This window comes from Onychostruthus taczanowskii, unplaced genomic scaffold, assembly GCF_017590055.1.
Source record: "Onychostruthus taczanowskii isolate IOZ18803 unplaced genomic scaffold, ASM1759005v1 scaffold3, whole genome shotgun sequence".
In the NCBI taxonomy this organism is placed as follows: domain Eukaryota; kingdom Metazoa; phylum Chordata; class Aves; order Passeriformes; family Passeridae; genus Onychostruthus; species Onychostruthus taczanowskii.
The window spans coordinates 23,937,957-24,067,773 of NW_024500349.1; the positions used below are offsets into that span (position 1 = coordinate 23,937,957).

The following is a 129,817-nucleotide window of genomic DNA, read 5'->3' on the forward strand; positions in this document are numbered from 1 at the left end:
CAAATCCATGCTTTTGCTGTTGCTCTTCTTTCCAGCTCGGTGTTGTGGGCTGGTGGAAAAAGCTGCTCTCCTTCTGGAGGCATTGGCGTCGGGGCAGAACTTGTGTGACTGCCAGATGTACCTCGGGATAGCCCAGAAGTCATTGGACCTATTCTATCCAACCAGTTTTAGCCTTTTTATTTTTTATTTTTTTGTCCAGTTTTTATTCTTTTAATATCAAAAAAAAAGTAGACTTCTCTCACGTCTGCAACCTCAGAGGAAGTAGGCTCAAAATCCATTTCTCCACTCGGAGCCCGGGCCAAGGGTTTTATGCCTGATTTATTTGCACGTGTGGACGTCGTAGACTCGTATGCACTCCTGGCAGCGGACGTAGCAGCACCAGTGGAAGATACAGTGACACTTCTCTTTCCGTTTCTCAGTCCTCGTGTTGTGCCCGCGGCCGCAGCACAAAAGGTCGCAACCGTCAATCCCGTGGGAAGTGACGTTGCAGATCCTGTCGCGGGTCCCAAAGGAGCCTGTCTCAGGGTTGGGCTCGCAAAAGTTTGGCGAGTTCTCGTAGTAAACCAGGTCCTTCTCAGTGGGGGCCTTGAAGAAGTTGTATTTGGGCCGGAGGGTCTCCACCCAGCCGCGGGATTCCCGGTGTTTTTCCACCACCATTTCGGACGCGCTGTCGTACTTGTCCTTGAGGTAGTCGCCGATGACCCTGAAGTCTGGCTGGGACCACCAGCAGGTCTTCACTTCACAGCTGCCCGAGAGCCCGTGGCACTTGCACTTGAGGTGCATGAGCTCAATGATAGACTGCAAAAGAGAAGAAAGGCAAAGGAGAAGGAACACATAATTAACCTGTAATTAAAACTCTTATGACATTCTGCCACTTGGCCATGATTTTCCAAGGAATTACAGATGTTTTCATAGATATATTTATACTCTTGTGAACAAAAATCCCCTTATCCCCTGCTCACTGCTGGGTCTAAGCCATAAAACTTCTGTACTTTATGGTTTTCAGTGACTGGTTCTGATTCCCAGCTCAAATTTAAGCATTTACGAAAAACTTTCAGCAAAAAGATTTATTAACTTCTGCCTTATCAATGCTCATGTGGGTATATTACAGTGCTGTCACACAGGAAAAGAATTCAAACACATCTAGGCAGAGAAGCAAAGAACACACAAAGCTACTCAAACAATGCCTTCATAAATGAAAAGAGCAGCTTTTCTGTTGGAAATAAAAGGAAGATGAAATGTCCTAACTATCTAGACCAGAACTCTATCCTTTACATATGTTTCATGTTTACTTAAGCAAACCAGGTTCAAGCCTTGCTATGGCTCCTTTCAGAAACTGAAAAGGGATTTGTTTTTATTTTAAAGCCGGGGTTACGATTTTTCTAAAATCACTTCAAAGGAAAAAAAAAAAGTAAGAGCCCTACTTTTGATTTTAAAGGCTCAGGCTTCAACACAAAGCACTTTCCTGGGATAAATGGTGATTATTGATCCCAGAAGCTTGCTACTTGTTTTTACCTCTTATATAACAAGTTTAAATAAATAGAGGTGTTGCCCTCCAGTACTCTGAGGTGGGAGACAACCTTATGCAACAGCTTGATAATCTGCATTTTCAGAGCGATCAGCAAATTTCTGGGTACGTGAACAGGCGAGTGCCAGCCTGAGTCCAAGAGATTTGCCATGAATCAGCACCTTGGTGCTCACCAGGTGTTTTCCTGCGTTATTTACGGAGTATCACCCGCCACATAGCAGGTTGCAATTAGCGAGGAGAGAGAACCGCAGAAGGTTTGGTTCGTATAATCACGCTGAACTTAATCAAAACTCCTGGCAGAGCGGTAGGGTTGGAGTTCCAATGGGAACTAATCTGAAACATTGCCCATGGCTCAGGTTTAGCTGGGAACACTCGAGTATGGAGGCCTGGAAGAGCTGTCCCATGGGTGCTGGCATGGTGAGAATGGAAAACACCAGTTTTCTAAAACAGGTAATGCTGTGACATCTGCCCTGTAACCTCTGACACCTGTAAAATGTCCTAAAATAAGAGTTAAGGAACAAGGCTTAGAGTAAAAAGACCTTTGCAGGCCTGTGAACACAGGGATGTTTGTTTTTTTAACAAGGATTCTCACTTTAAAACACATTCTCACTTTAAAGGAAAGCCCTCCTTTCCAGCCCACACAGCTTCTCCTCAGCCCTCTTTTTCACACCATGTATCCCAGTAACTGCCACCAGCACTGCCCCATTCCTGGAGGTGCCTGGGCTAATTTAGGCCAGAGCTGGAGGAAACCACATTATTGCTTGTGGTCATCTCCACTGCAGACAATTTTGGTTTCTGGTGGTATTTCCCTTTCAAAAGTTGTATTCCAGCAGCTCTGCTGTGGTGTGAGGTGGGATAACACCACTGGGAATTCACAGTATTCACTTCAGGAGCCCTCAAGAAACCCCAGCCTGCCTGAGGATGTGTCCCAGCACAGCAACTGTGGTGGCTTTGGTACAGCTCACTGCACAAATGTCCTCCTGGATATGTGCAAGACCTTCTGTGGGGACAAGACCACATTAACCTGTTCTCTCTTATCCCAGAGAAGCTGTGGCATAATCTCTGTTAGAAAGGGCTTTGTGGCTCAGTTCTACAAATTGTTTCCCTCAGTTTCTACAACTGTTTCCCAATTACATTCTTCTGGATTTATAGGATATTCCTGATGATGAAAAAAAAAAAAAAGGAATGTCCCCCTTTTGGGATTATTCCACCTGGGGAAAATATTGTGTATAAGGCAGATTTTGTGCTTTCTTTTCCCCTACACGTTTTGTTCCAGAATTGTTTGAAGTAAAAACAGCTTCGGGGCATGATCCAAGTTTAATCAGGAGGCACCAGAGTTATATTGCCTCTAATTTTGTTCAAATATTTCCTGGGAAATAGAACAGGGTTGAGAAGATGGGTTGTGGGAAATGCTCTCCTGCTCTTCTCCTTCCTCAAGGCGGCAGAGAAGGGGAATGGACAATTGCACTCAAACTTCAGGTGCCCCACAGTCAATGGAAGGGAACAGGCACAATTAGGACATTATTAACTAAGTTAATAACTCTAATAATGGAATCACAGAATGATTTGGGTTGGAAGGGACCTTAAAAATCGCTCAGTTCCAACTAGCCTGGGATGGGCAGGGACACCTTCTGCTAGGCCTGTCCAACCTTGCCTTGGGCACTACCAGGAATGGAGCATCCACAACTTCTGGGGGTAGATATCCTTATAAAATGGGATGAAATCCCATCCTCAGCCTGACTTGATCCATCCTCTATAAAAGAGATCTGGACAGCTGACTCCAAGGCAGGTGTTTACATCTGTGTGGGTGAGTTTATGTGGACCTTTCACAGACCAGGCACGTCGATCTAGAACTATCACAGGACAGGTATTACCATCTTGTGACAAATTTGCCCAGATTTAGCTCTTTTGAGCCTCCTTAATCTCCTCCCACCATCCACCCTATCAGGTAACAAAATATCTACAGGAAAGGAGAAACTGAAATGTCCTTACGGTCCTTCCAGCTTCGTTGTTGTGCCTGTTCATGGCCGAGCGAGCGTCGGGCCTGTTCTCCCGCGCGTCCGCGAACTCCCGGGACACCATGCTCCCGAACTCCACGTCCTCGCTGCAGCCCCCCCACTTCCAGCCCTCTCCAGGAGAGCCCTTGTGGCGTGTGTCACATCCGCAGATCGTGGCCGAGCCCTCGGCGCAGGACCTGGTCACGGCGAAAGCCACCCCAGCGGAGGCGATGGCGTGGACGAAGGCCGACTCCCTGGTGGCTGTGAGAGAGAGAAGTCAGTGAGGAAGGGCCAGTGAAGGATGGATTTGGTCAGTACTGTGAGCATTTTCTCCGGAGGGCATGGCAGAAGGCCAGGGAATCCTCCTTTTCCCTGTGGTCTGGCTTGGACCTTCTCCAAAGACGTTCTCTTTTGCTAGGAAATGAGCTCCTGCGCAGACAGGACCAGGCTTGATTCAAGGCCACTGAAGTCAGCCAAAAAGTTCTGACTGGGGTCATCCTCAGGTCTTTGGATAGGGCCATGGCACCACAGACAGCTGTGCAAACCTGAATTTCAGGGGGCACATGGAATATTCTGTGTGGTACTGTGCAGCCAACGCACCACATAGCCAGAGCCAGAGCCGTGGGCTTCGCTTCAGAATTTGGGTATGTTCCCAAAAAAATTAAAAATACAGGTTTACACCTAACAACAGCCTCATGCTTTACCTGGTGGTGGGGCCAGCACCAGGTAAAGCTCCTCTTCCTTGACAGGGAGAGGTGATGGTAGCAAACCTGAATTTCAGGGGGCACATGGAATATTCTGTGTGGTACTGTGCAGCCAACGCACCACATAGCCAGAGCCTGAGCCGTGGGCTTCGCTTCAGAATTTGGGTATGTTCCCAAAAAAATTAAAAATACAGGTTTACCCCTAACAACAGCCTCATGCTTTACCTGGTGGTGGGTAGCACCAAGTAAAGCTCCTCCTCCCTGACAGGGAGAGGTGATGGTGGCTGGAAGGTAGGAAAATGCCTCAATCCTCAGGATGCAAACCAAACATTGTCCCCTCCCTCCATCCCTTTTTCCCTGAGGCTGTGCCTCTCACTGGGTGACAGAAGCACCTTGCACCTGCCCCCAGTTTTCCTCACTTGCCTAATCAAGGTAACTGCCGAGGGGACTGGGAATGAGCTTTCCTTTTGTGCCCATTGCCTCGGGCTGGAGGGTGGGATCAGCCACAAGATGTCATGGCTAAGGACTGAGGAGTTTTGGTCTTTGTGGAGAACTTCTCTCACAGCCTTCCATCCACGGAGAGCTGGGCAGGGAAGGGGAGCAGGGAAGGCTTTCCTGGATGCCAGAGCTTTTTCCACACTGTGCCAAAATGAAAACCAAACTTTTCCAACTGCTTTGCAAGTGGGGAGTACCCCAAGATATCAATTTTTATTTCCCTTTCTCCTTGCAGTTTTGATTTCTCCACTCACAAGGAATGACCCCGCAGCTCAATACCACACCTCAGAAAACACCAGTGCTTTTTGGCTGCAGTAAAATGGGATTTTTACCATGAAGAGGGCTGTTCTCAAATCCTTGGGGCAATTCTAAGCAGGCACAATGACTCTGACAACAGGCCCCACTTAACCTCATGTATTATTTCCCACTCACCTTGTGCATATAGAGCAGTTATCCTAGAAATTGTGTTGTCCCTGACACTTTTCAGATTATTCCACTGAGACATTGAAATATTAATGGATCCATAAAGTCACAAGGTCACATTTTCAGTTGATGCAACTTCACCAAAGCTTCTTCTGAGCTTTGTATCACCTGACTACTCAAAAACCACTCAAACCTTCCCTGCACCGTATTTTGCTGATCTGAGCTTTCCTTGGGCATTTTGGCTTAACCTTTGCCTTCCAGATGCTTCCAGGCTTTACTAATGTGAAGAGAGTTTCGTGCACCAAGCCAAAAAGCCAACATGTTCATGGGGAGCAATCACAACTGCAGAGCAGTCCTGGCTGGATTTTAGGCTTAAGCAAGAACTCAAGCTTTGCTTTGGGAAGGCTACCAAATACAACAATATGCAAATCCCATAACGTGCATGAACTTACAGGCTGAAGGGATGAGCAATGTCCTGGAACACGTTTGTCAGGGCACTTGGGGAGGTTATTAAGTCACTGAGGGCTACAACCAAAAAAAAAAAAAAAAAAAAAAAAAAGGAAAATGTAGGAACCCTCAGGTCCCCAGTGTGATTTTGAAAAACCCTTGTTCAGCATCTGGCCAGCCTGCAGGATCCCTGCATCCTGCAAATGATGACCCTGCAGTTCTTGATTGTGAAAGCTCAGCTTAGAGCATGAGCAGGAGAGTCCCGTTCACACAGGACTGGCGACTCTGCATCTTGAGCTTGCCTAAGTCCAGGTGGGATCCAGAAACCAAATTTTGGGGGTGAAGCACTTCATATGAGGTCTCCAAGAACATTTCTGACCAGCCCTGGAGTCTCTGAAGAATGAAAGGCTTCTCACAAAAGCCAGTGAGGTGAGGTGGTGGGGTGGATGCCATCACAATCTGTAGGGTGGTGGAAGGTGCAGTGTCTGGCCAGAGAAAGGCTGACACACCTCTCACATCCTCCCAGTGATCTTAAAACCTTCCTATAAAGTCACAGAATGGTTGGATTGGAAGGTCCTTAAAGGTCATGTGGTTCCAGCATTCCCAGTTTTCCTACTCAGGGCTGCTTTCACCCCGTTCTCCACCCAGCCTGTGTTTGGGATTGGGATTGGCCTGACCCTTGTGCAGGACTGTGAGAACTGGATTTGTAAAGGATTCTCAAAACCTGACTGAAAGCTCACACAGCCTTGCACACCTGAATGCAAACTCTGAAATGAGGTGTGCTGGCTTAGGAAGGCCATGGAATGGAGATGACATTGCTGAGAGATTGAGCTAGGAACAAGTTTCAAAAGATGGCCTTGCAAAAAGACCAGATATTTCAGAGAATTACAACTGTGAAAGATGCATTGTAGCAAGACCATGTGGGGCAGAATGATAGGTGATTATAGGTGATTAAAATAATAGGTGATTGGTGTTAGAAGTATTAACAGCATTGCCTGGCAAAAGCTAATAGGCTGAAAAACATTTATAAGGTATTGCAACCAGGAAATAGGTTGGCTTCTGATGGATTGGTGCTGAGTTTTACATCTCTTATGTCTCACCCTTCATCGAGACTGCTAATGGAATAAAATCTTTTGAAAGGCCTCTCAGTTGCCCTGTCTCTGTAGAGCTGGGATTTTCCAACACAGGACCTTGCACTCGGCCTTGCTGAGCTTCATGAGGTTTGCACAGACCCACATCTCCATCCCTTCCCTCCAGCATGTGCCTGCACCACTCAGCCTGATCACCAGCAAACCTCCTGAGAGTGCCTGGATCCCACTGTCCTTGTCACCAACAAACCTCCTGAGAGTGCCTGGATCCCACTGTCCTTGTCACTAGCAAACCTCCTCAGAGTGCCTGGATCCCACTGTCCTTGTCACCAACAAACCTCCTGAGAGTGCCTGGATCCCACTGTCCTTGTCACCAACAAGCAGTGCCAGCCCCAACCCCAAGGAACACCACTGCACCTCCTGGAGTGCCACCACACAGATAATTCCTGACCCAACAAGTGGCCCATCCATCAAATCCAGGTATCTCCAATTCAGAGACTAGGATGATGTTCTTCCCTAAAGCACGTTCCTTGGTCAGGTCAGCTCTCATCTCTTGGGAATCACCCTTTCCTCTGCCCAGAAGAGATCTGATCCAGGCCTTTGGCTTATTGGGAAGGAGCTGTGGGTGCTGAACTGGTGTTTGCAAACCTTGGGGAGACCCCCTGTGCCTTGCCAAGCTTGGACCAAAAAGAAAATGTCTACAGCTGTGGTGTTTGTGCAGGAAAACTTCTCCTGTGTGGGTATGAGAGGGGTGGCCTCAGCTGGGGAATCCATGGCTTGTGGATCCCAGCTTGGATTGAGCAGGAGCCACCAGCTCAGTGGTGTTTCCCTGTGCATTCCCCTCACTACAAGAAAGACATGGAGGGGCTGGAGCATGTCCAGGGAAGGGAATGGAGCTGGGAAGGGCCTGGAACCCCAGGGGAGGCTGAGGGAGCTGGAAAGGGGCTCAGCCTGGAGAAAAGGAGGCTCAGGGGGGACCTTGTGGCTCTGCACAGCTCCTGCCAAGAGGGGACAGGCGGGGGATCGGGGTCTGCTCCCAGGGAACAGGGACAGGAGGAGAGGGAACGGCCTCAAGTTGTGTCAAGGATTGGATATTAGGGAAAGTTGAATATTTGGGTTGAATATTAGGGAAAATTTCTTCACTGGAAGGGGTGTCAGGAACTGGCACAGCTGCCCAGGGCAGTGGTGGAGTCACCTGGAGGGATTTAAAGGATATGGCACTTGGGAACATGGGTTACCAGTGGATGTGGCAGTGCTGGGTTTGGGCTCAGTGACCTTGTTGGTCTTTTCCAGCCTTAAGGATTCTACAATCCAGTGATTCTGTCCAGGTGCAGAGCTCAAACCCCACGGAGCTTCAGGCAGCACAGCCTGGAGAATTCCCGTGTTTGCCAGGACTTGGCCACAGCCCAACAAGCCGTTCCAGCAGTTCTTTGGCTGTAGAGACCAAACCCTAAATCTCAGGTCCATCACCTAAACTCTCCGCAGTTTTTAGCCCTTGTTGAAAGCCAGGAGGGTATTGATGGGATTTGCCTTAAGAAGCACCAATTACAGGGAGCTCTGCTTTTCCCAGAAAGGCTCGGTGCCTTTTACAGCCGGGATAGGACTCAATCACTCCCCTGCTTTTGAAATGCAGCCACCACTTAAGAGCACACAACAGGAAGCAAATCGCCTTGTATCTGATCGTAACTACCTGGGGAATGCAGGCAGGCAGGGCAAAGGAGCTCCGATCTGGCCCCGGGGCACCGAGGTGAGGAGTTTGTCTCTTGAGAAAGTCGCAGCCGGTCTCTTAATGACTCCACGAAATTAGGGCACTGGGTTTAACATCTCCTACCCCCTAAGTTAAGGCAGCGGGTTCAAGATTGACGCAGATGGAGCCGTGCCATCGTGTGAGTCACGTCCTGCCACCTCCCAAGCCACGGGACATGTCCTGCCTTCGCCGAGCATCCCCAAAACCGGGCTCCCAAAAACCTCCCCGGGTCGTGGCCGGAGGCGGTGTGGCTGCAGGAATGGAGAAGGAGCGCATGGAGATGGAGATAAGCAGAAGGAAAGCATGCACTTGTAATGGAAATGAGGGGTTATTAAGGTGCCATATAAAAATGCAAGAGATTTGGCGAAGATAGCAGGAAAGTGCCGTGTGTTTGTCGGGTGGCCTCGTTCCTCTCTGGGTGGTTCTGGTGGCAGGAGGCAGCAGCTGGTTGGGGCTTGAGGAGAGCTTCTGGAAAGTCACCTGGCAGGAGGAGGTTTGCAGGGACCAATTTCTCACGGGGATGTTGACTTCAGAGCATTTTAAGCACCTTCTTTTGGTCACCAAAGCTCTGGCTTCAGTTCGCTTTATTCCTGCCTGCTCCTGCATTTCCCCTGGTGCTTTTCCAAAATTCCCTCTCCATTCTGGGGGACTGAGTAGCAGTGAAAAAGTGACTTACAGAGGGCCTTCAGGGGTGTCCCCTAAAGCACAGGTCTCCTAAGAAGCCCAGACTGAAATCTGAGAAAATGAATGTCCCCTGAATATCCTGTGCAGAACCTCTCTCACCACATGTCCCAGCACCAAACCCATCCTGAGATGCACAAACACTTGGCTGAGTAGTTTAATTTTGATAATCCAGAGGCCTGAGGATGATGTGACCCAAGATTTGCTTTCCTGCTGTGACAGGGCTTTTTTATGTGACTTCGGGCAAATCCTTTAGTCACTCTGTGCTTCTGCTTCCTTATCTGTACACCCGAGGACAATCCTGCTTATCTCCCCAGGAGCCTGCAATGCTAAATTCAGTGATGGCTTCAGAATTACAGGCAGAAGGGATTGGAGCCGAGCAGAGGGTTCTCACATTGTGGGATGAGGAAGGCAAATGAATAACTGCATAAATATCTCAGCTGTCCCATATGTGGGAACTGCTCTCGTGTGTTCTTCTGCCCAGACAGTGACTTATTTTCCCTGAATGATGAAATGATTAACCCCAGGTCAGGCAGGTATCTCAGATATGTGGCAAGATGGACTGTGGCAATGCAGTAGGGTGAATATAATGGCTTATTTTGCTCTGAAAAATCCCTTTTTTACCACACTCTATACTGCAACACTGAGCCCTGCCATCCCCATTCCTGAACCCCAAATCTTTCCTTTTTGTAACAGAGTCATTGGAGTGAAGCACTGACTTAGTGCCTTTTTGGGCTGGATTATGTATAAACAACAGGGAAAAGAACAGAAGTGTCCCAGACAATGAAGAAAATAATTCCCAGCCACGTCTGCTCTTGAGGAGAGGATCCTTCTCCTGTTCCATGATTGAAAAACATTGGAAATGTGGCTGTGAGCCCTGAATTTCTGACACCACAGACCTCTGGAGTGCCCTTGGGAGAGGCATTTTGCTAAAAATTGAGTAGCATAGAGGAAATAGTTTATCTATTTAGCAGGACTGTGGGGAGCAGTCATGCTGGCTCCTCTGAGCCTCATTTTTCAAAGCTTAAAGTCTAGAAAAAGGTACCTGTAGCTCCAGCTTCTTGAGACACCCATCTTTGAGGGGTGGAAGGTGCCAAGGCTTTCCAACATCTCTGTGGTAGGGGAGACTCCCTTGGTACAGGAGGGAGTGTGAGAAAGGGTTTCAATTCCCTCCTTGGCTCCAGGGGATATAAACCCACAGCTGTCAGTTAAGATTTTCACACTGACTCTGGATTAAAATGGAAAAAACCCGACCAAATAAACTAAATAAATCCTAAAAACTAAGAAACTGGAAATAAAGCTGGGAACAACCTGGTGTTTCTGGTATTTGGAGCAGCACAACCCAGCCTTTTACATAGAGGGCTCATCCTAGCTCAGTTTTCCCTGGTTCCTGTGGTTCTTCTGCACCTTTGGCATCCTGGGAATTGGAAGGTGCTGCCCAATGCAAAAAGGTGGTGAGGAATTTGTGAAAAGCTTTGGAAGCCCAGCCTTAGACTGAGGTGGGGTGAAGCACAAGCCCTGTGAGGAATGACTGAGGGAGCTGGGGGTGCTCACCTGGAGAAAAGGAGACTCAGGGGTGACTTTATCACTCTCTACAACTCCCTGAAAGGTGCCTGTGCTCAGCTGGGGCTGGGCTCTTTCTCCAGCAGCACTGACACAACCAGAGCACACAGCCTCCAGCTGCACCAAGGGAAATACAGGCTGGATAGCAGGAAAAAGTTTTTCACAGAAAGGGTGATAAAGTTGTGGAATGGCTGCCCGGGGAGGTGGTGCAGTCCCCATCCCTGGGTGTGTTTAACAAAGCCTGGATGTGGCACTGGGGGCCAGGGTTCAGTTGAGCTGTTGGGGCTGGCTTGGACTCAATGATCTTGAAGGTCTCTTCCAACCCGGTCATTCTGGGAATTCTGTGAATTTGGGTTTTGACTGCAGTATGAAGATCACCACCCAGCTTCTCTGAGCACACTCTGCTCCCTTTGAATCTACCCAGAAACATCTCCGTGAAGATAAACCAGAAGGCTTTGAATGAAAGCTCACACTGCATCACTCTGGATGAAAAAGAAGAATCCCAGAAGAGATTAATGAGCCTGCTCGGTTGTTGAGGAGCTGGTGGCCCCTGGGAGAAGGAGTTTCTTTAGGCTCTGACAGCCTTGCAGGCACAGCTGCTTTCTGAACAGGAGTGAAATCCAAAGGGACCAGTGAGTCAGAACTCCCAGGATTTGCAAAAGCACATGGGGGCATCACTGCTGGCTTATACCAACACCAATGGCATTGCCTGCTGGCCCTGAAATCCACGTGCAGGAGGAGCAGGGCAGCCCAGCCTGCCCCAGATTCTAGCAGAGGATACTCCAGTGCCTCAGCACAGCTGGGCTCTGCTAAACTTGCAGCAGATCAGCACATCCCTGACCAGCAGCTCCCTGAAAGCCAAAAACTGAGAGTTCAGGATATGGGGATGGTGTCTCCCCACCTCACAATGATCTTTGGGAGCTTAGAAGAAAACTGGGGAGAGACTTCTCAGTAGGGTCTGCTGAACTAAAAGAGGGGCAATGGTTTTAAACTAAAAAGATGTGGATCCAGACATAAGGAAGTAATTTTTTTATGGTGAGGGTGGTGAAGGACTGGAACAGGCTGTCCAAAGAGGTGGTGGGTGCCCCATCCCTGGAAGCAGCCAAGGTGAAATCAGGTGGGGCTTTGAGCAGTCTGATCTGTTGGAAAGGTGTCCCTGCTCACTGCAGGGGAGTTGGACTAGATGAGCTTTAAAAGTCTCTTCCAACCTAAACCATACTAAGAAAAGAAGGTTCACATTTTCACAGGACATATTTCTCCTCAGGGAAAGGAGTGAAGGTGGGGAAAAAGAAAAAAAATGCTAAAAGCTTTTTTTTTTTTTTTTTTTTTTTTGAATGATCACCAAGCAGGAAATCATTTGCCAATCAGAACTATTAAATATTGGCTCAGCACCAGGGGAAGGCAGAGAACAGGGAACTCCTTGGCACAGGCTGGCTGACAAATCCATCCACAGGCTGTGCCCAAGTGCTGGAGGGCAACAAGCTCTGTTCCCATTGCAGGGGAGGAGGAGGAAGAGGAGGAGGAGGAGGAGGAGAAGGAGGATCACAGGGGTGTCACGGCTGCTGGGACCCTGACAGTGCTCAAGGGGAAAACACTGGGAACGTTGGAAACCAAACACTGTCTCCAGCCTCGGAGGCAGCTGAGCTTCAGCTACCCCACATTCCTCTGGATTGTAGCAAGAGAGGATCCCATCTCAGATAAAGCAACTGAAATGTTTTACCTAAGTCTGGCTCAGCCTCCAGCTTCCCTCTGGAGAGGTCCCTGTTTCCAGAGTTCCCATGTCCCTTGACCCATCCTCACCATCTGCAGAGCCTCAGACCTGGCACCTCCTCAATCACCCCTTTACTCCTTGAAAAGGGGCTCCTTGTCCCACACGTGCTGTTTGCTTTCCCACCCATTAGGATGGAAGCTGTGGCCTTGGATGTGCTCTGCACGAGGACTCTAAAAGGAGTCAGGATTCCTGGTGGGAGGGAGACTCATTCCACAGAGCACATTCCCAAATTCTGCCGCGTGAGCAGTGTTCATCCTGCGATGTGTTGGAAAACGTGTTTCCGTGTGTTGGAAAATACTTCCCTAAGTGGAAGCTGAAGGAAGAGATCCTGAGATTCTGAGATCTTTAAAACTTTTGTTTCTTTCCTTGGTGTCACTCCCAAGCCCAAACCACCAAGTGCCCTGACCCTGATTTTCTGCTTGACCACAGCAGCACCGACCAGGGAGCCCTTGTGGCTACCCTGAGGAGCCTCCAGAGGCTTTTGGGAAGATCAGAGCCTGGTGACTGCACAAAGGGCCTCTCTGGACACAGGTGACTCCAACACTCTTCCTCAAAAAGCAATGGGGCAGAAAGCTCATCGTACCCTCTCCAGCCTGAGCTTCAAGCACCTTTTCAACCTGCAGCATTCCACAGGGGAGGGGCAAAGGACAGCAGTGTTCTCCTCAGCCAGTGCTGGAGGATGCCTTTTTACCCCACGAGTGATGCTGATGCTGGGATCACTGTTTATCCAGAGGGCCTTCCAGAAGAACCTCAGCACCTTGAGCTGCTTCTGGGCTAGCTGTGGTCACCTCATTGCAAAGGGGTGAGACTAGAGGACATTAAAATGTCCCTTCCACACCAAACTACTCCATTATTCTGTGACGTGGAGACTTTCTAACCAGCACCTCATCTGGTTACAGGTCTTGGCAGCAGCTCCAGGATGTTCCAGAGCAGCTCTGTGTTGCACTAAGATGTGCCCAGAGTTACATAAATCCCCATCAATCTTATCCTGAGGATCCTTGGGATCATTTGAAAGGCTCCCAGGATTACTTGGGAGCCTTTGAACAGGAGCAGAGCCTAAATGGCTGCCTGGGGTCCCTTGGATGCAGAAGGATCACTAATTGCATTCCTCAAAGATCTCTTTGTGAGACTGCAATCAGAGAATTATAGAATTACAGAATGGTTTGGATGGGAAGGGACCTTAAGATTGTCTCTTTCCAACCCCCTAGTGGACACCTTCCACTAGCCCATGTTACTCAGAGCCCCATCCAGCCCAGCCCTGACCATTTCCAGGGATGGGAATGCACAGCTCCAGTCTCCATGCAGCTCTACAGACTGGCCTGAATGATCTGGAGTCATTCCCCAGTGACACCCAAGCTCCTGCTGCCATTGCCTTGTGTCTCATCTCCTCCTCTTCAGCAGCATTCCCACGTGGGTTATCTCCAAACCTAGGGAAGCCAAGGACTGCCAGAACAGCAGTCCTTGGGGGCTGCAGGCAACTGAGGCTTTCCTTGGAATGGGGTGAGGGTGGCTCCAAGAGCTGCTGCAGCTCTGGGAGAATTGCAGCACCCAGAGCACAGCAGATGATGCCAACCAGGAGCTGTCCCACAGCTCTGTGTGACACCACAGCCTGTCCCCTTCTTCACAGAGAGCCCTGTCAGCTCCATGCCCAGCTGACTCTGCAGAGTTTCTCATCAAAATCCAGCTCCAGGGTTTGCCTGGCTTTTTTAACCACTTAAAAATCAGGCCCCTAAATGCAAAGACTTATGCAAATGCATAATAACAAGAAGTTAACCACACTTTTGCATATCTTAAAGGAAAGGTTAGGTTTGGGTCCCATCTGTGTTTTGAACGGAGTTCTGATTGAGTTCTTGTTTCCTCTGAACCAGCTGTGCTAGTGTCAACACATCCCTGGGAAGATGAAAGGCCCTAAAAAGACATTTGATCAGATTAGCTGTGATTCAGCTCATTGGAGGGAAATTATTAAATGGGCAATTCCTGCCAGGGAACATGAAGGCGATACAGATAAGAGGGAATGTTGGATTGAAGGAGGTTGGATTAGTGCAGCTTGTAAAATCCTGAAGGCCAACTTTCCCCAAAACATCTGAATGATGGGGGTCTTTTCTCATTCTTTTTCTTTTCACTTTCTCCCTGTTGGTGGCTCATGGTTCTCGTTGCACAACAGAGCTGAAACCTCCAGCGTGGTGCTCAAACCTTTCTCGCACGTCCAAGCTTTTTTTGCACCTCCAAACCTTTCAGGCTGTACCTGGAGCAGGTAGAGCCAGCTTGCCCGACGCCAGGGCAGCCTGCAAGCCTTGTGCCCTGGGAGCAGGACCAGTGCTCCCTGGTGCCCTGTGAGCCCGAGCCCAGGGTGGCTGGGAGGCTGGAATGCTCTCGTTAATTAGCGACTGCCAAAACAACCCCAGGTGATCTCACAGGTAACCAGACCCCCGAGAGAGGCAAATCAGCAGGACGGTCTGGTATCAGTAACCCGAGTCTGATACCTGCAAAGCAAACACCCCCTTATCTCCCTCCCTATCGCCCTATCTCTCTGCTGATCTAATCATTACCGTGTATGTCTCCCCACCTACCCTTCTTAATGCTTTATCTGTCTTTCTGTTGGCTTGGTCATGTGTGAAACACCCTGATCCCCCCCTCCCGCCATCCCATGAATGCCTTCTCCTGAATATTCCATCCTCCTGGAGCGGCACGGTCCTCTCGGTTACCCCTGGTCTCCCCAACATCCCTGGGAGGCTCCGGACAAAAGGAAGCTGTGTGCCAATCGGGGGTGATTAGCAGAGATACAGAGCGCTCATTGTGGCAGGACAGGGTCCTTAACGAAAGGGGAAGGAGGAAAAGGAGCAGGGAAGGACTGGGGTGAAATTCCCCAGGGCACCTTCCAGGTTAAAGAATCATTGGGGTCCCTCCTGGCTTTGGGAAAAAAGAAAAAAAAAATAAAAATAAGGCAAGAAAAAGAAGGCAAGCCCCAAAAACCGCTATGCAAAATGATCAGTAGGATACAGGGAAGCAAAAAAAAAAAAGGATATAATTGTATTCTGTTATCAGAAGCAACATGGTTGAACAAAAGGATCTCCTTCGCCCACCTGAGAATGGAATGCGAGGCTCCATTTCGCTGCTCTGATCGTATTTGACAGCCCCCCTCGAGACTGCCTGGTTGGTATGGCAAATCGTCCTTATTACCTGCTGGGGTGAATGAATCCCCCTTTGTGCTGGCACTGTCACGCCGCATTAGGTTGACAATGGCCCGAGATATTTTATATGAAATTTGCCCTCACTTGTGATTAGCCAGCACCAACTAAGTCATAGCAACCTAGAACTATGCATTGGCCGGGCCCCGTTGTCGGCCGAAAGGGAAATCCCTATTCAAATGGTTTAATAAAACAATCTAAAGGGCGTGTGAATCGTGAAAAGCATTTTCACTTTTCTCTTTAGCTTAATCTCATGGTCGCTGGGATATTGTGCTCCGAGCAGACCCCAGCAGGGTGTGGGCTAAGGTCCCCCATCAACTTCTTTTACAGCCTCCTTTTCTGCGAGTTAATGATATACCGGTGTGATTGCCTCCCGCAGCAAGAAGAAACACGCATTTGATGAAAAGGATGGACCTCCTAACACATCCTAAATGGCAACAATTTCTCATCCAAAGGTCACAGGTCATAACCTGGATTTTGAATCACCACCCAGATCTTTTTCAAAGCCCTGCTAAAGCTGGGGGATTCGGCGAGGCCGTTTTACACACACACACACACACACACACACACACACACACACACACACACACACACACGGCGTTATCTCCAGAGGTTCCTGCTCCGCTTGAGACCTGAGCTTAGTGCTTGGAAACAATTGGATTTTCCCCTGGTTTGGGGGCTACGGTTTGCTGCTTTTCACATCCTCTCAGCCCTGGGGAGAGGTGGGCAATGCAGAGATGTGCAGCCCCTGAGGGTCGCCCGGGGCTCAGCAGCACCTGGGGTACAAGAAACGCCCTGGCTTGAATCACTCTGCCCATTCACCCCAAACCTGTCACACTCCCAGCCCCAAACATCACCTCCAGCAAGGCTTCGAGGTCTCAACACTCTCCCCACTCACTTGAAGGTGTGGAAAAACTCCCCCAGTGCTGAACCCTCGATAGATGAGATCTCCCGGGGTGGGTGAGATGCAGCCACAGAGGTTTGGAGTGGAGCGGGGTGGGAGGAGGGAGAAGGAGACACACAGGGTTCCCCTTCTGCATTTGTGCTCCACTTCCTCACTGGGGCTGGGAGGAAGCAGGGTCCCTGCAAGGCTGGATCTTAGCATTTACCTGAGCAGAGGAAAGCTTTGCCTCTGCAAGACAGGGCTGGAAATCCCCAGGATAACAAGCTCCCTCACGAACCTCCCGAGCACAAACCAAAGGGGAAGGGGAAAGCAGCACAGGAACCTGTTCAGTTTTCCCCACTTTTCTCTCCTCTTGATTCCCCTCACAAAGCCTTAAGCCAGGTGGGGCGTTCATCTCCTGCTTGAACATCAAGATTCTCCCTCGAGGTTTTCCCACTGGAGCTCAGCAGAAAGAGTGGGGCTGCACAGGCTCTTGTGAGGGACCCTCTTGGCTTCCAAAATCCACGTTAACCTCTCCTAAAAGGTGTTCACATGAGCTGTGGTGTGTTTCCACTGCAGCTCCCCACATAATTGCAAGCTATCTGGGGCAAGGAATGGTTCTGTTATTAAGTGCTTGTACACTATTTAGCACAATGGGGCCCTGATCTCTGCTTGGGGCCTCAGAGTCTACTGTAATACAAATAATTAACCATAATAGAGCTGGGAAAATATCTTAATAAAACCATGGAATCAATTTGAGGCAATTAAGCAATTTTTCAGCTTGCAGAAATTTTTGCTTTACAGGCTCCATTTGGAGAAGGGAGGGGGTCTGGGTGCTGGAGGAGCTGCTCACCTCCCTGCAGCAGGCTTGGGCAATCTAGTTTTTTGGTTTTGTTTTGTTTTTTGGAGTTTTTTGAGGTTTTTTTCCAGTGGGTTTCAGTTTCACCCAGTTGGGGAAGCAGAAAATTTTGATGTAGCTCCCACAGCATAAAAGCCGCTTTTTATAAATAGCTCGTGAGAGGAAGCATGGTTTGGAGGATGGATTGTGGTCCCTAAGGGAGAAGGGGCTCAGTCCTACAAAACATGACTCCAAACAGCTCCTCTGCCCCAGCTGCCCACCTGTGAGATGGAGAACCATCATTATTTTCCCACTTTCTAATCCCAAACACTCAAGGACAATGCTGGGGAATTTCAGATCTATTTAGACACCAAGGAACCAGGAAATTGCAAAGCCCCAGACGCAGGCTGGATGATTTACAAGCAATTTTAAGTCAGCAGATAAGCTGGGGATGACAGATATTCTGATTATAGTTGGAGCTCTTGTATAAATCTCAAGCAGAAAAGGGAGCTAAATATATTGAACACTTGTCTGAAATTTCTCCATCACTGGAGGAGTGCATGTGAGGACACTGCTGAAGGAGCTCAGCTCCTAAAGATGGGAAAACCAAAATATCCCCTGCTTCACCCAACCCAAACAGGAACCTCAAAAACTGAGCTACAGCTCCCTTTCCAGAAGGAAACAGCTCCACCTGCCATGAACACATCTGCTGGCCAGGTGGATAAAGAACTTTATCATGCATAGATTTTTATGGCCCTTGGCAGGAACATTTATCATAGAACCACGGAATCACAGAGGGTTTGGGTTGGAAGGGACATCTAAGATCTGGTTTCAACCCCTCTGCCATGGGCAGGGACACCTTCCACTGTCCCAGGTTGCTCCAGGTCCCATCCAACCCAGCCTTGGACACTTCCAGGGATCCAGGAAGCCACAGCTTCTCTGGGTACCCTGTGCAAGGGCCTCAGCACCCTCCCAGCCAAGAATTCCTTCCCAAAATCCCACCTAAGCATTCCCTCTCCACCTTAAAACCATTCCCCTTGTCCTATCACAACTTGCTCTTTCACCCTGCCCAACAGCCGTGTTCTGAGACATTCCCTTGAATCTTTCAATCCTAAGAAGACACAATCAAAATAATCAGAACAGAAAAAGTGGAAAAACCCAAATTTCCTCCATACATTGTTGTGCATTGCCAGGGTGGCTGAGAAAAGTCTATGAGCTGCTGATCAGCCCGGTGCTGGTCCCAGATATGGAGAAATGAGTCCTAGAGGTTAAAAATGGAAGGAAATTATCCTGACCACAATTTCAAAGCAGACTTCACCCTCTAAAGCATCATGTCCTAATAATGTTTAATTTCAGCCACCATGAGGAGCCAGCCTGCCATCGTGCTGGGCTGAAAATGTCACTGTTTGGGTTTGGAAAGCTGAGCAAAACACAGAAAGTGGATACATGGCATGGGGACCTCCTGGGAATCTGTCACACCCTGAGTAAGACATATTCATAAGGCCTTGTGCTCTTGGTGAATATAAAACCACAGAAATGTGATTTGTGGTTGCTCTCCATTGGCTTCACTGTCAAATCATAGACAGATCTTAACTAATAATAACAATAATAATAACAGCACTAAAATAGCCAGAACTTGTATCTGCTAGTGATTTAAAACACAAGTGAAGCTCTCACCTTGCCCTCACCGATGTGAGTGGGCTACTTGACCTCAAAAAAACCCCCCAAAAAAATCAAATAACCTGCTGTAGAAGCAGAGGATACCAAACACCACCAGATAATTTTCTTAATCAGTCATCATTTGTATTCACAGGACAAACCAATTTCATCCCTCTGATGCTTCCCTTGTTTTACGCAAATTTCTTAAGCTCAAATAATGACTACCTCTAATTAGAGATGCCCTGTGCCACACTATGGTCAGCCCACATGTCCAGCAATCCTCTCTTGTCTGGAGATGATCTCGTCCAGCCTGAACTGCACATGGATTTTGCCCTCCCAGGCAAGGAAAGCACTGGGGAGCCAGAATGGGAATAACCACTGGGTTGGGATTGGGGTCTCTCTGAAGGGACCAGAGCTGTGGGAGAATGGGAAGAGCAGGGAGGTGCTCTGGGGTTTGATTCAGGTTCAATCTCTGTCTCTGGGCTCACCCATTTTAAGCTACATGATAACAGGTCCTTTGATGAACCCTTCCCTTGCTCAGCCTATGTGTAATTTAATTATATTTTCTTCTTTTCATTCACATTCTGAGGGTTTTCCAGAGCTCTGCCAACCTGATTGCAAGAAAACCCACATGCCCATCTTTGGCTTCTCATTCTTGCTGCTGTCAATTCACCAAATGCCTGCCTGCTCTTGTATCAACCCTGCCTTCATATTTGAGGACTGGACATTATTTTATTCCTGATTTGATTGATTTTATTCCTGATTTGACATTTGATGTTCTGTTTCAGGTTCTTGAAGAGCATCCACACCCCCCAGCTCTGGGTGTGTGCTCTCCAGAGTTGGTGGGAGCAACTCATGGCTCCTTATCCATGATATTAACTTGGAGGGGAGGTGATGACCTGTCCTGCTCACCCTGATTTTGGTGACTTTCATGGGAGGAAAAGGCACTTTTCAAGCTGCTGGAGGAACCCAGCACCTTAAGGATTTCCTGCCAGTGCACATTGCTTTCATCCCTGCCTAACTTAGAGCAACAAAATCAAAGCTCCGCATCCTGCGGTCCCTTGGGATGGGAATTGCTGAAGATTCCTCTCTTGCTGTTAAATGTGAGCTCCCTTGGTGGCAACATTACTGCTGCCCTGTGTAATGAGTGGGGGGTAGATGACATGTGAAGTGCAAAAAAACTGGGGAAAAAAAAAAAAAGGAACAACCAAGCAGCCTTTGGAAATGTCTATGCAAATCAGTTACTGAATAAATCAAGTAAAAATATATATTTTGGCCATCAGCAGAAAAACACATGGCCTGATTCTCCTCTTGGCCTGGTGTAATTTATATCTAATTCAGTGGAAGTGGCAGAAAAGTTAAGCCAGTGTAATTAGGTGCATCTCGGTATTAAAATACTTTTTTTCCTAGAAAAACTTTGTTTATGATACACTTTTGACTTTGCACTAATATCTGGATAGACCGGCAGGCTCAGCCCGTGCTCCAGAAGCACTTAAATTCACAGATCTCAGACTTGGACCTCACAGCCTCCTGCCCAAAGGCAGGATCCACTCTGCCTGAGCCATCCTGACAGATGTTTGTCTAACCTGTTCTCCAAAACCTCCCAGGTCGGGGCTCCCACCCCGTCCCGGGGCGATCCCTGCTCGCGCTTCGCTGCCCTCACCGTTACTCTGCTCTTCCCAAACTCTGCCCCTGCCACCGGGCTGGACGTGGAGGAGAACTTGTCAAATTAACCTTTGAGCCAAGGAGGGGGTGGGAGCGAAGGGAAGGGGAGGATGGAGCTGCGGAGTTGTGTAACAGAGCTCAGCTCCCTGGGCTCTGCGAGTTATTCCTGCGTAAGCAAGGGAGCCCTTAATTTCTAATTCCACTGGGAGCCTCGACTTTCTCCTGGCCTTTTTTGAATATGTTCCCTCTCCACGCTCGCTTCCATCTCTCATGCTAATTTCCCTTCCCTCTCAGCATCTCTCACATGTGCCCTCGGAGGGAGAGGCTGCTGCAACACACGCAGTCCCTGACTGAATCATCCCTTTGCTTCTGCATGACTAACACCCCTGCTATTTGTCTAACTATTTCCACTGATGTACATTTAATATGTAAAAAGTTAATTAAAGCCTTATTCATAAAAAAATATCTGGGCCAATTTAATATTTTTTTTATAAATACCTCAAGGTAATATTTCAATTAGGGACTAAATACCAGAAAGCACTGTCAGATTCACCCCCACCACCACCACCACCTCCCCATCTCTAATCAGAGCGTCAGGTTTTGATATTATAAAGGAAAAGCCACCAAAACCACAAGAACATTTAGAGGAATTCACTCTGCAGGTGCAGAGATCAATCCTGGAAGAAGCTGAGAACATCCAGCTCTCGTGGAAGCCACTCTGAGGAGAAGCCAGTTCCGTGCCCAGAGCCCATTCCCAAGTGGATCTGTGCTCATGCTGGCCTTGGGAGAACCTGCTGAATCTTTCTGATCAGTTTGGTCCAGCAACCTTTAATCATGCAAATGGCTCACATCTTCTGTGCAGCTCCAGACTTGCCAGCAAAAAGGTTTGCAGGACTGAAATTGGGATTTGTCCTGGCACAACAAAGCTGCTGATGGTTCCAGGCTGGAAAATGCATCCCAACAAGCAGATGCTTCTCCCTGGCCACCTGGGAGGAGTGGAAATTCTGGAGCATGTGAATCACATGTTCCAAACAGTCTGGTCAGCGGGCAATATCATTCAGGAGCTCAGTGGATGTACTGGATTTAATGGAATGCCAGAATGATGGAATGGTTTGGGCTGGAGAGGAACTGGAAGATCACCCATGGCAGGGACACCTTCCACCATTCCAGGCTGCTCCAAGCCCTGTCCAGCCTGGCCTTGGACACTTCCAGAGATCCAGGGGCAGCCACAGCTGCTCTGGGCACCCAGTGCCAGGGCCTCCCCCCCCTCACAGGGAAGAATTTTTTCCCCAAAATCCCACCTAACCCTCTTCCCCTTCAGCTTAAAGCCACTGTTGTTTAACCTGTGAGTGTGTCATCCCCTGTAGGTGACCCTAGAGCAGACGGCAAAGCCACCTACAGGATGTGAATTCTGCCAATTTGAGGAATAATTTGAGGAAGGGGTAAGGCCCTGGCACAAGTTGCCCAGGAGAATTTGTGGGGGGGCTCCTGGGGGGGTGGTGCTCATTCCAGGAAGAATCCAAGGCCAGGTTGAACAGGGCTTGGAGCAACTTGGGATAGTGGAAGGTGTCCGTGCCCATGGCAGGAAGTTGGAATGGGATGATCTTTGCCCAAACCATTCCAGGAGTCTGATTCTGGGAAATCTCGAAATCTGCCACACAAAAAACGAAGCAAATGAAAATGCCATGTGCCACGTGGAAGGAGCAGTCCCCAAACTCTCCAGCAAAGGCCGAGTCACGAGAGTCACTCTGAAGAAGATCTCCAGGCCCATCTAACCCAAGTCTTCATTTCAGGAATTTTTATGGGGTCATTCCAAAAGCTCCTCCATCTGTGCCTTCAGAGAGGGATAGTGGGGCACCTGGGGCAGCTGCTGGTAGGTGATTTCCCTCCATGGAGCCTTGCAGGGCACACGTAGGAGCTGTCAGGAATGCTAATATGGGAGCACAGGCCTCAACTGGAAATCTTAAAGAGGGGATTAGAACAGATGAGTCCTCACTTAGCTCTCCAGAACAACAGCAGAGATAAATCTGGCTGCTCCTTTGGAGGGTGTTAAAGGAGGATTTCCTGGGAGGTGGATCCCCTCAGTGGGGTGTTATTGTATGGGCTGTGGGGCGGGAAGGAATGGATTAAGGAACTGGCAATGGGATGTGGGGCCTTTGCCTGTGCTGACAATGGATCTGAGCTGGGGAGGGTGGAAAGCTGTCCATGGGTGTAGGAAATCAGGGCTGGCTCCTGGCTTTTTCCTGGAGGCCACACTGCTGCTCTGGGGATGAGAATTACTGCTCAGATGTTCAGCCATGGCTCTGCTGGGCCTCCAGGTGTGGACGAGGCAGAAGCTGGGTCACCCACACGCTGCCCAATCCTGTCCTGCAGTAAATAATGCCAATGCTGATAAGAAGTGTTATAAATGTTATATCCTGCCCAGAAATCACTCCTGGGTCCCATCATCCTCTTGACTTTCTTGAACATGCACAATCTTTTGCGCTCTTTCTTGTTACAGTGGGAATTTTGGGATGTTTTCCTTCCAATCTCCATGTTTGTTCTGTTGTGGATAATAGTGTTTGGGCATCACCACCAACCTTGGTGCTAATTTTGGGGATTGGTGGAAGCCTACACAGAGTTCAGGAACTGAGAGCTCAGCTAAACAAAGCAGAGAGAGATTCTGGGGAGGAATTGCAGGGTTTCTTTGAATTTCAGGGCCCATGTTTGCTCTTATTTTAATGCTAAGCGCAACACGCTCAGAGTCCTCTTGAATAAATGCATTTTTTAACCTAAGACATAAAATTCCCACTATCTGCAGATCCCCACAGTCTCACAGAGCTGCTTAGAGGTCAAGCACTGAGATGAAGATCTCCCAGGTGGTGAGTTCTACACACGGAAGGCAAATCTTTCACCCAAGCTGGTTAACCTCAGTTGGGTTAAATCAGTTTCTATGGCAGGGTAGTTTGTGCACTTGCCTGGGTGAGGTTCAAGGCAGGTTTGGCTTTTATCTTGGGTGAGGAGCTGAATTCAAGCTGTGAGGGTTGGAATGACTCCCCAGCACCTCCTGGATCACTTGTGGCTCTCCAATATTTTGTTGATGGTTTCTGGCCTGGCTGTGGCCTGTGAGCAGCAGGGCTGAGCCCAGCAGGTGTTGGAGCCCAGGCTGGGTCACTCTGGGATGTGGTTTTCCTGCTCAGATCAGCTCCAGAGGAGCCACCACCACCCTCTGAGGGAGTCCTGGTACACCACCAGCCTGGACCTGCTGATGTGCATCACCTGTGGTGACAGCGGGAAGAGGAGCCACCATCCCACACTGGGGTTCATCCCAAGCTGTCTGATCCCAATCAGGACCAAGCTTAGCTCATCTGCCATTTTAAGCCAGGCTAACTTCCCCACGTGCCCAGTCTGAGCTAAGAGCACCCTCCTTATTCTGGCAGCGTCCATGGAACCAAATAAAAGCCTAAAGCACCACGAGTCACAACCCTCACAAAAGAAGGTGCAGCCCTGCATTTACAAACCAGCAGTGAGCTCCAAGCCTCTTAAATATCAGAAGACCCATCCCTACCAAGAAAAGCCCAATATACTTCCAGCTTTTAGCCAACCACATTAGTGGTCAACCCCATAAAATGGGTAAATACATGTAGTGAATTATCCAGGGTGCTTGACGCAGTGACCTCACTGAGTTGCAGCACCAGTGATTACAGGCTCTTTTCCAGCTGGAATGCTGATCCATATGGTTTTAAATTGCATCTACCCCACTCTCCACACTCGGAATAATTGGTATTTTGTAGCCAGCACCAATGTAAGAGGCTTGTGCTGTACTGGTGGGTGTTGGAGCAAAGTGTATGTGAAAAATCAGGTTAAGTATGGAAATATGTTTGGAATCCTTAAAAAAAAAAAAAATCAACTCACAAACACCTTTTGAACTTTACTGTTTCTTTAAAAAAAATGACTTTAATGTCAGGTTGGTGTGAGGATTTCAGGGATGTCACAGTACCTTTAACATGTACTGGAAATATCCAAGGTGAGGCTGGATGGGGATCTGAGCAACCTGACCCAGTCCAAGATGTCCCTGCTCATGGCAGGGCTTGGACTAGGTGACCTTTAAAGGTCCCTTCCAAAATTCACCTCCATTTTCCTCCTTTTTTCCCCAATATTTTCCTTCAGATCCAGACCCTTTTCCAGCCGGCCCAGTTGGCTCTGGAGTGGGAAGAGGGAAAAGCAGGAAAAGGAAAAGCAGGAAAAGGGAAGGGCAGGAAAGAGGAAAGACAGGAAAGATCAGGAAAATACTTCCACTAAAAAAATGCTGACATCACCTCCATTTTCCTGCTTTTTTCCCAAACTTACTATTTTTCATCCCAATCCCTCTTGACCCTTTTCCAGCCGGCCCAGCTGGCTCAGAAGCAGGAAGAGGGAAAAGCTGGGAAAAGAGAAAAGCAGGAAAAGGAAAGAGCAGGAAAAGGGAAGGGCAGGAAAGAGGAAAGGTCATGAAATTGCTCCTGCTAAAAAAACACCAACATCACCTCAATTTTCCTCCTTTTTTTCCCATCCTATCCTGTGGTTTTCCCAAACTATCCTATAAATGAACAAAAGTGTTGATGACTGATAGGGCAGGAATGTTCTGGAGGCATTGACTGAAGTGAGGAGATTTTAGGGAGAGTTTTTAACTTTAAATGTGTTGCAGCTGGAAATAAATGATCTTTAAGGCCCCTTCCAACCCAAACCATTCTGTGGTTCTCTGACTTGATTCTTCTCACATATTGGTTATTGATTATTTGATTTAGTTACTGAGAACACTGAAAACACAGACCTGAGAACTAAGGTGGTGATTTTCTGCTGGTTGGGAAGTTCAGAAGTTCTGCCCTCTTGAGAACCAACTCCAGCAGACAAAATCCATTGTCTTTCCCAATGGAAAAACAATGAGATAGAGAATTTGATGATAAAACATTTGTATTCTGCTTACTCTTTCCTGATTCATGGAGACCACTGGTATCAGGGTGTGTTTGGGCCAGAGTTAGAATTAATAAAGCCATAAACAGAACTTTACAGAACTTAATATTTGCCTTCAGAGCCACCAGATCATGTCTGAAGTGTTCAGGTGCAAGTGATGGATCTTGAAGGAGAAGATCTCTTGCTCAGGGGAGCAAAATGCAAAGAATATTCTTAATTTTAGGCACTGGCCAAGGATTATAACTCAAATATAAATCTCACCAGAGTACCACAGAATGTTTCCCATAAAAACTGGGCTCCACAGAGCTCCCATCTATCCCCTCAGGACTCATTTACATTCTTCAAATTCATCTCTCAAGGAATCTGTATCTTAAATCCAATCAGAAAAGCAGATTGGAGATCTTGCATGAACAAAACCAAATTTCTCCACCAAACCCAACTGCACTGAAAAAAATTTTCACCCTTTATTTTTCTCTAAGAAAAATCTGTGCAATTTCCTGGGGGAACATCTTCGTGTCAGGACTCAGCAGTTGTAACTTGAGAATAAACCACAGATTTGGGTCTTATCTCCTACAGCTATCATTTTACAGAGCTGTGAGGTGGTTTTATGAATTTAGAGGGGTGTTTAGGTGACCACTGCCCAATTTTAATTCAGGATTTAGGCAGAATGAAGGAGTTTGGAGTTCATACCATGGCTAAGGTTAGTAACAAGGGCCAAAAAACCCTTAATATATTCTAGGAAATTCTGTTTTGCTTTATTTTTAAGAGTTGAAAATCTGATGGACCATGTAAGAGTCTGAATTTTTGGGCTGATTAAGTGTTTTATCTTGTTAATGTCAGACTATTTTTTTTTTTTTTTGAGAATACAAGAATCATTCAGCCTCAATAATATAAAAAACATTTTTATATTCTATAAAATGCTAACAGTGTGAGTCTATGATGGTTTAATGATTTTCTATTTTAGCACAAGATCACATTTAAAGAAATAAAATGCCTCATTTTCAATAATTTAAATTAAACTATCTGAAATGCGCAAAAATAAAAAAAAATTAAAAAACGTCAGGGAAAAAACAAAGTTGTGGAAGAATGCAGAACATACACTTTTTAAGGTTTTTTTTTTTTTTTTTTTTTTTTTTTTTTTTTTTTTTGTCAATTTTTTTTTTTTTTTTTTTTTTTTTTTTTGAGAATACAAGAATCATTCAGCCTCAATAATATAAAAACATTTTTATATTCTATAAAATGCTAACGGTGTGAGTCTATGATGGTTTAATGATTTTCTATTTTAGCACAAGATCACATTTAAATTAAAGAAATAAAATGCCTCATTTTCAATAACTCAAATTAAACTATCTGCAATGCACAAGAATAAAAAAAAAAATTAAAAAAGTCAGGGAAAAAACAAAGTTGTGCTTTTTTTTTCCCTTGGAAATTAAGGGGAACCTGCAAAACATCTCCAGTAGTTTGGTGCAGCTTCTTTTTCTGGTGGCAAACTGGCCCAGAAGAATAAATAAACACATTTTTGACAAGATACAATATCTCCTAGGCTGAATCTGGTGTGCTTAGCCTAAGGGGTCTCCAACTTTTTCATGGCTCCGGGTGAGCAGGAACATCTCCTGGTGCCCTCCCCACCCATTCACACTCCCACAATATCCCTGTGGCAACAGCTTCCCTGGGAAAGCAGTGTGATTAGGAAAGGATAAACCATCATTATTAGCTATCATTGAACTTGATTTAGCACCTGGAAATAAAGGGGAGGAAATCGTGCCAGGTGCTGAGTCAGCAAACTGCAGCCCTACCAGGGAAACGTTGCTGCCCTGTCCTTCAAACTGCACAGAAAGGCTCATGGAGGCCGATAAAAGTTCCTAAATTGTGTTTCAGGGCCCTACTTGTGACCTACTTTGGAATATCCAGGTGGTTCTGTGGTGGCTCCATGGGAAATGGAGAGGGGAGGAAGGAGGAGCTGCTCTGCTGGATCCAGAACCAGAACCAGAACCTCTCTTCTCTGCCTTGTTCCCCAAAACTGCTCCTGAGCGCTTTCTAGACTGCTTTTCTTCTCTGGGAAAGGTGAGATGAGTCAAATTGGAACAAAAAGTGAAAGCCAATTTCTGTTTCTCCAGTCAGGGCCCGCTCCCAGGGCTTGAGGACAGCTCTGCATTTCCCAGGATCTGGTGGCTTTCTGCATTTCTCCTTGTGTTTTCACAGCAGCCTACAAATATTTGGGTTGGAAGGTCAAAGATCATCCAGTGCCACCCCTGCCATGGCAGGGACACATTCCACTATCCCAGGTTGCTCCAAGCCCCATCCAACCTGGCATTGGGCACTTCCAGGGATCCAGGGGCAGCCACAGCTTCCATGGAAAATCTGTGCCAGTGCCTCTCCACCCTCTGTGTAAAGAACCTCCCAACATCTATAGAATTCACATTCCATAGATGGCTTTGCCATCAGATTTTAGGGTCACCTCCAGCCAAAGTTCCAGAGCTTCCCTGAGGTTCACCACGTCACCCTCCACCTCCTTGAAAAGCCTGCCCAGACCAAAACCAGCCCACAACAGTTTCCTTCAAGCCCTTCCCTGGAGCATTTCCACACTGTGAGATATCCACATCCCTCTTTTGTGGGCCCACCTGACAGTGGCCTCTCCAGGAGCACCTCTGTGACCCCTGGGAGCACAGGAGATGGGCAGGAGACAGAGCACCACACACTGCAGGGCTTCATGTCTTGGGGTCAGCTTCGCCCAACCCAGAGCTGCTTCACCCATCTCATGCTGTTTTCCAAAAAAATGCCATTTCTGTGCAGCTCCTTTGCACAGGAAAACTCCTCACCTACATCAGGTGGAGCTCTCTGACCCCTTTGCATCTCCCAAGATTTTGGAGACCCCCAAAACCTGCTTTCCTTCTATTCCTGCCTGTCCTCACTGCTCAGCCTTGAGTCAGCTGTGCCCTCATCATTCCTAGGAGCACATCATTCACCTGCACAACAGAAATCCAGAGTCACTCCAACCCCCTTGAGCCATTCCCTCTCCTGGTGACTGATCCCTGCTTCTCTCTTAACCCTGTGGATCTTCTCAGATGGGCAAGTCCTCACTTTGAAGGAGATGCTCCCAGAAAGATTAGGCTGAGGAAACAAGGAGTGAGAGAGGCTGAACCATCCAGGCACAGGATTCCTCCTGCACCAGAGCTCAGCAGGGATTGTGTTAAGCAATATCCTGCTGGAAAACTCCTGCTCTGCAGGAGACATTGCCACTTCCCTGCCATGCAAGCCCATCGCAGGAAAACCCAGGCAGGGCACCTTTATCCACCCTGGTTTTCCTTTATCTGCTCGAGGATGGAGAGGAGGGAAATCTCTGCTGGTTAAACAGGAATCCAACTGATGCCTCAGGTTTTAACTTTTATATTTTCAGATTCTGTGCTGCTTTAGTGTGTGGGTCTGAGCTTCACATCAGGGCATGGTGAGCTCTGTGCACAGAGCAGGGAGACAAAACAATTCCTGCTCCAGCTGGGCACCAAGGACAAATGATCCAAATCTCAGCCCAAGAGCACAAACCCCGTGGGCTGGAGAGAGAAAAACAAGCAGGATGGGAGTGCAGGGGCTGAGCTGGAATTGGACACTGAACTGCAATGTGCACATGGAGCAGAGCTGATCCCAGGGAGAGACCCCGGGAGCGCTCGTGCATTTTGGGACCATTTGGGTTCATCTTGGGGGCAGCCCTGGCTGGGCTCTGGTGCTGCCCATGGAGGAGATCCTTTGAATCAATCCCTGCTTTATTCTTTAGCTCTGTCCAGTCTCTGCTCTAGGTCAGCCTGCACAAGGCATCACAACCAGATGATCCCACAGCCCCTTCTGGCCTTAAAATCCCTCCTCTATTCAGCACTGCCAGCTCCGAACGCATCTCCCGGGAAAGAAAAGCCACATTCCCAGGCTTGGATCCCTCTTTGTCAGGAGGGAATAGAAGACACATTTTTCACTCTTTTTGGCCCTTTGGGACGCAGCAAACACATTTATGTCCTCAACCAGCCAAACCCACCCAGGCACGGCGCTCCACGGCTCCGGAGCCACCCCAAATCAGCCCCCAGCTCATCCCCCTTCCCCCCAGCATCCGGGTGAAGGCGACCAAGCCTCTTCTGTCGCTGTTTCCCTGCTTGGCTCCCGTCCATGCGTGTGTGTGTGTGTGTTTGTGCCTCCCGTGGCGCGCCAAGGGCCCGTTTGGGGCCGGGATTCTCCCGGGACAAAGGGATGCTAATTCAGCTCCCTCTGCTGTTCCCTTTTGTCTAGGGCTAGCTCCCACGCTTGGACTTGGCACTCTCGGGATGCGGCAGAGGGAGCTCCTTGTTGCCACCAACCTGAGCCCGCTTTGGGGAATGTACCCAGCAGGGAAAGGGGAAGGAGGGGAAGGGGGGGGGAAGGAAATAAATCCATAATTCCGCGCAGCGCTCCCTGCCAGCGCGGCGCATTGTGAGCGCAGCCCGAGGCAGAAGGTTCCAGTGCCTCCCGCCCGCCGGGAGAGACGCCACTGGTTTTGTAGCCACGGGCTGTCTTGTTGCTTCTCCCTTCCCTGATCCCCTGTCTAGTGGTTAAGTAGCCAGGGGAAAAAAGAAAAAAAACAAAAAACAAAACAAAACAAAAAAAAAAAAAAAAAAAAATAAAAAAAAAAAAAAAAAAAAATAAAAAAAAAAAAAAAAAAAAATAAAAAAAAAAAAAAAAAAAAATAAAAAAAAAAAAAAAAAAAAATAAAAAAAAAAAAAAAAAAAAATAAAAAAAAAAAAAAAAAAAAATAAAAAAAAAAAAAAAAAAAAATAAAAAAAAAAAAAAAAAAAAATAAAAAAAAAAAAAAAAAAAAATAAAAAAAAAAAAAAAAAAAAATAAAAAAAAAAAAAAAAAAAAATAAAAAAAAAAAAAAAAAAAACGAAAAAAACCCCCCAAAAAAACCCCAAAAAACCCCAAAAAAACAAAACAAAACAAAAAAAACCCAAGAAAATAAAAAGAAAAACTTAACAAAAAAACCCACAGAAACCCCCAAAAAGCCCCCCAAAACCCCACCAAAAATAATAAAATACAAAATAACAAAAAAAAAGAAAAAACCCACAAAAAAAAAAAAAAACCAAAACCACAAAACCCAAAAAAAAACCCCTAAAAAACCCCACCAAAAACAATAAAAGAAGAACCCCACAAAAAACCCCAAACAAACAAAAAACCAAAAAACCAAAAACTAAAAACCAAACCAAAAAGCCCCTGCATGTCACGGTTGACAGATGAGTGGGAGGCGGGGGGAGCACAGAGAGCAAACGGGATCAGCTCCTGGAATTGCTGCCATTTCCTTTTCCCCATCGCTCCTCTCAGGTTTGCAGCCTGCGCCCGGTGTTGGATGTTTGTTTCCAGCTGTTTCCAGCTGTTTATGTGGGCTGTCTCCTCTCCAGATGTGCGAGAGCCAGATCTTTATCCCGGGCTCATTGTGCAGGTAGGAAGCTGATGAGGTCAGAGCCTCTAAGGAACCCCAAAAAACGCTTGAGCCCACGGAGCCGAGGGCACTGGGCACGGAGAGGCAGATGCAGCCAGGTGTGATGTTATCCACAGTCTCCTGGGTGCCATCCCTGCCCAGGCCTTGTCCTTGGACACCTCAGAAGTCACCAGAGGATGAAGCGACGCCTCTGATGGTCCTACCTGGCTCCAGCAGCAAGAGAAGGAGCTCCTCACCATCTCAGTGCACTCCTGCTCCCAAAAGCTGAGGGATAACACCTTGGCACCTTGCCTCAGCATCTCTGTTTGCTGCCTGGTGACCTGCAGCTCTTGCCAAGGCTCAGGGGGAGCTGCAAGCCCCCCAGGACTCTGTGGGCTGCAGCCACAGCTCCTCCAGACCTCCCCAAAATGCTTGTCCAGCCTGCTGCAGCTCCAACACGCTGCCTGCACGGAGTTAGCTCCCCAAAACCCAGGTGAGGAATGCTGCAGCCGAGAATTTGGGCTGGAATGGGCTCATCCCCTAACCCTGTGCAGCAATCCCCACTCCAAGCTCAATTTCCACGGCCACTAAACCCAACTGGAGCTCCCGTCTCGAGGCAGGACATGCCAGCCTTTCCCCCAGCAGCGCTGGCAAACCTCTGGCCCGCAGGATTCGTGCATCCTGCCGGCTGAGCGGAGCTTGCACAGTCACATTTCCAATCCTGATCCTTCCAGTTTCCTTCCCCATAGTTACAGGGCAGAGTTTGTAGATCTCCGTTGTTGATACCAGGGCAGCTGCCCAAATTGCCATTAGCGAGGAGGTAGACGGGGTGTGGCTGGAAATCAGATCCTCTTGGGAAGAGTTTCATGAGAGAGCAGAGAGTACCTCCTACATGTAACAAACCTCCTGGATGGATCAGTATCTTGTGGCTTTCTGCTCATGCCTTACTTTATTGCAGGAGTGGAGAAGGCTGATCCAGAGCAGGGAAAAGGAGGAGGGAGTCTCCAAACTCCGTTTGGCTCGGAGACAACTGAGATGCCAGAATGCCATCAGGAAAATATGACCAGATCTGCTAAATGTATTAATTTTAAATCATTATGAGATGTTGTTAGGCCTTGAATAGCAAGGGACTGGCTGCATTCAGTGGTCCAGGAGATCCTTTCCATGTGCCATGGGGTTCCATTATTAAAATGGCCTCTCCAGCTGTGGCTGGATGTCAGGATTGCTTTCTAACAGGAGAAATGTGAGGGGTGGGAACAACTTTCCCCCAAAATGGGCCTCTAAGAAGCACCCATGGAAGTCTGAAGCTGTAGCCCTAGGCTCCCTCTATAGTCAATGGAGAGAAATAAACATCTTGCTATGATTCATGTTATCCTGAGATAGGTGTCTGAGATAGGTCAGATGAATTGCTCCCCGGAGATGCCGACTGCTCTCCACTGACTACAAAGGGAGCCTGGGGTGACTCGCCCAGACTTTGACAGCTAACTCTGGGAGATGAGATCAGGCCCATCAGGGAGCCTGGGGAGTGATGCTGTTATGACACAGCAAGAAAAAAATACGGAGGAGACTTGTGACTCCAAGGGATTATAACTGAATTTAAAAGTCTTGTTCCATTCTTGCCTGATCTGGGGAAAAACTCGCACGGATTGCACCAGACATGAGATGAGCTTCCTCATCCACAATGGTGAAGAGTCAACCCTTGAACACAGCTTTGTTTGGGCTTTCTTGAGAGAAAGAAGACATGGGGCTTATCCCCAAAATGTCTGGAGTCCACAATAAACCAAACTTCACAAATGAGCCGAGCCCAAAATCAGCCTGACAGCAAAGGTGACAGTGCCCAGCATTCCACAAGAAACTGGATGTGATTTGAATCCCACCTCTCTCAGGAGCTAGACAGATGCCTGCTCTGCCCTTCATGTAGTCCCTGGGAGCAATAGTATTCTCATCCAGAGCCAGTCTCCCTGGATTCCCTCCGTGATTGATGGAGACGTGTGGAAACGTCAGGGTGTGAATAATTTAATCCAAACTGTCTGGAATACATCAGATGAATCATGCCCTGGAGGACCCCAGCAACAACTGGAACTACCTCGACCTGTCTCACTGTCTGGCATCAAGGACTCAAAGTTTTGCTGACCCACTGCTCTTCTTCAGGCCCCAGTTTTAACTTTTTAGGAAGTCTAAGCAGCAAAGAAAATGGTCAGTGCTAGAAGAGAAGACAGAGGGGCTGGTTGTCAACACCAGAGCAGGGGAGGAGATTTGTTAAGAGGAGGCTGTCTATCTCTTGGTGATATGTCAAGGTAAAATGTCCTTTGGGAAGAGATGTTGCAGTCAAATTCAGATTTTGGGTTCATTCCAGAAGTCTCGAGGGGAAATTCTCCAGTCTGGATCACGCAAGAAGCCTGCTTGGATAATGACAGTCACGTCAGGCCATGAACAGGCATTGTGTGCTCTGCTGTGGGAAGGAATGAGGCACTGGAGATCCAGGGATTTCAGATCCCTGCTGGTAACACGCTGTTAGTGCTGCCCCTCTCCACTGCCAGGGACCTTCAAAGGGGTTATTTGGTATCACTTCCTGAAGGACACTGTAGGACAGTGTCATCTGCAGGAACATGGTGAGCGAAGACCATAGGAAATGTTTAGGCTTTGTGGTCATTCTGGGTAAGATGACAGGGAGATCCCATCCCACCTTGATTTGAGATGGAAGTGCTGGAAGGCCCTATCACCTCCCAGTTTAACAGCAAAGCAATGCAGTGGTCTGAAATACTCCATATTTCATCCCATGCTCAGCCTGGTGGGTGCCCAAAGAGGGGCTGCACCAGAAAGGAGACTCAGGAGAAAAGGAGACTCAGGGGTGACTTTATCACTCTCTACAACTCCCTGAAAGGTGCCTGTGCTCAGCTGGGGCTGGGCTCTTTCTCCAGCAGCACTGACACAACCAGAGCACACAGCCTCCAGCTGCACCAAGGGAATACAGGTTGGATAGCAGGAAAACGTTTTTCACAGAAAGAGTGATAAACTTCTGGAATGGCTGCCCGGGGAGGTGGTGCAGTCACCATCCCTGGGTGTGTTTAACAAAGCCTGGATGTGGCATTGGGGGCCAGGGTTCAGTTGAGCTGTTGGGGCTGGGTTGGACTCCATGGTCTTGAAGGTCTCTTCCAACCTGGCCATTCTGGGAATTCTGTGGATTCTGTGAATTCAGTGAAAGGACAGGGCTTTGCTGGACACAGACAGGATTAACCCCAAGGGACACGAGCAGAGGGTCACACCACCACTGCTGTGACTCTCGACATTTGCCTCGGAGCGGGGTCAGTGGCCAGCCATTATTTCCGGAATGAATTTATGCCCCACGGGCCTCGGTCACCCATTAGGCTCTCATTTGTCCGCTGGGGGATTTGATGTACATCCTCACAGGGCACATCCCATGGGTGCAGAGCCACGGGACACCCGTGCCCCGGCTCCTTCCCACCCCCTCGTGCTCCCAGTGCGCACAGAAAGGGCTTCCCAAGGCTGCACACGAGTGTTAAAGTCTAATAAACAAGCCCTGCCGGCCGGGGCTGAAAGAATCCGAGCCCTCTCCAACAAAGCATTTAATCCAGTTTGGCGTAACCTTTGACATTATTAGGGATCGCAGTGACCCTAATCCAATCAGATTGATTAACTAAAGCGGAGACCCCATAAGCAGACCCCCCTCTGGCCTCTGCTATTTAGTCCTGACCAAACAGTGGGAGAGACGTGCCGTATTTACACCACAATGGGTCGGCGCTGAGAACCTGTTTCATTACAGAGAGACTTAAACTCCCATTACTCCATCAATGTATCATTCTTCAATAGTTCATTAAAAGCTGCTCCTCCACAATAACTATTAACCATTTCTCAGCCCAGCTGGCAGGTTTAAAGCCCTGGCCAGTCTTTAGCAGAAGGAGGTGGGAGTGAGTGAAAGAAATAGATAGACAAGGGCTCCCTTTTTAAATTTAAACGAACAGCGGGCTTAAATAGTTGGAGGTAATTTACTTTTATTGAATGGGGGGGAGGAGAGAGAGGAAACTTTTATTTTGACTTAATTATGTGCTGAGGTCCTTTAAAGAGACAGGGCCATGATAAGCTTTAATTGTATTACTTCTCTGGAGATTGGTTCATATTTTTGCCCAGAGGAGTTTCAAAGAGAGCTCACGCGGCACCGAGAGACTCTAAACTCAAAGCTTAAGCATGAACAGCCTCTTCAGGCAACAAAAGCTAAAATAAAGGCAAAAGGCACAATTCCCAATGCATGGCACTTCAGCTAGAGATGGAAAATGCCTGTCAGGTTGCACTGCTCACTTTCTGCTGTCGGTGATGAGGTGGCCTTCTCCTACATCCTCTAAAGTTTTATCCTGCGTCTTTTCAGAGGCAACTCAAAAATCTTCCCTTCTCCTTGGTAAACTGAAAGGTGCAACAACTGCATTAAAAACTGCCAGGCCTCTCAGACAAGTGGCTGAGCATGAGCTGTGGCTCAGTGGTCACTTCAGGTCATGTGGCCATTGCCATGGTTTTCTCCGCTTCATAAAATACAGGTGGAGAAACAAATAACAGTATTTTCCCTTTCAATATTACAGGATTTTTCCTTTTGATTATTTTGTTGCAAAAATTTAAGTGGGAGGTTCTTCCTACTGTCCAGAAGTTGAGATTTGAGCTTCTGGCATACTAGAAGTGAGTTGTAGTGTCTTTAGATCAGAAACGATAAGCAGAATAAGTTTAGGTAGAGAGAAAGAGATCAGACTCAACTCTTTCTCCATACACGAATCCTGGTTTTTGCATTCCAAGTAGTCCAAACTGACCAAAACTCCCATTTCCTGGGGATTTGCAAGGAAGACCCAGCAGTGGCACCTGTCTGAATGTTTCTCCATGAAGCTGCACTCCTGCCCATACACTCCCAAGACCACAGAGGAGGAGAAAAACCCCGTCCCACAGCCCTGACCCTAAAGCTCATCTCGTTACACCCCTGCCATGGGCAGGGACACATTCCACAGGCAGAGACACCTTCCACTTTCCCAGGTTGCTCCAAGCCCATCCAGCCTGGCCTTGGACACTCCCAGGGATAGAGAGTCCACACCTCTCTGGATAATTGAATAGGGAAGTACTCAAACAGGGTGGGATGAGGGATTTCTCCTCTTCCTCTGCCCTGGGTGACACACAAAGAGCAAGAAGGATTTAGGGTCAAGTGTTGCCTTCAACAGCAGCAGGACAGGATCCCCTGGACATCACCATTCCCTGGTATCTAAGCTCATCAATGCCATTCCTGTTTAATGTGTGATTCACTCCAAAATCCCAGAATTGCTAGGGTTGGAAGAGACCTCTGGAGATCAGGCCTGGCTAAAAAAAAATTATACATAAATATAGTCTTAGCTAAAACATATGGGAGCTTTTTCCATAAAAAGTCTGATGGGGGAAAAGAGTCTGGTCTTAGATGAGATATCAGAACATGGCTCTTAACAGGACCAGAGTCTGGTGACAGTTTGGCACTGCTGAATCACAGCTCAAGCCTAGTCCTGAATGAGCAATGAGCTACCACAGCAGCAAGGGCAGTCAGATTGTGAGGCAGCCTCAGCAAGATTTGGGCCTGGAAAGGATTTCCTGAAGGCATTAAAATCGACCCTTTTCAGTGAAAGGAGTGCAGATAGCCTGTGAGGCAAAGGGGAGATGCTTTAGGAGCCACTGAGGGAGGATGGGAACCCCACTGCCTCCCAGGACAGCTGCACTCAGATCCTGGGTGACTTAAAATCCAAGCTGCAAAACAGATTTTTGCTTCCTTGCTTTCTCTGTCTCCTTTTCCCCTTCTCTCTTTCTGGGTAGGAGCTCAAGTATGTTCCTACCCTGGGGGATCTGCCGCACAAGAATGCGACTGAGCTGTTTTTTTTTCTCCCCCCCTCCTGCTGTAGGTGAAGCAAAACTGAAGGGTGGTTTGATTCTCCCTCAAGGAACAACATTCTTCAGTTATGAAATCGTCCCAGTCTCCTCTCCCTCCCCGAGCCTGGCTACAGAGAGCCTCCAGTGTGGAGCAGGGACAGACCCTTGGTGCCGGCACTGTGGGAGATAAGGGAATTTGGCAGATCGTGGGATTGGGGTTCCTCCGGTCAGGAGGGAGGTGAGGAGCAGTTTATCCACGAGGATAATTGCTACCGGAGATGTGGGGTGTAAAGTCCCAGACTCTCTGGGAGAGCATTGCCCAGAGAGGTCCAGACCCTTGGTGCCGGCACTGTGGGAGATAAGGGAATTTGGCAGATCGTGGGATTGGGGTTCCTCCGGTCAGGAGGGAGGTGAGGAGCAGTTTATCCACGAGGATAATTGCTACTGGAGATGTGGGGTGTAAAATCCCAGACTCACTGGGAGAACATTGCCCAGAGAGGTTGTGGACTCCCCATCCCTGGCAGTCCTCAAGGCCGGGTTGGATGGGGCTTGGAGCAACCTGGTCTGGGGGAAGAAAATGCCCAAATCTGTTCTGAGTAATGCAGTGGGGGGAAAACTCAAAAATAAACCAGATGGGAAGCACTGCAGAGCATACCCCAAGGTGGGTAAAGATCAATTACATACAATATGAAAATATTCCAGATGCTCCCTCTTTCATATGAGGGAGGAAAGGAAAGGAAAGGAAAGGAAGGGGAGGAAGGAAGGAAGGAAGGAAGGGAGGAAGGAAGGAAGGAAGGAAGGGAGGGAGGAAGGAAGGGAGGAAGGAAGGAAGGAAGGAAGGGAGGGAGGAAGGAAGGGAGGAAGGAAGGAAGGAAGGAAGGGAGGGAGGAAGGAAGGGAGGAAGGAAGGAAGGAAGGAAGGGAAGGAAGGAAGGAAGGGCCCTTTTGTGCTAAAGGGAAAGGTAAAACTTATCCCAGACTTAGTGAGACCAGCAGGAGCAGGCTGGATTTTAAAAGACACCCAACAAGTTCAAAGGATGATAATGGAGTTCTCACAGGCTCCTACCAACTTATAAGGGAAAAGACCAGATACTTAAGCTTAGCTTATGGCTTAAATCTCACAAGATTCAACAACCTAGGACAAAAAATTTGTAAGAGTTCCCACTTCTATCAAAGGGTGCAGAAACAGGTGCCTGAATTTGCACCCTGTCCTAATTTACTGTGTTCACAACCAAGGTAAGCAGAAGCATTAATTGATGGTGATTTCCCCAGGCCTTTGATCTTCATTGTATTCCATGATAGTATAAAAACTGTTATTATCTGAGAAGTCCAGTCCCTAGGAACCATCCCCAACAGCCCAGCATTTCCCCTCTGCCATCCTCTAGAGAGCTGAAATCACAGCACGGGCTCAGAAAAGGAGCCAGGTCCAGCTTGAGCACTGCAAACACAGTAACCCCCTGTGCTCATTCCCAGGGGTGCAGGATCATGGGATAACTCATGCTGAAAGGGACTCAGGGAGGTCTCCAGTCCAACCTCCTGCTCCCAGCTGGAACTGAGATAACCCCACTCCTTTATCCAGCTCAAGCCCTGTCTCTTGCAGGACATTTCACAGGATTTTTTTCAGAAGGGAACAAGCTCACGGGAGGTTTCTCAAGATCTCTGCTGCCACATCCATCCTCCCAAACCCGCAGCTCCTCACTCACCTTTATCCAGCACGGGCCCAAAGATGGCTAAGCTGTCGTTGACAGTGGTGCAGTTCCACCTTCTGCCCCGAAACTGATGTTGGCACTCCTGGATGCCGATCTTTACACCTTCTGCCACGCTGGGCATGATCTCCACGTAGTTCCGACAGAAGCGCAGCTGCTTGGGCACCAGGCCCGGGATGCTCCCGCAGAGGATGGGCTGAGTCCCCAGGGACGAGTACTGGTGACCAATGGCCAGGGACCTGGGCAAGAAAAATGGGAAAAGAGATGCAGTCAGGCTGGGTTTTACCTTTGTGCTTGGTTAAGAAGAATGGGGACAGAATATATCAACATCTTTAGTTTCTCTGCATTCCTCCTCACCAGAAAACATTATTTTCATTGTTATCCTTCCCCAAAATATCTCCTGCAGTTCCTCACATGACCAGCAAGGCAAAAAATACTATTTTTAATATCTTCCTGCCCTTTTCTTTATTCTCCCAAAGCCTTAATTCATCATTGTGCTGTGAAATATGTCCGTCCTTCCTTCCTTCCTTCCTTCCTTCCTTCCTTCCTTCCTTCCTTCCTTCCTTCCTTCCTTCCTTCCTTCCTTCCTTCCTTCCTTCCTTCCTTCCTTCCTTCCTGAAACCAGGGGTCCAAACATGCATTTCTTTCTCTGAGACACAAGCACACCTGTACAAGATGTTTTATAGGAAATTTTGGCAGCTGAGTCACAAGCACTTTCAGAGCTACCCAAAGGAATAACTCCAGCAGCTGAAGCCATTGAGCTCTGAGTCTCTGGAAAGGCAGCACCAAGAATTTGGAATGGAGAACAGCATCATTCTGTGGGGCTTTGGTTAAAGTGAGGGGAGTGAAATTAAAGGCAAACCAAACCAACAACCAAAAACCAATCCCAATTAAACTTGAGTGGAAACTCAGTGCTCAGCCCAGTGAAAGTCTTGAAAGGAGTGTCCATGAACCTTTATGTTGGTGAAGCCTTGGAGACAAACAAGTCAGCTCTGCAGGGAGATCAGCAGATATGCAGCTAATTAGATAGATTTTTAAAGTGTTTTTTACTGGTGCTTCTAATAATAACCTTGATTACTAAAACTGAAGGGATTTTTAGAGTATAATTTCCTTTTCTTCTAATTAAATCTCTTGATTGTCTTTTCTGCCCTGAATTAATGACAAAGAGGAACCTGCCTGGGCAGTGTGTATTTCTGTTTACATTCATTTTTTGCTGTGTGGTTTTCATTAGGGAACAGCCTGGTGTGTTTGAATTATCAACAGGGCTGTCAGGGAATAAAGCCTTCACTCTCTTTTGCTCTGACTTAAAAAATAACACAAGAATTCTATCGTTGCCAAAGTCCAGAAGAAAATTAGCTTGACTTTAGCAGTTCTCTAAGCTAGGATAAAAATTATTTTAAAATTACTTTGTTTTAAAGAGAAGGGTCCTTGCAGCCAATTAACTCCTTTCCTGGAGAGGATCTGGTCAAGAGGGGACAGAAGTGAGAAGAAGGTGACATTCACATGGTCAGGAGCCACACAGGAGCCACATCTCAAGGGCTTTGCCAGCTTCAGAAAATTAGCTTGACTTTAGCAGTTCTCTAAGCTAGGATAAAAATTATTTTAAAATTACTTTGTTTTAAAGAGAAGGGTCTTTGCAGCCAATTAACTCCTTTCCTGGAGAGGATCTGGTCAAGAGGGGACAGAAGTGAGAAGAAGGTGACATTCACATGGTCAGGAGCCACATCTCAAGGGCTTTGCTAACTGCAGGCTAAGCCTTACAAATCCATCCTTCCCAAGCAAATAAGGACATCCATTTCTGGATCCCAAATGGCTCCAGCTAGGAGTTTAGAACCTGGATAATCAGCTCAGCCAAGAAGATGCCCTCCATTAAATGAACTTTAGACAGAGAAGGTGGAAGGTTTGTGGAAAAGCAAAGGATTTCCAGCTGATTTCCTGAACTTAGATGCCTCTTTCCAGCTCTGCTGGACTTCTGGGAGATGATTAATCTCAATATTAGAGGACAATTCATCCTACCCCAGGCAGGGAGGCTGAGATGGATGGCATGAACTGCCCTCCAGAAGTGCCCCTTTTTTCCATCACATTAAAAGGGAGGAAGGAGCTCACCCTGACCCGAAATTGTGTCCCTGTCACTCACACTCCAATGCTTGCTGGGGTGTCTCCAGCTGATCTGCCGACCCCAGGCTGCTTTTGCAATCAGAGAGAAGCAGACATTTCCAGGCCACGCTTCCCCTGCCCAGTTCAGGTGTGTGCTCTGGGCTGGGGTGAATCATGGCCTGGCCCCCAGAGGCTGTGCTGGCGAGACTCAAACCCCCCTGGGTGGCTGGGGCATGTCTGCACCCTGGAAATCTCCAGGTGAATCACTCCATGATCCCTGACAACGAGGACGGGTAAGTTCCTTGAAACTATCCCACCCAGGAAAGTTCAGCCCTGGGTTGAAGGCCACGCAGAGGAGCTCAGCTGGAGGAAGGAGACAAGTTTCTGCAGGAACCCACAGGAGAAAACTGAGGAAAGGACCCATTAAACTCATTTTCCTTATCTCAGTGGCTAGATATGGGTTTTTTTGAGCTTCAGATTAATTCAGGGTACACAGCTGGCAGAATGCCATCTGTGAAATGGAGCCCGTGCCAAGTGTACATTTTTGTTTCTCTGTTAAATATTATACAAAGCACTGGACCAAAATTTCTGGACTAAAGACACCTTCTAAAACATTGTTTCAGGCTTCAGAGGACTTGCTGAGTTACCTCTGTCACCTTGGGTGCCACATACCCGTATTTTAATCCTTTGAACTCCCACAAGACTGGGACTTAGGAGGTATTCCCAGCTTTAGGATTGGGAGATAAGTGGTCCTGTCTCTGTAAACCATCTGGAGAGATTCCTTCATTGGTCTCCAGGGAAAAACATTAGTTTACTTGTTCCTACTCATCCTCCAGCCACTGACTACAGGGAGTCAAAAATGTGGATGTTTTCTGGTGTCTGAGATTAACTTTGTGGGAACATCTGTACAGTTTGTTTCCACATCAACTACAGTCACCAACATCCTTCCTAAAGCTTTCCAAAGTCCCTTACCCACTTCCCAACAAAGATAAAGCATCCACTGAGTTACCATCAACCTGCTGCAGGCTCCATCCACAATGCTGTGAAGCCAGAAGGATTTTCTGACCTATATCAGTAGGCCCCTGATGGAGTTTAGGATTCCAACCTCATAAACTTTAATCATATGAACAGCCAAACTCAAGCCTATCTCTGGGTTGTTTTTTTTTTTTTTTTTGGTGGTTACTACAGTGGTAAAATGAAAATACCAGTCATAGAAAGAGGAGTTTATAGGTTGGTGCCCTCAAATATTCGTTTCCGTTGCTGGGAAGATTATCTAAGATTAAAAAAAAAACCCCAAAAACATATAGAAATACCTCTAATTGCTTTTTCACACTGCTCCCTGCTCAGTACAGCAGGGAAACAGTCACACCTCACTTTGATCTGCGTTACAGTCTGGAAAGTTTAATCTGCAAAAGACAATCTCCAGCAAGAGCCTTGTTCTCAAGGTGTCATCAGGCCCCAATACGGTGCAATGCAAATTTGGCGTTTCATGGGGCACTGTGGGGCCACTAGACCCTCAGCTGGAGGTGCAGGGTGGAATCTCAAAGCATCTCCCCGTGAGCAGTGGCTCTGCTGTTGAGCAGAGCTGAGCACCTTCCTCTCCTCCTCCTCCTCCTCCTCCTGCTCCTGGCTCACTCGCAGCTCCTGGAGTGTGATAACATCTCCCCGAGCACCCTCTTTTGGTTTCTACTTTGCTTCCAGGTGTAAACACTTTCTCCCTCTCTAAAGTCAATTTATCTTTACGAGAACCCAGTTCTTTCAGCTCCCTGTCATTATTATTGATCATCAGGTGGGAACCTTATGAACCTTCCAACCTTCTCCTCCACCCAGAAAAAACCCAACAACAATCCAACAACCAAACCTTTAGAAAAGATTTGGAAAGTCTATAAAGATCAGAATCTCATTTCAGAGTTGCTCAACTCTCTCGTAGCTCCCATCATTCATTTTTTTTTCTCACTGTTTCCAATGATCAAACCTGGCATTTGCATTTTTCCACTCTCCTGAGTTCTCCTCCTAAACAATCTCCTTCATGTGGGTAATTTTGAAAATGTGGTGTCGAGAAATGGGCTGAGTGTCATCTACTGTGGTCTAACCAGGCATCACCTTCAAATTCCCTAAGCACCACCACTTCCTGGATGCACTGACCCCAACCTCTCCTTTTCCGTGGAGAATTCCTGAAGCTCTCAATTTTACAAACACACTCATGCCCAGAACAGGCTCTGCTCAAGTCTGAACCAAAGGAAAGGGTCAAAGAGTTGTTCCTTTCAAACCAATCAGGCTTTTCTTCCCATTAGCGCAGGAGGAGCCATGAAAACACTGCTCTGTATGTCCACAGCCAAAGTTCTTAGCTTATCTTTAAGCCTTGCATGCCCTGAAGTGTTTAATTCAACCTCCAGTGAGCATTTTTCTTTGCCAACACACCTAGAGAGCTCTTCATTTCCCTTATCTCAATCTATCTGCTCCTTCAGCAGAGCCGTTGTAAATAAGTACCTGGCCACCTTCTTAATAAATTACATGTACCCTCCCTCTTGGAATGGACACCCCAGCCAGGTTAGGAGGGAGAAATATGCAGGAAATACCTGCTCAGAGGTTTTTTCAGAAAAAGAGAAGGTTTCAGCTCTGGATGACCTCATTGTTCAGCACCACTCTGCTGACTTTTCAAGGTCACCACCTTCTCGGCGTGTCAAAAGTCCTTGACACATCAGGAGCAGCGTGTGGAGACTCCTACAGCTGCTTGCTTCTCCCTGGATTCTGTCATTCCTGAGCTTTGTTTTGCTATTCATCCTGGAGAGGCTTTTTGAGAGCTTCCTCCAGGGATGTCCTTCTGGGGTCCCGAACACAGGGGAAATAACTTCATTTATTAATGCTGAACATCAAGGGTGCAACTTGCAAAATGACCCAGGGTAAGACCCTGAGGGCACTTAAATCCCACCAAATATTAAAAGCTGAGCACCAGGAGTGACTTTGCTCCTTTTGTCCAGCTAGTCCTGGTGAAGAAGTCAAATTAAAGATGTACATCTGCTCATAACAGAGGAGATTTTTGTTCTCTTGTAGATACCTTAAGTGCTTCTCCCTTTGCAGGGAACCCCCTAACAGCAAGATGCCACCAAATCCTTTCCAAAATCCTCCTCCAAATCCTTTCTTATAATTCATCCAGGTTTCCAGAGGTTCAGCTCAGCCCCTGTTCCTTTCTAACTCACTTTGGCTGCCTCTCTGAGGCGCCACATCCCTTAGAAGAATCTCAGCCACGTGACGAAATTTAGACAAACTGTGAAAAGTGGTTACTCTAAAAAGATGTATTGTCACAATACATCTGTGGTATTATGATCCTAAAACACTGAAGGGCTGTCTCACATCTCCTGGCACCAGAGGGGCTCACAGGGAAGCAGGTGATGAGTGGGCAGCCCCCACTCCATCCTACAACACCCCGAACAGACCCTCCCTCATCTCTCACCATAACCCTTCAAGTTGACCTTCAAGCATGAAATCCATGTATCTGAGGCTGCCTAAAACCACTTTTTGGGGTTTTTTTTTTGGAGAAATGAGCAGCTGGAAGGCTGTGAAGGTTCCAAAAATGGGGGCTGCCATGCATGGCTAATGTCAAGAAGCTCCTGGGGCAGGGTCTGTAAGTCAATTCCCAAAACCCCTCACCACACAGGGCTGCCGCAAGACAGATGGAGTCTGGTGTCCATCTAACATGGACAACTGGGAGCTGGGAAGGATATCCCAGAGCCTGAGACCAGGAACAGGAGATGGAGGGGGTTTTTGTGTCTTTTCCACTCTGGACACAGATATGTTCATGACACTCTTGGGTAGACACATGGGGAGCACATGGACCTGCTGGAGCGAGCCCAGAGAACAGCTGCAAAGCTGATTTGAGGGATGGAGCATGGTTCCTACAAGGAAAGGCTGAGAGAATTGCATTTGTTTAGCTTGAAAAAGAGAAGACTTTCAGAGTGTCTTCACTGTGGCCTTCCTGGACCTCAAGGGACCCACAAGAAGGATGGAGAGAGACAATTTACAAGAGTGGCAGGACAAGGGGGAATGGCTTCAAACTGCCCTAGGGCAGGGATGGATGGGATATTGGGAAGGAATTGTTCCCTGTGAGGGTGGGCAGGCCCTGGCACAGGGTGCCCAGAGAAGCTGTGGCTGCCCCTGGATCCCTGGAAGTGTCCAAAGCCAGGCTGGATGGGGCTTGGAGCAGCCTGGGATAGTGGAAGGTGTCCCTGCCATGGCAGGGGGGGGCACTGGATGGGCTTTAAGGTTCCTCCAGCTCAGGCCATTGTATGGTTTTATGATTCTATGGTCTGAAGCACCAGCCCAGAGACCAGGTGAACTTCTAATTCTACATTCACTGAAAGGCCTTGTTTTTTATAGAAAACAACAATATTCCAGCAGAGACTTTGATTTTTTTCCTGTTTTACTATGAAAACAAAACCTAGAGAAATTTTAGAATTAAAAGAAGAGGATCTTGTCACACCCCATTATTTTAAATGGAAAAGGAAATTGTTCTGCTCACTAATGTCCCTCCTGAATCAAAGTGGTTTTCTTCTGTGACATTAAAACTATCCCAAACCCAAGCAACTACAAAATGTGGACAATAACAAAAATTTTAATTGTTGTTTTAGTTGAAAACTTGGAAACCACCTTAACACAGATCAGCAAAATGATAGGTTTGGCTCTAGAAGACATGAATCAAGTAACTGATTCTGATGAAAGATATTTTTTCAGTTTGGGGGTTGTTTTTTGTTTTGCATGGACCAGTAACAATCAAGCTCAGGCCTAAGCAGTCTAATTACAGAAGTGTCCTACTTTAATTCAGAAATTATGAGTCTCTGCAACATTGATTGCAGCGGGGTCTTCAACATTTGGCTCTGGGCATCTCCCTGTCAAGACTAAGGCATTTCAAAGAGGTTCACAAAAAGAAATCTAAGCCTGTTAAACAGCACAAATTCACTGTGCAGGTGTCTGGCCTTCCAGATTTTTTTCTTCCAGCCTGGAAAAGAAAAAGGCTGCAACCTACTGGGTTAACTGTTCTTGCTGGATAATTCCTCATTCATCTCCAAGAACAGCACAAGGGCTATATTTAAATCCTTTTTTTTCTCCTCTAACCCCGAAAGTATGCACATAATTTTGCGGCCGAGTCCAATCCTGCAAACACACAGAGGTTTGGAGGTGACTTTTCTCCCATAATAACTCCCTCACCCTTGCCCTGTATTAATAACAACCACGGTGATGGTGATGATGCAGCAGCGTTGTGTTTCTGCAGCACCTTTCATCAGAGGATCTCTGAGCGTGGGACTCACCTCACCCGACTTTGACCATTTAAAAGTTTGGAATCTCGGCCAAGCTCGCTGTCTACCCGAGTCCGTGGAGCAAGATCAGCATCTCCAGAGGGCAGCTCGGCCCATCCTGGGAGAGATGCCTCAGATAGGTGGGCTGAATCACTGGAGATGCCCAGGAGGCAGCATTGGCCGTGGAAAAATGAGGAACATAAACTGGACACCCTTTTTTTTTTTTTTTCCCCAAGCTGAAAGCAGGAATTGGGAATTTCACCCCCTTTTTTTTTTATTTTTTTTTGGGAGAATCTCAGAAATCCTTGGAGAGCTGGAAGAGGAGGCCAAGGAAGGTCTTTGCTATCTCTAACGTGGAGCACGACAGATTATTTAGAGTGGTTTGAGGCTGGATTTGAAAAATAATAAGCTCAGTGGCAGCTTCAAGTGGGTGCTAAGAAAGCAAAATTCCCTGAGCTGAGGTTTGGCCAGGACAGCGAATTCCCACAGGAACTAAGGCACACCACAACACTCAGCACCTTCCACTCTGAGCGCAAGAGATGTTGCTTTGACTTTGTCTTCCCTTAGGATCTACAGAACAGAGGAGGAGAGAGAATACAAGTATTAACAACCCAGTTCCTTGGAAAAAGTCTTTGGAACTCTTTAATTACCCAAGGCAATTAACTCCTTTGCTACACATGTCATCTGAAAAACAACGCAGGCAGGAGAATAATGGCCCCTCAAACCACGTTTTCAACCTGGATCCGGGTCCCAGTGACCCTGGTGGTGCTTCCATTCCACATCCTCCATCTAGGGCTGCTCCCTGGAGGTCTCCCCGCTGGAGATCTGCCTCCATGCAGCTCCATTTATCTCCCAAAATGTGCCAGGATGGCAGCGCAGGGTTTTAGAGATGTATAAGCCTTAACATTTTAATCTGCCACCTACACTGCAGTTTATGAGCGCTGTAAATCTCGTGGTTATAATGAACTCATCTAATGATATTGCTGATGGATAAATTTACCTGGGACGAGGAACAACAGTTACTTGCAAATGAAAGGGGAGTAATTTAAAGTTTCATGTAAACACCTTTGCTGCCTTACTTCTGACTTCTCCCAGCCTAACCCCTCTCAGGGTTTCATGACAAATGGAAAGAATGTGTGTTTGTGAGGCAACCACTGGCTGGCCTGGAAAAGAACCTGCCTCCTTCTCCCCAGCACAATGCTTATATAACTTGGGCACTGGGATGAAGTTTTAGGTGAAAATAGCTCTAATTTTCTGGGTCAGGTGTGCTAAATTAGGGGAATGGAGGGAAGGGATAAAGCAACATGTTAGGCAATGAAAAATGCCTACACAATGCAAAGATATTTAGACTCCTACTCTGAATTTCAATAATAATTAGGACTGTGGCTAGTCCTAATGCTCCCAGTTCCCCCCCACCCCTAAAGCATCCCAGCTTGACCCTTTTTTAAATGCTCAGCAATATAAAGTACATATTGTGGTTTCCAACCTCTCATTAAGGCTCATCCCCCTGCGCTGAGGTCTGGCCTGGGCTATGTCAGTGCTAAATACCTTGGAGGACTGGGCTCAAAGACCTCAGATCCCTGCAAAGATTGGATTTGGACTTCTAAATTGCTTAAGTGCTTAAGTGCTTGGGGGAATTTTATCCTGAAACTCCTCCGCCATGAAGGCAATTTTGAAACGAGAACCGCGGATGGAGAGCGCCGTCATTTTGAGGTTTTAGGTGAGAGCAGCAGGATTTTCACTGCCCACTGCTCTGATAAAGCAAATCACTCCCGTTTCCCACCCGTTCCTTGGGGAAGGTGCTGTGAATATGCATTGGGTGCACTGGGCACACACAGACCCTCACACACACACTCAGGGCTGCGAGCTCCTGCTCTGGCTTTCACTGAGTCATCAGGCTCACCAAATGTGTGAACTCACGCTATAATGTTCTCCCAGAAAAATAACAAATTGATTTCATTTTTACAGGCTACAGCATGCTATATAATTGGAGACACTGCCTTGTCAACTCAGACCGGTCTGACCCGACCAGAGACATTGCTTACAGCTGTTTACGGAGCCATAAAGTTTCCTCCTCTTTGTTTTTCCTTCCTTTTGCACTCTCTCTCTTTTTTTTTCTTTTCTTTTCTTTTTTTTTTTTCTTTTTCTTTTCCCTCTAATGAATCTTACAACTACTTTTTGTTCTGGTCATAAAATACTCCTAAGGAAAATGCAGGAAGCCTTGATTTAGAGAAGCACTTCAGCCAGTGCCTCATGTTAACAGTGGGGCTTGAGCACATATTTAAAACTGAGCATGTGTTTAAGGACTTTTATTGCACCCAGACAGTCAATAAGGAACTTGTCATGCTGTTATGTGCTTTTTTTATTTTTTTTTAAATGTAATTATCGATACCAAATTAGAAGTTTGGATTGGGCAACCTCAGGGATTGTTTCCTTTGCAGACCCACAGCACAGCTCCAGTTTCAACGGGAATTTTGCCATTTCTCTTTGTCACTGTGTCCAAATCTTAAACATCTGAGGAAGGGCAAACTCCTACATTACTTTATCAACTCTACCGAAACTGCCAGCTAGGAGTGGGCACAATTTTTTTACATTACAAAAAAACCCACCCTGAAATCTTCTGAGTTTGGCATATTTGCCAAGCACTCACAATAAAGTTAATTTTTCTGACCAATGTAAAAATAGCAGTTTCATAGAGGATGGATTTGCAAGCAATTGTATTTTGTGTAAAAATCTTTTATGCTTATCTTAAAATACTCAAAACCTCAAAAGGTAAGTGAAATGTTTTGATTTTTTGGGAAAAAAAGGATTTCTGATCACATGCCTGATTTTGCTACCATGAAAAAGTTGCTTCACTTTGAACTAATGAACTGAAAAAAAAAATCCCAAACCCAAAAGAGCTTTTCATCTACTTGCACTATCCATCAAAATACCTTCTAAGTACTTGGCAATAAATTATGGTTGTGCTTCCTTTCATATCATTCATTCATCATGGAATCTGCTCCTCCTTTGGCCTGAAATGTCACAATTCTCTCATTCAATGCCTCTGAACGACTCAAGGACTGATCAATAGGGAATCAGCTGTTCCAGAGTCAGAAATAGAAATAAACAGATCCTACAGCTTCTCTGAGGGCCATTTCTGTCCCAGAGTGGACTAAGGGGAATATTTGTTTGGATCCTGGTCCTGCTATATGGGAAAGGAACATGAGAGCTGGTGAGGAAGGACAAACTTTCCTCCAGGAATACATTTCAGATCTGTATTTTTAGAAAAATGTGGAAAGCAGCAGAAGGCTGAGAGCTCCTCATCCTCTCCTTCCCTCTCTTTGGGAAGAGCCCTGGTCCTGCTATATGGGAAAGGAACATGAGAGCTGGTGAGGAAGGACAAACTTTCCTCCAGGAATACATTTCAGATCTGTATTCCAGCTTTCAGAAAAATGTGGAAAGCAGCAGAAAGCTGAGAGCTCCTTATCCTCTCCTTCCCTCTCTTTGGGAAGAGCTGCAGCAAAAGATGACCTGGTATTAGACAATCAAAAATTCACATGGAGGAAGGACATGAACAACACCAGAGCCCAAAGAGAAAACAACTCTTATTTAGCACTAAAACAGCAACAAGACTGCCATGAGGACAAAGCTAAAAACTTTTTTTACTGCTTAGAAAATGATTTTTTCCTCAAGTGAAAGTGCAATTTCTGCTGCAACAGAACAACTGGATTTTTTTTTTTTTTTTTTTTTTTTTTTGTGATAAAAACGACTTTGCATGGGAAAAAATCCTCATGGCTCCTTGACATGTTTCAGCTAGATCTCAGTAAAATTAAAGAGGTACAGACTGATGAGTCGCTCAGAGGTACAGGAAAAATGCCAGTGGATGTCCTGGCATTTGTATACACCTTGAGAGAGAGAAGAATTCTCTCTCAGAGATCATCTCTCACAACAGAAAGAATAACAACCGCAGTAAAACCTGGTGTCGAGAAAGAAGGGAAAGGTTTAATGTGCTTTACAGCACTGACTTTTACCATTGTCGGCAGTTACCTCCTGTTTACTGAAATGGCTGTGCTGGATCTCCTTCAGCCCAAAATTCATTCTGCTGTGAAGGGAACAGGCAGGGAGGTTTCAGCCATAAGGCAGCTTAATTTTCTTGGGTTGCTGAGCAAAATCCCTCCATTTGGCAACCCCTCAAAAGTGACAACGACCTAAAGTCAAGGTTTCATAATAGACTAGGTATTCAAAGGAATTCTTCACTGTGAGGGGGCTGAGGCCCTGGGATGGAATTCCCAAAGAAGTTGTGGCTGCCCCTGGATCCATGGAAGTGTCCAAGGCCAGGATGGAAGGGGCTTGGAGCAGCCTGGGATAGTGGAAGGTGTCCCTGCCATGGCAGGGTTGGAATGGGATGAGCTTTAAGGTCCCTTCCAACCCAAACCATTCCATGATTTTAGGACTCTCAAGTAAGAGGCCACCCACCCTCCAAATCTCTTGGGTGAAAAAAGGTGATTTACATGAATGGTTCTTCCAGACCTGGTCTAAATTCCAAAACCAGAGCCAGAGCACTGGCACCACGTGTGCAGCACCAGAGAGCACAGGGCAGGACCAAGCTTTCCTCTCCAGGCTCCTCTCCCTGAACCTGCTGGGGTCTGGTGCTCTCACACCAGGAGCCGTGGCTCAAAGATTCCTTCTCCAAGTGGCCTGCAGATGTGGGGCCTTGATGTCCCTCAGAGGAACAGAACTGTTCTCCAGGGTGGAAACTTCTTGACTGGTGAGGTAGTGCCTGGATGGAAAACATCTGGAAGGGGTCAGGCTGATGAATGGCAAAGAAACTGGGGAAGGAGGAAGAATCATGGAATCACAGAATGGCCTGGGTTGAGAGGGACCTTAAAGGGATCTTAAATCTTAATCTTAAAGGGATCTTAAATCTTAAGGGATCTTAAATCTACTTTCAGCCCCTGCCATGGCAGGGACACCTTCCACCATCCCAGGCTGCTCCAAGCCCTGTCCAACCTGGCCTTGGGCACTTCCAGGGATCCAGGGGCAGCCACAGCTGCTCTGGGCACCCTGTGCCAGGGCCTCAGCACCCTCACAGGGAAGAATTCCTTCCTAATATCTAATCCAGCCCTATTCTCCTTCAGTGTGCAGCCATTCCCCCTTCTCCTGCCACTCCAGCCCTTGTAAATCATTTATCTCCATCTTTCTTGTAGCTCCCTTCAGGTCCTGGCCACAATTAGGTCACCCTGAACCCTTCTCTTGTCCAGGCTGAACCTTCCCCATTGCAGGCAGGAGGAGAAAGGTTTTGAGGAAACAAAGTGGGTCAGAAGTTGTCCTTGCAGCAGCATAAACTACCCTAAATCTCTGTCTTGGGGTTTGGAAAAAGATTTTGGGTGAAGAGCCAAGGACCCCTCAGAGCTGGGGGCACGGAGCCCCCGTGGAAGGATTTGGGAATCTCTCCAGTGGCAGGAGCAGCACCTGCACACCTGAGCAGCATCCCAGCCTTAATGATTTCTGTCTGACAGTGGCTGGGGAGCTGCAGACAGGCTGCCAGATCGTGATCAGCTCGTGGAGGGGTGATCACTGCTAGGCAAAGATACCAGCTTTGACATGCAGCAAGGGAAGCGGCCAAGAATTTGGGAAAGCAATCCCAGCTTTCTGCTGCAAGCTCCTCTGCCAAGATACCTCCTGTGTTTACTTTAGAAACCAGAGACGAGCCCTCCTCAGCATAATAATAATAATAAAGCTTCAGGGTCACTCAGCTTAGCAGATGGATTCCTTCCAGCTTGGATTTCTCTGCAGAACTGAAGCACTGCTGGATCTGGGGGATTATGCAATGTTCATAATTGGGTTTCACAGGGGATCTGAACGGTGACAAAACCATACTGTGGGAAGGGAGCTCCACTGCAGACAAAGCAAACCCATCCACAGATCCCACGTGGGGTCTGAGTGGCCACAGGGACCACGCAGCCCCTGCAGAAGCAGCTCTGTCTCACCAAAGAGCTGCTCACTCCCTGGTTTTCAGCTTTCCCATGCTCCTAGACCCTAAATACACAATTAGAGAACCAGGAATGGCTTGTGTGAGAATGGTTTGTCTCGGGACTTCAAAGGTCACCCACTCCAACCCCCTTGTCATGACCAGGTTGCTCAGAGACCCCGTCCAGCCTGACCATGGATGTTTGCAGGGATGGCACCCACCACCTCTCTGGGCAACCTGTGCCAGTGAAAATGCATCAGAATGTGGAAAAGTAGGGATCTAAGGGAGATATTTTGACTGGCCAGAAATATTTAATTGAACAAATCATTCAAGATTTTAGCAACTTTTTTTTTTTTTGTCATTAAGTAATATAGGAATTTTCAACTGCCCATACTACCTGGACAAGAGAAAGTTCAGTTTTAAAGGAATTTTGCAGGAATAACATCCTAAATGGTGTAGAGCCTCTATAACTACTGTCTTAGAGCACAACTCTGGGGTTTATTACAATGCTGAACTAATTAATTAATGGGACTCAGTTCCACAGATTATCACTGAGGTTCAGAGGAACAGCAGGGGATTTAGCAGCAGTAAGAAGTGCTCAGCTGTTTTACTCAAAGCAGGAACACCTGGAGGTTTGACAGCACAAAGACACCAGGGTTTTAAAGGTCTCTAAGCTCTTCACCTACAGGGCATCACCCCATTTATCACCAACCAGCAGGGCAGAGAGGACGCTTCCTTTGGAAGGGATTGCTTCCTTTGGAAGGGATTGCTCAACTGCAGGGCTGAAAATGGCAGTGGAAGCAAAGCCATGAGCACGAGAACGTGTTTACCTCCGAAGCCACCATCAGATGTTCTCTGCCTCCTGTTCCCTTCCCTTCCCGCGTGTACCCACGCACGGACACACCTGCTGACACATCCCTGTGTTTGGAGGCTTGATTGAACATTTCTCCGCTCTGGTGCACCCAAGCGTGGACCAGAAACATCGAGGGTGCCCTCAAGGAACTGTTTCTTACACCTCCTTTTCCTACTAATAGTGACTAATAACGTTTGGAAATCAGAAGCTCAGGACAAGGCGGGTGAAGTCTCCAAAAGCTGGTGAGATATCTCAGGACGTGCCAGGGTCACTTTGGTTGAGTGCACAGGGACGTCTCTTGAGGGTCAGACCTGGCTCCCAAGTGCCACAGGTTTTCTGTAGGACCCGTGCAGTGGCTTACAGCCCTGCCTGGGTGTCTCAGGTACCACTGGGAATCTACACCAGGACTGGGAGCTTCCATGTGACCCCTCAGCTGCTGTGGATGGCCACAACACAGACCTGAGCCACCCATCCCACAGGCCCCAGGTGTCCAGTGGGAAGAACTGGACACAATTGGAAGATAAGCAATTTGGCCTAGTTGAGATACCAGTTTCAATTAGAATTTAAGTAATGGAGTTAAGTCCAGTTTCGTGCTGGACTCCGCTGGCCATGAAAATGAAACGCTACCTGTGCATCCCTGGAAGTCTCCAAGGCCAGGCTGGACTGGGCTTGGAGCAGCCTGGGACAGTGGAAGGTGTCCCTGCCCATGGCAGGGGTGGGATGGGATGATCTTTAAGGTCCCTCCCAACCCAAACCATTCCATGACACCTCAGCTGTGAGTTACTGCAGTGCAGGTGTCCAAAGGGATGAATCCCACCTTGACCTCAGGATTATTCAGTCAGGTGATGAACAACAGGTTTATATTCATCTGTACCAAACCCTTTGGCCAAAGGTCTGGCTCTGAGCTCCACAGAGCCTTGCTGAGAGGAGAAGGGGGCTGCAGTGGGGTAGAAACCCCCTCCATGGGAATTATAGTACATACAGGAGCAGAGACCCAAGCCCAGAAATTCCCACTGCAGACCAAGCCAGGGAGATCCTCACTAGGACACAAAATTCTGGGCTGAAGATTCAGCACCATTCCAATCACTTGCCTCCCTGTGAGATGGTTTTTCCTCAGCTGGGGCAGGGGAACTGCTGAGAGGCAGTCACAAAAGCTTAGGAATCCTGCCGAGCTCCCTTCCAACAACACCGTAATCTAATGGATTCATCAACATATATAATTACCGAGTTAGACCACCCATTAACTCATCTCCTCTGCACCACTGGCCTGAATCACCTCCTCCAGAAAGGTGCCCACTCTTGATCCAGAGATATCCAGAGACAGGGAATCTACCAGTTCCCCCAGGGATGTGCTGACCCATCCTCCCTGTCAGAGCTGCTACAGCCACTCTCTCCTGGCAGCAGTGGCAAAGAGGTTTGTGCAGAAGGACTGTGGCTTTCCACACACGGGACTTGCAGGTGCTAATTTTGACTCTGCTGAAATCACTGAGACCTGAATCCTGTCTAGAACAGGAAGCAAGAAGAGGAAGACAGTCAGTCCCCCATAATTTTTAACCTGGGTTTGGTTTACGCCCTTAAAAATAATAATTAGAGGCTTCCCCCTCTCCCTGCAAGAGATCATTTATTGCTTCTGCTGTAAAAATGAGTTTGTAGGTGAATAGACTGGCTCTCTCCTGGAAGTGCTTGTGCTGGGTATTCACTGTAATGAGGGTGATCTCACCAAGTGGGTGGTGGGGAGGAGGGGAAGATTTGGGGTTTTTAAGGAGGCTGGTGGGGGAGGATGGGGACCTACCTGCCCTGCACCCCACGCTGCTTTCCCCTCTCTCCCCACCACCTTTTCCTTTCTGAGCAGCAAACTGCTGCTGCTGCTGCTGGTGTTATTGACACATATTTCAAACAAGCCCGTGCAAGGGACTCGAGACACATTACATTGCACATGGTGCCCCGGGCCACACATTCGCCTCCTTACACCGACAGCACGTTTTGCTTCATAAAGAATGTGCAGGCCTTCACCTGGAGCTATTTATCTGCTGTGCTCCAAAGAAAGGAGAGGGGGAGAAAGCCCCACATGCCCACGTTGGCTGTTAAGCCCAAGCTCCAAACCCCACAAACAGCCAAGCATTGACCTCTCCGGCCGTGAGGTCTTGGCCACTGTCTGCTGACGGACCTGGACAGATGCCTGCAGTCCATTCCCCATCTTTCTGGGCACCTGAATTTAGGAAAACCCCTTTTTGCACCCTGACTGACCCACTCACACGGCTCCCAGCACATGCTCCATCAGGGAACACAACCAGAGCTCCCAGACTCCTGCACCACCCCACCCTGGAAGAGGAAGCCTATCTGGTGATTAAAAGTTGCTGATACACACCTCTTTCCAGGATCAGAGTAATCTTCCCTTGCTGTTAGCAACATTTTTTTCCCCCTGCTTTCTCTAAATCTTTCCATCATTGTTATTACAACGATAACAACAATAATTATTACTATTATGCCTTGAACCTGAGTCTGAGATTAGGGCTCCCATTGTGTTAAGAGCTCGGTGGAGAAGCGTCAGGGAGAAGATTCCTGCTGTAAAAAGCTCATTTTCTGCACTCAGGCAGGACACGAAGGGGTGAAAGAAAGAGAGAAGGGGCCAGGAATGAGGTAGGATGGGAGGCAGCAGTAAGTAGAAAATGAAGAGCAGTTAGCAGAATAGCAGGAGTCAGCACTGGTGCATTGCCTAAGCAAACCCCGCTCCTTGTCTGTGTCCACACATGTCAAATCTCGACAGGGAGAAGGGGAATGCTCCCTTCAGTTTCCCAGCTGCAGAAATGTGGATTTTAATTTTTTTTTTTCTTTTGACACAGCAGCAGGAGAGCCTTCAGCAGCTGCTCACAGCCATTGCCTCTTCTCTGGTAGACCCCCTGCTTCAAAAGTGTCAAATTCCCAGAATAAAAACCCCTTCCTCTGTGGCAAATTCAGGGTGGAGAACTTTCCTCCACAAAACCCCCTGCTCTGCTCTTACCTTGAAAAGAAATACCTGCACTCCTGTCCTTTTGGGGGCTGGAAAGCTGCCAGGGATCCGGGGTAAGGAGTTGCTAACATCGTGCCATACTAATAATTCTTCATTTCACCCACCTTTTTTTCTGTCTCTTTAGATTAGATTTGAAGTGCTGCAGGGCAGGGACTGTCTCTCGCTATGTGCACACATGGTGCTCAGGACAAGGAACCTTTCCACTTCCTTGGAACTGGTAACTGCTAAGGCAGAATCATAAATAACAGGGAAGGTCTTGAAAGGCAAAATGACAACAGGCTGGCTGAGAGGGGCTGGAAGGGCTCTGAAAAAGTTTTGAAAGCTTTTTTTTTTTTTATTGGTTTGGTAAATGATTAAAAACAAAAGGACATAAGAAATAAATCAATTATTTGAATCTGGTTCTAAGAAATCAATGATTCTACTGGGACTGTGATACAGGAGCACTGAACTACAGGGGGAGGGAAAAAGAAAAATCTGTCTAAGTAGAGCATGAGAAGTTCAAGAAAAGTGAATGCAATTCCCTAATTCACTTTTGCTCTTACAAAAATCAAGAAAATAAATGTAGGTGAAATCCCATGGGGTGGTTTAAAAGCCATCCATCAGCTCCCAGCACTCTCATGAATCTCACTCACCCCATTCCTCTGTGCACTCAAGGACCACGTGAGAAGAGTGGGAAATTGTGAATATAAATTAGGACACAAAAAGGCAGATAAGTAATAAGGAAAGCCCACAGTGGATAATCCACGGTCAGTGCTGCTAAGAACATGAGGATGACCAATAAATAATTGTTTAATGTGCTGTTAGAGAACATACAGAGATATTCAAACACACATTTGTAGTCCCTAATAATGTATTAACCTCCTGTAGATGAACAAGGAGATAAAGAAGGAAGGGAATCTCGGATATTTCTGGATAACTACTGTTAACATTTGTAATAAATCTCCAAGTGATGATGGAAAACAAGAGAATGCCAAATAGGTTAGGAATCCACTGTGCTGTTAAAGAGCAAATGGATAACTGTAAATCTGTTATCTGGCCCAAAAGGGAATTGGATGATACAAGACTGAACCCACAGAGGATGGAAAAATTGTAACATAATTAGTGGTAGTAACCACAGTTCTATGGAAAACTAATTTTGTGCAATTTTTAAATGAGATTGTTAAACGGAGGTGATAAAAGTGATGTTGGTACAGCATTTTTAGTCAGAATATAAAGAAAAAGAGGGAATAAGGAATTCAAAATGGTCATATTTAGGATCAGCATAGTACAGAAGAAATACATGGGGAGTTGACAACTCTCCAGTGTCACTCTGCCAAACAATGCCATCAAACAAAGATGTTTTTAACTGGAACTCCTTGAGATCATCTCAGTGCTACTTAACTTTCTTACCAACAGCATAAAAACCTCCAGCACATCAACACTGAGAGAGCCTGAAGGATGTGGAAACATTGGAGGGGTGAGAGTGAAGGACACGGGCAGGGCAGCAGCACAGAGAGGGGTCAGGATGTCACCACCCAAAGCCACCTCCATGCCCCAGGGCCAAGCCAGGCTTGTGGGAGCGACAGGAGCCATGGCAAATCTCCAGGAGGATGTGGGGATTTGGGGACTGACCGTCAGGATGTGAATGCTGAGCACAGCAGGGCTGGAGAGTGAGCCCAAAGAAGGAGGGAATAACCCAGAACTCAGCACAGGGGAGCACTGATGCCTCAGGTTTGAGCTTTTCTATTTTTCAGATTCTGTGCTGCTGTAAGTGTGTGGGTCTAAGCTTCACATCAGGGCATGGTGAGCTCTGTGCACAGAGCAGGGAGACAAAACAATTCCTGCTCCAGCTGGGCACCAAGGACAAATGATCCAAATCTCAGCCCAAGAGCACAAACCCCGTGGGCTGGAGAGAGAAAAACAAGCAGGATGGGAGTGCAGGGGCTGAGCTGGAATTGGACACTGAACTGCAATGTGCACATGGAGCAGAGCTGATCCCAGGGAGAGACCCCGGGAGCGCTCGTGCATTTTGGGACCATTTGGGTTCATCTTGGCTGCAGCCCTGGCTGGGCTCTTGTGCTGCCCAAGGTGGATCCATGGAGGAGATCCTTTGAATCAATCCCTGCTTTATTCTTTAGCTCTGTCCAGCCTCTGCTCTAGCTCAGCCTGCACAAGGCATCAGGACAAGACCCAAAATGCCACATCCAGATGTACTGAAAAGCTGCAGAAGGCCTGGAAAAGCAGGACATCCAAACCTGAGAGGAATGACTGACCCATACCATCTGCTACATCATCCTTCCCCTCACAGAGGATGATATTGGACATGGGACTGAAGGAAGTCTCACACAGAGATTCTTTGAATATCACCAAACTTCTCTCTGGTGCTCAGAACCAGAGTTTTCACCTGAATTATTCACTCCTTTCTTGATCTTTGACATGACAGTAGCTTCCAGTAAATTCCTCTGAGGTTTAGGAGCAGAGGTCTGAATGTGAGCTACCGGAATTTTAGGAAATACCACCTGGGGCATCTCTTTGAATGCTCTAACTCAAACAGGGGTTGTTCCACCTGACAAAGGAGCCACCAGGCGTAGCCCTCATGGTCCTAATGGTCCTGAAGATACAGAGTCATACCAAGATTTCCTTGGAGGTTTCCCACCCAAGTAGTGACTCAAGCTCCTCATTGTTTTCGGGAAGGAATCTGACACGATCAGGCCCGAGATGATGCACGGCTCCAGGCCACAAAGTCCCCTATCACCGAGTGCAGTAAAATTCCCTGATCAGAGGAGCATTCCCCACGAGCCCTCAAAGGGCTGACTACCAGGTTCTGCCTTAGACAATGGGATGCAATATATCTACAACCATATAAATAGCGAGCTGGATGAGACTTGGATAAGATCATGGCTTTACAATGCTGCCCCTCCTGCTTTTAACCCATCCCAGTGTCGGCTGAAACCGGGATGTGGCAAGCCTCAAAGGGATTTATGCCTTGGAATTAGCAGGCTTCTCCAGCCTTACAGGAATAAAGATGTTGATTCTCACCAGCAAATTGCTCCCACTCAGCACCGACTTTCCTCCTTGATCCTTTTAGCACCACCTTTTGTTGAGAGCATCTAATCACTTATCAGCAAGGGTCTTCAACTAAAAACCATTTGGGAACACCTCAGCTGTGGCCCTTTCATTCATTGTCCGGCAGCATCCTGCTCAACAAAGGCTTTTGCACCCAAGGCTTTCCTGTAAGTGAGACTGGACCCCGGGTCCCCGTTGTGAAAGACACCCCGTGCCAGCACAGGGGAAGGGATTGCCTTGCTGCAATTCCGATGCTGCTTGCTGTGACAGGACAGAAATGTCTCTTGGGTACCCAGAATTTGGTTGGCGCCAGAGCTCTGGGAACAGACTGCAAGGCGTGGGTTGTTTTTGGATGAATCATGTTTTTAATCATCAAACACTGCCAATCAGAACTGCAGCAGATTTTCCCCAGAATTTTTTTTTTTTTGGTGTGTTTTTTACCTTAAGAGTGATAATTTCAATTTCAGGCTCCCAGCTCTGGATTAAGCACACATAGGAACCTCCTGAGCTCTGAGTAACACAAACTCTCGGCCCTCTTGTTGGAGATGGAGAACCTTCAGCACTGACAGATTGGGTGGGTTATGAAACTGTCCCAACACTAGATTTGAGATAACAATCATCCCAGTGCGCACATGGATCAATTCTATCAGTAAATTACCTTAATTAGAAGAGAAGGTGATGCAGTTATTAAGGTGTGAGCATGGGACTGTGGACTGGGGGCATTTTGGTTTGCCTCAATTTCCTACCTGTGAAGTGGGAATAATATCAGCATCCACATCCATGGAAACAGCCATTCCATTAGGGAATTAAGGACAAAGCTGTTGACACGTAGATGATGGATTATTAATGAATGAGCTGTATTTCAGTGGTGAACTGCTGATGGATCACTGGGTGGATTTCTTTAGAAGAGCTGCAGAGGTGCACATCCTGTCTCTGCCTATAACCAGGTATTTGTCAGTGGTTATGAAAACCTCACTTCCACTCTGGTAAACCTATAAACACAATTTTGGGTGAGGGAGGCTTCACTTCTACTTCTATTTAGGAATCTCCCCACTTCATCAATAAATTTTATCCTTTTAATCTTTGGAACACCACCAAACACTGTTGTTTTCTGCATTTCCACTCAAGTCTTGTCTGATCACTGAGGTTTTTTTTAAGTTTTCAACCTTTCAACTCACTCTACTTAGTAGGGCAGGTGGTGAGGGGCTGGAAATTTCCTTTTCCCCCTCCTGGATCAATTCCGTTTGTTCCTGATTTACCTGGTGCCCCAGCTGAGAGATGGATCAATGAGACACAAGCAAGAATGTAAGGACAGGATGTCCCACGTGCTTAAACATGTGGTTAAGTGTTTGGCTCAAGGAAAGTTTTCATAAGGATTAGATTTAATGCAAGGAAAATGAGTAATCCCACGCATGACCCAGGTTTCCCTGTGTTAGATGCTTCACATTGGACCCTGCTCTGAAGAAATTCCTGCTCCAAGTGTTTTAAGACTTCCATAATTTAAAAGCGTGAAAATCTCCAGGAATTTTAATAAATAAATAAGTAAACCAGAACCAAAACCAACAAATCCCCTCTCAGGTCAAACTTTCAATAAATCCGTGTTCAGCTCTACTTTAAAATTATCCACTGAGGGATTTAACTAAAAACTGGTTTATAAGGGTATTATTTATTCCTATCAGTAGCTAAATTGACAAAAATCTAGAGATGCTTTAGCAGCAGTAGACAAAATTGGGCATGCAGGAGGAAGGCTTGATCCATAGCCTGATCCAAATGTATTCCAGAGTAAGAGGTTTCCAGTAAAAAGACCTCCAGGAAGCCTCTGCCTCTCCAGCTGGATGGAGCTGACTCCAAGAGGAGCCCAAACAGGAGGACAAAACAATAAACCCAGATAGGAAATCAAAGCAGGGAGGTGACACAGTTGTGTCTTCCCACAACCTGTGTATTTAACATATTTTCACCTATTCTTTCTATTTATGCATGGCAGACAGAAAAAATTCAGGAGAAAGCACAGGTAGGAAGCTCAGACGAACCCAGGGAAGACCCAGACAACAATTGTCTAAGATTTGGTGCAGATTTGCCTTAAGAGAATCACACAAAGCTGGCCCAGATCAGATCCTTGAGCCTCATATTCACTTTAAACTTCTGAATTCATCCACTGCTGCATGTGGTGTGCACATTATTAATGTCTGCTTTTATCAGCTCCCCTTTAAAACCACCTGGGAGCTTCTGTTTGTGGGGTTTTTAGGATAGGTGGAAAAAAACTACTGGGGCAGCCAAGTCAAACCTCTAATTTTGGAAAATATCATTCTTCATGTTGTTTTTTCTGCTATTTCTCCTCTTTTTCACCCAGATAAGGAACTGTGGTCAGGCTATCCCCACCTGGAGCTCAGCTCCTGAAGATTGGAAGAAGGCATTTTGCCAGTTCCCTTCATTGAAAGCGCATCACTTCAATGAGCTTTGAGTGAAATCAGTATTTCCTGGAAAGAGCTGGCTTCAGAGGGCTTTGGATAAAGTAAATCAGGATTCTGGTCATGTTTTTACACCCTGAGCCCTTTGTAGAGCTGCTGGCAGCTTTTGGATACCCGGGGCAGATGAGATCAACTTAGTGGGCAACCAAGATTGAGGATTTGATCCAAGTGAGGAGATAAGAGTCCCAAAGGCCAGCTTTATGGCTTTGTTACTGATAAGATGGCAGAGCAGGGACTAATCAAGATACCAGCATAATTGATAATAACCTTGGAGCTTCTCAGAGCTGTTTAATGACCCAGGAATCTGGGGAATGCTGCTGCATGGCAGAGCTCCTGCCACGTGCCTGACACAGTTCCTACCTGAGAGCAGGTATTGGGTCAACACTGAGCAAAAGGATTACTTCAGCCCCAAATGTTGCATGCCTGAGATCTTAACTCCTCACACAGCCCCAACCCTAGGGATACCACACCACGAAGGTGAAGAAAAATGCACGTCCCTCTTGGATAATTCAGCACCTGGGAGACAATCCAAATCCACCAGGCCAGCTCACATCCAGGAGCTGGGGAGCTGCGTGTCACACCTCTGCCTGGAATCAAACAGATTCCAGTAGCTATGGGAAAACATGCAAACAGTGACTTCCAGCTGGGACAAGTTCAGCACAGCTCGGCCAGCGGGGTGGAGGCTCCATTTTTTTGACTCACCTAATGGAGCTCCTGCCTAAGGACCACGAGGGTCCCTGTCCAGTGAGCCACGAGGTCCAGCCAGGGCTGGGAGAAGGAGCAGAGAGATCTCTGGGTGGGTTTGGCTGACAGCTGGATGGGAAGTGTGAGATCCTGCTCCCGAGCTTGTCTCAGCTGGAAGGAACTCAGCACAGACATAATTCATCCCTGCTCTGTCCTTTCTCTACAAATCTCATCCCAAGGCGTTTTGGAGCAGCACGGGACGTACCATGGCAAGGCTGCTGGAATCCAGGGATCTCTACCAGCTCCCTGGGATGGCAGGGCCTCAGGTGGAGACAAACAGCACTCCTGGACTTTCAGAAAGACAGGACTCAGGTCCTTAACAGCATTTAGTGTGTCCCTAAAGATACCAGCCCCACCTTGGCTGTGGTGACAAAACCCTTCCTCCTTCCTTCCAGCTGCATCTACACAGGGATCTGGTATAAGTCCACAGCCAAGAGTACACTGGGATTCCATCACACTCATGGAGACCCCAAAAATTAGTTTGCTAGTTCCATATGCCCTTCTCCTGCCAGTATCTTGTCAGGTCAATCAATAAACCCTGACTGTTTGCTACATTTATGTGCATTTTTGGCCATTTTCTGTGAGGAGCCTCTTCTTAAACACCAGATCTTTGATTAAGGAACATGCTGGTTGCTTATCAGCAGGGTGCTAAAGAGAGAAGTAGCACAGTCCTTAAACAATGTTGATCCTGAGACTCTTTGTACTTCTCTTGTAGGTACAGCCCTTTCACACCCTTTAATAATGGGGAGTTGAGAAATGACCACCTCACACATTGAGGGTGTGCCCAAAGAAGGGCAGTATCTGTGTCCTACTCCTCTGAGTGGCACAAGGTCAATTCCTCACTTCATCCCCACTCAGGAGAATCTAAAGGAGAGCACTGACCTGAGCTGAGGGGCTCTGACAAAGAATTCTCTGTTCCCACACACTCAGGAGCTTCTCAAAAGCTCATCTGCAGCTCAGGTAGGACCCATCTCACCGAACATAAACCACCTAAAAATGTAGTTACCTAAATGTAGCCTGATTATTCACCCTACATCTGATGAAAGGGAAGGTTCTTACAGGCAGCAACTCAATCATAACTCAGTTATGGCAACCTAAGTGAGAGAATTTCCATTAGTGGAATCACAGAGCAGTTTGGGTTGGAAAGGACAAGTTCCTGGGTTCAACCCCCCTGCCATGACCAGGGAAATCTTCAAGCATTTGGGGTTGTTCAGAGCCCAGGCCAACCTGGCCTTGAATGCCCCCAGGGATGGGTTATCCACATCTCAGGGCAACCTGTGCCAGTGCCTCACCACTTCCATCATAAAAAATGCATTCCTTACATCTACTCTGAATCAATCCTTCCCTAGTTTAAAAACACTGAGCCTTGTCCTATCTCAGCTGCTGCTGCTAAAATGTCTGTGCCCATCTTCTTTCTTGCAAACCCCTTCAGGCACTGGATGGGGCTCTAAGGTCTCCTTAGACCATCTCTGCTCCAGGCTGAGCAATCCCAGCCCTCTCAGCATCTCTGTGGCCTCCTCTGGCCCTGCTCCTGTGCTGAGGATTCCAGAGCTGGATGCAGAATTCCAGGTGGGGGCTCCTGGGAGCAGAGAGGAAGCATCTCCTCCCTCACCTATGGGGATATCTGGTCCCATTGCACATGGCCAGGGAATGTCCAACGTCTCACCCACCAGCACCCCCAAACTCAACTCCCCTGGGCTGCTCTCAATCCCTTCATCCCCAGCCTCGATTGATCCCAGGGCTTGCCCGGGTCTAGGAACTTGTCCTGGCCTTGTTGAACCTCTGGAGCTTGTCCAGGTCCCTGTGGATGCCATCCTTTCCCTGCATGGTGCCACCTGCACCACTCAGCTCGGTGTTGGCTGCAGAGGGTGCCCTCAATCCCACTGATCCATGTCCCTGATAAAGGAATTACACAGCACTGGACACCACACAGACCCCTGAGGGACCCCAGGGGTCACTGATCTCCATGTGGACATTGAGCCACTGACCACCACGCTCTGGATCATCCAACCAATCCCTGGCACTGAGCAGTCCTCCCAGCCAATCCACGCCTCTCCAATTTAGAGGGAAGGATGTGTGGGCACAGTGACTGATCAGGTTAGAAGATAAATTTCATAATTAACTTGAAGGCACTCAAACCTGATCACGGGTAATTATTGCAGTCAGTGGGAAGTTATAATTGTACAGTTTGTTCTCCCTGGTACACAAAGTCACAAATTGGCAATTTCACCATTTTGTATCTAAACAAAGTGAATGTCCAAGTCCTGAGGCTGAGGCACAGATAAATGCCTGGAAAGTCCATCCAGTCATATCCTGAATCCCACCCCTTCCATCTCCTCTCCCATTTCTTTGGATTCTGCAATAGCTTCACTGAAGTCAGGGCACCTCTGGAGATTCTCACCAGCTGAAGATAAACCCTGACTGAATTCCAGTAAAATATCACTCATTTGGTACCACCCAGCCATAGAATAGAAACCTCCATCACACATTCCCATGGTCTTGCCTGGGATCATGTTGAATAAATCAAGTTATGATACTTCCATCATTTTAACATCACTCCTCTACACCGTCATTCTACATTCTACAGCATCCAGGCAAGTTGATTTCTCTGGTATTTCACTGGTATCCTCCTTTTTTTCTTTCTCCAAGTTGTGCTCCTGTTACCCTGCAGAACCATCCCTCCTTGCTTTCCTCTACTACATACATGTAAACCTTCTATCAAGCTTTAAGAATTTTCTATAAACCCATTTCCCACACATACACCTGACGAATGTTTCAGAGCTATTATCCTCTCACCCTTTGGGCCAGATTAGTACCTAGAGCCAATCCTGCTCATCAGCATCAGTCCTTCCAGCCCTCTGGCTCTTTGACTCGTTCATCAATACCTTCCTGGCACTGTCAGGGGATGGAGCCCGGCAGTCCAGGTGTGCTGTATCCCCCCACCAGCTCCACACTGGGCTGGGAGCAGTGTCTCCTGTGGGTTTTGTGGGCCTGTCACCTCCCATTCCACACTCAGCTGAGGGGTGCGTGCCCGTGCAGAGCCCGTTCCCTGCCGCGGGTCCGCGTGCGGGTGCGCGCGTCGGCATGGCAACGCTTTTCATAAACGCGGAGGCCGGGGCTCGGCCTGCCTCTGTTTACTCACCAAGGTGACGAGAAGCAAGGTATTGGCACACAATGAATGAGAGCAAGTAATTCACAAGTTGCTGCCTGCCAGCAGAGCTGCTGCAACTGTCCATGCGTGTGCTCCGAGCCTCCACCAAGACAGCGAGGCTTAAATCTCTTCCTTTGCCCTTGACTTTGGATTAAGTTGAGGTCATGCACAGGTGTTGCAGGGCTGCGAACGTGTCAAGCCACAGCAGCTCTGCTGCAGTCAGTCATCTGAGGATGATGCATTTTTTCGTTGCAAAGGAAGTTCAATGCTTTGATAACCTGGCTGTCTTCAGTGCAGCTGCTTCTGGTGGTAAATTGAAGATTATCCCGTGTAACGCCATGACTTATCCTTCTAGGTAACACAAACACCTTAATTTTCCTCTCCAACAATAATCAGACCCAGATCTAAATCAGTGCTACTCGATTACTCTTGAAAGTGAGAACTACTTAAAGTCAATTTAGGGTCAGTGGCAGGTAGTAGGCTTCCAGCATCAGGAAACTGTGGGATTCCTTCACCTCCACACATCAAAGTGAACTTCCACTTCCCTGAACATTGGCTCAACCCTATCCAAATTAGCTGAACCAAAACACAGGGGGTTGGTCATTATTTTCTTTCATATTTGCAGGTTGCCCTGGGAAGTTGTTGATGCCCCAGCCCTGGAAGTTCTCAAGGCTGGGATGGAAAGGCCTTGAGCAGCCTGGCCTGGTGGGAGGTGTCCCTGCCCGTGGTGGGGGGAATTGGGACTGGAGGATAATCCTCCAGATCCATCCCACCCCCTTAACATTCTAGAATTCCCTGATTCTGTTTTTCATCCCCCTGTCTCCATGATTAACAGCTCCCTGTGATGGCCAAGAACTCCATGGCCAGCCTAGCAGAACTCTCAGCATCATTCCCATTATTCCCAGGATAAATCTTCATTGCTGCACAGAAGTTAGCTGGCCTTCCTTTACATAACACCATTTTCAGTCAGGAAGCAGACATTCCAAAGCAAACCTCCCAAGTGCTGCCTTTTGGGAGAAAATGTACGCGCCTGCTTGAAATTCTCTGGATATTTTTTTCCCCCCATAGTTTATCACCTGTTGAATTCTCAGCCTGGAATTCAACTGCTTGAGCACAGGTGTGTTGAGTACCATCTGAGGTGCTTTCCAGCACCCACCTGGCTCCAGCCTGCCTCCCTGAAACATCTGGATTCCTGGGGTGACACAAAGCACCCCTTTGGATGGCACTGCACACTCCTGCCTACACAGCTACAGGGAGCCTTAAACCTCCCTGACTTGGATCACCCACGAGGCACTGGTAGAATGCCAAATAAAAATATCTAGATCTGAATGCAGGAATCAATTAAATTAGTGAAATATTTATGGAATATTTCCTAAATATCTCCATGTGAAAACCCCTCTGTGAGATAGTTACACAAGACAAGACCATGAGGGACCTGTGGGAAAGCTGCACACGGACTCCAGGGAAATCTCAAATGGTTTTAATCACCTACATTCAGCCAAATGCATCAAACTCTCAGGGAGGGTTATCACTGTTCTCTTTGGAAATTCACTATTTCCACAGGACTAAAGTCTTTTAGTCCTTTTCCCTGCTTAGCATTGTACAAGAAATTAGGAATCCCAAAACTGAGATTATGGAAAGGACTATCTGTATTAAGGAAGGAAACCTGGAAAAGGTTATCTATGTTAGAGAAAGGAAACTTGCAGCATCCTACAGGCTATTGAAAGATAGTGATTTGAAAGAATAAATAAGTGCTTGGGTCATTATTTCTAAGCTCAAAGCCTCTTCATTCATCTCCTGTGCACTCAGTACCTTGGAACTTGACCAGTTCTATGATTTTGGCTGACATGAAGGCAGGAATTGCACCCTGCAGAGAATTCCCAGCTCTCTGAGTCATCGTGAACACCTATAAAATGTATAGAAATCACTAATGATTTATCTACATGGGATAGCACTGCAGAGCAACCAGCAGTGGAAATGGAAATGCATTCCTACCTGTTTCACAAACCCTGAAACACAAACAGTCAGCAGCAACTGAATAAACTGCAACAGAATGCCTCAAAATAACTCGTTCTTGGAAAGGTGCTCCATATTTAGGCTGTAGATTCTGAGATATCAGCACGTCTGACCTGGGATCTCTGAGAGACCTGAGGCCTTCTGAGAGGCTGGTGGAGGCTCCGTGGATGGCACAAGATGCTCATCATCTGCGACAAAACTGATTGATAAAACTGTAATGGGAGGTGAGATCCATTTCTCATCCAGCTGACCACCTCCAGGAGGCATGGAGTGGTCTCCATCTGAGACAGCCATCCAGCTTTCCCCCTCAGCAATTAAGAGAATTAAGAAACACCATTTGAGGGCACAGTTCAAGGTGTTTTCACTCCATTTTTTAAAAGACATCTTTAGGGTAAGAATCATGTCTCACTACAATCACTCATTTCTCCACCTTATCCACCACAGAGGAGACAGGAAAAGATGTGTCTGCTGCAGAAGTCTGAGTGTGGATGTCCTGGAGCACATCCTGAAGGAATCACTGCTCAGACACCACAACAAATCCCACTTAGGGCTCAATCTCATGGTCAAGCAAGAGGAGCTCAAATTACTCCCTGGTGCTAGTTGACCCACAGCAATCCTACATATGTGAATCCCTAGCCTACAGCAAACGCTGGTGAATGTGATTTAAATTAACCCTTTTTTATTGTGGGTAAGCAAAGTCTAATTACCTGACTAGCTGCAGGCGAGCCGCGAGCACACAGACAGGTACCAAGGGTCAGCTGATGTGTGGTAACTTGTTGCACCGCAAGAAACTCGATCAGGACTTTAATTTGCTAGGACTTCCACATGCAGGCAAACCCTTAGACCTGGATTCTAATTTCTCCCAAGGCCTCGGGCAGTACAAAACTGACTAAAAGTGGTATTGAGGAGAGGGAGAGGTCACAGAGATGCCCCTCCGTGTTGGGAGGTGCCACGACAAGGTGGACTTCAGTACTGAACCAAACCCCTACACTTTGTACAAATCTAACAGTGGTAACAATGAAAATAACCCTTAAATTCCTTCATTTTTCCAGCTTAAAGCATTAAGAGCTGCTCGTATCAAAGAGCAGCAGATTTGTTTCATCAGAGGCAGCCAGCATCCCTTACAACAGAGCCATGCCGAGTAGAAAACAATAAAAAGCATTTATTTCTCACAAATAAATCAGTTTTTAGGTAGGTTAACAGGACTTTTGCTTCTGAGGCAGGAAACAACAAATGAATGTCACCAAAGATCCTTAGTTATGGGTGCCATGATAGTCCAGCCAGGTCTAAGCCAGGTCTAAGTCACAAACTCAACCTCTTTATTGTTAGAAGAGACAACTTTCAAGGCAGACACCAAGAGTTTTACTCTCCTGTCCCACCTCTGCTCTCTGCTCCCAAGACAGACGGATCAGCAGCTTTTTGACCATGAGCAGGGTCCTGCTCATGTCACCAGCCTGGGACAGAGCACAGGAATGCTTCATTCCAGACCTCCAGTGATCCAGAGGGTCCATAGGACACTCCTGGAACTATCCGCTCCGAGGACTCTTGAAATGACAAACTCCCAACCAGATACTTGGATTATACAAAGCATTTTTTCCAATTTGGAAGTGAAATGGGAACCAGTTCACTGAAACCAGACTCAGCTCAGAAGCAGACCTGATGTGTGGTGAAGTTGATGAATCCCCAACTTGCCAAATCCCCCAACAGAAAGGATGGATTCTCCCAACCTGTTGACATCTTCAAGATCTCAACCCAAAGCTCTTCCCAAAAAATGCATTTCAGCCCGACTTGTTTGAGCAAATAGGGGGGAAAATGTGGTGGAATCCTCATTGGTATCCTAAAAAATGAGCCCACACACTTTTACATCCCAGTTCCACTTTCAGATGGGTCAAACTATCAACCACTAATGCTGGAATTTCCTGGGATGGGACACAGTTCACAGACTGAGACAAACACAGGGATGGATGGATGGATGGATACAAACATGTCCAGCAGGGCTAATTCTGCCTTTACTAAATTCACTGTACACACAATATTTGGTGATTAAACCTTATCCATCCAGGGCTGCAGGGGACACCAGTCACCTGTGGGATCAGGCTCTCAGTATTTATAAGAAAGCCCTGGAAATATGGACCTGTTTTATGCTAAAAAGCTGAGTTTGCTGCTCTCACCTTTCCCTCTGACTTTCTAAACAAGGCATGGATTGCACTGCACCAACAAATGAAAGAGTTTCTTAATCCTAGGGGAAACATGATGCAAAGAACAGGAAAGCAAAGGGAAAGGTGTTCATACATTGTGGAGTTACAGGAAAGTAGATGGATGTTTCAACTGGAGAAAAATGAGGTAAATTCTGTTTAAATTTTGCAGAGCTGAAGCTTTGTACTAACTTAGAAACTCAATTGTAATCAATTTTGCCATAAAGGTAAGAATGGGAAAATCATCATAAAAACCAAGTTGCCATGGAACTCTGGAGGTCACTGGAGACCAGATGTGATGACATCCCCCAACTGCTTAGGATGTTCTGGGGAAACCTTCCCGTTTCCAGGTCACCTCCTCCGAGCACACATCCACAAAAGCCTAATGAAACAGCCAGGCTTGCTCTTGTGAAATCAGTCTGCAGACAGAGGCTTTCTCTGCAGCAGAGCAGAGCAAGAAGGAAGCTTCCAGAGCATGGTTAGAAAGTTCCCTGGAGTCAGGGCTGCTGGAGGATTAGCAAAATTAGATTTTGGGAGGACGTGTAGGTACTAGCAAGCTTCTCAAGCCATGACTCTGTGCAAGCAGCAGCTCCTGCAAGCTTCCTCAGGGGCTGAGGGCTCATCTCTGAGCTGTAATATCGTTAGTGTGACATTTGTCACCTGCTGTCCCCATCCTCCAGGCTATGGAGCTGTGTCAGTTCACACCATTCCAGCTTTAAACAGGTTCTCAAGGCTGCGGGACTTCAATAGATATGAAAAAAAAACCCCTCTGGATTCACCAGGACTGGAATTTCACACATGCTCCTGGCAGAAACCAGTGTTCAATGGAGTTCATCTAATCTCTATGGAACACCTTAAAGTTAGGAATTCAGGTAATGGTTTCACCCAAAACCTCTCTGACCTTGTAACAGAATCATCGGGGACACAGAAGAGCAACTTGCTGTGTCCTAAGATAGGTGGCTAGAGTAGGTGGGGTTGAATTGCCCTCTGGGGAAGTTAGTCCCTAAAAAAGGGTTCTACACGGAAATTATGAACCAGAGGCTTTCATTTGGGGTGACAAAAGCTTGCCACAATGAATTTCATCCTCCTGAGCCATAGACATACACAAAAACTACCCAACAGCGAGTTCAGGGGGAGAAGTTTCTCAGCTTGGTTTTAAACTAAAAGAGAAGATATTTAGATGAGATATTAGGAAGAAATTCTTGGCTGTGAGGGTGCTGAGACCCTGACACAGGGTGCCCAGAGTAGCTGTGGCTGCCCCTGGATCCCTGGAAATGTCCAAGGCCAGGTTGGACACCAGGGCTTGGAGCAACCTGGGATGGTGGAAGGTGTACCTGCCATGGCAGGGGGTGGAAATAAGACGACTTTTAAGGTCCCTTCTAACTAAACCATTTCTTCCAATTAAAGCCCTTCTGTGTTTCTATTATTTCTGTGATTCTGCAGTTAACAAACACTGTCAGCAGCTCAATATTTCTCACTGTCAAAGCTCTACCCAGCCATTGGCCAGTCACAAACCACGAGCTTCCCTCTGAAGGGAGCAGTGATGAAAAATTGCTCTGTTTTCTCTACAAGGTCTTGGCTGCACCCATTACAGCCACAAATGGTTATCCTGAGCTGGTAACCATGCTCCAGTCCTAAAGAAAAATGTGAATTTGCACACCTGAGGTCAGCAACCCTTCCCTAGAGTGTCCAGAACCAGCTGCTCCAGAGAAAAAGTGTAAGTGCCCTACACAGGATTTTCATGGAACATCATTTCCTTGCAAAAATCTTATTCTGGTCTTCATTAGCCAGATGTCACTTTAAGCTCAGAAATTAAAGTCCCAAAATACTCTTAGTTATTAACTATGACAGTCCAGAATTTTTTGCAATAACTGCAAATATTTCCTGGGAAAAACGTATTGAAAAACGCTGTGCTTAAATCAGAAGAAGATTTGGGTCTTTTACCTCTTTTCTGCAGGCAAAATCAACACGGAAGGTCAAGGACCTGACAAACAGTTCAGGTTTCTCATCAGCCTCTCTTAAAATAGGGATAAAAACCTCCCAGACACCAACTGGCATCACATCAATGATATTTGTGGGGTGCTCAGGCACCCAGTCATCCCTCCCAACTTTGCCTGTCTAAAAGGGAGGTGTTTAGGCTGTTTCTGGAGTGGATGGAGAAAGATAGGCAACTCCAGACAGTGATTCATCACATCCACTAGAGATCCCAATCTCAGGAAGGATGAATCGCCCTCAGAGGGTGCCCAACTTTCTAAGATGGTTGGCTCAGATAGTTGAGCATTACATGGCTAAAATGAAGTGAATTTGGTCCAGAGGTTTCTTAGGGAAGGTTCTGTCACCCAACAGAGCAGAGACACCACTCCTGGTGTGCTTGGAGACTGAAGGTGTGCTTGGACATTCTGAGCAAACCCTGCTTCCCAAGCAGAGTTGTCTCCAGTTGGGGGAAAGCTTCCTGGAGGATTAACTGAATCTTCCCCATCTCACCTGAAAGGAGATGCCTCAGATAACTTGAGTCAGCCCTTGGGATGAGACAAAGTCCCAGCCCATAAGCAAGAGGGTTGTTGGTCTGGTGGGTATTTTGATTTGACTGGAACATTCAGTCCAGTTCTTGGAATATTTTAAAGGCATTTTCCCTCATTCTGTCCTCAGGCTCATGCATGGTTATGCTGTGCCTGCTCCTAGGCCAGGTTTCTATCTGTGCAGCACTGGAAGACTCACAGACCACTATTCCAAGTCCTTTCCTTCAGAAAATCCAGGTCTTTCCCTTAGAACACTTTGTGACTATTTCCCAGACCTATGGAAAGCACTTGGAAAACACCCGGTGACCTCAAGGCAACCTGGGAGCATCGCTCATCCCACAGCCACACCACCCTTCTCCACGGGCTAAACAACTTTTTATGTGCCTGACTTCATATCTCCACATGTTTAAATCTCTTCAGGGCTTGGGAGCTGGCTGTGAGAAACAGGAATATTAATATTCTGTCAGTGCCCAGAAGGTCTCTGACTATGAGGCAAGAAAAGCTGGTGTGGTGTCTGTGGATTATGTGCCCTTGCTGGCTGATCCTGGCCACCAGGACCTCAATGACCTCAAGTTCCCTGCCAAAACAGGAGCAGTGGAGTCAATCTCAGCAAATCCTTTCTGGCAAACCAAAGATGAACTGAAATAATTGTAATTTGAAATGAAGAAATGGCAAAATTGTGGTTTATGTAAAGCAGAGGAGTTTGATATTGCTTTTTTGGGACGGCTTTTCAAGGGTACTGAGGTTAGAGGCACAGGCCCAAGTGACTGGGAGTCAAACCAGGGTGTGAGCCATGTGAACACCCATGTGAACGTTCTTACCCCCTGGTGAATATGAACCATCTCGTGTTTATTGCAGGGAAAGAGCATTCACACGGGCAGTTACCACAGAAAAACTGGCATCTGATGAGTTCACACCCTAACTTACCTCGTGGTAATTTGTTCAGGTGCCCATCCCCTAAGGTGCCATTCCCAAAGTGAAGGTGGAGGACGCAATGTCCCCTTTATACTCAGAGTCAGCAACTCCGTGGCTATGGGATGGGAAAATGAGCTTCACCAGTTTCCTCTGCTCCATCCCGAGCAGGGTTTTGAGCCCAACCTTCCCAAATGTCAGCAGCACACCCTCACCGACGGATTATGTCGTTCCCCAGAACCACCAAATCAATTATTCACATTGATTGAGGCTTGGCCAGCACTGGGGATTCAGCCAGGAGCCAGTGGAGCTCAGAGCTCTCAGCACCCATCCCTGCTGAGAGCAGGGTGCATGGATGGATTTTGTGAGCTCTGAAGGATACCGAAGTTCTGCAATTCTGCCTTTGCATGCCCCAAAACCCCATCCAGCTCCAAGCCAAGTTTTGCTGCACCTTGTCAGATATGTACAAGCCTTAACCGGGCTCCTTCTCTGCCCTGCACTGGGATAGGGGAGATGGGACTGAGATATGCCTGTAATTTCCATATATTATTACTGTGTGTCCCTGATAGCAGGGATAATAACGTGCTGTGGATCAGCCCAGCAGAGGAAAACTCTCCCTGCTCCCAGGCTTCACCTCAACCCCTGCAACCCAGCCCAGAGCCCAAGCACAGAAAATGAACAGAACTGCCCCGGTATTTAAGGATAAACACAGAGCAAACATGGTACTTTCCTGGCCCAGAATCAAAGGTTGAAGAAACTGGAAGGATCAAGACCTAAAGGAGCTCGGAATCTTAAGACATGAGACAAAGGAATTGCTCCAAAGCAGAACTTTCCTGGCCCAGAATCAAGGTATGAAGCAACTTGTAGGATCCTGAAGGATCTCAGAGCCCAAGACACAAGACAATAGGTTGTCCCTAAGTTTGTTACAGTCAAAGGAAGATTTTCTATGGCTTCCAACTGTCTCTGGAGCAGGAGCCAAAGCTCAGAAGAGGGATATGTGATCTGCCTGTCTGTGCATATACATAAAATCATATCTATACATTTAAATACCTTCCTTCATAATAAATGCTTTTTCTCCCCACAGAACTCTCACAGAAGGGGTTGAACCTTCTGGACTTCTCCAGGACACATCACTGCGAGCTGCCAGCACCAATCCAGCAGGGAAGAAGTGAGTGACACACAGCTGTGACTGGAAAAACAGACCTCCAAAGCATGGGAGTCCTTTCTTCTCCTTCAACCTAACACGGTTCAACCTCCTCTTCATCCCTTCCTCAGCCACACAAAGCAATGAGGAGATTGCTGGCATGGCCCACTCCTCTCAGAAATCACATCTCAGACTGAAAGGAAGGAAGGAAGGAAGGAAGGAAGGAAGGAAGGAAGGAAGGAAGGAAGGAAGAACCCTGTGACGGTCAGAGGGCTGCAGCAAGCACCCAAAAAGACAGGCTAAGAGAGCTGGGATTGTTCAGCCTGGAGAGCTGGGAAGATCTCATTGTGGCCTTACAGTAATTAAAGGGGGCTTATAAAAAAAAGAGGGAGAGGGATTTTTTATGTGGGCAGATAGGGATTGGACAACAAAACCAGTTTTAACTAAATGAGAAGAGATTTAAATGGGATGTTAGGAGGAAGCTCTTTAGTCAGAGGGTGGTGAAGCACTGGATCAGCTTGTGGATGCCCCATCCCTGGAAGCGTCCAAGGCCAGGCTGGATGGGGCCCTGAGACACCTGAAGCAGTGAATGACATCCCTGCCCATCACAGGGGGTTGGAACTGGATGATCTCAAAGGTCCCTTCCAACCCAAACCATTCTGTGCTATGTAATTCTGTGAAAGAAGGTGAATTGAAGAAAACAAAAAAACAGATCAAGGAGTTATTCTGTGAGTACTGAAACGGGGGAGCACTGACTCTTCTGTCTGGAGTCAGGATGTCCAGGGAACATGGATGCACACACACATCCTCACACCCTGCAGCCCCTGGCAGGACACTGCTCACGTTTCTACCCCATTTAACCACCCTTTTTGGTGAGATCTAACATTTTTCAGAACCTCTGCCAAATGGAGCTCATTTGGGGCCAAGAGGTTTAAATGTCATTATGGGGACAAAGAGGCAGCAGGATTGCTTAAGCCTTGGATCATGTAGAAACCAGTTCTGAGAGATGGATTAGAGCAGCAGTGGATCTGAGAGCCCTTCCAAGAGCCCCTCCTTGCCCCTGGCCTGGGTCCCTCTCCAGGACCTGAAGGAGCCCTTTACACAAGCAATTACACCTTTTACTGCATAAAAACACTTTGCAAAGGCCTGAATTTCACAGAAAAAGGGTCAACGTGGCTGAAAATTACACAAATTACACCTGAGATGTCTCTGTCTATTCTTTCCTAAGATTAATAATGAAGTCTAACTCAGCACAGTAATGCCCAGGGCTAAGTTCATGCCTAACTTAGCACCCAGACAGATTTAAAAGCTGTGTGGAGACCTGAAGTTTAGTCAGTTCAGAGTTCACATCACTTCCCTCACTCTTCCATTATATTGATGCCACTGTGTTCTTCTGGCATCAAAGAAAATCCCAGGCACCTCTCCTGACATCTCTAAGATCAAGGAAATTTGAGATAAACCCAACTCTTCCTCATTCACAGTTACAGAAACAGTCTGGGAATTCGAGGACCAGACAGCACAAGCGTATGAATAAATTTGTACAGATCTTATCAGCAAGGTCAGCAGAACCATGAAAACGTGAAGCTCAGAAGGCAGCAGGAGCTGGTAAGTCCAGCTGCAGGGATTTTGGGATCAGAACCATGATTGGGTTGGAGGGTGCTCTCTGTCAAGGTGCCTCCATTTGGCAGCTCACCACTGGCTATAGAAAATCAGTCCAAATGACCAAATCTTTGACAAATTATGCTTTTGCAAGAGCACTCCTCTTGAATCTGCCTCTGCCTTGAAACACCACAGAACCCAAAAAGGAGAGGCTTTTGCAGGAATACAAATTCCTTGTCCATGGGCACCAAGGGCAGGACGAGCTTAAGGATTTGGGCACGATGGAATTAAATCATCTGATCTAACCTTGCTCACGCCGGAGTCAGGCTCCCAACTGGTTCTGCTGATCCCCAGCAGAGAGAGACCCTTTCCTCCCGAGACTGACACTGGTAGGGCTGCTGAGTCCCAGCCAGGAATTGCCAGCCCTCCTTGGTGGGCTGCAAAGGGAGCTGGGATCACTCCCTGAGGTGGGATGTGCAGCTCTGAGACAGTGCAGGGTGATGAACCCGGCACAGCCCTGCAACAGAGAGGACAGCCCTCAGCTCCTCACTCGTGCTCTGACTCACACGTGTCCAGCTGCCCTGGCTCTTATCCTCACCCAAAAATTGTGGGGGTTTTTTTTTTTTAAACAGTGAGTCAAAGGTAAGTCTGGCCCAGCTTCTCCTCCTGGCTCTGCTCAGTGACCCCACAGTGTCCCTCGGAATGGGGCATGAGCAGCTGCCCCTGCAGGAAACTCTCATTCTCCACCTTTCTGATTCTCCTCTGACCAGGACACCCAGCTATTTGTTGAGGCTTCTGAAGGGCAGAGAAGAAATATGGCCAGAGCTCCCAAGGATGTGTTTTAGCTCCTGAATTGCCTCGTCCCCTGGTTAATCACAAAGTCTGCAGCCCATTAGACAGTCAAGGTTTTGCATGCTTCCCTGCCCTTCTGGTACCAGAGCTTGCTCTTGCATGCCAGAATCCAACAAGAGCCTGGTTTCCCCAATTTCTGCAGCCTGTCTGCAGGACAGAATTCCTCAGTTTATTCTGAGTGCCAGTGTTGGGGCAGCAGGAGCCACCACCACTCTCACTGCTGCTGGCAGACACCCCCAGGCTATCCCTGGCTGTAAATTTAAACCCTGTACAAACACCATGCAATAATATATACAACAAAGCCTATACAGCCTACACAAACCCTGAATTAGTTTCTCTGTTAGGATTTGGAGACTCTTCTGGCCAACTGCAGTTTCAGTGGCTCTGTTAGGAAGCTGCGCCTGCCTTGTGTTAGCCTGAGCTTGACCCTTCCATTCACCAGGAGCCCGAGACTACACATGAGTCAGCAGGACAAACGGGCTCAAAGCTCCTCGGGATCACAGACTTCCCATATGCCTGTGGGCAACTTACACCGAGGGTTTCAGTGGCCACTGAATTAGCATTTCCCTGTCTGAGCCCCGATCTTCTGCTAATGTGTCTTATCTATTCTCTTTCAACCGGGCTGTTTGCCCCATCTGTCTGGGCCATGTACTCTCCCAGGCAAAACCCAGTTCCCACTGTGCCCTCAGTCTTCTGTTGCAAGTGACTTTGAGGTTTTGCAATCAATCCACTAATATCCATGAGCCATCCTGCTAGGAAAGAGCAGTGACCCGGTGAGCTCCTTCCTTCCCCAGATGATATTCCTGTTAGCAGTGACTCAGAGCTAACTGAGTGCTCACATCCACGACTTCTTCACAATTCCGATTTAGGCAGATTTAATCCAGCCTGGAGCACGTGAGGATGGATGAGGTGATTTCTGGATTTAATGGTGGTAGAAGGTGCTACACCTATTTCTGCAAGTCCACAGCGGGATGGATCTCAGCTAACCCAAGGTGTTGGAGAGTTAGACAGCTAAATCTGTGCTGCTTAAAGCCTGGTCTGTCAGAGGAAATAAGCACTTCTTAAAAAGCAACAGAGCTAATCCACTTTTCCTCAGCTCATGATGAGCTGAGGGTATTCATGGCCAGTCACTGCAACCCACTGACAAGGAGCAGCTCCATAAAATCAGCTAATTGATCACACTGCAGCGATGCCATCAATAAATCTGAGGCATAAAGCACAAATTATGTGTCCAAGTAGCCCCCACACTTCCCTCCTGTCCTTCCCACCCAGCCTCTTGCTTTCTCTGAGCACTTCCAGCAGCAAATCTTCCCAGGGGATGACCCAAGCACAGCCCTGCTAATGCTGCAGCACAGCAGCTTCAGGGCCTGGAGGTTGGGCTGCCAGGTCCTTTCTCTATAGATTAAAAAATCAGCACAATTTGCTCTAACCAGCTGGGAAAGGGCACGGGCTGGGCTGAGCTTCCCAGTCCCTGAATCCTTCACTTCGGGAAAATAACAGAATATATCAAAAGGGTGGATGGTGGGAGGTGTCCCTGCTCGTGGCATGGGGTGGAACTGGATGGGCTCTGAAGCCCCTTCCAACCCAAGCCACTCTGGGATTCCAGGATCCATAGAAGGGCCCTGCCCTCAGAGCCTTCAGGACAGCTCTGCACCATCCCAAATCCATGGGATCAGGGTGGTACCCAGCCCTCCTGGTCTGTGTCACCGATGCAGCTTATTCCACACCAAATTCATCTCCATGGCTGCTCCCAGAACGGGCAAGAAATTGGAAGTTTACAAGAATTCCCTTCAAAAGCCCCTCTGAGAGATGGGATTTTTGCTCAGTTCTTCTACACCTGTGGAAAGCAACAGCAGGACTTCAAGTGAAGAGTTTTTACAGATGATTTGGTCACTAAAGATTCACAATGAAGGGTCCCCCAATGGACACATCCCCTTTCAGCACTCCACATGTCTCTGTAGAACATAAAATGCCCAGATGCTCCTCACTTTTAGGAGTGTTTCAAAGCCAAACCTGACCTGTCTAAAGGGACATATCTTTGTCCCAGTCATCCAGGATCCTCTTCCAGGAAATGGTTGGGAATCTGGGACGGGACGGGACTCCTCTCATCCCAAAGTAAATGTCTGACAGATGTCAGATGAGCTATATCTCATCTCTCCCCACTAACTGTGAAGGAAACTTCACTGTAAAATATTCAGGAAGATTCTCCCTCCAGGAGGGATAGAAACCAATCATAGATCTCCCAAAAAACCTCATTAACCACATTTTTGTGTCTCTGGAGGGGCTGTGGCTCTCCCAGTAAATTCTACAAATCTTATCTGATGCCCAGTGGTATTCCCTGACATTCAGTGGGTTTTGGATGGACTCCTACCCACCCAGACTGTCCCATTTCTTCCCAGCTACAGCAGGCCCAGGGAAAAAAGGGAATTCTCCCTTGTGTCCCCCAGCCTGCTGAGGATTTTGTTTTCTGTCACACCACACAGCCCTGTCTAGCAACAGGCCCATTGTTGTTCTTGTGGGGGCAGAGGGACAGACTGAATGGAAGGCTTGGCAACTGCTCAAGGATCTCCATTCCTGCTTCCCACTCCTCAGGAATATCTCTATCACACAAGGTGCATCCCTCTGGAAGCACAAGGAGCCCCTGCTCTGCTCAGGGAAATTTGGATTTGTCTCACAGGCTCAGCTGCAGCAGGGATGGGCTCTGCCTTTTCTCCCTGCTCCACCCCACGGTGGGAATTCTGTTGGACAAAGCTGGCTGCCCTGGAAAGAGGGGTGTGTGCAATTTTTGCTATAAAACTGCATCTTCCAGCAGAAATGCAGAGGAAATACAAACCTGGAAAGTGAAATTATGAGGCATGGACTGGGAAAAGGGGAAAGGGCTTGATTTCAGAGAGCTGAGAGCAAAGCAAAGAGGAATTATTGAAATGCAGAAACATCTGTAGCTGTGTCCCCCTGCCAAGATAACTGTCACAACAGGGCCACAGGGAAATCACTTCCAATCTCTCCTTAAGAAGTTTTGAGATAAAGTTCTACCACAATCTTGAGGTAATGACTTGTGGCCGTGACTGGGGGACGGTGGGAGACTCTGGATGTGTCCAAGAGCACGAGGAGGATGCATTTGTTCTCTGGAGTGTCCTGGGTTAAAGGCAGGATTAAACATTTTACAGAGGAAGCTGCAAAACCCTCAGACTGCTGAGGCTTTCAGCAGCTGGGCTGAGACAGGCCAAAAGATGAATTTCCAGAGGAGAGGGGTGGTCTAGAGGTTTTTAGGACCAGCCTGGATGTCATGAATGTTCCAATACACCAATGAGCACTGAAGTTAATAAAATACAGGAAAATGATGGATAAAAAGTCCATGGCTTGATTTAACCCGTGTGAGCTTAAGCCTGGCAACAAGAATGATGGATTTTAACAAGAAGGAAATGGACAAGTGTGCAAAGACTTCTGTTTTGGGTATATTCTGACCAAACCTGGGTGGTGTTGGTGGAGGTACCTCTGAGCTGGTCTCCTCAATCCAGCTGGCACAGAGGATTTCACCAGCCAAGCTCCATCAAACAGCTGAGACAGGAAGAAAGTGCCCAATTCTCCTCAAAGAAAGGAGCCAGGAGCCCCTGGCTTGGATAGAGACATGGGAATTGCAGCCATGGGATGGGTGGAGTGAGCTCCACCCCGAGGCTTTGCCTGCAGATGGACATGGAGCAGTGCTGAGGCACTCTGGGATTTTCCCAACTGGTCCCCAGCTGCTGCCAAGGAAGGAGCAGGTCACCAGAGGATTGTGTGCAATCCCTGCCAGGCCTCTGAGGATGACCAGCGTGTCACCCAGCCCCTTAACCTGGCATGGGCTCCTGGTGGGAACCTGGCCATCTCCATTTGAGGGCTGGATGCCATTCCAGGGAGGCGTGTTTAAACTGGGAACACTGGGAATGGTGCCTGCAGACCAGGAAAACTCCCAAACCTGTGATGAACCCCAGGCCAGGCTGGAAATGTGAGGGTCTGCCATGCCTAGGCACTCCCTGAGCTTTCTCCAACACACTTTGAGCCCACAGAACCCCATGGGAGAGGAGAAACGACCATCCCAGACACCTGGAGCCCCTTGCAGGGCAGGTGATGGAGAAGGGAACCAGCCACATGCTCTGATGTGACTTTGCTGGCGAAGCCTGAGAGGACAAAGGTGCAGCAGGAGAAAAGAATTTCACAGCACGAAGGAATAAAAAAGAGCAACGGCATCCCTGCTAATAGTTATCACTGAATCCATGGGAGAGTAACTGGCTGGTGTGAGAGCAGGACAGAAACCGTGGTGAGGAGGAGACCAAAGGCACCTGGGACTCCTTTGATAGCCCAGTCTCTACAAATGCAAAGCTCTCTCTGGGTAGCAGCAGCACCCAGATGGGAAGGGCGCTGTGAATATGCAGGTGACAAACCAGGAAGAGGGACAAACAACACCTTTGTGATGCAGAGCGCTCTCCCCTGGCTCCCCGGCTGCTTTTAAAGCCCTGCCCTATGTTAGGAGTTCAGAACAAGGGAGTTAATGTATCAGCTCTCCTTCCCTCCCCTTGGCTTTTGGGAGTTGCTGTAGAATTTGGAGTGAGCTTATGAACTGTTGGATTTTTAGAGGTTGTGCTAAGACAACAGGACCTAAATCCTGCCCTTTTTAAAAGGACAAAAGGGGAAAAGAGCATCATGAATGGCACAGGATAAATGGAAACAGCTGGCATGGAGAGTTTCATGAGTGGCTTTTCTGCAAGACCAACCCCAGACCTGATCCAGCAAAGCTCTAATGGACACTCCATGGGAAGGCTGCTGCCTCCAGTTCCAGTGTTAAACCGCACTGAACCATCCAGGCTCTGGGCTGTGTCTCTGGGTGATGACAGTGAAGCAGAGATGGGTTTAGAGAGACCTTTTGGGCTGGGGACACTCCTGCTGCAGCCTTGGCTGAGCACGTGGAGGAGACCTGTGTGCTTCTCCTCTGCCATTTCTTTCCCCTTCCTTTCACAGAATCACAGAATTTACAGAATTCCCAGATGGCCAGGTTGGAAGAGACCTTCAAGACCATGGGGTCCAAGCCAGCCCCAACAGCTCAACTGAACCCTGGCCCCCAGTGCCACATCCAGGCTTTGTTAAACACACCCAGGGATGGGGACTGCACCACCTCCCCGGGCAGGATTCCATTCCATTCCCATTCCATTCCCATTCCAGAACTTTACCACTCTTTATGTGAAAAACTTTTCCCTAATATCCAGCCTGTATTTCCCTTGGCTCAGCTTGAGGCTGTGTTTTCCCCATATTCCAGTGGGTTTAACCCCAGTGCCAGCCACCTCCTGTCTGGGCAGAAATCACCCAGCTCCACACCACCAGGACTCTGTGGGTGCCCCTTCAGAACCTTCTCCTTCCCATGACCTCCAGACCTCCCTCATCCTCTTCCTCCCCTCTTCCCAGCCACACCGCTCATCCCCACAAGGTCTTTGGGAAGCAGCATGACTCCAGTCCTGCTCTGGGAAGGGAATCTCCCCATGGATGGGGTGGTTCCTGTCCATCCCTGCTGGCAGGACGAGGCTGTCAGCCCCAGGTGCGCTGCCCATGCCGGGAACAGCTCCCGGGGGATCATCCTGACTCGGTGCCCGCGGGATTCTCCTTGTGCTGGGTGCTGTCATTATCCCAACAAAGCCCTTTGAAATGCGGCAGGGCGCTTTGAATCAGCACTCCAGGAATCCTGAGCACGGGCACAGCCCAGGGACAACCCCTGCGTGTCCCGGTGGAGATTTTCCTGCGCTCCCAAAGGAAAAATATCTGCTCCTCGTCAGGTCTAACGTGGAATAATCCTCTCCTCCTGTGCTCATGCTGAGCACCAGTGGTGCAGGGATTGGTGCAGGGGCTGCATGGCGGGAGTAGGTTGGGAGGGAACTGGGATGCAAGCAGGAGAGGGGTCCTGCAGCTTTGGGATGGAGTCAGCCTGATTTCTCCTGCTTTAATCAGCAATCCTTGATTTCCTTCTCTAGGAAACACCATAGTAAAAATCAAGGCTCCTTCAGCCTGAACCTTTTAGAAGGAAAGGTCAAAAAGTCTTTTTTGGCCAACAGAAAGCAAAGTGATTCCCATCCCTCAGTTCCAGCCACCCTGGTTGAAGCTGTCCCTGCTCACTGCAGGACCAGATGAACTTCAAAAGGTTCCTTCCAACCCAAACTATTCCAAGTGCTCAAAACTTTTCCAGTGAGAATTCTCAGAGGTGTTCAGATGTCTGCAAAGGACAGGTTTCACCTCCAGGGTTACCTGGAAACAGCTGGGGAGCAAAAGATTCACTTTGTCTGAGTTAGGAAAGGCTTTTTACTGGATGTGCCTCCTTCAGCCAATGCTCTGACTATCGAGCTGCTGGTTTTCAGGTTAATTTCTCTAATAAAGTCCTCTTTAAAATGGAAAGGAAAATCCATTAATACGTAGTAGAACAACACAATTTGATAAAATGAGTCTGAAAGCTGAGCAGATGAGGGATTTGGGATTTTCTTAAGCACACACCGGGCTCTCTGGGGAAGTCCCAGCCCTCTCCATGCTACAAACAGGGACTTCTTGCTAAAACCTTGCAAAATTTTCAGTTCCTGCTGAGAAAAAACCTCCTGGTGTGATCCTGGTCCAATTATTAATCTCACCACAGCTAGACAAAAAGAGCAACACAAACAGCATCAGAGTTTGTTTCTTCAGTCCCACCAAAAAGATGGAGATGGGAAATGATCTCCCTTCCCCTTTGCACACAGCATCCTCTGCACAGCATTAAAACACAGGATTTTACCACTTAGATCTGCACAGAAAGATCTCCTGGACCCTTTTCCCTCTACCCCACTGCTGCTTGGGTGCAAAGCACCCATCCCAAATCCAAACTGAGGGGAGAGCTGGTGTCTGAGAGGGGCCTAAACCACCATTCTGTGATTATTCTCCGCCTGGGAAAAACAGGGCTGGGTCAGACACTGCTGTCTTGTAGGTACAGGTACAAAAAGGCGATTCCAAGGCTTGGGACAAAGGTGGGACAGGGATGGATGCAGGGCAATTGCACTGCTCCACTAGCTGGAATCCAAAATGCAGGGAACTCTCAGAACTTTGGGGCTGTAAGCCAAAGCTTAGAATTAAACCCAGGATTTGATCTGAGACCTTGGAAAAGGCTCCCAAACTGAGGTGCTGGAAGTGAGAATGTGGATTTGTAGTTTAAAGCAGAGACACGTTAAGCTGAGTAGAAGGAAATTTAGAGCTTTAGAGTTTAAGATACAGAAAAAATAAATGTAGTTACAAAGGTAATGAGAAGTTTTTGTAGGTTTGTGTGCCATAAATGATTGGCTAAGAAAGCTTACACTGTAGCATGGGTCCATAAGACCCATAAGAAATAATATAATTGAATATTTAAAGATTGGGTCAAAAGCATAAATATCCTTGTTGGCAATGTTTTATTGGTCAATAAATCCTTGAAAGGCCTTGTAAGTAAGGGTCTTGTGACCTTGTGAGCCACACAGTGAAGATGTGAGCTGAGCTCACCCTTCCTGCCTATGTAGAAGCTAAGAAAAATAAATCCCATCATCAAAAACAACTGAGAGGTCCTGTCTCTAACTCATCCAGAATTCCCACAGACCCTGCTGGATTTGAACATCTCACCACAACCTGCTGCAGGAGGGGAGGAGACACAGGTGAATTCCAGCTCCTCACCCCGGCCAATCGAGCAGAGAAGTGGGGAGATGCAATTCATACCTCGGAGCTCTAGAGATTACTGCAGGAGCCCTGGTGCCAGCACCTGGCTGGGCTGGCCCTCAGGTGACCTCAGGGCTCTGCCTCCCTCCTGGCACACCGGGATGATCACCCCGAGGCAAGCTTTGCTCGCAGCCTGCCAGGCCGGCGCTGGTCCTGCGGGCTTTGCAGAGGATTGGGTTTCTCCCAGCAGCCAGAGCCTGGCCTGGGTTTCTCTCACTGTGAAATGGGGGCTGTTGAGGGGGACAGATCCCAGGAAAGAACAGAGAGCACCAGGCAGGAGCTCATCCCTGCCCTGCTCCTGCTGTGGGGATGCCACAGTGTGTGAGCTCAAGTTGTTGGTTTCCCTGGGTCTGCACTGAAGGCACTTGAGGCAGTATTTCATGTTCAGACTCAGGTGTTTATTATTCCTTATCAGTAAAACAGTCTCACTACTGTGAGTTCAGCTTTTCATCAGAAGGCACAAAATGGCCACAATCTCTTGTTCCAAGGTCTTTTAAGACTAAACTATCCAATTAAGAACTGACACCTAGATTATTTTCCCTTTTAACCCAATAACCGATCCCAAAGAGCTCCAGTGTGGACTTTTCTGCCCAAGTACAAAATGCCTCCCAAACCCATGAAGAAAAGGAAGAAGCAGCATGAAGAAGAAACCCAGGACAGCACCCTGTGCCCTCCATCTTGCTTCCATCCACAACACACTAAAAATCCCAAACCCTAAATGTCTCACCAAGTGACACACCTACACTGCTCTCCATAATCTATTTCACACTTTTGTGGGTTCTGGTCTATCTTGAAGTCCAGGAAACTTTCTCCATGAATGAGGGTCAGAGTCAGTGCTCCCCTGGGGGTCAGGGCACCCCAGAGCAGACACAGAAATATTCCCAGTGGTCTGGGCTTCCACACCCCAGAGCAGACACAGGCTCAGGTGTGGCACCTGGGCACTGCTGGAGTGATGTCCCTGCTGCTGGCAGGGCTCCCTCGAGCTCACATTTCCTGAATTGCAAAAAACACAGAGGAAAGAGCTGCTGGATCCCTCTCCCCAGCCCTCACAGAAAGAGGATCCTGCAGGACACCACACCCTGCAGGGATGAGGAAAGCCATGGAGCTGCTGGGGAATAGAGCAAAGCCAGGCCACAGCAGGGAAACGTCTCCACACACATCCCCCAAACTCCACAGCCTCTTCCCACGGCCTGGCATCTCCTCACCCGGATATTTCCCAGCTTTTCACAGGGCTGGTGCCATCCCACCCCACCCTGGGTGTGACACAGAGGGTCAGGAGCCCCAGCAGGGCAGAGGAAGGACAGTCCCAGGGCAATGCCACCACACCAAATCCCAGCCTCTTGCTCCATGACAACTCCTCCTGCCATCCCTCTCCAGGCACAGAATTTAACCACACACATCCCCAGCTGCCTCACACCCAGGAGAAATTATGCCAGTTACTTCTTCCTACACAAAGGGGTCTCCCTGTACTTCCAGTTCAGCCCAGAGAGCCTCTCCTGGGATCACCTCCCTCAGGAGCAGCATCCTGGGCTGCAGGAGGATAAGATTCCCAGCATGGAAGTTCTGTGTTAATTTTAACTGATTGTTTTTTTTCCCTTCTGAATAATATCTGCCCCACTGGCTGTGTTCAGACCAAGTCAGGCCACTTAGCACGGATTGAAAAATAAAATAAATAAAATTAAATGGTGTTTTTGTCCCACCCTGTATTCCATGAGGAGTCAGTCAAGGCAGTGCAAGCTAGCTGGAAAAAGTTTAAATTCTCTTTATGCTGCTCCTGTGACTCCCCACGGACCCCAGACTCCCCCAGGAGAGGGAACAGGTTACATTTAATCCTCCCTTACCCATGAATTTTGCTTTGGAATTCCCTCAGCCTTCCTTCACTCATTCCAATCTCTTTTTTTTTTAATTATTTTTTTTTAACAAACCAAAAAATGAACAGCACCAACATTAAAAAAAAAAAAAAGGCAGCAAAACCCGAAAACTATCTGATTTTTTGCAGTTAATCTGGCCCCCTGGGTGTGGAAGAGCCTGTTGCTGCTCCCAGGAGCTGCTCTAGGTTGAAGAGCTCAGTGCTGCACTGCTCTGGAGAAGGTCCCGTGGGGCTCCTGAGGCACAATAAACCCCTCCAGTGCATCTCCAAAACCTGGCTCATCAATCCCAACAGCAATCTTGGATTATTTTTAAACCATTATTTCCAAAACCGCTTTTATCTCAGTTTGTAAATGAATTATTTGCTGGTTTTTTTTTTTTTAATTTTTTTTATTTTTAAGGTTTTAAGGAACTCACAGAGCCTCCCCTCCCGCCCCTAGCATCATCACAGAGGGATTTTTTCCTTTTCCCTCACTGAACTTTTCCCAAAGCTCCCAGGAAGGTGGGAATCTGCTTGCTCTGGTTCAAACAGGTGCCCCGTGCCACGGTGGGAGCAGCAATTTGAACAGCTCAGCCTAAAAAGGAGCTGTGAGAGGGAGACAGAACTCACAACACCTGATCCCCCTGAGAAATTGACATTTCCCCCGATTTTGGGGCAACAATTAAGCAAAACTCACAGGAAAATATCATTTCTCAGTGCCTGCTTTTTGCAGGGATTTCCTCAGAGTGTAAATATCCACAGCCCCGTGTGCTTTAGGATGAGCCGATGCTTTAATTAGAGACGATTAGAGAGGAGGGGGCACAATTTGGGGTTGGTGAATGACAGATTTTCTGCTCTAAACACCCGAATCACCGTGAGCTGACAGAGGGGAGATGCTGGGGATGGGATCTTTGCTGCTTGCGTGACCAGACTAAAAATATTCCTGGTTCTCTCTTCCAAAAAATAAAATAAAGAGTAAAACAACAACAACAACAAAACAAAAGGAAGAGCGGAACAAAACGAAACGAAAATCAAATCAAGCAGCGGGGTGGATTTTGCTGGATTTTGGGACCAGCTGGGCTGGCCTAGGAGCGACGGAACTTCCCTGCCCTGCTCGGGATGCGCATCCCGGGGAGCCCAGGGAAGACCCCAATTCCCACATCCCCAGGGCTGCCCCCCCATCCCCAGCCACGGGGGTGCGTTCATATCTCGCTAGGGGAATAAATAAATAAACGAGAAAATAAATATATAAAGAGGGGAAAGGTTGAGGAGGAATAAAGAGGGGAAGGGACGGGAGGGCGAGGGGGGAATTTCGGCAGCCAATGCAACAGCTCCCGGCCTCTCCCGCGACTCCCCCAGCCCAATCCAAGCCTCCTTTGCATTTCCATGGCCTAAGGGGGGGTTTCTCCTGGCGAAAGGAGCGTCTGGAAGCGCTGCTTGGCACCGGGGAAGGACGGGACAAAGCCACCCCAAAGCCCGCAGTGTCGCCGGTGTCGCCCCCCGCGCACACCTGAGGATGCCCCGGCTCGGGACGGGACCCCCTGCCCCCCTTCCCAGCGCCTTTTTTCCCATCTTTTCCCACTTTTCCGCAGCTCGAGGGACAGGGGGGACAGGGGGGACAGACAGGGGGGCCGGGACCGCGCTCCCCTCGCCGGGTGACAAGCGAATATTTATGTCGGTATTAGAGGAATGCGTTTCCTTCTCCAATCAGGAATGCGAGCAGAGTTTCTAATTATAAGTTAGATGGTGGCTGGGAATAAAAGATTGCTTTTTAATGACTCCCGTCCAGGTGCTCTCGCTGCCTGTCTTCCCAAGAACACATTTGCATTTTATGGCTTTTTTTTTTTTCTCCTTTCCTTTTTTTTTTTTTCTTTTCTCTTTCTCCCTCCCATCCCAACGAATTCCCTGCTTTCAGACATACCTGAAATAGTTGGAGAGGCTGCTGCCTTCAACACCCTCACCTCTGCACCGCCGGACAGGGGGGACCGCGCATCCCGCACCCGCGGGAGGGGGGGTTGGGGGGGGGAGCAAGGATTAATTTCAAAATTAATTAGCAGCACGGCGATGATCGGGGGCGTTTTTTGAAGGACCCCCATTGATTATTATTTTTTTTTAAAGGGGGGCGTTTGGGAGCTGTCGGCAGCGCGGAGCCCCCCGGCTCAGCCCGCGGAGCCTCCCTGCGCTAGGGCTTCCCCGAGCCCAATTAGCTCCGCGGGGTAATTAGAGCAGATCGTGCACTTACATGCCTTGCCCAGCACCATTTGCTTTTCGTGGGGGAGCGAGCGAGAAAAGGCTCTTAAAGGCGTAGGGTGCCAAGCGCGGAAAAGGAGGAAAAAGCGGCGAAATCCCCCCCCCCAAAAAAGTGCCGCATCCCCGCGCAAGGAGCGCGGATTTTGCGCCGGGAACCTCTCCCCCATCCCCGGCTCTGCTCTGCCTTCCCACAGCCCAGCTTGTGCAGCTTCGCCTCCTTTTTCTTCCCATTTCCACCCCTATTTTATTATTATTATTATTATTTTTAAATTTACCCCTCAATATTTCTTAAAGCGAAAGGGGGGGGAATAAAAGCCACCCAAAAGTTTTGCTCCTTTGCCCCCCTCGCTTCCACCTGACTAGCTCGAAATCACCTTGAAATGCTCATGTCAACTAGTATCATTATCTCTTTAATTCAGGCAGCGCCTTTTGTTCTTCACAGGAGAGGATCAAAGCGCTCAGAGGGAAAAAAAAAAAAAAAATAACTTTCCGATCGCTCCCTCTCGCTCTCTCTCTTTTACAGTAGGAGAAGGAGAGATCAGGTATAACCCAGTCAAAATAAACAAAGTGAATGCATAAATAAAAGAGGTGAAATGCAGGTTCTAAGAACTTGCTGGCGCTGGAACAATCCCACCTCTTTAGCTGAGTGGCAACGAAAGGAGAATTTCAAGTCATCTTAAGCGCAGGGGTTGCAGAGAAAGCAGAGGAGGGGAAAAATAAATGAAAATGAGCGAAAAAAAAAAAAAAAAAAGAAGAAGAATAAAACTTACCACCAGATTGGGTAACTTGACAGAGCCTGACTCAACCCACAAAGAAACAGGAAATATCCAAAAGAGGCCATTGATGAAAAGTTGTCTTTCTTTTTTTTTTTTTTTTTTTTTAACCAGAGTTGCCAAAAAACTTCCTTTCTTCTGAGGCAGGATGATTATTTTAATAATAATAATAATAATAACAATAATTTAAAAAAAAAAAAAAGTCAAATGAAGTGAACTCAACCCGACCAGGTAAATCCTCTCTTGCTTCCTCTACTTCTCTCAAGGAAAAAAAAAAATCTCAGAGAGGTAAAAAACTCTTCTCTCAGCCAAGACACTGAAGGCAAATATTAAAAAAAAAAAAAAAAAAAAAAAAAAAAAAAAAAAAAAAAAAAAAAAAAAAAAAAAAAAAAAAAAAAAAAAAAAGAAGAAAAAAAAAAGTTTGAAGTAGCTCTCTTAAAAAGGACCCAATCAGCACTTATTGCCAAAGGGAGAATTCTGATGCTTTGGCTTGTTCTGTCAATCAGGAGCGTGAAGTCAGGAATGAGCTAATTGCAAGGAGATAGTGTTTTAATACTCATTAGGGGGCACGTTGGCCCACAAGCCAAGGGATAAAATGTAGTTTTAAAAAGGGGAAGGAAGATTTAGGGGGTTTAAATAGACAGGGGGGACCCCTGTGGATTTGGGTAGCTATAACAACCTGCCCGGATTTCACTCCCTGGGTCGAAGCTACTAAAATGCAAAAAAAAAAAAAAAAAAAAAAAAAAAAAAAAAAAAAAAATTGGAAAGTTTTTTTCCCCCCCCCCCTTCTTTTAAAAATTATTATTTTCTCATTTTTCTCCTTCTTGCCATTCTGTCTTCTCCTCAAAGCCCCACTTCCTCACGGGGACGGTTGGGATGCATTTCAACCAACTTTCTAAAAACTTTCGGTTGCTCTCTTTTTGGGGGCTTTTTTCATGGAAAAAAAAGAGGATTTCCACCCAGGCACGCAGACCCCCTTTCCCCACCAGTCCAAGCAGCCGCAGATCCAAGACCTCCACTGAAGACATCTGCTAAAAAAACCGACTTCTTCCATGCAAATCTCCAAAGGGCTCCTTCAGCTCATCCCAATTTCCAGGAATCCCAGCCCCGGACATTGGGAAGGCGCCGCTGCAACGACTTCATCCACCAGATCCACCCCACAGGGCACCAGTAATTGAGCTCTTTTTTAATTTCTCTCTCGACACATTGTCTCAATTTCTCTCTTTTCAGCGCCGGTGGTGGGGGGTGATTTCTGCCGTCCCAAAAATTCGGATTTTTTTTTTTTTTCCCCCGTGGGGCAGAAAGAAAAAAAAAAAAAAAACCAAAGGTGGGGGGGTCATATTAATATTATTATGAAGATGTAGCTCCTCGATTCCCGGTCCGTGGTGGGATTTGCTGCTCCTCTGGAACATATTGGTTAAAGCTGGCTGGGGCTGGGAGCAAGTGTCACCCACAGCTGACAGGCGTCCCCTTCCCCCGGCTCATTTGAAAGGGGCTGGAGAGGCGAAAAGAGGGGATGGAGGCATCGCCTGAGCCTGGAGATATTTTCTCCCTGCAATAACAACGATCCTCTTTTCCATAGTTTTATATATATATATATATTTTTTTTTTTTTTTTTTTTTTTTTTTGTCACTTTTTTTGTTTGTTATTATTTTAAGGATTCAGCGGCCTGCAGGAGATTTTATTTATTTCTCCGACTTGCTTTTATTTTATCTGTGAATCAGAAAATTTCTGTGGCTCGCAGGGAACAAAGAGAGGTACAGTTTTTAATGACTTTGTTGGGGGAAGCCTTGCAACCCCGCATTAGCTCAAATCAAAATGCGCTTTCATCCTCATTAAGAGCCGCATTTATATTTTGCCTTAGTAGGGAATATTTCTATTTACACACACAGGGCTTTACATGCATATATATAAAGATATGTTTGTGTGGAGCTAGATGGAGAGATATATTCATTCTAGTGAAATTATACTAGAAATGCAGTTCATTCGGGGATATTTAAATCATCGGGAATTTGGCAGGGGTCGGGCCCTGATTATTTTCTTTCGGCTTGGATGACAAGCGATTGCAAATGTGAGCTCTGGCAAGTGCTCCGAGATTTAATCGCTGCGCGGAGCCGATCCCAGCGGCTTCCAGAGGGGGAACGGATGCTCCGCGAGGCTCTCCCAGCAAATCCCCGCCGTGTTGATGCTGCAATTATAGCCGGGGTATTAAATCCATCCCCCCTGCTCCTCCTCGGGCAGCTCCCCCGCCCCCCCCGGAGGAGCCCAAGGGGTTGGAGGAGGGAATTTTATTGCATAAGGTGGGATGAGGGAAAAGGAGGAGGGGTGGTGGTGTGTGAAAAATCATCTTAAGGACTTTCCCTGTGTATTAGAGAAAATCCCATCCAATTATAGCATTACTGGAAAGAACCAAACACCGCGACTTTCAAAGGAGGGGATTTCTCTGTCTTTTCAAGTGGAATTGCTCACGCTGCAGACTGGAACACACACACTCACACACTCACACACACTCACAGCCAAAGGGGAGGACGGACGGGGCAGGACACACATCCCTTCCAGCTAATCTCCCCTCCCTTTGTTCCTGGGGAGAGCTCAAACATCTCCCAAAGCCTCTGCCCCTCCCTGCAGGAAGCAGCAGGCAGCTTTACCTGGAGGTACAAATTCAGCCACTCTCCCTTTTTTTTCCCCCTCTTTGCTCTGCAGCTGCCGCCGGCTCGGGGAGGAGGAGGAGGATGGAGATAATCCACTTTGTCAGGGGCGGACAGACACACAGACACAGCCCGGCATGGGCTGCCTTCCCTCTCTCTGACGCCAGCAGCTTTTAATGAGGCTGATCCAAAGGTTCTGGGCTGGCTGATGGTTATTCCCGGCCCCGGGAATGCTCCTGGCATTGGATATCTATCAGCAGCTTTATTTCTCAACCTCCAAGGGCCGGGTTTTGTGGGGCATTAGGATGGGTAAAAAAGACAAAACCGGCCTTAGGGATGCAGGGCAGCCTCAGGGAAGTGGCACTGCTGGAGTTTGGCTGCCAAAAAAGCTGCAGGGTTTTATCCCAAGGGATGATTTAGGGCCAGGTTGGACCCTTTTTTCCAAATATTTGCACATCGTTCAGACACACTTTGGGATGGGCAGGACCTGGCTTTGGCTTCTTCTTTCCTAGGTCTGCTTATCAATATCTGGGGAGTTTTGAGGGAATTTTGGAGGGGAGAAGTTGCCCAGAGAAGCTGGGAAATTGCAAGCACCACTGCTTGGTCTGATGCCAGCAGCTTTTAATGCCGCTGATCCAAAGGTTCTGGGCTGGCTGATGGTTATTCCCAACCCTGGGAATGCTCCTGGCATTGGATATCTGTGAGCAGCTTTATTTCTCAACCTCCAAGGGTCGGGTTTTGCAGGGTGTTAGAATGGGTAAAAAAGCTGCCACCAGCCTTAGGGATGCAGGGCAACCTCAGGGAGGTGGCAAAAAGCCCAAAAAGCTGCAGGGATTTCTCCTGAAGGATGATTTAGGGCCAGGTTGGTCCATTTTTCCCAAATATTTGCACATCGTTCACACACACGTTGGGATGGGCAGGACCTGGCTTTGGCTTCTTCTCTCCTGGACCTGCTCATCAATATCTGGGGAGTTTTGAGGGAAGAAATTGTCCAGAGAAGCTGTGACTGCCCTTGGAAGTGTCCAAGACCAGGCTGGACAGGGCTTGGAGCACCCTGGGATGGTGGAACGGGATTGAAAGTCCCTTCCAACCCAACCCATTCCAGGATTCTGTAACCCCACAAGAACCCTGCTGCAGGAGCAGGAGCTGCACAACTCCAGTGCCCCAGCTGGGAAAAGGGGATGGGAGGACATCACAGGCTCCTGTCACGGGGCTGGAATGTCTCCTGGAGGCGTCGCTGCTTCTGTCCTGCTTACTCACCCTGGTGGCAGCTCCAGGGGCCACTTGAGCATGTCCAGAGCTGGATTTAGGGACATGAGTGATCCCCAGAGCAGCTGCTCCCAGAACAGGCACATCCAGGCTGCTCCCATCCCAGAGGAGCCTGTGGGAAGAGATGAGGGAGCTCTGGAGGGACCCAGACTTGGTCACACTTCTCAAATACTCCCTGAGTCACTTCTGCTGCTCTCCTTGCCCCTGTGCCCTCCATGGAAGAGGCTGCAGGATGGGAAGATCACCCTTGTGGAGAGCCAGCCAGAACCAGGGAAGAACAAACTCCTTGTGGAGAAGGAGGTTTTGTTTCATTTTAGTGGAGGACACCAGTGATTCGCCCCTTCCCTCCTTCCCACCTGAATTCCCACTGGTAAACTCTGATAATTTTGCTGCTTCTGCAAATTTCAGCTGGGCTGAAATTTCAGAAATTTCAATTTTCTGGCTGGGCTGTGGTTCATCTTCCCCCCTGACAATTTCCTCCCTCTGTGCCCCACACATCACCCTCTCGTCTCAGGGATGGTGCAGCCACCCTGGCAGAGGGAGAATGCCACAGCCTGGTTTTCTTGCTGTGCCCAGAGAACCAAACTGGCTTGTGGGGAGCACTGGGAGCACCAGGAAATGCCCAGCAGGCAGCTCTGCAACCCTCCCTCCCTAAAGCCAGCCAGCCCTGCTGTGGAACCCCCAGAGCACATGGGAGACCCAGATTAAAATAAAATAAAATAAAATAAAATAAAATAAAATAAAATAAAATAAAATAAAATAAATATGGGATATATATATATTTATATATGATATATAAAATATATAATATTTTATTTATTGATTTATTTATTTGTAAAAATATATAACGGAACTTCTTTTTCTTATTTAAATGAGATTATCCAAATGCTGGGATTCTGGATTCCTGGGAGCTGGGGTGAAAGAGGCCAGGGTTTGTCACGGGCCTGTTGACTTGTGCCGTTTTTAATCTCTCACTTTTAATATCCCTAAAGACTGAGATCCATCTCAGCCGTGTCAGCCCCACGCCCAGGAGCCACAGCAGCACAAAAAGTGACAATCTGGTCAATATCCAGCTCCTCAGAGTGGGGCAGGAGGCAGGAGATGGATTCACGGCAGGCCCAGCTGGTCTGGCTGTGGCTCTGCCCACAAGAAGAGGTTGCTCCCATGCTGGAGAGGAGTTTTTTCCCCGAAATAATTCCACCTTTTCTTCCTCCTTGGCTCTCCCCGGGCTCAGGGGTGACCTGAGCCTGTGGAGGTGGGGTGAGCTCCTCCTGGAGCTGCATTCCTGCCTTTGGGATCTGCTCTGGTCCCATCTCCTGAGAGCTGGAGCTGGCTGAGATACCCACGGGAGGAGGCACTGATAGCACTGAGCGAATCAGGGTAAATTGGGGTGTGTTTCTCAGCTCTTCAGCCTTCAAAGAGATGTCCTCAGCAGACATGAAAGGGAGCAGCAAACATTTGACATTGAAACAGCCCCGGCTGGGGCTGGGATGTGCCCAGGTTATTCCGTGTGTAATTGGAATTTTGGCTGCTCCTGGATTCCCGTTTTAAACATTTCTGTATAATTGTGTTATCTTCTGATCTCAGGGCTCCGAAGGGAAATGGGGGATAGCTGGAAATGTAAAATCCAGTGGTGGAGTGAGCCCAGGAGGGATTGGAGCTCAGCTGGATGGAGGCAGAGCAGCCAAAGGGCTGCCCCAGACCTGTGGCAGAGCAGAGCAGGTCTGCCACGGGTGGTGATCCTTGCCTTTGGAATTCGAGACACAGATTTTCTATTTCTGTCACCAACCTTGGGTGACAAAAATCTTCTTTTGAGGAAGGTTCCCTCTCGTGTTTGGTGTGCCTCCAGTTTCCCCACAGGCACCAGTGCTGACCTTCCTTCCATCCAGGCTCTGACAAACGTCCTGGCCACCCAGGAGCTGCCTTAGGAGGGCAGTAGGTGACAAAGACCGGGTTGAATTGGTGCTGGTGGCTCTGCTCCTGCCTTTGCCACCACTCTGAAGTGGCTTTGTCCCAGCTGGGTCCCTCTCCTGGGATGGCCACTGCTTTAGGACAGGACACCTCTCCTGATGGAGACAGAGAGACTCAAGGATGCCACTCTGACGTGGCTTTGTCCCAGCTGGGTCCCTCTCCTGGGATGGTCACTGCTTTAGGACACCTCTCCTGATGGAGACAGCGAGACTCAAGGATAAACCTGGGGCTCTCTGCCACCTCCTCCTTCCCCTTCCCTCCACCTCGTGTCCCCTGGGCCCCGGGTCGAGGCAGAGCCACCTGCCCTGTGTCTCCTGCGGGAGGGGTGGCACTGTCACCCGTGTAGCTTTGGCCCACCTAGTGGTGCGGCAGGAGAACAGAGGGAAAAGGAAAAGGGTGGCTGGAAAATACACCCAGAGCATGGAGATCTGCAGCACCCGGCCTCTGCTCTCCTTCCCCACCCCTGGGGCAGGGACCGCAGCAGGAGATGTGTCCTTGTCCCTGGTGGAGACACAGGGCCCTCAGAGCTGGTGGATTGTGGGGACCTGCCCTGGAAGGTGGGAGAGGAATGGTGGGCACTGCTCTTCTCTGGCCTCCTCTGTGCATGGCCTGTGCTCAGGGCTGTGGTCACCTGGCAGCTCTTCCTGTCACCTGCCTACCAGCCATGGGGACATCAGCCAGCCCTGATCCCGTGCCCTCGGGCAGGGCAGGTTCCTGGGCTAGAAAACACCTTCTGTTGGCCACTGGGCACAGCAGGGCCTCCACCCCGGTGTCCCCTGGTGAGTGACAGCAGCAGGGAGCCCAGCATGGCTGTCCAGCTCTGCCAGGCCGCAGGAGAGCTAAAAAGCCAAGAGGTCAGTGCCAGACCTTGTCCAGATGAACACTTGTCCTTGTCCTGCTTCCCAAACCCACTGAGCTGTCACTGTCACCAAACACAGCGTCCAAGGCCAGGCTGGACAGGCCTCAGAGCAGCCTGGGATGGTGGAAGGTGTCCTTGCCCATGGCAGGGCATGGGACAAGGCAATTTTTAAGGCTCCTTCCACTCCTTCTGTGATTCTGCCACTCTGTGATCTTCTCCAGAACTTTCCACAACCTCCTGAGGTGGTGGAAAGGGGAATCAGAGCTTGGCTGGTGGTGATGGAGACTCTTCCAGGTGGTCTCCACCAGCAAAGTCACTTTGTGGAGATCATCCTCTGAAAAATGAGCGTATAGAGGATAATTTGGGGTCCTCCTTAGAGGATGAGGTTTGGGGAAAATCGATTTATTTTGAAGGCAAAGAGACCATTTGAAGGCAAATCTGAGTCCAGAAGGAGCAGTCCTGCTTTTCTGGCACACTGAGAACTCCAGAATCATAGAGAAAATAACCCAAAATTTGAACTGAGGACTCTGATCAGTGGCAGTTGGGCCTGAGGAAATCCAGTAAATGCAGACACGACCTGAGCCCTGCATGTGTAGTGTGTGTTTGCTCATGTGCAACTTCTCCAGGCCAGATTCAGATTAAAAACCCATTAATCAGCAGTGGAAGCTGATAATCTCTAGGGCCCCAAACCTGCTGTGAAGTGTAGAAACAGCATTCATAGGAGGCTGGATGCCAATAACTGAGGAAATGAAAACTTTCCAAGAGAATAAAAATAAAAAAAAAAATAATAAAAAAAAATAGCCTGCTTGCTTTGAGAGAAGCATTTTGGGGTCAGGTATTTTGGCTCTTGGGGGCAAATCCTGCACCCCTTTCTGGACACATCCCTACTGCCCAGTCTCAGGCTCTGAAGGGATGGCAGCAGAAAATGCACCTCCAGTGGGGTTCCTTGGGAGTGAAGAGATGTTGGCGAGTGGAATAAAACATCCTTTGGGGGCCCTTGTTTTTTACCCCTCTTTCATTAACTACTTCGTTAACTACCTTCACCTAAATGCCCAAAATCAAGAAAGCTGAAGTCCAGCATTAATTGGAATTAGATGATTTTTAATGTTCCTCCCAACCAAAAATATTCTACGATTTTACAAAGATTTCCTCTAAATTCACACTTAGAGTAAGGACTGGCTTTGAAATTGCAGTTTCTGTACTCTGCTCCATCTGATTTATCTTTATTTATTTTGAGGGTGGAGATATACATTGGATTAAGGGAAGGAAAAGGAGAGGAAAGCCAAGTGTTTGTGAGACAGAAAGAACAATAAGATGAACAGTTATTTATTAAATCATGGATGCACTGATGTTGAAATTTTCTAATCCCTTTCTAACACCCAATTCAAATCACTCCTTTTCAAAGGGCTGGCCACACTCCTGCTGCAGGTGCAAACAAAGGAAAAAACAAATTTAAATTTTAAACCAGAATTTGATCCCTTTGTGAACTCGCTCCTAACCCCCCTCTTTGAAACTCAAGTGATAGCATCGCTGAGATGAATGTTGGGATTCAGCCTCGTGTTTGCAAATCAATATGCATTTTAAACAGGGATTACTCTGGGCTGCTGACAAGCACTGGACTGAAAAACTGCCCAGACTGGAGTGTCTTCTCTTCAGCCACAGAGCAAGTTAATTAAGATACATTAAAATCACTAATAGGAACCTAGGGTACAATTTGGGAGCACAGGAGCATCTACAGTTACTGTCTGATATTGCACTAGTGCCTTGGTCAAGGTCTCCAAACCTTTAAATGTGGTTTAAAAGTGCAGAATATAATCTTTTTTTTAGATTAATTTTTTTTTTTTTTTGGCATTAGGTTTGTTTTAAAACAGCTCAGTGGGAAATATCACAGGGGCAAAGTTGTGGGGCAGATACAGGATGGGAAAGAGGAGCTTGGAAAGGGCCAGAGCTCTGGCACGAGGTGAGAAATGGTGAGATAATGAATAATGAAATAATGAATCATGAAATAAATCATGAATAATGGAATACCTCCCGTGCACCCCAAAATCCCCTGTCAAGGGCTGGCTGGGGATTGCCTGGTGCTTTGCTGCAGGAGAATCTCGTGCCAAGGGGAGAAGAGTTCTTGCAAAATTCGTGGAAGAAAAGATCTGCCTGCACCCAGGGGAGGACAAGACCTGAACGATTTGGCTGAGGCTGTTAAAAAAACCCACAAAACCCCACCAAGGTGCTAAAACCTCAGTCAAGTGAGGTGTTGACAAGGGATCCCAGTTGATAAATAAACAGAAAGGAGCTCTCCCTTGCAAAGCCTGAATGACAAAGAGCGAGAAGCAGGAGCTGGAGAGTGTCCCTCACCATTTTCATCACAAAAGCCGATGGTGGGGGGCAGGTTTTAACACGGCAACAAGTCTGACTTTCTCTCCAATTCTCCCTCCTTTTTTTTTTTTTTTTTTTCCCTTTCCCCCCTCTTCCCCTCCCTCTTATAAACAGAGAGGACAAGAGGTCATATCCCCAGGGTTTAAAGAGCCACTTCTCCCCCTTCCAGGGAGGGTGGATGTTCTTTCAGCCTGTTTACAAATTAGTCCAAGTTATGATGTCTTCATGCAGTTGCCGGGTGGCCACCTGTCCCCAGCTCCCTCCTGCTGCCTCGACTCCGTGTGCAGGAGTGACACCTGCAGATGGTTTCTGGCCCAGCATCCAAACCCACGGATTAAAATGGGGCAAAAAGCCACGAATCAGGTTCTTTGCTCGGGTGTGAGGAGTGGGGGAGGGCAGTGCCTGCAGCTGCGAGGTCCATGCGAAGATTTGGGGAAGGGATGAGTGCCCAGGCAGGGATGTTGATGGATTTGATGCTGTTCATTCCTATGGGGGAATGAATTCAAGCTGAAAGAAGGTTTAGATTGGATATTAGGGAGAATTTTTTGGCTGTGAGGGTGGTGAGGCCCTGGCACAGGGTGCCCAGAGAAGCTGTGTCTGCCCCTCTATCCCTGGAAGTGTTCAAGGCCAGGTTGGATGGAGCACCCTGGAACAGTGGGAGGTGTCCCTGCCCATGGCAGGAGAGTTGAAATCAAATCATCTTTAATGTTTTTTCCAACCCAAACCATCCTCTGACCCTCTGATTCCATTGAAGGAATTTTGCAATGGAATTTGGAGCATTTTGGAAGCAAAAGCTGGGCCTGCGCCTCCCTGGTTTGCTCTCAACCTCGTGTTTACAGGACCAAAATCAAGCCCACATCCTCCCATTCTTCCCACTCTTTTAAAAAGCTGTTTCCAAGCCCTGGGCATGAAGCAACGTGGCTTTAGCAGCAAGAAATTCAGTGGGAAACGGAGCTAATGATGCTTGGTGCACCTTCCCCCTTCCTCTGCGGGCTCTGATAAGGGCTGAGCTCCCTTTTCTCCCGGGGGAAAGAAGGCAAATGCAGTAATAAGGGGTGGTTTTTTTTTTTTTGTTTTTTGGGGTTTTTTTTCCCCTCCCCTACCTGTGCCCTTATTTTCATACAACTTAATCTCAGTGAAACTTTTATCTTCCTGCCAGCGTGGGCTGGGATTGGCCGAGGGGTGCAGAAGTTGGAGGGGAGGAAACGAGCGGATGGAGACGCTCGACATAATCAGCTCCACCAAGTTTCCCAAGGAAACCAGACTTCAAATGCTTCACAAGTCTTGCAGGAGCTGCTTACAAATCCCAGTCATGAGCCAGAACCCCCAGTGCCAGGCACTGCACCAACATATTCCTGCACACAATCCTTTCCCCAGGCCAGGGCTCAGGAGTTGAAAACGAGGAGTTTAAGGCACGGCGAGGTTGGCAAGCGCCCGCTTTTCAATATGAATGTGGAGCAACTCCCTTAATGTGGGTTGGATTTGGCTGCAGCCTGCAAAGGAGCAGAGCTGGGCTCTGCTGCAGTTGGTTTTTTTCATGGGAATGGCAAGGAAATCACAGGGCTTGATGAACTTTGCTTCTTAACAGCCCTACTTGGCTTTGATCCTGCCCAGAAATCCTCTTGGCTCTGTGGAGTAAAATCTGCAGGGCTTGGCCCCATTGGAAGCTATGAATTTTTTTAATTTAATTTTTTTTTTTTTAAGAAAAAAAAAAAAAAGGATTTTACTCTTTCTCTGCAGGTAGAAAAAGTGTTTGGGTCTTCACAGGGCACTGGGTCACCCATGTGCCATTACCCTGCTGGTGTCACACCAGGGATGAGCTGGTCCAGAGTCTGGAAAATGCCTTTATTTACCAAGGCAAGGCTTAAATCCTGGAGCTGCAGTGGCACCCACAAAAAAGGTTATTTCTCCTTTTAGATTCTCCTGCAGAACTTCCCAGGAATCAGTGGACAGGAGGAGAAAGGAACTTTGTGGCAGGAAGGGACTGTGCAGTGTTGGGGATATTTGGGTGGGTTCAGTCCTGGCTCTCCTGGGAGGACTTGATCCCTGGACAAAAACCCTATTTTTCCCAAAAAAGAGATTTTTGCCGTGCTCCCATCCCTGAGGTTGGTGGCAACACTGCCTGAACTGGGGCTGGATCTTCATCCAGCTGGTAGGAAAGTCCAGCAGGTCGTTCATGGATGAAGTTCATCTCCCTGAGATGTTTGCTCTTCTCCTCATCCTGTCCTCACCTTCTTTCCTTCTCAGTGGACTCCTGGCAGCTGGAGCTGCACAAGTCTGACCCTGCAAATTTGGAAGACACCAAGAAATTTGCACCCCAGACATCAGGAATCTTCTCCTTCTCCTCTGCCTCCTTCTCCCAGAACTCGTAATATTTGAAGGAATCAAATATATCTGGAGTCACCAGTTACTTTCCAGTTTGTAAATTTTTAAAAATAGGTGGGGAAGGTGGTTTCTGAAATGTTCTGCCCACCACGGAGATTGATGCACATTTGCACAAAACAGCACAACCCAGAAGCTGTTGTGTTGTGAATAAACCCCAAAATACCATCAAATATTGAGGTATTTCCTAACTTAATTTGGAGATACAGATATTTGAGGGAGCAGTGCATAAAGATGGAGAGACTGACAGGTATTTTCAGGTGGGGTTGGCAAACTTGGCCATAAATAATGCAAATTTTCTGAAATATTTTTATTTTTTGGAAGAAACCAGCAATTTTAAAGACTCCTTGAAGCTCTTTCTGAAGAGCTGGAGAATGAGGCCACTTGGACAAGTCCAGCCCACTTAAGGGAAGGTGTGAGGGAGCTGCTGATGAGGATAAGAAACCACCTTGTCCCACTGCCTGTTTGTCACCTGTCCCCACCCAGGGGCTGCCTGGCACCTCCCAGAATCACAGGAGTTGGGGAGAACCTCTGAGGTCACAAAGTCCAAACCTCAACCCAGCACTGCTGTGCTCACCACGACCCCCCAGGGCCAACTTCCTGCAGTTTTGGACAGGGCAAACCCTGGAACTCTGGGAGTTTTTAGGATGTGTGGAGGAAATGAACTCTCAGGACCTTTGCGCCCTCAGCCACCATGGCAGAACTTTGGAGTGGCTTGACCTCAGGTTTTTAGGGTTTACCTGAGAACCCTTCTCAAGGCTCTTGTCCATCTTGGGGCTCCTTGGGACAATTTCCACAATTCCAGGATGCTCCAAGCACCATCCAAGCTGGCCTTGGGCACTTCCAGGGATCCAGGGGCAGCCACAGCTGCTCTGGGCACCCTGTGCCAGGGCCTCAGCACCCTAAAAGTAAAGAATTTCTTCGTAATATCCCATCTAATGTCCCATCTAAATCTACTGTCTTCCATTTTGAAGCCATTGCCCTTGTCCTGTCACTCCACACCTTTGGAAATATTCCCTCTCCATCCTTCCTGTCACCTCCATTTAGGTCCTGGAAGGCCACAGTGAGGTCACCCCAAAGCTTTTCTTTTCCAGCCTGAACAATCCCAATTTTCTCAGCCTTAACACCCTAAAAAGACACAAACCATTTCTCCATGGGAGCACGAAAACATCCAACAAAGTGCAAAAAAAAAAAAAAAAAAAAAAAAGCTTTTTAAGCATTTCCAAGGTTTCTGTGTCAGCTTGGGGGTACAAGTGGCTTCTCACTTTGTTCAGACTGAAGTGTTCCCATGGACTATGAATATGGGATGGATTTCTCAGGCTTCAGGGTGATGGTGGCTCATGGAGAAACCAGCAGCTGCCAAAAATTAAAAAAAAAAAAAAAAAAAAAAAAAAAAGGCAGCAAAACCATCAAGAAACCCCTGAATTCTGCTGATAGAAATGGAAAGATGAAGTGAGGGAAGAGCAGGAAAAAGGCAGACAAGAGGGAAAATGCCAGTTGAAGTGGAGGAAGAAGGAACCATCCAGGTCAAATTTGGTTAAAAAATAGATGTGGGAACAAAGTGGTAGAAACCTGGTGATGGCTTAGGCTAATTGGGGTTTAATTATCACAATGCAAATGAGGCTGGCTGATGTCACCAAGCACAGGTAGCAGGTGATGCTGCCTTTGAAGAACCCAGATTGGTGGGCACCATGCAGGGCTTCTGCTCCAAAAAAAGCTGTGTCCTTGATGGACAGCTCCTTGTGCAGGGATGATCCCCAAAAATAGAGAAATGGAGTCAGAATCCATCTGGGAGGAAAATGGGAATAATGCTGGGGGTACCTCGTGAGATTGGCTGAGTATGAAACTGTTCAGCTCCACTCAGCCTCTGTCAAAATAGGAAAGGAAGAGGAATAGAGACAGAAAAGAGGAGCAGGTTAAAAATATCAGGGGATCATTGCTGAGAGGTGGTGAGTAAGAGCTGCAGACAAAATGATCAGCAGAGGAATCAGTCAAGAAGCTGTAATTTGTTCTGACTCATGATCCAGCCCAATGGAATTGAAAGCATTGAAATTAAAATTGGTCAAAGCAGCCACTTCTCCACAGATGGCTGATGATTAAACCCAGCAACTCACTGCCACAAGACAGCACGGGGTTCTAATAATAACAGAACAAGCCCCAGGAGCAGTGAAAAAGCACTTTTATGCTTTGATAAATCCAATAATTCCAGATTATGTTTTGGAAAAGTTTAACAACAGCTCCAGCATGGCCTGGAGTCTCTGGGTTGGGCTTTTCAGAGGATGTCCAGCCTCAGATCTGGTCTCTGCCACCTGTGAGGCTGCTCTGGGACCCCAAAGGGATGGCACTTGGTCACAAAATCACAGATTAAATGGAGGTGAGCTTGCAAATAAAGATATTTTTCTTCCCCAAACACTCAATACATGAACATTCATTGACTTCCAGGGATAATATAGATTATTAATGGATATTACAATCAAAATTAAAAATCCACCTCCCAGATGAGCACCTGCTGTCCTGTGCTCAGCTTCAGAGAGGTCCAGTCTCAGCTTCTGTTAAAATTTTGTGGATCAGACCATCCCAAAAAAGTGCAATAGAATTCCTCCAGCCACCACAAAAAATAATAATTAGAAAACCAACAAAACCAAAGCAGCCAATCCTTTATATACAAATATATATTTTTAAAAATAATTTTTCTACTTGGCAAGATTTGGGCAGGAAAATGCAACAATTGAAAATCACATTAATATAATAGTATATTAGCTACAGAATTTTGGAAAAAAAAATTAATTTACTCATTGTTATTGGAGTAGGCCCTTACAGTCCCAACCACCATGACAGCCTTGCTCTGTTGGAGTTTTTTCTAAGTAATCTTTGGAGTCTGACAAATTTTTAAAGCTTTATCTCAGGCTTTTCCAGAAAAAAATGAAGAATGGGAGGGATGGTCCATAACTGTGGAAAAAGCTGATTTTTAAGATGTTTTTTGCTTTTCCAGGGCTGTCTGCAGGGCAGTGACCACCACTGTGGGCTTGCAGAGATGGGGAGTGGATCCCTTCCTTCCCCCTCCTCCTCTCCATCCCTCAGGATGCTTCAGCCAACACAGTGGACAACATCCTCTCTGCTCCCCAGGGATGTCCACTGGAGATCCCAGAGAAATTCCACTTGTACAGCTGGGAAAACAGTGCCAGACACGGAGGACAAATCTGGGAGAGGACCTGCCTGAGCTCCATGATTAAACCCAGCTGGGTTGGGTGTCAATGTGCCTTCAGCACCTTGGACCAGCTCTGCAAAGGTGTCCAGGTGTGGACATCCAGGGAATGACAGGTTCCTCCATGTCCTGAGGCCCAGATTCCCACAGGTGTCCCTACAGGTGTCCCAGATTCCCACAGGTGTCCCCACAGCACCTGAGGCTTTTCTCCCTCAGGAGGTCAATACCCGTGGTGAGAGTGCAAACATTGGGTCAGCAAAATTGACTGGAGTAGTTGATTACCTGCCTTAATTGCTGTCACAAATTAAGCCCAATTAAGGCTTCTCCTTGGGAATGATCTCATGGGGGACCACTCACACACAGCAGCAATGGGTCCCTTTCTGTCCTGGAATGAGAATTTTTTCTCATCTTGTCACAATGTTCATTTTTTATTTTGCTGGTTGTTGTCATAGAATCCCAGGGTGGTTTGGGTTGGAATGGGTTGGGTTGGAATGGGTTGAACCTTAAAGCTCATCCAGTGCCACCCCTGCCATGGGCAGGGACACCTTCCACTGTCCCAGGTTTCTCCAATTCCCAGTGTCCAACCTGGCCTTGGACACTTCCAGGGTTCCAGGGGCAGCCACAGCTTCTCTGGGAATTCCATTCCAGCCCCTCACCACCCTCAGAGGGAAGAATTCCTCCCCAATATCCCATCTAAATCTCCACTCTTTCAGCTTAAAGCCATTCCCCTTGTCCCATCACTGCATTATCTCTCCTCTGCTTTTGCAAGGAGGATAAATGTGTAAATTAGTTTATTTATTGAAGTAAATTATTACCTGGGGTTTTTTTTTCCTCTTGCAGCATGATGAGCAACTTGTGGAGCACTGAAGTGTAGGAACATCTCACATGAAGGGTCGGGAACTTCACTGGAACCTTTTAGTGGCTCCCAAACTGCCAGCCACAAACTGGTCCTTCTCACCTGGGCTGCTCCTCACCTGCCAAGAGTGCCAAGTGTGAACAGCCACTGCCATCTAGTGACCACGGAGCAGCTCTCAGCTCCCCAAAATTCCTTTTCTGGCTTCCTCAGGAAAATCCCAAGGGACCCGAGAAAGGAGATTGCTGGAATCCGAAATGTAAGGAACTCTCAGAACTTTGGGGCTGTAAGCCAAAGCTTAGAATTAAACACAAGATTTGATCTGAGACTTTGGAAAAGGCTCCTAAACGGAGGTGCTAGAAGTGAGAGCGTGGATTTATAGTTTAAAGCAGAGACATGTTAAGTAGAGGAAAGTTTACAGTTTTAGAGTTTAAGACATAGAAAAAATGAAATTAGTTACAGAGGTAAACAAGGAGTTTAGAATGCAGCACTGGTGGTTTGTGTGCCATAACATGATTGGCTAAGAAAGCTTACACTGTAGCATGGGTCCATAAGACTAAATATTTAAGGATAGGGTCAAAAACATAAATATCCTTGTGGCAGTGTTTTATTGGTTAATAAATCCTTAAAAGGTCTTGCAACTGAGAGTCTTGCAACCTTCTGAACCATGCTGTAATGACACGAGCCAAACTCACCCTTCCTACCTTTGTAGAAAATAAACTACATCATCTAAAACCTCAGAGGTCCTGTCTGTAACTCATTCAAAATTCCTTCCAAAATCCTCATAAGAGATGAGCACCTGGCTCCAGGTGAAGGACTTCAGACTACGTGGAATCATTTCATTGTCGACAGGTTTGACATTTCTTGAGCACGTGGGAAGGGAATATGAACTTCACCAAAGCATCTCTAGAATTTTTAGGGTTGGAGAAACTTTCTAAGATTATTGTCTTAGTTTTGAATGGGAGCTATTTACAGAAGTAACGTAGAGCTTCTAACTATGAGAAAGTTGTATATACTTTTGTGAAAAACACACATTAAAGATGAAAGAAACTTAGAAAATTTACATTTTCTTTCTGGTCTGGGAGTAGGTAACAAGGCTGGCCCGGCCCCCATTTCAGCTAGGCCAGGCCTTGTCCATGGGCACATTCTAGTAAATTCACTAGCAATTTACCAACACTAAACTCACCACACATTAATTCATTAACCTAAAAATCTCAAATTAACAAACCAATACCACTACACTCATAAAACCCAGGCAGTAACCCAGCACCACTGTGTTCACCCATGGCCCGTGGCCTCACATGGCTTGGAACACTTCCAGGGATGGGGACTCCACCACTGCTCTGGACAGCCCCTTCCAATGCCTGACCAGCCTTTCAGGGAAGACTTTTCCTTGATATTAAATCTAAACCTCCCCTGGCCCAGCCTGAGGCCATTCCTTCTCCTCCTGTCCCTGTTCCCTGGAGCACAGCCCATGAGGCCATTCCTTCTCCTCCTGTCCCTGCTGTGCAGAGCCACAAGGTCCCCCCTGAGCCTCCTTTGCTCCAGGCTGAGCCCCTTCCCAGCTCCCTCAGGAATTCTCCAGCCCCTTCCCAGCTCCCTCAGGGATTCTCCAGCCCCTTCCCAGCTCTGTTCCCTTCCCGCTCCAGCCCCTCAGTGTCCTTCTGGCCACGATGAACCCAAAATGACCCTGGGATCTGAGGTGTGGCCACACTAGGGCTGTGTACAGGGGAAAATAAGACCTGAATAGCTCCTGACTCTGGTCAACTGCAACAACTTGCCCATATTCCCAGGAAAAGCTGTCCTGTCCATGGAAAAGGTAGTCTGGGGGATGGCATTTATCCATCTCTGTCTGTTTCAGCTGCTCTGGTCCTCCCTGTGGCTCCAGCCAGAGCTGAACCAACCAGCTGCAACAGTTTAGGTTATCAGAGCATTAATTAATTGATTAAATTGATTAAATTAAGTGATTAAAGTGATTAAATTAAAGATTGCCGTCTGGGAGGATCTCACAGCTCAAAGGAGGGTAATTGCAGGGCTCTGCTTCCCAGCTATTCATCCTCACCTTCCCATGAGCTGAGTTACTTCAGGATGGCCCCAAGCCACATCTCAGATCCCAGATTTTAGCCTTGCTCTCAGTGGATTAGGAAAATGGGACTGGAATTAGAATTGGGACTGGAATTAGGATTAGTCCTGTGTTGGAGTTCTGGCTGCTGAGAATTTCAGATTTCTGTGCTGCCAGGCACTGACCCCCAGGAGAACACTGCACTGACCTGAGGCCTGGAGAAGCTTCCAAAATGGAATGACAGAACTGGGATTGTGGGTGTGGAGTTTGAATAGAAGTGTGTGATATCACAGGGTGGAAAACTCAGAGTTTAAGGGTTTAGAATACAGTAATATAGATAAAGCAAGATGGAGGCTTTAGGGTGGATGCTGCTCCTTCTTCTTCACCTTCTTCTCCATGAGTTTGGGTGGTTTTGTGTAATTGGATAAAAAAGCCACATTGCAGGCACAGGTTGTTGGGTTAAAAGTAAAAATAATTTAGGTGTCATAATGGGACAGTTTATCCTTAAAAGGCCTTTCAGAGATAGACATGGGGCCATTTTGTAGTGCAATGCTGTAGAACTCAGGGTTTGTGAGACTGTGACATAGATAAGAACTAATAAACATCTGAGTCCCAAGAAGAAATACCGTCTCGAGTGCTTTCAATCCTGACCCTGACCAAGGCAGCCAAAGAAGATAAAGAATCGACACAAAACTGGGATTGTGGGTGTGGAGTTTGAATAGAAGTGTGTGATATCACAGGGTGGAAAACTCAGAGTTTAAGGGTTTAGAGTACAGTAATATAGATAAAGCAAGATGGAGGTTTTGGGGTGGGGGCTGCTCCTTCTTATTCCTCCTCCTCTTTTCCTCCTCCTCTTCCTCCTCTTCCATGTGTTTGGGTGGTGCCATTCCTGGTGGGGGTTGAAGTGAGCCGATGTCACTGAGCTCCACCACCCTCTGAGAAGCCCAAACTGAGCTGGCAGAACATTTTACAATCACCTGATCCTGCATGGACGTGGAAAAGAGTTGGATTTCCAGCTCTCCCAGGGACAATATTTTATCCTCCACCTGAACACAGCCTAGGAAAACACCACGCAGGGCTGAGTGTGAGGCAGCACAATGTCGGGGCATCCTCTGGAGAGCTCCATGCCCAAAAAAACCTTAAAACGTGAAGCTGTTCTGGGTCAGGTTTCGTTTGCCAGAAGATGGCACTGGTTCTCCATGGAGCCGTCTGTGGAGCAGGTGCATCCCAATCCATCCCAGCTGCTTCTGCTCTCTGCTTGCCTTAAAACCCTGCTCAGGGATCCCGCAGATTTTGGGTTTATCAGGAGCACCAGGGCAGCTTTATCTGCACCCAGGATATCGTGGAATTCACAGCTCTTCCTACACAAGGAGCACTGACCAGGCAGAGTGGGTTCCTCCCTGGTAAATGTACAGAAAATCCACTTTTTTTTTTTTTTCCTTTCCTGCAGCATTTTGCTCCCTCGACTCAAAGCCTTGTTTCCTAAGGAGAAAAAGCACTGAAATAAATGTCTTCAGCTTGGCAATAATTATTTTATTTAACTGCTGGTTAATCTACCCTGGAGATGCTCATCGGCCCGTTCCAGCTCCCAGAAGCCCAGGGAAATCACAGAAGTGGGAAACTGAGGGTTTTTAATCTGACATAGATGAACAGTTGTGATTTTAAGGTGATTTGGAGCTTGCTGTGCTCCGGGCCAGGTGCGTGGCCAACAGATGGGGCCATTTCCACATCCTCCACCTGCAGAGCCCTGGGAGCAGCTTCACCCAGCGCCCACAGCAAGGTGGCTCCGGAGTCCCCGGGATGAAGCTTCCATGGGATGTGCTGAGGAAAAGCTTTCAGGTCAATGGAAAAGGTCTTGGAAAAGACCAGAAGGCAGGCAGGAGCAAGTCTCCAACAAATCCTGTTCCTCTACTTCTTTCACGTGATAAAACCTGCCGGTTCTGCCAATAAAACCTGGAAAAACTCCCCGAGGGCAGTGGTGGCTCCTCAGAGGAGCAGCAGGATTTTGCCAGCCTGGAGAACAGAATAGATTTTCCCCAACCTTTTCCACAGCCACCAGGAGCATCATCTCTGTTCCTGAGCTTTCCACTTGTAGGGATGAAGGATTTCTCTCTGCCCTGGGAAAAATCCAGTTATTCATAATTTAGTGAGCCGTGGCATTTTGAGGAGGTCAGATACACACCAGGGAGTCACAGGATTCCCAGATTGGGGATCCGGGACCAGCAAAAAATCCATCAAAAAGGCAGAAAAAAAACTTTTTTTCCCCCCACCACATCTGGAAAAGCAGAGAAACACTTGCTGCAGAAGCAAATAATTTTATTCCATTTTCAACACTTTTAATCCCTTGTGCATTAAGACCTCAACCTGTAAGAAGCAAAATAAAAGCATTCAACTTTTTTATAGCAGGAATCTTCCTGCTCATTAAGAATAGAAATTATAATAAATATTAAAAATTAAATAGAAATAATAAATAATAAAATTATAATAAATTATAATAAATAATAATAAAAATATTATTCAACTGCCAAATGGAAGAGAGCAGTGCTGGGACTTGCTTTGGCCTGCCAGCTTCCATCCTGTGTGTGGGTTTAATTGCCTGAACCACTGAGCTCTTACTCACAACCTGTGGGAAGGAAAGAAAGCCCCCAAACCAAAGAGAAAAATGCCAAACATCAAAGGAAAGCCCAGCAAGGTGCAGTTTGAGCCCAGGACAAGGCTGAGTCACCCAGCCGTAATCCAGCAGCACAGGTAAGTGCTAGTCCTGGAGCTTTACAAGGCTCCTGCCAATCACACTTGGATTCATGGAATATCCTGAGCCAGGAGGGATCCATGAGGATCAACGGGTCCAGATCCTGGCCCTGCCCAAAAATCACACTGTGGTTTAATAAGGGACCACAAGGGAGAAAATGCAAACCCCAGCTTTGCGCCTGAGGGAAGGCTGTGTTACCCCAGTCCCCATCTCCTTCACCTCCTCCCAAGGCCAACCAAAACCCTCTTCCCAAATTTTAGGCTCCTCCTATTGCTTCAGGCCAAGACTAAAGGCACTGACTTCCAGTAGCAAGGCCACCTAAAACCCTCTTCCCAAATTTTAGGCTCCTCCTATTCCTTCAGGCCATGTCTAAAGCCACTGACTTCCAGTAGCAAGGCCACCTTCAGCACCTAAATCTTCACTCGCCATAAAAGCTGCTACTGGAGATTTATCCCAGTCTTTTCCAGCTTGGCCTGCCAGTCCCAGGCTTTGCTGCAACTTGCAGGAGCCCTTAAACCTTCAGTGTGGCTTTGCTTCAAGACAGGACCTGAAGGAAGGATGGACGAGGTCCAGCCGGTGCTGAAAGTGCCAACAAGCCTTGGCTGCCTCGCACATACTTGGGAGGATTTAAAGTGAGTGCTTAAATGGGATGGGAATTTTGCTTTTATCTGCCCAGCAGCCCAGGCCAGCAGGAACACGCTCTTGGAAGCTGCTTTTGGCTTTTGAAGGTGCCCCAGTGGAGGAGCCCAGGGCACAGGGGATCCTCCCTGCAGCAAACACCAGAGCTGCAGCCTCTCCTCCACGTGGGACCACACAGAGCTGGGGACACCCAGAGCAGCCCCTCCTGCCACCACCGTGGTGCTTGGAGACCCTGCCTAGCCCTGGACTAGCTAGGATGGGCTGGGGCTGAAATCATGTTAATTAATGCCATCATCATGGAATATCCTGAGTGGGAAGGGACACGCAGGGATAATTGATCCAGCTCCAGTCCTTGCACAACAGCCCCACGCTGGGCATCCCTGGGAGTGTTGTACAAACTCTCCTGGAGCTCTGGCAGCCTCAAGGCTCTGCCCATTCCCATTCCATGGGGAGCCTGGGCAGTGCCCAGCAGCCTCTGGGGAAGAACCTTTCCCTGATTTGCACCCTAAGCCTGGGTATTGTGTTTGCTGGGAGATATCCCAACGAAGGCAGGACTGATGAAGCTGACTACATGTTCTCAGAAGGCTAATTTATTATTTTATTATACTATATTATATTAAAGAATACTAAACTATACTATAGAATACAGAAAGGATACTTACTGAATGCTAAAAAGATAATAATGAAAACTTGTGACTCTTTCCAGAGTCTCGGCATAGCTTGGCACTGATGGGCCAAAGAGTCAAAATAATTCACATGAAACCAATGAAACAATCACCTGTGGGTAAACAATCTCCAAAGACATTCCAGAGGAGCAAAACACAGGAGAAGCAAATGAGATAAGAATTGTTTTCCTTTTTCTCTGAGGCTTCTCATCTTCCCAGGAGAAGAATCCTGGGCAAGGGGATTTTTTCAGAGAATGTGAATGCCACACCTGGGCAGTGCCCAGCACCCTCTGGGGGAAGAAACTTTTCACTGATTTCCACCCTAAAGCTCCCCTGGCACAGCTCCAGCCCTTCCCTGAGTCCTGCCACAGTCACAGAAAGAAGAGATCCATACCTGCTGTCCCCTTCCCCTCGGGGGAAAGCTGTAGCTGAACAATTCAGGTTGGTGGGGACCTCAGGAGGGGTCTCGTTTTGGGGGGGGGGTGGATGTGAGACACTTGTTTGGCCTGGAGGTGGATGCAGAAACAATGTAGGAATGGAGGAAAGAAAAGACCTGGGCTGATAAGAAGGTTAAGAAGGGGATTAAGAGCTGCAAGGTGATTGTGATGATTTTTGTGTTTTCCACCCTGTCTGCTTGTGCCTGGCTCAGGCTCACACCAACAAGCAGCGCTGTGCTGAAGAAGCACAAAAACTCTCAGCAGATCACCCAAAGGAGACCCCAGCACATGCTCTGCCTGCCCTGTGCCTTGGTTATGCCTCACCCACACCAATCACAGGATTGAGGGGTGGCCCTGCAGCAGCTGAGTGGTCCAGGGGCCTCTCTGCAGGTGATTTGTGTCCTTTCCATCATTTCTTTCCCACTGAACCCAGCACTTCCCATGTGTGAGGCATCTCAACGTGACAGAGCTGCACCTCCTGCACCCACAGAACTCTCTGAAAATGTCCTGAGCTCCCCAGAGCCTGGGACCCCACTGCACTTGGGTGAGGAACCATCTCAGGAGGGCTGGGACTGCTCGTAAATCAGGCCATGGTGGCAGGGGATGCTTCAGTGCTCAGCCCCTGACCTGTGGCCTGCTCTGTGTGTGAGTGCTGACAATGATTTACAGTCCAGGAGAGCTCTGCATGCCCACACACACTCCCAGGGGCCAAAATGCCCTTGAAAATTGCAGCTACACCCTGCACTCCATCCCCTGGGAATAGGGCAGGGGATGGATTCTGCTTCTCAGCCCAGAGCCAGCAGGTGAGAGGAGAGCAGATTGCTTCCCTCGTGCTCCTCGTGGAGGTTCAGGAACAACCAAAACAAGAGAGAGGAGGGAAGGGTGATGCCTCAGGTTTGAGCTTTTATATTTTCAGATTCTGTGCTGCTTTAGTGTGCGGGTCTGAGCTTCACATCAGGGCATGGTGAGCTCTGTGCACAGAGCAGGGAGACAAAACAATTCCTGCTCCAGCTGGGCACCAAGGACAAATGATCCAAATCTCAGCCCAAGAGCACAAACCCCGTGGGCTGGAGAGAGAAAAACAAGCAGGATGGGAGTGCAGGGGCTGAGCTGGAATTGGACACTGAACTGCAATGTGCACATGGAGCAGAGCTGATCCCAGGGAGAGACCCCGTGAGCGCTCGTGCATTTTGGGACCATTTGGGTTCATCTTGGGTGCAGCCCTGGCTGGGCTCTTGTGCTGCCCAAGGTGGATCCATGGAGGAGATCCTTTGAATCAATCCCTGCTTTATTCTTTAGCTCTGTCCAGCCTCTGCTCTAGGTCAGCCTGCACAAGGCTGCAAGGTGGGTGATGGGGACTTTGCTTCAGGAGGAACCTGGAGTGAACCCTGCCCATCAAACAGGGCATCAAAGCTGCATCAATTTGAGAATATCTCACTGCATTTGGAGCTCAGGTGTGCCAGGCTGGTCACAACACTGCCTGTCCTTGCCAAAAACCAGAAGTCTGAGCCAGGATCCCGTGGCACTAAATAAACCAAGCTGGAGTATGGACAAAGCCCATCCAGGCCCCTCCGTGGTGTCCCCTCTCCAAACAGGGTGGCTGCCCCAAACTGGCTCCTGGGAAATTGCATTTTACTTTAAAAAACTCTGGAAAAGAAGAGATCCCATTCAAAAAAAAGATGTGTTGATACACATTTATATGCAAACTTGCTCTATCCCTTGCTCCAGGTGTGCACAAGGTTCAAGCAACCACAAAAAGCTTGGAAAAATGTTCCCAAGCCACCCACCTGACCTGGGACTCCTGCCCATGGCCCAGTGATGTGCTGTGACTGTTTTGGAGTAAAGAAACCTGAGTGCCCAGCAGCTCTAGTGCACACAGCGGAACATTTTCCTTCTATTGGCCTCAGAAAATGATTCCAAAAAGCCAGAAGATGAATAGCAGTAAAAGTAACATGGAGATCAATTGGAAATTGGTGATCAGGTGTCTCCTAAACCTCCCTGGCAGCTGGGGAAGGAAAGATGCAAATACAGAACCACACTTGGTCTGGTTTGTGGCTCCTTCCAAGGTGGAATTCTCATTCCATGTCCAAGCTGAGGGCATCAGGCAAAGATGTGCACGTTATCCATCCACTTATGGCCTCTGGGAGCCAGAAACCTCCCAGAACAAGGCATTGCTCAATCCAGCAAATCCAGGGCAGTTTTCCTTGCATTTGAGTCATTCCATGTGGCTCGAGAAGGCCCAGACATGAGCAGGGGAAAAGCAGTCCAAGATCATTCCAGGGATTGCCCACGTTTGGTGACGGGATCAGATCCCCACGGGTCACAACGAAACCTCAGATTCTCTCTCACGTGGAGCCCCCAAATCTCAAATCAGCTGCCTCAGTGCAGGTGTTTCATGTTGTCTGAGACATTCTGGGGCATCTAGGACATCCCCCTGCAGGGCATCAAACCTTTTGGGTGCCTGCATGCAGGTGGGGCAGCCCACAGGGGATTTCAGATGGCGGGAATGCCCTGTGGTCAAACCCCATCGAGGTGCAGACACCAAGATTTAGATGTTTCAATGTGCATCCAAACCCCACTTCTTCAAGGTCTGCAGGTTAATCCAAAGGCTTGCTGTGGCCAGCAGAGCTTTGAGGGCAGTGGTGAAGGAGAAGAAAGCAGCCAAACTGGTGAATTTCTGGTCACTGGGACCTGGGGGTGCTTTTTCACCCTCTGCATCCTTTTCTTGGGCATGAACTCTGGCACCAAGAGTCTCCTCAATAGTCACGAGTTGCCCTGGGTTGCTGCCAGATTTTCCTTTGGCCATAGACCTGAGAGCCCCAGAGCTCAGGTTTTATTGGGAAGTGATAAAATAAAACCATTTGCTGCAGGAACATTCAGAAGGGGAATCCCCGAGGATCAATGTCAAGAGTTTTACCCAAGCTGTTTTTGAAGGGATCACGTGGCCAAGAGCAATGGCTTCATAAAGGACTGGAAATTTAAACCTTGAAGTTTTTATTTAGCAGAAAATGAGCGTGGCAAACAATTTAAACCCGCTAGAGAGAGAAACCTGGCTGGTTGCTTTTATTGGTTTGCAGTCGTCTGTGCTGGGCATTTTTTTGGGGATCATCGGCCTTTCTCTTCCCTGGCACAGCCAGGAATTTCAGTTTCTTTTTTAGGACAGTGCAAAAGGAGACCAAAAAAAAGCTTTAAAAGAGTGAGATGGGGAAACTGGAGAGTGACTACAGGAAGCAGCAGAGTGATCTGCAGGGAGGAATGATATGGAAGTGACTGATTGATAGCTGAAACACTGATTTTCTGTAGCTTGTAGATGCCATCTGCAGAAAGTGAGTTGGGATCTGAATTGAAACTGAATTTTTATGGGTTAGTGCCCTTGGGAAAGGGAAAAGTGGCCTCAAAAAGGTGTAGCTGCTCAGACTGGAGAAAGTACCTGTGATTTCCATCTGCTGCCCCATCCCTGGAAGTGTCCAAGGCCAGGCTGGAGCAACCTGGGATAGTGGAAGATGTCCCTGCCCACGGCAGGGAGTTGGAACTGGGAGTCGGAACTGGATGATCTACAAGACTTCTTCCAACCCAGACCATCCTGGGATTTTGTACCAGGCATGAAAGTGCATTTAAGGTCTTCCTCAGACAGGTTTTTCCTGGATTCCCAGTAAAAAAAAAAAAAAAAAAGTCAGCCTGGTAGCAAAGGTTTGAAATCAAAGCTATCTTCCAGAGGGATGAGATCCCAAAGGCTGGTGGGTTTGTTGGAATTGGATGGAGAGTATCTGGGCTAAAACACAGGGGACAAACAGGCAGGTGAGAACTGTGTTTATTTTAAATAGGTTCATTTTCTGTGCAGGGGAGGTTTTTCTGTGCGTTACTTTGCATTTCTGTCTTGAGGAAGAGGAGATATTTTCTCTTTGCTCCTTTGAGTAAAACACCCTTTCTTATTCTACCGTTTGCCTTGGTGAATTTTGGCTCCTGAGTGAATTTTCTGGGTGTCCTGAGGTTGCTGGGGGTGGAAGCCAAGCTGGTGTTTTCCGAGTGACCCCTCCACCCCCGAGCCCTGTCCCTGCTGCTGCCAGCCAGGCCTGCAGACAGGTCACACTAATGTTTAACTCCAGCCTGTGTCACTGCATTCAGAGCCTGTTTTCCCTCCCTTCTGGACAAGTTTATTCCCAGTGGATGCAACGACCCCCTCACCCCTCGGTGTCCCCTAGACCAAACAAGGCTGGCTGTCCCTGCACTGCCCTTCACAGGGCATCTTCTGAGAGCTCTTTTCATCTCAGCTCTTCAGCTCTGACCCTCTCCAGGGGGGCCACATCCTTCCCTGGAGCAGCAGAAAGGATTTTTGTTGGGAAGAACAGGTGGATTCCTGTGCTGGGGTGAGGATGGGGTCCTGAGACAGGTCAGATTCAGGACTATGGGGTGAGAGGGCTCTGACTTATTGTCCCTGAGCAGAAGAAAATTCATCTCTGGTCTCCTTTGATGTCAGATTTGCTTCGTTGTCTTTCACTTGCAAGGTTGGATATTTGGTCAGGGCAGTGAGATTATGATTGATGATTACAATATGATGGCTGTGAGGATGATTTTTATGTTTTATGATTATCTGTAGTTGTAGTTATTAGGATGACTATTATGGTTATGTTTTTAGTATATATTTATAATAAAATTATAATAATAATTATAATAATTTATTTTTCTTTCTTTTAGGTTTTTTAAAATTGTTTTCTTTTTTTTTTCTGAGGCTTCCGAGCTTCCTAGGAGAAAAATCCTGGGCAAAGGGATTTTTCAGAGAATGTGAATGCCACATATATTATTCTCGTTATTGGTGTGATTATCATTGATGATTGATGATGATGATGATGATAGCAGTTTATCATCACCATCTGCAGTAGCTGTGCTGTGGGCACTGCCCCATAAGCTCCTCCAGGAATGCAGAGACCTCTGGCACAAGGGCACATGGAGGAGTTCCTGTCTGGACCCAGCCATAAAGATCCCTGCCAGCTCAGCCTGGCTGTGTTTACCTCACCCTAAATTCCCTCGAGGAAAAGCCTGTCCCATTCCCCCTGACTTTAGAACCCTCAGCACATTTTCCCCCCTGGAGACAGGGACTAATTCCTCCTGCTGATCCTCTTCTCCAGCCTGGTGGCCACGACCCCTCCCCATCATCCTGTCACCATCACTGCTCAACAACAACAAAATCAGCTCCATGGCAGGAGAATCCAGCCAGGCTGTGGGGCTGCTGGAGCCCTCCAGGTGGGAAGGGAACCTGCACTTCAAAGGTTACTCATCCCTGCCCTGGAAGGCTGCAAGTACTTCCCAAGTGCCAAGTGTCCTCCCGGGAGGAACAAACACTCCAAGTGTTTGCGGACCATTCTCCTCTTGCCTCTTTCCTCCTGGGATGATGACAAAAAGTCAACGCTGCTGTTCCTGGAGTGGGCTTGAAGTGTGTTGACCTTGCTGAGTCACACAAGGCTGCTGAGGGTAGTCCTGTGTCTGGTCTGTCAGCCCTGAGTGGCTCAGATGTGTCGTTTTTCCCCTCCTGGGTGCTGTTTCCTGGTGTTGGGGGGGTCTAGGCTGTGTGTTTTAGGAGATAGGAAAATGGTTATATCCTGCTCAGGGTGATGGGAATGGATCAAGGGAGTTATGAAGTGTTGGAACCCTGGATACTGAGAATTTCAGATTTCTGTGCTGCCAGGCACTGACCCCCAAGAGAACACTGCACTGACCTGAGGCCGTGGAGAAGCTTCCAAAATGGAATGACAGAGCTGGGATTGTGGGTGTGGAGTTTGAATAGAAGTGTGTGATATCACAGGGTGGGAAACTCAGAGTTTAAGGGCTTTGAATATAATAACAGATATAAAGCTAAGATAAAGGTTTTAAAGTGGTAACTAGTCTTTCTTCTTTACCTTCTTCTTCAAGGGTTTCAGTAGTATTTTGTAATTAGACAAAAAAAAATCCACATTACAAGACATGAGTGATTAGTCATTAAGTTAAAAAGAAAAAGGACATAAATAACAAATTAATAAATAAATAAAAAACAATAAATAAATAAATAAAGGACATGTTCCCAGTGTATTGAGGGTGGTGCTTCCTCCTATGAATTCCTTGTGGGAAGGGACAGGTGCTCTGGAAGTGACCAGCTCAAGGGAGTGTAGTTGGATGCTTAATTTTGATTATGTGTGGAATCAAACTCCTGTCAAATTAAGGTGAATCATAGAATCATGGAATATCCTGAGTGGGAAGAGATCCACAAGGATCATCCAGTCCCACTCCTGACCCTGCACAGACACCCCAACAATCCCACCCTGGGCATCCCTGGGAGCAGTGTCCAAACCCTCCTGGAGCTCTGGCAGCCCATTCCCTGGGGAGCCTGGGCAGTGCCAGCACCCTCTGGGGGAGGAACCTTTCCCTGATCTCCAGCCTGACCCTCCCCTGGCACAGCTTCAAGCCATTCCCTGGGTCCTGTCACAGTCACAGAGGGAAAAACTCAGTGCCTGCCCCTGTGCTTGGGGTGAAAATGCACGTTTGTCACTGTCACACAGAGATGTTTAGGTCAGGATGCAGTAATGAAGTTTGATATTTGCTGAATACAATAAGGGAGAAAATTTGATCCAGAGGCTCCTTCCTTGACACTGACAAACTCTGATTTGTCACGTGGATGAGTCCAGGTGATCAGGTCTAGATGAGTCCCAGGGCCACAGCAGATGTGGTGCTTGGGGACATGGCTCAGGGGGATTTGGCAGTGCTGGATGAATGGTTGGACTTGATTCACAGAATTCCCAGAATGGCCAGGTTGGAAGAGACCTTCAAGACCATGGGGTCCAGCCCAGCCCCAACAGCTCAACTGAACCCTGGCCCCCAGTGCCACATCCAGGCTTTGTTAAACACACCCAGGGATGGGGACTGCACCACCTCCCCAGGCAGCCATTCCAGAACTTTATCCCCCTTTCTGTGAAAAACTTTTTCCTGCTATCCAGCCTGTATTTCCCTTGGTGCAGCTGGAGGCTGTGTGCTCTGGCTGTGTCAGTGCTGCTGGAGAAAGAGCCCAGCCCCAGCTGAGCACAGGCACCTTTCAGGAGCTGTGCACAGTGAGGAGGGCAGCCCTGAGTCTCCTTTTCTCCAGGCTAATGATGATCTTGGCTTTCCAGCCTCAGTGATTCCAAGGTCTCCCAGGAATTGAAATAGTGGTGAATTCCCTGTGTGAGACATGTCCAAACAAGAGACACCTCCAAAATGCTACCAGAGAGTAGAACTGAGCCCCCTGACTTCTCCAGCATCTCTGATGGAGAGCAAAGGGTGCAGGGTGGGATGTGCAAGCTCAGGACTTGCATTCAGAGTAAGAAGAGACACTCCTGAGACCCTGAAATCCTGAATGGTGATGGCTCTCAGTCTGACTTGCTGCTAAAAGAATGTGGAGTGAGTTTTGCCTGTGAGCTCACAACCATTTGTGTGAAATTCCACCTGCTCTAGGGGAAGGTGTCCTGCCCATGGACAGATGATTTGTAGGGTCCCTTCCAAAACCATTCTGATTCTGTGATATCTGATAATCAGCTCATTTAACTGTTGGAAAATCATTTGGAGTGGAAATGACCAGACAGGAACAACTCCTTGTGCCCTTGTGCCAGAGGTTTCTGCATTCCTGGAGGAGCTTATGGGGCAGTGCCCACAGCACAGCTACTGCAGATGGTGGTAATAATCTGGTATCATCATCATCATCATCATCATCAATCATCAATCATAATCACACCAATGATTAGAATAATATATAATAGAATACATAACCATAATAGCCATACCAATAATTATTACTATAGATAGTAAAAAACCATAAAATTATCATCATCATAGTCATCATATCACAATCATCAATCATCAAGGTAATCTCACTGCCCTGAGAGAAATATCCAACCTTGCAAGTGAAAGGTAGAAATAATAATGTCATAATTTCATTTCATGGATCTGTCTGTGTCTCTGCTCTACACACATTTCTGTTTGTGCACGCAATGTGTGTGTCTACAGCCACATATGGATTTTGGATTTATGAGTGTTTTTGCTCATTTTGTAGCCACCAGAGCCTCCCAGTCTGTCATTTTCCCTCTCCCTCCTTGCCCCAGTGTGAAATCCTTTCCCTGCTGCCTGGGAAGTCAGCCTGTCACATGAACAGCAGGGGCATTATCTGCCTGCCTTTCCTCGCTGAACAATGTAAGTAGATGATTAACCATTAAAGCAACACACTTTGCTGAGCCATTAACCAGAGAGGAAGGCCTGTGCTTGGCTGAACAATGGGTTCCATACAGAAACCAGCCCTGCCTGTCCATCCTGGAAGTGCCTCTCTGGCAGAGCCGGGTGGATTTTGCCTTGGAATGGCTCGATTTGGGCTCTCACACACCCAACCCTGTGCTCTCCACGTTTCCATCTGCCCTGCGCTGACCTTGGAAACTGATCTTGCCCAAATCCAGGCTTTGGATCAAACCTCGGGAGGTTTAGGAGCTGCTGCTCGTTTTTCAGCCTCGCTTTTGCACCACTGCAGGAATGCTGTGTGGGAATTGAGGAGCTCCTAATGATGCCTTGTGCAGGCTGAGCTAGAACAGAGACTGTACAGAGCTAAAGAATAAAGCAGGGATTGATTCAAAGGATCTCCTCCATGGATGCACCTTGAGCAGCACAAGAGCCCAGCCAGGGCTGCACCCAAGATGAACCCAAATGGTCCCAAAATGCACGAGCGCTCACGGGGTCTCTCCCTGGGATCAGCTCTGCTCCATGTGCACATTGCAGTTCAGTGTCCAATTCCAGCTCAGCCCCTGCACTCCCATCCTGCTTGTTTTTCTCTCTCCAGCCCACGGGGTTTGTGCTCTTGGGCTGAGATTTGGATCATTTGTCCTTGGTGCCCAGCTGGAGCAGGAATTGTTTTGTCTCCCTGCTCTGTGCACAGAGCTCACCATGCCCTGATGTGAAGCTCAGACCCACACACTAAAGCAGCACAGAATCTGAAAATAGAAAAGCTAAACCTGAGGCATCACTAAATCAGACAGATTTCCTCATCTGGAGACATTGGCTGAACACATGAGACAGAATTAATCATTTCTCTCTAGCTAATAATCACAAATTAAATATTTTTTTCGGAATTATGGTTCTCCATCCCATCCTGGCTGTGTCTGTCAGATTCATCCTCAATCAAACCCTCACAGAATCACTGAAGGGCTTGGGTTGGAAGGGACCTTAACCATCACCCAGTTCCATCACTCCTGTGTTTTAAAATCCACCCAGTTCCATCTGGATGTGTGTTTTAAAATCCCTCTTTTTGTGTTTTAAAGACCATCCAATGTGTTTTAATGACCAATTCCATCATTCCTGTGTTTAAAAGACCATCCAGTTCCATGATTTATTTTGGCTCTCTTCCTGCTCAGCTGTCCCATACTTACCCCCTGACCTTCTCCTTGGTGGGTGCCACTGGAAAATCAGGGAAAAGCATTTCCCACCTCTCTGATTTCAAAAGAGAAGGAAAAGTGGTGATGTGATAAAAGAAAGGTGGGAACTCTTCTATCTGGATGTCATAAAAATCAGGATGTGACACAAAAACTGGATACTGTGATGGGAAGATTCCCAGTTTTTTTGCCCCTGCCCAGATGCACATGGATACAGCCTGGGGGGCTGTTCTACAATGTGTACATTTGGTACATGGAATATTTCTTAATGCACCTCAGGCTTCCCAGGAATACTGAAACAGGAAGTCCCCAAAAGGCAGATATCCTTGGAGCTGCACTTGACTCAGATTTCCAAGGTTTTTTAGTACAGTGAATATGAAAAGATTTCTTTTGGGGCTGGGAAGAAGAGTGAAAAGTGGGTGAAAATCCTGCTGAATATGAAAAAAATCCAGTGAATGTGAAATGAAAATGAAATGAAATGAAAATGAATGAAAATCCAGTGAATATGAAAACAAAACACAAAAGGTTTCTTTTGGTGCTGGGAAGAAGAGTGAAAAATGGGTGAAAATCCTGCTTTTGTGGCTCTTGGAGATCCAGTTTTGGGGTGATTGTGTTGGTGTTAGGTTCATGGTTAGAGTGGATGATCTTGAAGGTCTCTTCCAGCCTTGATGACTCTGTGATTTCCCAAATTGAAACTTGGAAAAAACCATTTATTTGAAACAAATAAGGATGACCTTTCCTACCGTGTTGGTGTTAGGTTCATGGTTAGAGTGGATGATCTTGAAGGTCTCTTCCAGCCTTGATGACTCTGTGATTTCCCAAATTGAAACTTGGAAAAAACCATTTATTTGAAACAAATAATGATGAATTTTCCTACATATCGAGCTTCATCTCTCCTTTCCCACACAAATTCCTTGAAAAATTCCTTGTCAGATTAACCAAATACATGACAGAAATCAGATTTTGGGCCGATCTGGAGTGACCCAGTACCTTTAGGATGAGTATCCTGCCCTGGAGTCTGCACATCCATCCCAGCTTTCCACTGGGAATGGGCCCTGCTCCCATTGCTCTGCTTCCCAACTATCCACAGCCCCCACGTGGTGATGGCACCTCCCAAAAACCCAGCAGACAACTCAGCCTTGGACTCTGAGCTCACCCAGCCCCGTGGGCACAGAAATTGGGATGCTCCAAGATTCCAGGGCTTCAGCTTGTCTCCCAAACTGGCTTTGGTCAAAGATTTGGACAGATAACAGCAAAAGCAGAAGGCCCCAGTGATATTCAGATTTTCCCCAGCTGGGAGTTACCTGTTGAGAGCTGGAATTTTTGCTCTGCTGCTTAGTTGGAAACAATCTCGAGAAAGGATTTTAGGGATGCAGCAGGCTGGGATGAGGTTTGCAGGAAATTCAGCAGGAACTGGAACTTATAAAATGATTATTTCTGTGTTTTGGCTGTGCAGGGAGGCAAAACCACTGGCAGAAGACAGGTAGAGCAGCAAGAAAAATACTCTGTGCTCAGAAACTCCAGAATTACAGAACAGATTGGGTTGAAAGGGACCTTAAAGATCATCCAGTTCTACCCAGAGACACCTCCCACTATCCCAGGGTGCTCCAAGCCCCATCCAGGCTGGCCTTGGACACTTCCAGGGATCCAGGGGCAGCCACAGCTGCTCTGGGAACCTGAGCCAGGGAGGAATTCCTTCCCAATATCCCATCTAAACCTTCTCTCTGTCAGTTTGGACCCATTCCCCCTTGTCTTGTCATTCCAGGCCCTTGTTAAAAGGACTTTTGAACTCAAGCTTTCTTTCAAAGGCTCGTTTTTCTCACAGGAGCAGGGATCACTCACAGGAACCTTCTTCTGCCTTGGCCAAAACCTGGCAGTGCTCACCAACCAAGGCAGGTGACAACACCCAGCTCCCAGACAGATGACAGCCTTCAAGACAATGACATTTCAGTTCCAGCAGGAAATCATAAGCCCAGCTTCAAAGAAAGCAAAACACTGTGAAATAAAACACTTTTATTAGCACAGAACGTCCAAAAAAAAAAAGTGAAATACCACGACCAGCATCACCCGTCCTCCAAAAATAAAAGCAAAGAGAGGGAATTTTTCAGCAGGGCTGGAAAAATCCCTGACACACTTTCAATGGGTGGGCTTGATGTTGTGGCTACAAAAATATTTCTGCTCAGTTTGTTTCTGGCTGTTCTGCAGCTGAAGGGTTGCCAGATCCATTGGCTGGATCCCTTTTCCTTCAGCATTCCATAAGATGGGATTACTCATCCCAAAAAGGCTTGGAGGGATGGTGGGCTCAGGGAATAACTCCCCAAATGTCCTAAAAATATCCCAATGTTTTGAGCCACAGCAACTGTCAACAACTTCAGAGAAATTCCTTAAAAAAACCCCTAAAAATCCTTAAAAAAACCTTAAAAAACATCCTTAAAAAAATCCAAAAAATGTAATTTTTCTCCAGAATTTCAGGCTGGGAATTGCAGGACCGAGGAGCAGCAGATTTCCCATTTTTGTGGAGTAAGGGTAGCTGCTCACAGGATGGAGAAGCACAGGAGGACACATCCCTGGGGACACTCCTGCCACCCAAGAGCTGCTGGGGAGTGGCTTTGGACACTTTGATCTCCCAGAACCCAAAACCAGGCTGGCTTCAGGAGGAAGTTCAGGTAGTTGGGAAACACCAAAGGACTTTGGTCTTTTTTTTTTTTTTTTTTTTTTTTTTTTTTTTTTTAAAGCCAGCATGTAATTTGAAGGCAAAAAGGTCATATTTTTGAAATATCCAAGGAAATCTGTTGATGTTTTGGACCTGCCTTGGGAATACTTTCATTTTTTTCCCCCATAGAAATTTTCTCCCACCTTTTGTGCCACCCACAAAATTTCAATGTGGATTTTTTGGATATCTTCTCTTCCCTGACAATCTCCATTCCCAGAAAATTTATTATTAAAAAACCAAAACAAAACCAAAAACCAACCAACCAACCAAAAAAATTAAAAAGAAAGAAAAAGAGAGAGAAAAAGCACTGCCCACACCTGCTCCTCATCCACTATTTTTATGATTTTTTGTCCTTTGCTGTGTTAAAAACTGATCAAACATCCCATGTCCCTTCCCAGTGAATCCAATGGAGAGAGGATTTTTAAGCTGGAATTATTTTATCAGAGCTGTAATCAATTAGAGGAATTAAAAAAAAAACCAAACCCCAAAGCACCATGGTGGAATGCAGCACTCACAGACAATGGAGATGGTTGGAAACTGTTCCAAAACTTCAACCAGAGGTGAATTTGTAGAGATTTCAAGAGGTTTTTGTTACCTCTCTCCAAGGTGACAGCAGTGACCACAGCCAGGGACAGCTGAACTCCAGAAAAACAGCTTCTGCTCCTCACTTTCTACTCTTTTCCCCCCCTTTTTTTCCCCTTTTTTCCCTCCCTTTTCTTTCTCTTCCCCCCTCTCCTTTTTTTTTAAATTTTTTTTTAATTTTTCTTCCCTTTTTCACTCTTTTTCCCCCTTTTTTCTCACATTATCTCCTCTCCCCCCTCAGGGACCCTGCTGTTAAATGGTTTAATGTATGTTCCAGGTCAAAGAGCCTTGACTGGGGCATCTCCCTGGCCACTGCCATCAGCCCCTGAGGGACAGAGGTGGGTGACCTTAAAGACAGAGGGACAGGTCACCAGGGCACCTGTCACCCTCAGGGTGAGGTAAACAAGAGGTCCTGGAGGAGCAGAGCTGACCAGGTCCCCTGTAGATCTGCACTGGGATATTTACCCTCCCTGTAACCCTTGGTTCTCCCTCTTCTCCCCCAATTCCTGCCCCCACAACCTCAATTTTGGCATTTCCACCTTCCAGTACATCCCCAATGAGCCCAGGAGTGTCACAGCTGGGGGATATCTCAGGGTTTCAATATTAATTCTATTTCATAATAGAATTAATCAGCTCAGAGGAGGTGCTGAGCTCACACAGGGGTTTCTCCCTCCCTGGGCACAAATCCAGGTCTGTCTTTTACACCTGATTTTCATAAAGAAATGACAATTTTCCAGTTGTCCTCGCAATCCCTCAGATAATGGCTGGTTAATGCATGTGTTTTACAGCACAGGCTGAAGGTGGGAAGAGTCCCTGCTTCCTTGGCACTGCTCCTTCAGAGCTCAAAAACCCCTCCTGCAGCTCTGCCTCACAAAATTCCTTCATTGCTGATGTGTCTGGATGCCATAAACACAAAACAGACCAGATTTTGCACTGGGATTAATTGTACTAAAAAGCATTCTGGTGCAGACTATAAAGTCCATCATTCTCCATGAAATTACCAGCAAAAAGGTGATTTCCATGTGAGGAATTCCTGCCTGGGTTTGCTCAGAGGGGCTGTTTTGATGGTATGGAAGTAATGAAGGAAAAGCTTTGCAAGAGCAGAGCACAGCCCAGGAAGAATGTGCATTGAAGCAGGTGGCAAAAAAATTCCCTTTTTAGGCACTTTAAAAAATAATTTGACAGCTTTTGGAAACATCAGTGAAAGGAAATGTGTTTTATTGCCAGAGCAAAAGGATTGGATTTTAACAGAAGCAAGAAGTGAGAGAAAAGAGGGATATGAGGGGCTGGAGCCCCTCTGCTCTGGAGCTGTGAGAGCTGGGAATGTTCCCCTGGAGAGGAGAAGGCTCCAGGGAGAGCTCAGAGCCCTTCCAGGGCCTGAAGGGGCTCCAGGAGAGCTGGAGAGGGACTGGGGACAAGGGATGGAGGGACAGGCCACAGGGAACGGTTTTATTTGCAAGGCCATCCTTTGAAGCTTGTTCCTGGTTCCATTCCTCTCTCAGCAATGTCTGTCCATTCCATGGCATTTCCAAGTCAGCATTTCTCATCTCCAGGTTTGCACAGAGATGCACACACTGTGTGAGCCTTCTGTCAGGCTTTGAGAATTCCCTACAAACCCATTTCTCTCTCTCTCTTGAATGGAAAAGACTTCTTTGATGGCTTTGTTTATTGTTTGTTGTGTACAGTGAAGTATCCAAGGCGCTGTTATTGTATTTGTGGGGTGCCCTTGTGGCAGGAAGGAATGATGAATCTGCCTCCATATCCTCAGAAAGCTAACTTATTATTTTATAATGCTATATTATATTAAAGAATACTATACTACACTATACTAAAGAATACAGAAAGCATATTTACAGAAGGTGAAAAAGATACAGGCCACAGGGAACGGTTTTATTTGCAAGGCCATCCTTTGAAGCTTGTTCCTGGTTCCATTCCTCTCTCAGCAATGTCTGTCCATTCCATGGCATTTCCAAGTCAGCATTTCTCATCTCCAGGTTTGCACAGAGATGCACACACTGTGTGAGCCTTCTGTCAGGCTTTGAGAATTCCCTACAAACCCATTTCTCTCTCTCTCTTGAATGGAAAAGACTTCTTTGATGGCTTTGTTTATTGTTTGTTGTGTACAGTGAAGTACCCAAGGCGCTGTTATTGTATTTGTGGGGTGCCCTTGTGGCAGGAAGGAATGATGAATCTGCCTTCATGTCCTCAGAAAGCTAATTTATTATTTTACAATGCTATATTATATTAAAGAATACTATACTACACTATACTAAAGAATACAGAAAGCATATTTACAGAAGGTGAAAAAGATAATAATGGAAACTCATGACTCTCCAGAATTCTGACACAGCTTGACCCTGATTGGCCAAAGAGTCAAAATAATTCACATGAAATTAATGAAACAATGACCTGTGGGTAAACAATCTCCAACCACATTCCAGAGGAGCAAAACACAGGAGAAGCAAATGAGATAAGAATTGTTTTCCTTTTTCTCTGAGGCTTCTCAGCTTCCCAGGAGCAAAATTTTTCAGAAAATATGACTGTGACATGCTGTTGCAGACATTGTCCCTACAACAATTAACGTACATAAATTAAAGGAGGTGGTGCAGGGCCGGTGGGACAAACCCTGTCCTATGGGCAGGCAGCGTTCCCTGCTCCTGTCTGTTATTTCAGCCTCCCTGCAGAGGGCACAGAAATGCCAGGCCCACTTCTAATTCAGGGAACTGAGGAAGGGAAATGTGAGTGGCTGCTCTCGGAGGTGATCTGCCGGGAGGAAACGCCACCAAAGGCTTCTCAGCTATCCCGGGAATGGCCTCGGCCCGGTGAGGTCCCCGCCTCTCCTGCCATGCTTGGGTTACTCCAACCTGGGAGTCGCTGCCAAATATCTCATGGGGAATCCACCAGGACTGGCAGGGAGGGATGAGCGAGATGAGCTCACGGGTATTTTCCTTGCCTCTCAGCCTCCTGTGAGTCAGTGGCCCCGCTGAGCTGGAGCTGCTGCCCTGGAGAGGGTGGGTTCCCTTTGGAGAGACCTCCATGGTCTCCAAAGGGAGTGTTGGATGGTGGGTGGAACCTGGTGGTGCACTGCAGAGAAAAGCACCTGGAGCAAAGCTTTAGGGAAGGAAGGGAAGCCCTGGAGAAATGATGACCTGGGATTCCTGCAAAAAACACACGGATGGGGTGAGGGCTCCTCTGGGATGGGGAAGCCTCAGGCAGGCTCTGCTCCAGAGCTGAGTCACGGGGCAGGAAAACTTGAAGTCACCCTCCAGATCCCCCTGGGAAGAGCCTGCTGGGGTGGACACAGCAGTGCTGGCTGAGGTCCTGGCACCTGAGCTGCCATGGGATGGTGTCACCCACAGGACAGGGACACAGGGCTCACCCTGGCACCGGGAATGGGGTGTTGGGACCCTTTGCAGGATGACGCACTTGGATCCTCACAGGTCACTCCCACAACTGCTGTGCCTGCAGGAGCACATTCCAGAAGCACAACGGTGGGGTCGTGGTCGTTTTAAAAAATCTCTACAAATCCATTTCCCACAGGGCTGGGGTTAGGGGAGGACACAGGGTTTGTGCTGCTGCCACACCAGAGGTGACAACAACTCTGGGGCTCCTTGTCCAGCATTATCCTTGCACCCGGCATCTTTTGATCCCAGATAAAACAATTATGACCCTTTGGAATTGCCTCTTACACCACCAAACTCCTTGGGTGCTTGGCTGCTTCCCCCTGGCTCTGCTGTGTCCCTTCCCTCCCGGACAGAAAAATTCCCACTTCCAGAGCCGTGGCACTGCGCCGATGTGGCACTGCCCTCTGCTGTCGGTGCCTGCGGGGACAGCGCCCGAGGCCACTGCTCCGAGTAGAAACACCGAGATTTATGTCACCTGAAGGACCTGGAAGCCACAAAGCTGTCCCAGGAGGATGCGGCACGCACGGTCCCCAGGCATGACAAACAGCAAAGCCCTGGAGGAGCCACTGCCTGCTTGGGCTTCCCTTTTTTCCCTGGCTGGAAGCAGAAGTGGGGACTATTTTTGGTGCTGCCTCGCTTTGGAAAGAGTCACACACAGCCAGGGCATCACCCCGGATCTGGCACCTCGCTGTGGGCAGAGAAAATGAGTAACAGCAAGGGTCTCACTGCCTTTCCATGACCCACAGCTCAGCCAGGGGCTGCCTGGAGGAACTGGAGTTTCCTTCCACGTGCTGGGATCACCAGCTTCTTGGGGATGTGCGTGGAAAATGACTCTTCAACTGCCTTTTCCAGCAGAGAAACGCTCAGGAAAAGCCTCCCAGTGATAACACTGCTTGTCCTGGCCTCCACCTACAACCCTGTATTGCCTTTTCCCAAGCTGGAAGAGCTCGGGTGGCAGGATAAGGACACTCAGCATGACCCTGGCACTGGTCCTATCTCCCAAATTCTCCTCCAGGAAAGGCCTCTAGATGGGGCTTTAATGAAATATTGCTCTGGCCTCTGCCAGGCCATGGTGGCCCCCATGGGGCTTCTGACCCCCAGCACCCACAGGGGCTGACTTGGTGCCACTTCACTAGGTGAAGGAAGCTGAGATATTCCCAGATAATGGTGAATCACATGGATTTGAGGAAGCTGGAATGGATGTGACACCCACCCCCAGCAAGTTTCAGCCCCCCAGCCCAAGGGGTGCTGCTGCAGAGCCACAGTGGGAGCCCCACATCCCATGCATGGGCGGATGTGGGAAGATTTGAATGGTGCTTTTCCAAAAGGCTGCTTTTGTTTTGGCAAAAATGTGGTCAGGGACTGGGCTGAGATGTTTAAAAAAAAAAAAATAATAATTAAAAAAACCCCCTTCCTCCTTTTCACCCCAAAAATAACAGAATCCACGCAGTTTGCACAGTGCTGGAAAGACAAAATGCTCAACGGTATGGTCAGAGGTGAGAATAAATTTACTGAGCTCCCAGTGTCACTCCAGGAGGTATTCCAGGACAAAACGTTCATCCCCATTAACTCTCCCCCTGTGTGGCTCCTGAACTGGTCTGTCCACGGATTCTGGGGGTCAGGAACAGCAGTGACCCCATTCTGAGCACCCGAGGGTCTTGCTGCTCATCATGCACCAAATGTCACCTGCTGGGCACAGCTCTGTGGGGCTGAGCTTAAACCCCCAAGGACAGTGGCTTTTGAGATGAGAGCCAGGTGCCAGGTGTCCTCTTGCCTCTGTCCCCACGGGGACACGGGCTGGATCAGGCAGCGTGATCACACATGCTCAGGAGGGGAACCTTCCTGTTCTCGGCTGCTGGAATTACCTCCAGGATGACGATGACAGTGACATCGACAGACCTGGAAAAACGCTGCCGGCCAAAAGGGTGACATTTAGGGCATTAACTGCCTCCCCCCTGGGCTGCTCGGTGTCCCTGCACTGCTCGCAGCGGCGTGGGTGTGCACACGAGCGTGCAACGCCTGTGCCGTCCCACATCCAACCTCTGCACGACTGCCCAGATGTGCCAAACCTCCCCCTTGCCCAGCTGCCCACCCCTGGCACATCCAGCCCTTCCACGACTAATGGATTCTTGCACAGCTGCCCAGATGTGGCACACCTACCCCTTGCACAACTTCCCTGATCCTTGCACGACCACGCAGCTCTGGCATACCCCATCCTTGCCCAGCTGCCCACCCCTGGCACATCCAGCCCTTCCACGACTAATGGATTCTTGCACAGCTGCCCAGATGTGGCACCCCTACCCCTTGCACACCTGCCCTGATCCTTGCACCACCACCCAGCCCTGGCACACCCCATCCTTGCCCCTACAACACCCACGCCTTGCACACCTGGCCCTGCTGCCCATGCCATGCCCAGATGCCAATCCCTCGCACACCCACCCGTGGCACACTCATCCCTCTCCCGCCTGCCCTTCTCGCTCCCCCCCGGCACTCTCACCCCTTCCCCACCGTGTCCC

The 129,817-nt window shown here is 47.7% G+C and overlaps 1 protein-coding gene across 1 annotated transcript; it reads right to left on the reverse strand.

The window, feature by feature from the left end:
* Window positions 1-310: 310 nt before the first annotated feature.
* WNT3A (Wnt family member 3A) lies at window positions 311-89,266 on the reverse strand. The gene is made up of 4 exons (XM_041408621.1): window positions 89,075-89,266; window positions 38,626-38,867; window positions 3,521-3,786; window positions 311-798 (listed from the first exon to the last, which is right to left on the reverse strand). Exons 1-4 carry the CDS (start codon window positions 89,143-89,145, stop codon window positions 319-321), a joined length of 1,059 nt encoding a protein of 352 aa, XP_041264555.1. The 5' UTR covers window positions 89,146-89,266; the 3' UTR covers window positions 311-318.
* Between the last annotated feature and the right edge of the window lie 40,551 nt (window positions 89,267-129,817).

Excerpts from the sequence above, each read along its gene's own strand:
- WNT3A (XM_041408621.1), bottom strand. The coding sequence starts at position 89,145 with ATGGCCTCTTTTGGATATTTCCTGTTTCTTTGTGGGTTGAGTCAGGCT. Across the intron at positions 3,787-38,625 it reads TGGGCCCGTGCTGGATAAAG|CCACCAGGGAGTCGGCCTTC; the intron begins GTGAGTGAGGAG and ends TCTCTCTCACAG. Across the intron at positions 799-3,520 it reads ACAACGAAGCTGGAAGGACC|TCTATCATTGAGCTCATGCA; the intron begins GTAAGGACATTT and ends TCTCTTTTGCAG.